Genomic DNA, 144,179 nt, shown 5'->3' on the forward strand with positions numbered 1-144,179 from the left:
AAAGTAAACTATCTGATAAATTCTTTATTTACTTGGAAGTAAATGTTTTCCTACCAGAAGTCTATCAGCCTTGTTAAGGAAGACTAGGTCAGAAGGGTGGAGATGAGAAGACCTTCAATGGAAGTGGTCCTGCCATGTCATCAACAGTAACTCTCTAATTCAATGTAATTATAAGGCACCTGAATGTGTTGTTGTTTTTTAAGTATATTTTTATTGATTTCAGAGAGGACAGGAGAGGGAGAGAAAGATATAAACATCAATGGTGAGAGAGAACCATTGATCAGCTGCCTTCTGCATGCCTTCCACTGGGGATCAAGCCTGCCACCTGAGCATGTGACCTCCTAGTTCAAAGGCTGATGCACAACCACTGAGCCACATCAGCCAGGCCTGAATCTTGTGTTTTTTTAAGATGCCCACTCTGATTCAGTTGGCCCTGCATGGGGGCCTGAGACTCTGCATTTCTAACAAGCTCCCAGGTTATGCTAACGCTCCTGGCCCATGTACCACAGCTGGGTTAGAAAGGCCATAGAATGCCTGAAAATGAGTACAGGAAATACAGCAGGAAATCAGACATGCAACATAGACTTCAGGAAGGAAACCAAATTTCAGAATTAGCGTGATATATTGGTAAGGTGTTTTGGGTCATGGCCTAAAAAGAAGATGACTCAAATCCAAAACCAGTGCTGTAAGATGTAGTTTTCAGAAATGATATTCTGACTTTATAACCTCAAATAATCCTAAAGAGGATCTCTATAGAGCCATAGACATCAATGTAGAAAAAAACATACAGAAAATAAAAGAAAAATAACTCAGGAATAAGAGAAGTCTAGGCCTGCAAAATTAATATTAGAAAGTTGATGAATTCCAGAATTTAATGAGGTTGACAAAGCCACCTAAAATTAATTTTAAAGATATTTTTATACACAGAAGAACACAATGAAATGGGCCCTCTATAAAAAGATTAACCTGTCATCAGATTATGGAAGAAACACCAAACTCGTTTCCAGCTTGCTTCTGATCATGATCTGCTATAAACTCTAGAAAGTAGAGATTACAATTGTTACAAAGGACAAGAAGCTAGTACATGGTGGGAGTGCCATATTATAGCAAAAAATTTCACTAAAGGAGCTGAAATGTTTGTTTGGGTAGATTACATTTTACACTAATTAAAGATTGCTGAACAAAATCTTTGCGAAACCATGAGGAACATAAAAGTTCTAGACAACCCTAAGTTAGCAAACATTGTCCTATTTGTTTTCATTGTGATTTCGGCGAAGTATTGTCTAATCAACATGAGGATAATCCTTGGCTGGATTTGAGACATATTTTTAAAAATATCTAATCTAATAATAGACAAATATGCAAATTGACTGCACATCCGCTACACCTAAGCCACGCCCACCAGCCAAGACACGCCCACCAACCAATCAGGACGAGTATGCAAATTGCCCCAACAAAGATGGCAGCTAATTTGCATATCAAGACAGTGTCGAAAGAAGCCAAGAGCTGCAAAGGGGAGTAAAGCTTCGAAGAAGCAAGCAAGCCAGGGGGGCGGGGGGAGGAGAAGGGAGGAGCGAAGTCAGGGCCGTAGGCGAAGGGAAACGAAGGCGGGCTGGAGGAGAAGGCAGGGCCGGTGACAAGGGCGGGGCGGAGGCGGGGCCGGGGGCGAAGGGAAACGCGGGCGGGCCGGAGGAGAAGGCGAGGCGGGCAGCAAGGGAGGAACGGAGGCGGGGTAGAGTGCAGCAGGAAATCCCATTGCAGGAATTTTCCTGCAACGGGAAAGCTAGTAATTAATAAAGACTAAGTGTTTTTTCCAATATTTTTGGGATTTTTTTTTTGTCCAATGAACTCATATTCATCCTTCAAGAACTTATCCAAATGTAACTTTTGATGACATAATTTCTCATTCTCTTACATAGAATGAGTTACATTCATTCTTTGTGTTCTCCCTCATCTCAGAATACATTTTTTACTTAACAACTTAACTGTACCTAACAGCATTATATTTTGGTATCTTATTTGCATGTCCATTTTTCAACTTGACAGAGAATAGCTTATTTTTATCCTTAAAATCCTTATGTTCTGTCTTAGCTGGTTTGGCTCGGTGGATGGAGCATCAGCCTGCAGACTGAAGGGTCCCAGGTTTGATTCCGGTCAAGGGCACATGCCCAAGTTGCAGGCTCAATCCCCAGTCGGGGGCATGCAGGAGGTAGCCCATCAATGATTCTCTCTCATCATTGATGTTTCTATCTCTCTCTCCCTCTCCCTTCCTCTCTGAAATCAATAAAAATATATTTTTAAATCCTTATGTTCTATTCAGTATGTGATGTATAGATTAATAAGGTTTCAAAATTGGAGTCTACACACATAGAACACATAGATCTAATTTGATCTTAAGCTGTACTCATAGAAATGCAGAATAAGGGAGCCATAAGCCATAGTCAGTTGGGTGATGCAGAAACTGTTTCAAGTGTAAATTTGTTAAAATGCAGTTTATCCCAGTTATGAAGAGCATGGACTCTGCAGCCCAGATTACCTGAATACAAGACATTTCAGCTGCATCATTTACTTAGACAAGCTGCAGAATGTCTCTTGCTCTTAGTTAATTGTAGTACTATTGTATAATGCTGCTATGCTGACTGAATGAAATAAAATTAACTGTGTGTGTGTGTGTGTGTGTGTGTGTGTGTGTGTGTGTGTGTGTGTGTCTGTAATCACTTGAAATAGTGGCCAGCACATAACTAGCACTAGGTGTCAGCTGTTGTTTATTTGTTATTTGTCCTGGGTGCCGCCCTCAAATAGCACCACTGCTAAGTAACCCAAACCAGGGACAAGTGACCAAGAGAACAAAAGAGTCATAATAATTTCATAAGGAATGTTAAAATATCTCAAGCTCTGAGGCTGGAACTAAGATTTGAGAAAAGTAAAAGGAACAAGAGACAGATTAGCCCTCTTCAAAAATGAGACAATGAGCCTGGCTGGCGTAGCTTTGTGGTTGAGTGTTGACCTATGAACCAGGAGGTCACAAATTCCATTCCCGGTCAGGGCACATGCCCGGGTTGTGGGCGAGATCCCCAGTGTGGGCGTGCAGGAGGCAGCTGATCAATGTGTCTCTCTCATCATTGATGTTTCTATCTCTCTTTCCCTCTCCCTCCCTCTATTTTTTTTTATGAGACAATGAGTACCCTGGATCTAGGACACTCAAAAGGACAAAAATGGGACCAAATTTGGAAACCACATAGAGAAAGATTTAGATTCAAATAAGGGAAAACTTTTCTCACACATTAAGTAGAATAGAATATCTCTAGAGGTATTCAAGCAGGATTTAGGGAACACGCAGGTAGAGTTGATAAGTGTGAAATTAAATCATCAATTGGCAGGGAGAGCTGGGTTACCTGGTTCATATGGTACTTGAGCTCTATCCCCCTCCCTTTACAGATGATCACCTGAGGTCCAAAAGGATAAAGAAATGTGACAATAGACAGATAAATCCTAGGCTGGAATCCAGTCTGCCAAATTCCCACTCTAGGGCTCTTTTCCAGGAAGTACACTTGCTCACACAAAGAAAGTATTTTCTAGAACAGGTAGAGGTGTGCTCCCGAGTAGTGTGAGGCAAGTGTACAAGCGAGGCAGAGCACTTGAGAAAGGATGGGTAGAACAAACCATGCGGAGTAAAGCCACCGAGTCTTAGATACATGACACCTGGCGCTTCTCTGGTCACTTTATATAAGTGATTCCCAGACCAGACATGCATTTATGTGTATATATGTGTGATCAGAGAGCATTCTAGCATGCGAAATTTAATGAGTATAAACTATATGAATCTGAGACTCTATTTGCCAATTTTGCTTCAGATGTCCCAAATTTTCATCTGAAATAAATGTATGCTAGGCTTCAGTTCAATGATCACATATATCATCTGATTTATATCTATGTATTTAACTATATATGTGCAGTATTTAAGCTTTATAGGGAAAAAATTTTGAAAAATATGACCCTTAATTATGGAGACTCATTGGGAGAGATGAGAGGTCCTGAGATCCATAGCAATCAGGGAGTTGAACCTCTGCCATTCAATTCCTGAATTTAGGGAAACTGCTTACCTTACCTTCTAAAATCTCAGCTTCTACCTCTATAAAATGGAGGTAACAATAGTATCTATGTCACAAAGTTGTGAGGATTAATTAAGATGATTTATGCTAAAGTACTGTCTAATTTTCAGTTTTGTTTTATTAGAATTTTTATGTTAATTTTTCATTCAAAGATAAGAATAAGCAACTAGAAAATGTTGTCTTAAGCTAAAAAGAAACAAGCAATTAATCTAATACTATCCTGATGAAGTTTGTTGGTGTTGAGTCCAAGGGAATTCTGTGCACAGATGTTTTTTTCTACAAAAGAGTGTCTCTCTACGTATTACAGAAACTCATGATTGAAAGGAAGCTCATAGGCCAGTCCAGCCACCTGCTCCAATCATCTCTGTAACTTCATTCAGGACATCAACTAGCCTATGCTTGAATATCTCAAGAGACATCACTCATTTCATCTGTATTTAACAGTAATGACAAAATTGAGAGAGGAAAAGGAGAGTAATTCCTTCACACAAAACCCAGTTGGTTTATAGAAGAGTTTATTCTACCTTTTCAGACATCAATCATCTGAAGAATAAAATAAACAACTGGTTAATTAATTGATTAATAAAATGTAAAAATAGATATTTCAAGTTTATTAGTGATAAAATGAATTACAAATTGTAACGGGGCCATAAACTATATATTCCAAGTAGGTTTTGTAAGCAGAGATACATTGTTCAGTGTAGAAAAATGAGAATATTTTGAAATGATCCATATCCCCTAACTTCTCAAAGTCTTCAGTATTATGAATTCTCCCCTTTGTCTTTCCTTTCATAAGAATATGTACCTTATGAGAGCAAAAGCTCTATTTGTTAACAGATATACCCCAACGTGCCTAGAATAATACTTGGCATATAACTGGTACTTGGTAAATGTTAGTTGAATACATGAGTACAAAGTGAATGAATTGACAAGTGGTAGTGGGAAGATAGCTCATGAAAGCTCCTTTAGGTTTGCCAAATTTAACAAATACAAAGGAACTTCTTATAGTAATAAAAATAAATTATTTTTTATCTGAAATTCAAATTTAAATGACCATCCTATATTTTATCTGGCAAGTCTACACTTAGGGTAAAAAACTAAGGGCAAATGTATGTGAAATACTAAAGGAATTGTCTTCCAAGATTGTTGATGGATATAAATTAAATATATGTCTTAAATATATGTATTAAAAATAAAACAAAACTTAAAAAGAATTAAAGGGGATTAAGACAAACCTCTTTAAAAACACAGGTTTTTTTAAACCTTGCCAGACTCTAAGAGATGTTATGATGTACACTATCATGAGTGTACGTGGGTGTGTTTTGGGATAAACTTTTAAATGCTTTTAAATGTTCCTTATACTTTGTCCTTCTCTACTCAGAGGTCATTAGGGATGAGTTGTTGCTATGGTTCCAAGCATGGTCTTAAACTTGGGGTTTCATTGTGGAGTCTTAAAAGATTATTACATTAAAAGTAAAATATTGACTGACAGTGCCAAAACCTCAAACAGAATTATTTTATTCACTGACTCTGGGAACTATATACCTGACAATTTCCTACATATTAAGCAAAACCTTGATATCCTAGGCTGGTGACTCTTAAGATCCTTCAAATTTCAATTTAGCAATTAACAAATGTGAAACAATATTAATTATTTGTGACATTACATGTCTCCCTAATAATATCATAACTTCTAGAAATATTAGGAACCATATCTGCATTGTCCACTTTTTATGTACCTGGAGTTTAGCATGGATCCTGATATATAATAGGTACCCAATTTAGGACAAGATGAAGCATAAATATGAGTGTCAGCATCTTTTTGTTTTTTTAGTTAACTTCTCATTACTATGTTTTTCTATTCCTTCATACCTTCTTAGTATTTATTGAATGAATAGTGAAATAATGTCTCAGTTTCTTTATCTGTAAAATGGAGAAAATAGCAAACCTATCCCACAGTGTTATATGAAGACTAAGTTACTTTTGGTAAAGGGCTTAATATAGGTCATAGCACTTAGCACACAGTAAATGTTATTATCCATTATCAGCAGCAGCAATAACACTTATAGTTAGATTTTTTTTTCCAGTTAGCATTTCAGAGCTCTAAATTCTTTTGTCTTTATAGTCTGATTAGAAGCCGCATCTTGGTCTGAATAGACTCCGCTAGTTTTAACAGAAATGGCATCCCTCCTGGAGGAGTCTAGCCTAAAAGCCTCCTTGAAAAGCAATGTCTCCCATCTACATTTGATTGTTTACCCACCTGGCACCAACCCGCTTCTTTAGCACCCTCCCCTGAACATTGACCATCACGGTTTACCTCTGCCTGTCTGGTCCCTGAAACTTTCCTCTCTCATTATAAAGGTCTATTGTGATGTAATTGTCTCAGCTGCTTTTCATCAGATTACATCAATGGAAAATGATCCTACAAAATGTCTTTTACAGACCTGTTTAACGCAGAATAGCATGTTTTGTACTGTGTTGGCTATTTCACAGAACTTCGTATCATCTATTGTTTGAATAGGCCCAGATTAGCAGACCCAAGTTGCATGTTCAGTATATGTTATGCTTTGAAATGCCTTGTATACTAAGCTAATGTTCTTTCTGCATGTACACTAGCTCTCAAGCTCTCTTACAACAGTTATATTTATAAATGTAATTAACTTAAAACTCTGCCACAGGAATCTGTGGTTGTTGTAAGAAGTTGTTAAAATCTCTTTCCCCCGAGTTGCCAAAATTGCCCTCCTGATTCACCTGGCATAATGATTAAAGATGTAATACTACTTTTATTGGGCTCTCTTGCTAGAGCAACAGAGCTTTCTGATGAGATCATGTTCCAATCATGTTCCAGTGTTCAATCCCCTCCCTGCTTCCTCCTGAAGTCCAGGAACGGTGAGTCACCCTCAATCGGTCAACTTCATTTAATGCACTTACCCTTCAATCTGTTTCACATAGTGTTATCTCTTGCAATGAATATGTAAACATATGTAATTAACTCTAAAAAATATTTTTCAATGCTAACAAAATTTCATTTTTATAAAAATATGTAACACTACATCTTCCCTTTTTAAAATTATCCTCACCCTACTAGATACTCTAATCCAGCAACTCTCAACTTTGGCTGTGCAGAATTTAAAAAATACAGATGTTCTCTACCCGACTCCCAGAAAAGTGAATAAAAATTTTATGGGAGAAAACAGACATTATATTTTCAGATAAGCTTTAAAGGACATTCTGATGATCAGTCATGAGATTCTTCTCATTCAGCCTAGCTCAACAAATTAGTAATATGATAATTTATTAGAGCCTGAAAATAATAATAAAAGTAATAATAAGATAATAAAGATTTAAGGCAAAATCTAGAAATGAAGAAGAAGTATAGACCAACCTTATTTCTTTATATCCTAGCACATCATCTTATAATTGGGAACACCTTGTTCTTGGAAAGTTTTGATCTCCGGTGAGGAATGACGGAATGGTAGAAAATTGCCTGTGGTACTCTTTCAAATACCCTCTAGATTAATGACATTAGAGTTCTTTGCTCTTCAAATGCCTTTTTCTTTTCTTTTGGAAGTATTCCACTTGATGAAAAGGGACAACTGATATAGAGTTACATTATGTAAATGAAGTTTTTTGAGCCAATTAGTAACAATGTGCAATGTGATTAAAAGATGTATTAATTTGAATTTTAATGATAAGTTTTTTATTTATACACTTTTAAAATAATTTGCAGCTTAAAGGGAAATAGAATATATAACTGCATTTTTTAATCTTTTTCTTAATCCCAAACATATTGCATACATTTTAAACACTTTTAGACAGAGGATACCATATCATGATGGTTCAATTATCCATTTTAATCTTAATAAAGATTCATAGATTTTGTTAATCAATATGCATCATGACTAAATAGACAAATGCCCAAGTAGTTTCAGAGCCAAACTTTCAGAAGAATCTTAGTAGGGGGGAAACATCTTTTCTTGGAAAGGTTGAACTCTTAAATTTAAATAACTGTGACTTAGTCTCTGAGTCATATAATAGACATTAACATCTATGTACCATAATGAGAACTTAAAATGAAATGTACTCTGTTGATTCCTAATATCTATTCAAACGTAAGTTATTAACTCAATTATTCAGGGGCCTATTTTCCAGTTTATGAATTATTTATTTCCTTTGTTTTGAAAAGGTTATTACAGCTGTCAGGGCCAATGCAATAGTGAAGATCCAGAACTTGATGGGAATGCTTATGAGATGTTCAAGCCTGGAAGGAAGGCACTGATTATAAGAGCAAACAATTTTCAATTGAATGAAGAACCTAAGCAAAATGCTTCAGAATTGTGAAGGCTCATTCTATATCGATTTCTGAACAGAGGCATCAAATGAATTGTCCATGAATTCCCATGTTCTTCTGGTTTGAAGTGAAATACAACAGATAGGATTTCTGCCAACATTAAATCCAGGAAAGAAGCTCATATCAAGTATTATAGCCACAACTTTTATTTGATACTATTAGCGAACCAGACCAAAGGTCTGACCATTGATTGGGCTTGGCTGCTCTGAGCCCACTGAATTCCAGGACAATTTAAGTTTTCCCAAAAAGAGAATATTCTATTTGGCTCTTTCCCATGGATTAAAATGGGAAATAAGCAATAGATGTAATGCATTATAGAAAAGGGAATTTTTGAACTTGGTGTCAAAATAGGTTTCTAAAATTTGAGAAACTCTTCTCATAGCATCGAAAATAATAACCAAGTCACTAACTATATCCACTATTAACTATCATTAAAATAGTATTTGTTGCTTTATCGATACAAGGCAGTATGCTGTGGGTAAATGTTATTAATGACTAGTTCCAACCTGACTCAGGGAAATTACATATGACTCACACTTCTGTGAACAATGTTAGGCTAATCCTACAATTAACTCAGCTTTGAATTTTTTTAAGGATTTTGGGTAAATTTTATTACCAAAATGTCAAATACTTGTCTAATGAAGAAGCTGTGACATTTGTAACTACCCAGATTTTATAACTTTTTCTTTAAGCCATTTTATCAATGTCACCTCTAAGTCATTTTAAACATTAAGAAGCGTGATTTAAAACCACACATTTCTAATGGAACTGTATTTCTATTAGATAATATAAGTGACACATCCTTTATTGCAATACAATTCCATCAGACTTAACTTATGTAAACAAATAGCTGACACAATCCTGTTTTGGGACATTCAGCACCTCCTCCATCATCATCAGAATACCAAAATCTTTAAGGCAGTCATTTAAGTATGCTAAATAGCTACTTTAAATTATCTTGCAGTTCCTTATATTTTAGCATATTTCAACTGAGATATCTAACTGGGGAAGGTATAATATTCTTCTACCTCATAGTAGCACTCTTCCATGAAAAACAGCATAATGACAATAACAATAGATTGCTCATGAGATGAAAGAAAGAGCTGAAAAATAGGTCACATACCAGCTATCTATAATAAGTTTTATCGCTGACCAACATAAGCCTAGAAAACATCTGTGATGATTGTCTAATGCATTCTGGATTATGCACAAAGAACTTGATTTTAAAAAAATTCTTTTTCTGGCATTACTTCTTTTAAAGTTCATGGACTGAAACTAGAGATGGGTTTCACTTCTTTTATGGTTCTATTATCCCAACAAAAGTAGATACTTAAAGCCAAGAGTTAGCTACTATTAAAAAAAAAAAAAAACACTTCAGCAATAAAAGGTCAATAACATCATTGCCCAAATCAAACAATTACCAAAATTTACTGAACATTGTTACTGGAGCATTTAGTAAAATATATTGCGACTAAAAGCTAATGTAATTCTTAAATATCATAACTAGTTCAAGTATCTTCATTTTTATTTGATTCTTCTGTTAACCTGAGACTCTATGATTCCCCCCATCAAAATATGTCTATGTTCACCGTTTTTTGAGATTTGAAACAACTGCTACTGTTACATGCACTCCCAATCTTCACATTCTTATTCTCCATCCCTCCACCTCAGTTTGTAATATATATTTGATGATAACACTTTATGGTCTAGAATTCAGGAATCATGAAGTCAAAAGCCATCAGAAACAGGGAAGGTACTGTACATTTTCAAAGCGGCCAGGAGTAAGGTAACAGAAAGGAGCAGGATTGCGGTGAACTGCAAAATCAACCCCTGTTCTAAAACATTCAAATTAAAATTATTTTAAAAATAAACACAGAACTGACCCAGCAAGACAGGTTAAGAATCTGGCTTCACCCCAATGGCTGCCATGGCACAACTTTTAGTCTAGATCTGTGGTTCTCAAGACTGGCTGCACATTACAGTCACTGCATGAATGAGAACAAATAGCTACACATGCCCAGGCCCCTCCTCCAGAAATCTGGATCAATTGATCTCGGCGGGGAGGAGTGGTAGGTATCTCTGGAGCACAAGCTATACCTCAGATTAGACCTTCCCAGGGCAAGACAGCTACCTTCACAGCCCTGCACTGCCCCAGACCAACACCAGCTAAGGGTCACCCTGAACAAACAGCAGGCACTTCTAGCTCTCTTCACGGGCAAATGAATGTAGTCCCACCTTAGAACAGTCATGGGTACAAGCTATTGGAATCAAAAGAGCAACAAACCTTGGGTCAGGACCCGGTGAAGGAGCCAGGGGCATCTGAGGGACTCTGACAGAGACTGATAACAGTGGTGGTATGACAGGTGCTTTTAGTTTATGCGTATCTAAACTTTATTTCATTAAAATTATTTTATATGATAATATGATTAAATATTTTATATGGAAAAAGCAATGTTTCTTATCACAACTGAAGCAGTACAGGATAGAAAACAAAATTGCAATCTCCCACTAATTCTCCTCTATTTCTACTCCCTCAAGTCACCAACATTAAAGTTGTTTATTCTTAAATCCTTACCCACATTTATATAAACATTAGAGGCCCGGTGCATGAATTCACGCATGGCAGGGGCGGGAGGAGGGGACATGGGAGGTTGGTCGGCTGGCCCCCACCCCCAATTGGGCCGGTTGGCCAGCCACAGTGTACATCATAGCAAGTGGTTGTTCTGGTCATTCCAGTCGTTCCGGTCACTTGGCTTATATATATATAGATATGACATGCATGTGCAATTTGCTTTTGTTTATTAAAATGGTAACAGTATACACAGTATTTTTTATCTTTATTTGCCCACTTAAAAATATGTTACATAGCCATCCTTCCAGATAAATGATAAATTTGTAAACATTTAACTCATTTTCAAATAAGAGGAAATATTCAATTATATGGAAAACCCAAAATGTATTAAATGATTTCCCTATGAATGGTGAACATTAAAGATGATTTTTTTTCTTGACAAGTATAAATAATGCTACACTATAAAAATCGGGTACTTATGTCCTTATATGCCACTGACTTATTTTATAGTATAAATACTGAAAAGTGGAATTCCTGGGCCCAAGAGCATGTCATTTCTAATTTTAAGAGCTAAAGCTTATATGGAGAATTTGGGTCTCCCATTCTCCAGCTCTTCACTTTATAGCATTGCTCCTCACCTTCCAATGGTCAAGGTCATCACTCTGTGTTTCGGTGTTTCAGATCAGAAAGCCTGTGGTCTTTCATCGAAGTTTTAGTCATCCCACCTGGCTGCTCACTGTAGTTTGCTCCTCCCTCTGTAAACACAAGTTCTACCACAGTTCCAGTGACCACACCTACACACGCCTTCAATTTATCAGCAGGTTGCTAGAGGCATTCGTCTAGGCCTGAACAGTGTCACATGTCCATCCTAAAACCAATCACTAGCAAAGACAATGGTATATTATGTTTGGTTCAGTGAAAAGAGAGTTCAGTATGAGATGGACCTTCCAGTTCCACGATTCCACAATTACTCCGTAAAATAATTAAGGTGGTAAGACCAGGCTTTCAGTGTTAAGTACCATTTGTGCGCAAGGGGGGCACCATTCTCTCTCCCATCCTCCTCCCCAAGTTTTCAGCCCCTTCCTCAGGAAACTCACATTCAGCACTGAGAACAGTGCCTCAGCTTCTTTCCACCAAAGAGAAGAGTGTTTGGGTCCAGGCCTGAGTCTTGCAGCTGCTGTGATGAAAGACAGGGACCTGAATAGTGTCCCTCCATTTTCATGCCAGTGGAGCAGCTCTCTTTGCCCAGCTTCCTATTTGGAATCAGCCTACGTAACAAATTATCTTACCTTCCCCTCATCCCCTCTCAACTGGAATGGACCTCCAGCTTCTACCCTTTCCTTGTTGAAGTTGGGAGGTAGAGCTTCCCTTTCCCCTCCACCAGCATGGAGTGAGCCACGAATTTCCCATGTTCCCTGGCAGTCACTCCATGGAGGATTTGGAAAACGCACTTGGCAATAAAGACAAGTCAAACAGGAAAAAAGGGTTCCCTCCAAATGACAGAAACCAGTATTTTTAAGACCAAAAAAATGATGTAAATGAAACTGGCTCCCAGCACTTTATACCATGATTAATTTCTTCCTAAAACGTTCATTTGCTGTCTCGTGGATACAGCCTTGTGTATTTTCAGTAGGCCTAAAAGGGTAGTGTTTATCAAGAAAACGTTCCTAAGTACCCAAACTAATTACATTTTATATTGCTAAATCTGGATGTTGCTTTATTTTTTCAAAGAATCTGAGTTCCTATCTTTACCAAATATGTGGCTTCCTAGCTGTCTGTATCTCATTTCTCTGTGTATTTACCCAAACACACACCAGTCACTTTTTCCTCCTGACCATGCTGGTTATAATTTTTTTTAAAACCACTGGACAATTTTATTTGGGTCTTTGATAATGGAAGATGCCGTCCTTGGGCTCACTGTGCTTGTTCTCATTTAAATGTTTACCTGATTTAAAAGTGCATTAACCAAACTCAACTAAAAAACTCAACATGCAGAAACAGGGCTGAAGATGGCAGCAGTTGGTTACCTGAATGCTAACTCTTCAGCAATGAGTAGAGATTTTGTTTTTGTTTTTGAAGTGAGTTGGCCTCATGTCTCAGGTCTGTAGTGGGCAGACTGGGATCCTGTGTGAAGAATCCTCACCCAAGAAAGTGTCAGAGGTTTCCTGGGAACACCCTCAAGTCGCTTGAAAAGGTTTTCCCTCACTAATTATGTAGAACCAATGTGCAGCCATCCAGCCTTCGGTTTCTAAGTAAATTATTTTTCATCTTGGGACACAAGGAGCTCAGGACTCAGGTCTCCGCCCCTGGGGAAAGCAGGAGAGGGGTGAGGACACAGAGCACAGCCCCCAAGTTGGAAAGGCTCTCTTCCCCTCCTCTGTGTCCAAAATCAAGCAGAAGACAGTTTTGCAGAACAAATGTCTGCAGTTAGGAAAGGAATTGAAGAAGCCGAGGACATGCTTTTATCTGAGCCCAGAATCCAGAACTTTCCAGAAGAAATAATTAAATCATGCACCTGAAAGAGAAAACTAGAAAAATATATCGCTGAAACGTACCACTGTCCTTAGCCCTTAGATCCTTCCAGCACAGATGCCATCAAACTCTCCCAGCTGGCTTTGCTGAAGTTCTCAGTACTCAGTGCTGTTCTGGCCACAGGATCGTGTCAGAAGATGAGGGTAAATCCTGTCTCTGCTATGTGGTCAGGTTACTTCACCTCCCTGGACTTCACCACTTATATCTAAAGTCACTACTCCCCTACCTTGTCTGTCGATGACAAAGGACTCACAGGCCTATTCTTGTAACACTTACATTTTTGGCGTAGGTCAGATATTCATAGCTGCCTTCCCATGACAATGGGCTATGCTTCCTGCTCTGCAAAGTAATTTTTACTGGAGTTATTTCTGTATCTAAGAGTTGACTTCTAAATAGACAGCATCTAGCGCTAATTCATATCAATAACATAAATCTGTTGCGAGTAAATAGCGAACTAGTGCAAAAGTTGTATATGTATTTGGAGGAAGGTTGTGAAAAGATACAAACTTAGAGTTATAAGAAATATGAGTACTAGGGGTATAATGTATATAGGATGCTAACACAGTTAACACTGCTAGATGAGACATAGGAATGTTGTTAAGAGAGTAGAAGATAAGAGGTCTCATCAAAACAAGATATTTTTTCTTTTTATTGTACCTATGTAAGATAATGGATGTTAACTAAACCTATTGTGGTAACCATTTCAAAAATATGTAAGTCAAACCATCATACGATAGAACTTAAACTTATAGAGTGAGTGATAAATGGAAACTTTTTCTTAATAAAAGTGGAAAAAATAGTAAAAATTGGTCAACTTAACTATTGCCCATCTTCTCAATACTTTATTTAAAGTTAAAAAACATTTTTCAGTCACTTGCAAAGGATCTGACAGGCTTTACTTTTCAATAATTCAAAGTGAGACTAGATGTCGAACAAGGTGTGTGTGTGCGTATGGGAATACATATGCATGTGCATGGGTGTGCATGCATTTGTGTGTAACTGTGTGTAATGACAGGAATGAGAGGAGTAAGGTGGTTTCCCACAATTAAGTTTCAAATTTCAGAAAATATGAGATTTATATATTTCTCATATATTTTCCTATTTTTAGAAAATCTAGATAAAACAATAAAAACAAAATCAGGTAAATAAACAAATCCAGAAAAATATTGCTGTCTTGTGTTATAAAGTAGGAAGAATGTGCCCTAATCTTCCCACAAATTAACATGACTTTGGTTAAAGGCAAAACAGTATTTCTTCCTCACAAGTTAGTCAATGAAATATTTCTAAGTCCTTTCTTCCTCTGCCAATAAAATTTAAATATATCAAACCAAAATATCCAAACCTCCGCTGACCACTGAAATAGGAAGATGGAAGCCAGAATGGCATAGACATGAAGGAGCCATTACTGATTCCTGAGCAGAAATTAATTGGAAAATGATTTTTGAGCTATTATCCTGAGAGCTGTCTCCTTATCCCGTAGCGAAGATCTACGTGATTTACTGAGATGCTCTCCTAAGTTAGGGAGAGCCTAATACATTCTCAACCTCGAGGACATGTTTTTCCACAGGCACATGTGGAAATAAACCCTGAGATTTTAACCTGCTAATGGCCCCAGATATTCTGGAATGTTCTCTCTCCCTCCCTGTCCCAGGGCCTCAGAAGGGCCACTGTTGCTTCTTCAAGTAGATGACAATGACACCCTTCAGGTCTGTGGAGGCTGACATTCCCGTGATTTCCTGGCTGACTGTACACAAGGTAACTCATCTCTACTAACCCTGTCACCCCAAGCCTTTTTTAAATCCCTTCTTCTTTTTTAAAAGTTTATTCTTTTAAATTTCCACCTGTAAAGTAAGGGCAGCAGGACTAAGGAATTCCAATTCTATTGCAAAATGTTATCATTGTTTAGGGTGACCAGGTGAGAAGATAAAAGAGCTCCAGGAATCCCAGGCTGGATTGATTTCTGTAAGTTACTTGTCTGTAAACTTTGTGGAATTGTCTGGACCATCAACCCACAAAATGAGCTGTATCTGTATTTCACCTTAGCCGTTTTGGTACTACACCCAGCTTGTATGCCTAACTGTAAAATTCAAGTCTGTAAGCATCTCCATTTTTAAATAATTCTCTTTAGGTAAAAACAAAGCAGGCCAGGAAATAATACTATTAATTTCCCTCCTCCTTTTTAAACTAAACTACAAACAAAGGTTGATATAACAAATTTACTCACAAAAAAATTATTGATTTTAAAGATTAGTAAAAATTTATATTAGGGAACATTTAAAATTTTCATAGTAAAGTGAAATGGGGAAAGCTAATTTTATTACAGAGCTTGTAATACAGCTTTCTACAAATGTGTCAGTTATGTACATAATTTTGACTTCCTAACTTCTTTTCTGAAAGTTATTTATGTGAAAGTATTTCGTTGAATATTTAACAGTCAAAATGGTTTACTTTGATTTTGGACCTCAAAATAATTCACTAAACACAAAAATAATCAAGAATCAATCAAAACTCAATGCTAGATTATATATTTTCGAGGACAAGTGCTGTGTATCATTACCTTTTGTACAGCTCAAAGAACATAGCACATCGAGCAAGCACTCCATGCTTCGTAAGCACTTTGTATGAAATTACACTCCCCTGTCAGCTTGCATATGCACAAAGCCCGTATTAATATGCGCTGGTTACTTACTGCGTATGTAGTGTACGGTAGTTGGTGTCCTAAGACACAGAATGTACCCCAATTGATTCAGGTGAAGAGGCTCAAACAAAGTCGCCAGTTACAGAGGTGCGGGCAGGTGAAAGGAACAAGCAAGGGAGATATGACAGCTGATCAGCCACAGAGAGTAACTGTTCCCTCACCTTGAGCTTAAGGGGCAAGGGGAAGAATATTATTGCAGGGACTCCAGTGGCAAGTGTTGATCGGGAGAGGGACAGCCACTGGCAGAATAGGGACACTAAAACAAAGAGGAGGAAGAAATACCCAGAGTTCTCTCTCTTCCCGTGCTCTGGTCTCCTGAAGCTCCCATTTTCCCACGGACCAACCCAACTGCAAGTCATCTGCCCAGGGGACACTAGTGATGCAGAGATGTCAGCACAGAGCAGAGCAGGGAAGGGCAGAAAGTGGATCTGGGGACCAATCCAAGAAAAACCAGCGCCACAAATATTGCCTTCTCCCAACACGATCATATTTCTGTTAACAGTAACACAAAGTCAATAAATCTTCTTTGCCAAAGTCTAACTAACAGAGGCACAATTTGTCAAAGGGGAGAATGTGTACCAGGTCAAATTATATTTGATCACATGTATGTTTTAATAAGAGGCACATAGGACAGCAGATGGATTAGGGAACTCACTGGGAACTGATTAAAATAATAAGCTGGAAAGCATAAAAGATGCATCTCGTACTCTGAGAGCTGAATGAAAGAAGAGCAAGACTGGTTGAGTTGGTAGAAAGGGCCAGCCCGAATGCCCAGACTGGAAAGGAGAGGGATTGTGCCAGGGACACAAAACAGAAAGACCCAGTCTTGCTCCATCGGGAAGCCAGAGGACAGATGTTGCCGTTTCCTTCAGCTCTCTTTGGACAGACTAGGAAAACCAGAAAGAAGTCTCAGGGTCTCTCCTTTCTCCTCCCAAATCTCTCCGTGTGCTTTCTGAGTCCTAAGATAGCCCTGTTAAGTTCCTCATTAATAATGATGAATGATTGAATAATAATTCATTCAATTCATTCATTCATGCTCATTACAAGGTAAGTTGCTCTGTCAAACTTATTGGTAAAATTATGCACCATGCACAATGCCTACCTGGCACATTATAGGTGTCAATAAACATTAGTTGAATAAAAATCAATTAAGTGAATGGATAAAGAAAGGAACATGCTCTCAATGCTTGCTGCTGTAAGACACTGCAAGTTTAAAGAAAACATTATGACCTGCCACGTAAATCACAAACATAAATATTGTGACTGATATCAGGATGTTAAACATTTTTTTAAACATTTTTATTGATTTTTCACAGAGAGGAAGGGAGATGGACAGAGAGCTAGAAACATCAATGAGAGAGAAACATCGATCAGCTGTCCCTTGCACATCCCCCACTGGAGATGCGCCCACAACCAAGGCAAATGCCCTTGACCAAAATCAAACCCACAGGCCGACACTGAGCCAAAGCGGCTAGGGCAGGATGTTAAACAGTTTGATCTAGAACACAGGACTAAGGAACCCAGAAGGCTGGAAGAGAAAGGAAGCATAGCTCCGCAGAGAGCACAGAAAACAAACAGAACGCTTCGGAAACTCTGCAGCTTTGTCGGGAGAAGGTTCTGTTTACCATCCGTTGGGAGGAGACGAACAGCAGCTTGGTGGAAATATGTTTGTGTTTGGTGCCAAGATGCAGAGTTCAGTTTCCAGGAATTTTTGGTGGTTTAGTATATGATTTAAACATTCTTATATAGAGTTCTTTTTTCCATCAAATGATCTTTTTCACCATGGTGGCCTTTTTTTTTTTTTTTTTTTTTTCCTTCTCATAAAGACCAAGTCTGTCTGAAGGCTAGGGAATACAAAATTTAGCTTAGCCCTAGTACACTGCTGGTGGGAATGCAGACTGGTGCAGCCACTATGGACAACAGTATGGAGTCTCCTCGAAACATTAAAAATGGAACTGCCATTGACTCAGTAATCCTACTTCTGAGAATGTATCCTAAGAAACCTGAAACACCAATCAGAAAATAATGCATGCACCCTACGTCCATAGCAGAGTTATTTATAAAGCTAAGATCTGGAAACAGACCAAGTGCCCATCAGTAGATGAGTGGATAGTTTTAAAATTTGCAAAAAAAAATATTTAAGCCCATTTCTATTCTTTGAAATATCATCCTACCTTATGGGAATTTAATATGCAAATACAAAAAGTAGAATCAAATGATAAATCTACTTTTCTAGAAGATGCCATACATTTTCTGGAGAACTTACAAATTGACATTACTAGTATATAGAAAAAAAATCCTTGAATATTCTGAAAATGTGTGCTATGTCTCGCTTTCTAATTGTTTCCATTTCACAAGCTTTGATAAAATATGTGTCTTTTCCAAATATGTGTCACTGGTACTTAATAATTCAATACTAAATTATTGTATTACTTTTCTCTGTTAATTTATTGCAGAAAAGATGTATTGTTTTCTTTTCTATAAGTAAAACCTTCTAACCTTTCTGTCACTTCTACCCCAGCATCTACTAGTAAGATATGTTGAGGTGATGAGTGGTCAGTGATAATGAGAAGAGCAGCAGGCAGGGTGAAGAGAGGAAATAGAACAGCAGAACAGGTGCTTAATAAAATTAGGACAACAGCCTAGAGCCCAGCCCCTGAGCTCTAAACTCGTTCTAACACTGACTGACAAGGGCATCAGTTCATTCACCTCTAAAATGAATGAGATGAATTCAGTCATTTCTAATACTCCCATGGCTTTGAGATACTGCACTACTTAATCTCTCTTAATCTTTGTCCTTTCACTAGAAATGCCTAACTAAAAAAATAATAAGCAATCACTATTTAATTTAACCCCAATGTCACTGGCTCTAAACACCATCTCCATTTGCATCCTGGGAAGACCACAAGCCCCAGAGATGCTTTAAAACCAGCATCTTCCACATCCAAAGAGATTGTGGGCTGCGCACTCATACATCCCTGTAAGGGATGCACTGCAGGTTTCACCAATGAGGCCTGCACATGTCTACGTCGTAGCACAGCCCGGCTGGCTTTTGACCTGACTTGGTTATTATTTGAATCAGTTTATTGACACTGCCAATAACATCACACGGAACCGGACATGCGTCTGTCACTGAGCCACAGACAGTGCCCAGGAGCAGAAAGAATCCAGGACATACAGACTTAAAATGTAAACGGCTCCAACAGAGTCACTGCCGCAGGATCTGCAAGTAGAGATGCAAATGGCTTGTCTGAGGCTCCGTAGCCACATTTTAAGATTCTTCAATGGCTGGTGCCATGGCCTCACTTTTAAAAGCCTCAGTCATTTCTCAAGGAATCACACTGAACAAAAGGCCACATCTAGTTCCCCCCACATCAAGATTTAGCCTAATATTACCGAATCTGTTTAGGGCATAGAAATCAAGCAGGCCTTCCAGAGGTTGGGGCAAAAAAAAAAGAGAAAAACAGCCTTTTAGCATGAGTAGGTCCCACTCTCATCTGAAGCTTGTACTGTCCTTTTCAATTGCTGCAGAGAAACAATTAATAAAGGAACCCATTAAGAGCTGATTATTGCTGCGAAAAAAGGAAGGTAGGGTTTCAGCCCTTTGAAGTAATTGAGAATGATTCAGGCCTCATTACAGAGATATAATCTACATTCATACATTTATGTTAGTGATTCAAATCTATTGGGAGAGATTGAGTTCCGTTAAATAGAGCATCTTTCCTGCCGGACTTTTCTCAGGCTTTCTCTGGCTAACCTAAGAGGTGACCTAACAATGCCGGCCGCAGAGTATTTAGGGATTCGGCTGTGCTAGGAAAGAAAGGCTGCACAGAAAAGAAAAAGAAGAATGAGATATAATCTAAAAAGCTATGTCAGCTTTTCCTTTGGGCTGTTTTGTAAATGCCCTTCCTGTCATCGCGCTGCACAGAACGGCGGAGAAAGGGCTCTAGAAGTTTTAAACGGTGCACCTGCTGGAAACAGCTTTTAGTATGGAAGTTTTGAGGGCGTGCGTTTCCCCATTTCAGACAGAATGAAATCAGGAAAGATCTGAATAGCTTCTTCCAATGGTGCAGAAATTGGCGGGAGAGGGAGGGAGAGAGAGAGAGAGAGAGAGAGAGAGAGAGAGAGAGAGAGAGAGAGAGAGAGACTCCCTTTGGGGTGGGGGTGGGTGTCTCCTGTAAATAAATAAATAAATAAATAAGATCTCAAGTGGCATCAATAATGTTGATGCCCAGTGTAGAGAAACCTCAGAATAATAACTTCTTGTGTTTTGTAACTTTTCATGACAGAATTTTTATTGTATGTTTTCATCAAACGTAATTTTTTTTTAGAAAACATGAAGTTTTAATTAGTTGTCAATTCAAACATTTGGATTCTGCGGAACAATTGGGCTGAGACGCCAGTCCCTTAGAAACACTACCCTCTCTCTCAGGCATTTGTCAGCTCAAGTACAAAACTGTGAACTAGAGAATTGAAATTAGCACCCAGTTCATTTTTAAATATCCGTGCTGTCCCGAAAGAACATGATTTGTTTGACGTATGCCCTTTATTTGCCTAACTCCCCAATTCAAAGCTACTGAAATCAGAGCTAATTACATTAAATTTTAAAAATTAAAATGTGGTGTTCACCATATTGTCAAACTCTTCTGAATATGCGTTGCAATGGGCTACACATAATGAAATTAGCATCTCTGATCCCGGTATTCAGTGGTGCTCTTTCAAAGGCTCTGTGCACAGGGAACTATAAGGGCATGCATGTAAAGGCACTTTTCAGGCCACTAAACAACATAATTGGCAATCAGTCCCGATGCCCGTCTCAAAAGCAAGATTTTTAACTTCTGTCTCTTCTGTTCACAATGAAGACTGAGGCCAACTCCACATTACAGGGATTCAGGCTCACTGTACAAACACAAGCTCTTCTGGCTAGTTCCCTCCAAATCATAGTGGCAGAGGTCCAACTTTCAAGTTCAGCTTGAAGTTATGCTTCTTCCTAGAATAGCAGGTTAAATATTAGGTGGAACCATATGAAATTGCCAGTTTGGGAGGTGGAAACCCATAAAAATTGGCAATTTCATGTGTTTCAACCTGATGCTAATGTCCAACTGCTTTACATAATATGAATAGATGATACCAATACGTCTTTAGCCACTCCTTCCAGGCATACTGTCCATAGTTTAAAGTAATCCTTTAAGGCAGTGATCCTGTAGGAACTGTCTCTTACTCAGACTGGGACAGAGGATCGGAGTATTTCTTTTGGTGACTCTTAATTCTTGGCCGAGACTTGCTCACGGTGGACTTGGTTAAGCACGTTTCCCTGGGTTTCATGCAAGTTTCTGTTAGCGATGAGGGAGCTGTGGGGCGGTGGGTGTGAGAAAGACAGAGACTGGTCGCGCCGTCACGTTGTAAAACAGAGCCCTTTAAAACGTTCAACGTGAAGACAGAGGCAAGAAAACGCCCCTTTATGGCAAAGTGCGGAGGAAATTGCATGGAAGAGAGAACAGCGGAACAGGGGCCAACTTGTGTGGTTCAACCTTCGCAATCTCCATAAAGGGCGTTTGCTTTGAAGTGTAAACGCGATTCAGCAATTACGGGTCCCCGTCACTGGGGTCCCCGACTTCATTTGCGCCCAGAGAGGAGACTTTTAAGGGGGGCGATAAATCTCCCTGAGCTTAAAAGGCGGGGAGGGCCAACGTGTGAACTCTGTGCTTCGCCAACGGAAGGGAGAAATCAGAGCTTCATTAGAGCGGAGACCTCCTTGGACGCTGGCGGAGAGGAGGACAGGAAGCTAATGAGGTCTCCCTTTTCCCTGCTCGCGGCGACCCGTTTGTAATCCGCTGCTGGTCCGCAGGGCTTGTCCTCAGCATCTTCTTTCTCCCCCAGCCCTCCCCTCCTCCTGGGAGCCAGAGGGGGAGGGAAAAAAAAGGCAGCCAAGCACCAGGCTCCAGGTGGCTCTCAAGTACTTCGCTGCCAAAAGGGGGAAAAAAAAAATCCTACGCTGGAAAACAAGTGAGAAAGGGGCTCCCTGCAGGGGATTGGTTCAGGCTGGAAGGCAGCAAAATTGGGAAAGCCCGAGGGAGGACCCGGCCGGGCTGGTGGCCCGCGCAGGGAGCACAGGGGCGCCTTCGCTGCACTTAGCCGGAGCTGGAGGCGCAGCGGGCGGAGGCTGCACGGCCGGGACGCGGGGAGAGGACCCCCAGCCCCCCGGACCCCCAGCCCCGCGGAGGCGGCTGCTCCCTTCTCCTCGCGGCCCTGCTCCCCACTCTCGGCCCCCTCCCTCCGCCCTCTCCCTGGCGCTCCCAGCAGCCCGGGGTTTCAGATGTCCCACCGCAGCTTGACCCCCTCCCCCTGCCTCTCCACCCTGCAAATGAGGTTTGACCAGCAGAGGCAGAGCCCACCTCTGGCTCAGAATCCCTGACATCTCGACTCGGCTTCAACCTGTTTACAAGCCGGCTTTCCAGAGGAGGGGGGAGGGCAACGGGGCTCAACAAAACACCACCGCCGTCCCCCCCGACAAGAAGTGACTTTCTGCGGGCTTCCCATCCACAGGCGCCACCAAAAAAAAGAGAACGCGAGAGGGAGAAGCGCACGGGGCGAGCGGGCGACGGCCTCCAGCTCTGACACCCCGGCGGCGCGCGTGGGGCTGCCGTCTAGGGGCTGGGCTCCGTGGAGAGGGGCCCGAGGGCGCGTCCCCGGGCGCGCAGCCTCTCCCCAGCCTCCCACCCGGCCCTGTGGGTTTTGTTCACCGGCTGTCATCTGGTTTTTTTAGACTGTTTTTTTTTTTTCTTTCCATCTAACATGGTGAAGCAAGGAGTGAAGAAGAGAACAAAGTAACTCCTGGGGGAGTGAAGGTCGCTGGTGACCGAGAGCGCCCGCGCGGCTGCGGCCACCCACAGCCACCCTTCCCCCGGGACGGCCGGGGCGCACGGCGGCGGCGGAGCAGCCGGAGGGCACGGGCACGGGCACGGGGGCGAGGAGAGGCGGCGGCCCTTGCGAGGAGTTATGGATGGTGGTGCCTTCAGCTCTGGCCAGATCCGCTCCTGGAGGAAGCTGAGCGGCGGCCGCCACCTCCAGCTGTCTCCCTGCCTCGCCCCGGGTCTCACCCTTCCAGCATGTTCCTTGTGATAAGCCCATTCCCAGCGCTGCGAGTTCCAGTACAATGTGGAAATGGGGACTGACACAGGGTGCCTCCGCCTCGCCCCACCTGCCCGGCTGCTGCTGCTGCTGCTTCCTGCTGCTCTTCCTGGTGTCTTCCGTCCCCGCCACCTGCCAAGCCCTTGGGCAGGACATGGTGCCACCGGAGGCCACCAACGCGTCTTCTTCATCCTCCTCCTTCTCCTCCTCTTCCTCCTCCTCCTCCTCCTCCTCGTCGTCGTCGTCGTCCTCCTCCTTCTCTCCTCCCAGTGCGGGGAGGCATGTGCGGAGCTACAACCACCTCCAGGGCGATGTGCGCTGGAGGAAGCTCTTCTCCTTCACCAAGTACTTCCTCAAGATCGAGAAGAACGGGGAGGTCAGCGGGACCAAGAAGGAGAACTGCCCGTACAGTAAGTCACCCGGCGGCGCGCGGTCCCCCTCCGCCACCCACCCCCACCCGCGAGGGGGAAATCTGTTCCAGATGTGGCCGGCTAAATATTTACGTCCCCAGCCCCTGTAAAATGATTAAGTGGGATACTTTCACCCTAAATCACACCCCCAGCCCCGTGTATACATTGTGCCGCCGCACCCCTCCCCGTGGGGGTCCCTCCACACACACACACACACACCCACTCCCCACGCCCGGTCACCCTATACGCCCTGTCAATGGGCTCGTCACTGGACGGACCCCCGGGAGTTGGTTGCTGCGCACGGATGCCCCTCTCTGTCTCCATCGCCCTGCCCTACCTCACCCCAAGGTCCCCTTCCCCTCCCTTCTGGAAGTGGCTCAAGTAAACACTGTGTTTCTTTGCGCTGGCAACCTTAGGAAGAGTTTTGGGACAGTTTCCTCAAGCTGAAAAGAATTAGCTGCTGTCAATTATCCGGGCTTTATGGAAACTTTATTTGAGAAAGAAAAGCCCATTCCACTTGCTCCCACCCCCATCCCGTTACCCCACTCACTACCTCGCTAGATAGGAGCGATAGTGTTTTTCTGGTTTTGATTTTTTTTTTTGGGGGGGGGGGAGGTTTGGAGAGGAGGGTGGCGGGAGGGGGGTGTCGCCCATGTTGCCATGAGTGATTGCATGCAGTCCATGAAGTTGGCTTTTCCGGCACCACCGCTATTAGTCCTGGGCCTGCCTTCTCTCTGGGTAACATGATGCTCACGTCTGCGTTGTCCATAGCATATGCGCTGCTTTGTGGTGTCCTGCTGTACAGTTTCTCCTGAAGCCTCTCATATTGCAGAGCCCGACTACTACAGCGCTGCGAACATCTGGGGCTGGATTCGCACAGACCTCACACAAATTCCATTGTCATCCTTCTGTTTTCAAAGTAAAAGTCATAAGTCCGTTTCCATGGCTGTCGTTTATCCCCTAGGATGAGGTTTTCTCCTTAGTGCAAATTATGCCCTGGATGTCTGGATTTCTTCCCCCCCCCTTTCCCCCCCCCCCCTTTCTTTCTTTCCTCCCCCAGCTCTTGTTCTTCTTTCTTGCAGGGGTGTGGGCTGGGAGGGGGCGGGAGAACTAGAAGAGCAGAGTGGATATTGTGTCTCTTCTTGAATCCGTCCAGCAAAGCAGATTACTCTGTTGGCTTCCTTTCCTAGTTACTTTCAAGTGGTGAGACTTATTCATCCTCTATTGATGGCCTTTTGAAAGGATCCGTAGGCTATGTAATGGCACACTGAAGATAGTAGACAAAGACATTTGAACATCTTTAATGACCATTTAGCATTATCTCAATGGTACTCTCAAGTCACCTTTTTAAAGGGACCTTTTTGTGTCAGTTGTTTGGGAATTTGAAACATTATTTGCCAGCTAACTTAAATACATTTCAAGATTCCTTGGCCCAGAAAGTATCTGGTAGGAATGGGAAAGACAGTTAACCAGAACTTGGCATTTTCTTTTTAAACAAAGATTGACAAGGAGGAAGACTTAGTTTTCTTGTTTGGGGACTCACATACATTCAACATTAACTTCTATTCCGCCACAGCTGCTGCTTCCATTTACTATAATTAGCGATATGCTTGCAAGTCATGATATTTGTAGAAGGATTCTTAAGTGTTCCATTTCATGTTTAACACTAAAGATGCTAAAAGCCCATTGCCTATATATTTTTTTTCATTCTGATTTATAGAGAGTGGTTGGAATAATGCCATTTATGATAGAAGATGTTTTTTCAATTGTTACCTGAATTAACTAGAAACTATATAGACATGTTTTAGTTGATGAAAATTTAATTCCTTTGTTGACTTCTAAAACAATAGTTGTGGTGTCATCTAGGTAGGACCAGGGGGAAGAAGTGGTACAAACAGTTACTGAGGAGTGAGCTGACAGGTTAAAATAAACAATATTCATGGCCTGAAATTCCTCTTCATCTTTTTACCTCATGAAGATAACTCAAAGAAATATCATGTAATTGTAGAGTTCTACCCTTGAACAAACTTTCTTCTTCTTTTTTTTTTTTTTTTTGACACTAACTTGATTTTGCTATTGCTATATTTTAAGTGTCTTTATGATGTGATGCAAGGACCAATCCACACTAGTTTAGTTTTGCAACTTAAATGACTATTTTCTGAAATAATGATTACTGTGTGACTAATGGTTTAGTAAAATGATATCCAGAGTACAGGTGGAATTATATTTTTATAGTAAAGAATTATCTGCAAAAAGTATACAACTTCATTGCATAGAAACGAGTGTGGAAACGTTGTATTCTAACTGTCCCAATATATTACTATCTCTTCCAAATGATAAAGTATACTCATAGTCCTTGTTAAAATTAAAGTATCTTATATCATAATGCAGTCTTAATCAGTGGTTGAAAATGAAAGGGGATGGGCCTTACTCTGTTAAATAAAGCCATAAATAATTTAGGCTTTCCAAGAACATCTGTATGAAGACCTAGCACGTGAAAAGTAGAGGTTGGGAAAGCCTTAATTTCACATGTGGCCAGGTAATCAGAATGCTGCTACGAATCCCAGCTGGACTGATTCAGATGAACTACATGGTATCATTAAGATATTGTCTAAATGTTGCATAATTATATGTGAACAAACTTTTGCAATGCCTACAGGGTAACCAGCCAGCCAGCCCAGCAAATGGTAGCCTGTTAAATATTAGGGTATCTAACCTCTAAAGAGTGTCAGTTCCTTGTCCAAAAACCACATTTCAGTAACATTTTCCTAAGCAAGTTATTAATTATTCTCAACACACAAAGCTGTTCTTCTGAGGGGTTTTTTTTATCTGAAGCTTAATTTTCTTTGTTACTTTTTACCCTAATGTTAAGGCTGCTAAAACACAGTAACAGCTTATCTAAGAGGTTACATGTTTGTGATGTCCTGGATAATTAAACAACCGTTTTATTGGCTTTTTGCCAGCAAAATGCTAACAAAAGGGAAGTAAGGAAATCACCCTGAAGCATTGCAAAATCAATTTTAGCTTCTACCTCCAAAGCTGGTTCCCAGAAGTTAGATGGTTCTAAAAATATTACATGTGCTAAAGAAACGCTTCTCAATTTGAGTGATAATTGTAATTCTTTTTTTTTTTTTTTTTGGGGGGGGGGGTATTTTATTTTATATTTGGCCACTTAGGATAGCAGAATGAAGGAGAGCAGAGATGAATTATGTTTCTCCTGTTAGAAGTCTGAGAAAGCTTGAATAATTTAGAATAGCTGTGGTGTATCTGTCACTAGACATGCTCAGGTTCATTTAGGTTTGTTTTATCAGTCTTTACATCTAGAGCTTTGCCCTTGAAACATTACCACTCGGCTCCAGTTCTGGCCTCCTGGAAAGGCTGGATACAGCTGTTAGGTACCCTTGCAACTGGGACTGGTGGACTTACTTCTGGACATAAATAAAACAGCTGTGGCCTGCTCCCATGGTTGTCACTTGTAGAAAAGGGGAGTCTAGGGTAAAGAAAATGAACCCTAGATATGAGACAGTGAATGATGGATATTCTCAAAATGGAATATGAGCCCTTCCAGAAAAGGAGTATGGGGTACAATAGAAAAATCAGTATGTACTGACTATGTAGTATGTGCCCTATTTCTTTAAATCTATATATCATTTAACACTCATAAGAGTCCTATGATTTAAAAATAACTACACACATTTTTTGGCTATGAAAACTAAGCCTGAATAAAAGTAAATTACCCAGGTCACCACTTGAAATTGGCAGAGCTGGGATTCAAGCCTATTGGGTTATATTCCTCCTCCTTGTTTTTTTCTACCTCTCTGCTACTAGAAACACTGATAACAATATATTAGAATTAGACACCCCAAAACCCTAAAAAACAAATTATCCAAAAACATAATTGCTGTGAATACCTACAGTTCTCCAGATTGAAATGAGAGCAGTAGTAAAATGATGGTGGAACCAAAATGAACTACATCAAAGGTATCACTGCAGGTGGCCCCCTGGAATCGGACTCTGTTAGGGCATCCTCCAGGTGAAATGCCTTTTTTTTTATATTATGTTTGGGAATATAATTGCTCTGGGTACACAAAATACACATACATCAATCTCACTCATTTCAACAGAGGGCATTAGAAATACATGACTACTTAAGAAAACTCCATGAATGTCATTGTATGGAGTAATTGTTTACAGCTGAGGGCCAAATGTTTAATTGCTTCCATGTGTAATAAAATAATTTGATTGTAAATACCAGTGTAAAATTGGGCTGTTGCAGAAACGTTGGGTATATGACCCTAAAGGGAGCAAAATCTTAGAGTCCTGAAGATAGATAGACAGATAAATAGATGATAGATAGGTGATGATAGATAGATAGATAGATAGATAGATAGATAGATGGATAGATGATAGATAGATGATGGATAGATAGATAGATAGATAGATAGATAGATAGATAGATAGATGATAGAGCTTTAAAATAAGTGTGCAAAAGAAAAAGGCACTTTACTACATAAAAATGAAAGATTACTATCTAGGATTAAAGGCTTGTATCATCACTTTTTAATCAAGATGGGAGCTTATTATAGGAAGTTCAATAAAGTGAGAAGATAATTGTTGAGGAAAATCTGGACTCGAATATTATTTCCTAAAAATAATACAACAGTTCCCTGGGAAGAAAGCCAGTCTCCAACTTAAGGCTTCTACTGGTGTCTTATTTAAGATGTAGTTGTTTCTAGAGTTTGGCTGCATGATTTATAACCAGGAGCATTTAATCACAGCACCCAGGATTTATGAAGGTGGAAGGCACTGTATTTAATGTTTACGTGACACTGGTCCTGTTACCTTTACTGCATTCCTACCATATGGACCCTCCACTTTGATGGCTTTATCATAAATCCATTAAAAATACACAATTACAGAGAGTTTCCTCTTCATAAACCTGATTTATAACCATCTACCCGGAAAAAAAAAAAAAAAGAAAACAGCAGAAATCACATGCCAGGGTGGAGGGTGAGAATTCGGAGACACCAGTCCCTAGGTCTGGGGTAATCTATTACCCAAACTTATGGACCACTCTTTCCAACAGGTTTTTCAAAATGATGTTTAAGCACAGAATTTAACAGAATCATGTCTTATACAACCAAGGAAACTCCGGTGTATGTGTATTTCTTATACATTTTTACTACACAGTTTAGAACAAAAAGTCTTATTCCAGATCATTCTTCTTAGTGTTTAATGAACTTATAGCATAACATGAAGGAGCACTTTAAATTCCTGCACAATTACCTTAATGTTCAGAGGCAAACCTCATTTGTTATCCAAAAGTCTGACTTTCCACAAGCCAAAATGTTGGGAAAAAAGTTGACAGCTCATTTGAAATGGAACTAATGTTCCTCACATTTATGAGCTGCCTATGAATATCTATATCTTTCCTAAGCCTTAAATGTCTATATGCTTATCCAAAATTGTAGTACAAATGATATTTCTTTATTATGCTTCAGAAGGAAGATTAATGCATGTGTATTAGTTCAAAGTGATTTTAATCTCTCTTAACATTAATTCTGTGAACTTTGCAATGAAGAGTAATTCAGATGACGTTTTTAGTATTACTTCTCCAACATTTGTCAGCATTAATAGTTGATGTTTGCTTAATGTAAGTCAGTAAAATATTAGCATTCCCTTCCCAGAAATTAAAGTTCTCTTTTAATTTTCCAGTATGATGGTGCATGAGATTCATGTTTATATAATTTTAATGCAGCTTTATTTGTCTAGAAAAGTAATGAGCCTCATTTTGTTTCAAGTCCTTTCTGCAGAAGTACCATCATTTTCGTGGTATATTGCAATGACTTAAGGTCATTTGCGTTTGCCTTTTGACCAATGGTGTTTGTTGCTTGGGCTTGCAGATTAAAAATGTTTACTTTTCATAATTGGCACTCTTTTTTTTTTCACTGCCTATTACTTTTACCCCTGTCTGTCCGTCAGTCTAACAAGGAATGACCTAGAAATGTGCCTTTAATATTCGCGAAAGAAAATATAGCTACATCTTAGGAAGCCACCCGCGATACTCTGATACTGAATTAACGAATACAAAATGATGCTTTACAGAATCTGTCTCAAACCAAGTGTTTAATTAGTATGGATTTTATACAAATAGAAAGTTTCAAGGTATCTAAAAGGGAGCCAGGTTACCCACAAAATAATGGTCTTCAAGGCTCCCTGGCTTTTAAATCAGGTCGGTTGTGTTCTTTCTTTGAACATTGTGTTCTAATTGGAACAATAAATCAAAGACGACACACAGAGTAGATTCCCATGTAAGGTGGACAACTGGACAGTGACTTTTTACTGCTGCTCACACGTGCATCCAATTACCATCTGATAGATCCATAGTGCCGGCTCTAGAGCATGGCCTCGTTTTATAGCTCGCCTAATAATTCTTCACCCTAAATCTGTCCAACTTCACCTATATCTAATCTGTCAGTGCGTGTGTTATCATTAATGAGGAATTTTTGAATGTCTGGCATGCTTCCTACAATGAGTAATGACATGGGAGATATTAATGAATCATTTAGTTCATCAGAATAGAGGGGGTAAAGTATCAAGTCGTATATCCCCAACTTCAAGTAGTTCTCAACAAAAAAAACACCTAACAATTAAACTACATCTGTAACTTAATTATGAACAGTCTGGTTTAACTGCAACTTAGATCTAAATAGTAATAGTTAACCCTACAAAATTAAGAACATTTTTAAAACTGTACTTTTCTATAATCATTATTTTCATTCAAGGTCCTTGAGTTTACATGCTTTACTGAAAAACATCCATATTGGTTCATCCTTAACATTTTAATGTGTTTTTACTTATTTATCTTTAATCATCACCCTAGGATATGTTTTCATTGATGAGAGAGAGAGAGAGAGAGAGAGAGAGAGAGAGAGAGAGAGAGAGAGAGAGATCAATGTGAGAGAGAAACATCCATCGGTTGCCTCCCATATGAGCCCCAGACCAGAGATGAACCCACAACCTGGGTATGTGTGCTGACAGGGAATCAAACCCGTGATGCTTAGGTACACAGGACAAAGCTCTAACCAACTGAGCCACACCAGCCAGGGCCACCCTTAAACTTTGTTTGAGGCATTGCCCTGTTTGAGGATAACTTGACATATTCAAGACCCACCAACTTACGTCTGATAGTTCTGTCTCAAGGCAGTTTTACTTTTGAAATATCGACCATCTGTGACAACCCTGACTCCAAGGCATCCTGAATTCCTGACACTTTATCACCCCTTCACCACTCCACTCTTTGTGTTCTCCTTTTCTCCCCCACCCCTCTTTTCCCTGGCTTCTAACCCATTGCGGCCAGGAAAAGTTATCATTATCATTGCTTGGCATCCCATGTTACAGTGAGAGCCAGTGGCCTAGCTGTGTTTGGATGTGTGTCAACATAGTTAATATTCAAGCCTAACAGTCTTCAGCAAAGTAAGTTCAATAGACGCCAACAGGAGCCTCTGTTCATTTTGAATCTCCGTGACTTTTCCCTTCTCCCAGCACACAGGCCAATGTCTTACAGCCAGCGTTGCCCTTCAGAGAAGTCCACAGCCCACAGCAAGAACCTTCTGAGAATGGATGCTGGCTGGCTGATTACTAAGTCATCACTCTGCATTTTTCCTCCAGGTTAACTATTCCATTCCCATAATAACTCTCCCTGCAGGTCCATGGATCTTTCTTTCAAGTTGTTTTAGTATAGGCAACACTTACCAGCTACTTTGTCAATGTCCTTATCTTTTCGCCTTTGCCTGGACTCCTATAAGAGAGAGAAAGTGAAGATGGTTTAGGAAATCAGACAGTTATTCCTCTTCTATGTTAGTCATCATGTATTTCACAGAAGATGAATGCTAATTTAGAGGTCTTTAATATTTCCAACTTCCAGAATTTCACGTGGATTATAAAGCTTTTCTGTACAACCCTGCTAAAAAGAGAAAAGATGAAAAGATACATTCATGGACACTCCGGGCTGACCCAATACAGAAATGTACATATCTTTATTAGAAAGGTATCGAGACACCGACAGCAGTTAGAATTTGAATTAATCACCTACCTGTGTTCACATCTTTCAAGGAAGATCTCTTGGCACTGACTGATGAATTATTTGTATTATATGTAGGAGCTGACTATTTACATATGTTACATTGGTTGTTATGGTGATAATAATTAAAAGCCACGCTTCTTGATAGCTTTGGTTTATCAATAGAATTATTTAAAAAAAATAGTATTCTGAGACTTGGAGAAAATGGTAACACATGGACGTTAAGTTACATACTATTTATGATCTCTAGTGAAATCTATTTACAATGTTATGAGTAACAGCCATCGCTGTTGCAGTAAATCGGATTTTAGGGCCTTTGGGGATACCTCTGTGGAAGGATAGGATTCCACAAATATGGAGGAAAAGTGCTAGGGATGTGAGTCAGATTACGGTGTAAAAACTTGATGAACAAATCTACTGAAGTGCTTTAAAGCTTAAGCAAGAGAGATGGGGAAGGGCATGTTATTAGAATGTTGGGAGCCAGAGGCAGAGCAGAAGAGGCCCGGAGCATGTAGACAGGCTGTGGAGGAGGAGAGGCTGGGCGGGAGTGATGGAGACAAGGGTTTTGAACTCCCAGGAAAGAACTCAAGCTAATGAGTAGCACTGCACCAGGGCTGACATGACAAGAAAGGTGTGAGGGAAATATAACCCAAGCCCTGGCGTGTGAGTGGCTGTTAAATGAACTGAAATGAGAACCTGTGATCTAAAAGGAGTCCCGCTTGAGGGATTTCGGAGTAAGGACAGTGAAGTCCCAGCTCCTGCCAGAGGTGGGCGGGTGGAGGAGCTAGAAGTATGGATTTTCATCAAAAGGGATCACAAGTCTGGACCTGGGTTGAAAGGGAGCTTTGAAGACACAAAAGTGGGTGCATCTGAGGCTCCAAACTGCCAGACAGTTGTGTATTATTTGGGCAAAGTGTCATTGATAAAACAAGGATATGCATGGTCCCTACCTCTTTCCTACGTGGAAAAGATTGAGAAGGCCATTCATTCATTCAACAGAGATGTACTGAGTGCCTGCTTCGTGTCAGATACTGTGACACTTACATGCAGTGCTGAGAGCAATGCTGGCTTTGCCCTCACAGAGCTTTCCTACAGTGTCAAAAAGCAGCAAGTACACAAAAAGATGCATGATGAGAATGGGGGATAAATGCTATGGAGAAACAGGTAGGGTTGCCTAAGAAAACAACTGGGAACTGCTCCAAACTGCATGGCTAGATAAATCTTTGGAAGGGGAGATGGGAGGTGGGAACTGCATGGGGCGAGTTTGATGCCTCCCCTAAAGGTACAGAAGAGGGAGACTGAGCCTGGGGCTGGGGGGAAAGTTTGAAGGAGTCGAGTTAATGCATGTAATAGCTTAATGGTGCCCGGTACGTAATAAGGCCCCATTAAGTGGCTGCTATAAAAAAAAAGTAACTACTAAAGGAAAGCACCAGAAAAGCAACTGGATGATTTGATGAAGCAGGGATTGAACATATTGGAATTGAAGAAAGTGGCAGGAATGAGGTGCACACCTGGCATTTTTTAGAAAGGGAACTATTAGAACTTCTGAAATTATTTAAGATTTGGAATTGCAGTGTTTATAACATTCTGAAGTTTTGAGGAAAGAGAAGTCTGGTTCATTAAGAGGCTGGTAGAAGATGTTTGAATATTGAAAGTCACGTGAGGGGAGAATGAGGAGCTGGAAATAAAGAAGATACAAATGTGTTCAAGGACTCAGCTATAAAACAAAACAAAAGAACAGAAAAACAAAAATAAGGGCAAAGCAGGTAACTGAAGGTTGGGAGACGACGGATTATTGCATAAAAGGAGAAGTGGTTCCATTTTAAAATATTGCAGAAGAAATCTAATATTTCAAGTTACAATATGGTTTTGAAGCAGGATTATCACAGTTGCTCAGTTTTCAGTAAATGCAGCAGTTAAGTGTCCTATTTCTCATTTCAGCCCAGGCCCTTCAAGAGTTTGCAACCCAGAGATGGAGACAGGAGAACTTCCCAGGGAGCTGGGAGATGATAGAAGGCATTTATACTAAAGGCCAGAGGAGCAGGGCAGAAGACAGCAGCCCGCGAGGGAGGGAGGGGAGACGGCAGGAGGAGGGTCACGCTGAGGATAAGGGGCTTCAGCTAAACCGAGACTCTGATCAAAAGGGAGGAGTACTATATCCTTACAGAAAGCACCGAAGCTTCAGTGAAGTTTTCAGAAAACAGCAGGCAGGCCACCGGGATGGAGCAGGATTTCCTCACCAGGGGGTAGCTTACGAAGTAAAAAGCAAAATACACTGGCAGGTGCTGTCACAGGGGAGCCAATCATGTAAATATCTTTAGGTTTGACTACTTGATTTTTTTTTGGGGGGCGGGGGGCTAAAATATTACATTAACATGGTTATCACTTACAATTGGCCTTGTGTATTTATTTTGCTTTTTGAAGTAAAGAATAAAAAATAAAAAGAGAAAGCAGAGGAATATTTGAAAAGGATATAAAATACAATACAATTAGTGTAACCTAAATATATTCAAATTGTATTTTGACAAAAAACAAACAAACAAAAACCTCATTTTATATGTGAAGCATGAAAAATAGCTCTGATATACTATCATCTTTAGCATCCCCTGATTGGCTAAATGGTCATAAATTTAAAATGTAAAAGAGTTCCTACTGCAGAGGTTACACACACACACACACACACACACATACACACACCCCTCCCTGGGAAGCGGTCTGGCCCTGCACAGCAGGTTCCCAAAGGGAACTACCGAGGCTTCAGTGACCTGCTCCAGTTGTGTACTTTTTTTTTTGTCATTCTTGTTCTAAAGTGTCTCAGATTTACTTGGTTTAGGGGGATAGAAAAAGAAACAGAGTCCACTACAGCTCTTCATCTTGCAAAAGAGTAGACGTAAGTACTTTTTTTTTTTTAAAGTAGGAGCAGGATATAGACAGCCTGCTATGCTACTGCGTCCCCTGTTCAAACCTAGAGCTTTGGAGACAGACTTCTCGATGTAGAAGCTGGGTTCTAACACTGTGTGGCTTTGGACGAACTCTCCCCTGGGCCCTGGTCTTGGCACCTGTTAAGTGAGGATAATATTACCACCCCCCCTCAATCACTTTTGGAAGGGGGGGGGTTGTAAATTTGCACATGAGACTATAAATGTAGAGTCCCATGTAGGGCCTGGCACAGGTTAGGAGCGCAGAAGTGTTAGCTCTGTTTACTGATTTAGGCCATGACTACTGTGTTGTTTGTAATTATACCATTTGCTGAAAAGATATCTAAGTCAAGGGCTAAACAAAACATTTAGACAGAAAACTGATGCTCTAGCACCTTATTCTATTTTATAGATTATAAGGCACTTGAATGTTTTCATCAGTTGGTTGTCAGGAAAAAAAAAAATGTGTGAAATGGGTAATCATTGTTACCGCCATACTGTATGTAGATGAGAAAACGGAGTCTAACAGTTCTGGTGCCCACTGCAGGTGTATACATATAGGCAGCGTGAGTGAGTCAGGATTCCCACCGAGGCCAGTCTTAGTTGGCATACCCTCTGTCCTGGTGTGCCCGGGACATCTCAGTGTGTACCTCTTGTTCTAGCATATTATTAACAGCCCCCTATTCCCTCTCAATGTATCCCATTTCAAATCCACCCTAGTCTCAGCCAGTCTGGTCTGCGTAAAGCACAAATCTACACAGGCCGGTTTCCTATTAAATACTTGAATGTCTTCCCAAAGTCTTCAGAATAATAGCTACATTTTTTTGCCTGTGATGTAAGGCCCACATGATTTGTTCCCTACCGACCCCCTGCCGCCTCATGTCTATGACACTCCCCATTACAGACACACTGAGTTGATTTTAGCTCCAGGACATGCCTCTTCCTTCGTGTGTGGCCTTTGCCACATGACTAGATCTGGCTGGAGTGATGTTCCTGCCCTCATCATCCCCAGTACTCCTTCCTTTCAGGTGTCACTTAGATGTCATCTCTAGAAAGCCTTTCTGACCACTCTACTGTCCCACAAACCTGTGCTCCCCAATACCTGTATCTAATATGTTAACATATTCTCACATTTGATTAATTTCCCAGTGCAGTTTCCTTACACACAGAAAGCTTGTTAAGGGTGAGGACTGGATGTGTCACATTGATCTTTGCATACAAGCCTTCAATACAGTGTCTGGCATATAATGCCTCCTCTCTATGTATTTATCCAGTACATTGTTCTTTATAACTGCATGTCCTTGACACAGGTCATCTAGACTATCTTCAGTTTTGTCACCTGGTCTGGAAAGTGTGATTAAATACACTACCTACCTGAAAAAGTATGACTGAAGTTAAGAATCTCTGACAACCTCCATTCAGTTCTAAATTCTACAATTCTGAGAACTTAGAAAATGAGTTAGGGCCATCATTACTCATGTGAACATGAAGTGCTTCATTTCATACACTCTGGTGAATGGAAATATTGTGTAATTCTTTGAAATGGATTGTTTCCCATGTTTCTCTAACTTGCCTAAGGTTACTATTGGCTCTGTTCAGTGGAGATAAATGAGGACTTGACTCCTTTTTAAAATTGATGCTGGCTATGCGATAGTTATTTATGGTTTCAGAGTTATTTTTGGGTTCTGGGGTAATTTGGTAACAATTAAGAAATGAATAATTCTTGGTAATTCGTTTAGAGAAGAAGAAGGATGAGCTGCAAAAAGTGGAAGTAAAGGGATATGGTTCAGTCTTGGCTGTGTTGAAACATTTGCTGTGTGATCCTAGGCAAGTCTTTATCCTACCCTCACAGACTTTATCTGTGAAATGAGTTCAATATACTCATTTTCTAGATTAAGGACAAGATTCCAGGAGCATACCTACTAGGAGATAATGAATACAGTATGCTGATATCAGGTCCTAATCTGGAGCCTGTAAATGTTACTTTATATGACACATATTTTTTGTAGATGTGATCAAATTAAGGATCTTGAGATGAGGAGGTTATCCTGAGTTATCCAGGTAGGCCCTGAATGCTATCACTTGTTATAAGGGATACAGAGAAAGACTAACTACACAGAGAAGGCAGAAAGGGACTTGATGAGGGAAGCAGAGCAAGAGAGATTTATAGATGCAATGCTGTGGCTTTTAAGATAGATGCAGGAGCCATGAACCATGGGATGGGGCTCTAGAAGCTGGCAGAGGAGAGAAACAATGGAAGGAACTTGGCCCTATTGTCACCTTGATTTGGATCCAGTGAAACTGATACTGGGCTTCTGTGAGAGAATAAATTTCTGTTACTTTAAGATACCAACTTGGTGGTCATTTGTTATAGCAGCCAAAGGGAACTAATATAGACTATGATACTCAAAGTGGGGTGCTGCTAGAACAAATACCTAAAAATGTGGAAGTGGCTTTGGAATTGGACGATGGGCAGAGGCTGGAAGAATTTTGAGGCACATGCTAAAAAAGGCCTAGATTGCCTTCACCAGACTTCCGGTAGGAATAAGGACATTGAAGGCACTTTGCTGAGGGCTCAGAAGAGCACAGGAGAGAAAGCCTATGTCATCTTAGAGAATACATACATCGTCATAAACAGAATGTTGGTAGAAATGTGAATATTAACCTTTGCACTCGCTTGCTTTTTTCTCAATTCCTTTATTCTAATGCTAACCGTGTCGAGTCACACTCGACATCCGAGTGCAAAAGGTTAAACATGCTTCTGGTGAGAGGAAATAGAGAGCATGTTATTGGAAACTAGAAGAAAGGTAATCCCTGTCACAATGTGGCAGACACGTAGCTGAACTGTGTCTTATGGTTGTGGGAAAACAGAACTTGGAAGTGATGAACTTGGAAATTTAGCTGATGAAATTTGATGGATGATGAAGCCTAATTTCTTCTAGTTGCTTATAGTAAAACTTGAGAGGAAAGAGGTAAAGTGGAGAAAGAAGTGTTAAACAAAATAGAACCAGCATTGAATCATTTGGGAAATTCTCAGACTATCCAGATTACCAAAGAGGCTATAGTAGGAGATTTACTGTTAGGAAAATGCTCTAAAGAAAAGGCCAAGGATGTGGCTGAATGGCCTTATGCTAGTGCTGCAGAGATTAGGCATGTGACAGATGGGTTCCCTCTGCCATCTCAACAAAGGCTAGGAATAGAGATTATCCAAGAAAATCTCAGGAGGACCCTCTTGTCTACTGACATGAATGCCTGTGATATACATAGGAGACCCACAAACTTTTTTAGAATGTTATATCAGTAGAAACACTGATGGCTTGGGCTGAAAGAGACTGAGTTAGGACAAAATGAAAGAAAGATGCCAGACTCCCAAAATTCTATAGACAGCAAATAGGCTGGTAAAACTCTTCAGCTGCAGACACATTGAGCTTTCAAGCAAAATGAAGGATCATGGTGACTGCAGAGCCTTGGGCACAGAGGGCAGAACCATAGGTGCAGAGGCAGAGAATAGGACCACATAACACCATTACCAGGCCTCGAAACATAATTGAATTTGTCCTGCTGGATTTTGAAATTGATTGAGACTGATGAGGCTTTTCTTCCTTCCATTTTTCCCTTTTATTTTTGTGATGGGAATGTCTATAATTGTTGTACTATGCCTATCCTACCATTGTGTTTTATAACAGATATCTTATTTTATAGTTTTACAGATCCAGAATAGAAAAGTTTTACCTCAAGATGATTCTTAGCCAGAGTCTCGCCCATACCTGATTTAGATTATTTAGATGATGAGATTTGGGATTTTTGGACTGATGCTATTTAAATGAGATTTTGGACTGGAGAGTATGCTGTAATGTGTGGTAACTTTTTGGGATGGAGTGAATGTAGTTTAATATGGGATGGATGTGAATTTTGGGGTCCAGAAGACAAACCATAGTTTGATGAATAATGGATATCCAAAGATATCAGGTCTAAACCCTGGAACCTGTGAGTATTCTATAGTAAATTTGTACTATATAAAACATTATATAGTTAAGTTTTCCACTTGGGATTAAAGATTTTTTTAGATAAAGAGATTATCCTAGATTATACAAATGAGCCCCAAATACCACCACAAATGTCTTTATAAATTAGAGGTAGTGGAAATCTAAACATACACACAGGAGACAGAGAGTAATTTGATGATGGAAACAGAGAGAGAGATTTTAAGATGCTATATCGTTGGTTCTGAAGACAGAAGAAGACTCCCGAATCAAAGAATGTGTTCCAAGAGGCAAGGACTGATTTCTCCCCTCAGACCCTGACATCTTTATTTCAGTCCAGTGGAATTCTGGCTTCCAGGACATGAAAGGATAAATTTCTGTTGTTTTAAGCCACCAACTTTGGGGTCATTTGTTACAGCAGCCATAGGAAACTAATACTATAATGCATGACAGCATTATGTGGTCCAAATTAAGGATAAGCTGCCAAAACAGTATCTTATATAGAAAGCATGAAGCAGGGATAAAGTTCACTTTACCCACCTCTTATGAGTTGTGTGATCGAGATAGCTTAGATTAGAATAATTTATGTCGAGATATCTAGCAGAGTATCAGGCTCATAATAGAACTTCAAATTTTAGTTCGGTCTACATTTTAAGTTTAAATGACTACTTGTAAAGCATTGTTTGAAAGCATAGTGCATTTGCGCATAGTACCTTGACTGCTGGGCACTATAAGAACAAAGCAATGACTTTGATTGTTTATGCAGAACCTGGCTAGATAGGTGGTCTGTTTTCTCATTGGGTCATAAATTCAAACTGAATTAGTGGGAATTGTTCTCTTTCTCCTCATCGATCTAAGAGCCTCTCCCCTGAAGTTGCATGCTAAACCCATAAGAACCTTTCCAGCCTAAAGAGGATTCTTTATAGTTAAGGATGATAGAAGAATTGTACTATTACCCAATTTAATAAATGGGTAATAGTACAATTAAAATGTGAGTGCCCTCTCTGAAGTATTTCAGTGTTTAAATATGTTGAAGGTGGTGGGCATTTGTTGCTTTCCTTGAAACCCTATCTCATCTATCCCCTTTCACTATGGATAAAATTCACATAGCATCCTACGGTTCAGCCTCTCACATCTAAAAATGTTTCCATAATAGTACAACTCTCTCAAAATTTATTATCATGGCTATTTATATTACTTGAATTTTAAACCCTGGAAAAAAGCATGATTCTAAAACTGGCATTTCCTCTTACAGAAAATTAGTTTCTTGCACTAATAGGGGCTATGAAGTTGTAGACAGTAGGTGAATGTTTTGCATTGTCTTAGTAATGGGGCACTGTCCAAGCTGAGGCTGACAGTAGCATCTCCTCATTTAGTGTTATGAGCTCACTCTTTTTCCCTTTAACATTCATTGTTAACTGAGTGCCGGGCTACAGTAATTTGAGAAGAGAGGTAATGGTGGTGATACTGGGAAAGTGGGTGAGATCAGGAATAGTGCTTTGCTGCAAGGGATGAGGTTAAAAGGTTGACCCAGGATTAGCTTGAGCACAGTGAGCAAGCTAGAGGTACAGATCAATCCACCAGCCCTGGTGTCATTCAAAGATTTCTACTTCTGTGCTCTGAGACCAGGCAAACAGCTTAGGTCCATGCACATCTACAGGAGGCTTTTGAAACTTTCCTAGCAATAGAATGGCTACCAAGACATTCTATTTGAGATCCAGCCCCTACCCATTTCTCTTAATAAAAACAAGCTTCCTCTAACAAGTACTTAGAAAATGGGCTTGAATCAAATGGAGAAAGAGGCCAGATTTGAAAGAGCTGATAACACCCAATGTGAGGTACTTCTCAAATTTGGGCCTGTGGACCCCATGATCAGAATAACTAGGGTGTTTGCCCAAAATACAAATGATAAGAGTCCTATTCGGAAATACTGCCCAGGGGAAGCGGGGTGGGTAAGAGGTGCACGCACAGAAATCTGAACTCTAATAAACACTCCAAGTATTTCTTAATCTCAACAAACCTCTAAGAAATAATAAAATTAAGGCTGTCACTAAGCTAAGTGTGGATGTGAGGGGATGAAAGGCCAAAGGTGTTTTGAGCTCCAGAAACTCTGAAGAATTTGGCAGAATGACTTTCTTACAGTCCATGTTTGCAGATTTGCCATTTTTCACATATTCTGGCAAAGGAGAAACTGCCAGATATTTTATAAAGAGGAAGTCATTTTGAAAGTTAAAACACATGCTAATATTTAAATACTCCTTGGTTGGTGGGAGAGTTTCCAATACATCTGAGATTAGGTCCGTCTTCAAGTCACTATTGTAAATATGCTAAATCTGGGGTGAGAGGCTGGAAGAGGGGGTCCCCCCTAAAGCTGGCTGTTGGTCACCATGTCGAGTGCACTTCCACTGCTGTTTATGTGGAAGGGCTGGGATGCTACACCGAATGACAATGGTGTAAACAAACTTGTAGAGATTTAGGGCTCCTCCCTATTTTTTTTTTAAGCCACAGGAATTTGTGTATAAACGCCTCTAATCCCAAGAGTGTTGGCAGGAACCTGGCCCTCCAAGTGAGCACTCGAGTTTGTGGCACGGCTTCCAAAGCTGCAAACTCGGTAAAGGGAATATTGATGAGATTCTCGAGTTTCCTTGGGAGCAATCTTTTGAACTCAAGCAGCTCCTTAATGTCCTATCTGTTATTGAGAAACATTCCTCTTTATTGTGAGGAATTCTTGCTTTCGGTTATGGAGATTATTTTTGTTTCAGTTCCTGTAAATGACCCTGTTGTCGGATATTGGGACCAGCCTTACAGTAAAGCTATGACCATGTCCATCTGGGGTGTACCATGAGTATGCAAATTAGAGGCCCCTTCTGGTGTCAATGACATTCCTTTACTTTTTTTGTTTACACACACACACACACACACACACACACACACTCATATATATTGATTTCAGAAAGGAAGGGAGAAGGAGAGAGAGATAGAAACATCAATGATGAGAGAGAATCATTGATCAGCCACCTCCTGCATGCCCCACACAGGGATGGAGCCCGCATGTGCCCTGACCAAGAATCGAACTGTGACCTCCTGGTTTATAGGTTGGTGGTCAACCACTGAGCCACACCAGCCGGGCAGTGACATTTCTTTATGCCTACAAAGGACACCTCAGCCCATGTAACTCAGGGAATATTTCCCGCAAAGTCACAGGGAATATGGATCAGGAAATGTTAATAAAGATTGAAAACACTTAGCACACTCTCTGATGCATCTTTTTTTCTGTGTGTGTGTTTTATACATATATTTCTTTTTTGTACAGAAGGCTTCAAAGTCATTTAATAAGATTAATCAGACTCTGTTCAGCTGAGCTTAGCAGTATGTAAGCACTGCCATTGCCTGTAATTTATTAGTCTGACATGGTTAGTGTACTGGCCAACCTAATATGGGGTGATAGGGTATTTCACAATCCAAGAAGACTTCACGGGGTTTGAAATTATTTGTTATATCCTGTTGTGCTATACAAGGCGTTTGGCCAGAGGCATTTTGCCCTAATGCTTTGTGCTCCAAAGAATACATCAAATTATTTCAACTATTAAGAAACCTGAAATTGAACACTACTGATTTTGTTCACCAGAAAAATGCCATCCATCAATTGTCATATTATTTTTCCTTTTGGTGACAATGATTACAGAATAAAAGAATGCTGTTCTAGACTCTCCTACCATTCCATGTCCTTATATAGTGACTGACCCTTTAATTGAATTAACAAAGTTTTCAACCAGTAACAGTGATATTCTGTGATGCAGTGGAACTGATACTAGAAGAAGAAAAATTAGAACTTGGAATAAGTTATATTATTAAATCCATTCTAATTTCATATTGAAACATTTAGTAATATTCCTACAATCTTTTAGATTAACTACATAACAGATCCTTGTTTTTCTCTGTTGATCATGAAACATGTTTTGAGGCAGTTCAGTTTTAACCAACATATAGGTTCTTCATGTGCCACTGTTTATCATTTTGGATATTGACAGAATCCATTGAATAAACAGGTCAAGTTTATTTTATTTTTAAAAACAATATAACATGGTTTGTTTTAGACAGTTGATTGATTGATTTAAACTGGGTGAATAGTCTCAACTATTGATATCTAGCTCCATGGTTTTAGATACTGGTTCAGTGCTGTTTTTAGAATGGGATAAAATCCTAATAACAGCTAATGGTATTGCATGCTTAGTTAGTTCTAAACACTTCACACGTGTACTCATTTAATCTTCAAACAACCCTAGGGTGTGAATACTAGTATCATTCCAGTTTATAAACAGGAACATCTAAAGCCACTAAGAGACAGAGTAACTTAACTGAAGTCTTCCATTACTAAGTGGCAGAGCTAGGATCAGAACCAAGTGGCTTCAGCACCCAATCACTATAACATTGTGCCCTTCAGGAAGGTAAAATATACTACAGGTCTAATTTGAAATCCTTTAGTCAAGCAGAGGCAAACTGGGCACTATGGTACTTCAGCAAATTAAATGTTATAGCTGGAAGAACCTTATGTAGTATTCTATGCTTTCTTCACTCAACTTTGCCTACATAAAGACCAAAGAATATCACTTCTTGCCCTTTACAAATTTGTATTTGAAGCTGTAAAAATCTGGCCCCTGATCACTTTTGTCTTGATACTCCCAATGACAAAACAAAAACAAAAACAAAAAACAACAACAAACAAACAGATAAAAAATATATGTGTTTTTCCAGTAGTAACCCCTTTAAAGAATGAAAAACTGGACATATTTTTAAAGTAAAGTTTCACATCAATATTTTTCAGCTTAAAACGGTCATTTATTTAATATCAAAGATGATACTTTTGACCTAATCACACATAAGGAGAAAGTATTTATTCTGTTTTCTTGCAGTTCGGGAAATATGTGTTTTGATACCAAACTGACCAAAGACATACTCTTTCACCAAGAAAGCAAAGTTTTAAAAGAGTTTACTTTAGAATTACTGATCTTTTTTCTTTTATTTAGTGTCCCCATAGTACCCAAATTCAAGACCTGAAATATTAAAGTCATTCATAGTAAACTCCCACATCTACTAGTACATGTAGCCATTTTTAAGCCCAAAGGAGAACTGAAAAATGATCCAAAATATCTAATCAAATGAAAGATTTATCTCATCTTAGCAAATGTCTTTCCTAATGAATTTTAACCAAACTAACCTAGAATCAACTTTTGGCATACCTCATGCTAATAGTAGATTTGCTTTCTACTTTTGAAGGCAAATTGATATTCACAAATCATATGTCACAAGCCACTAAAAGTGTCAGAATCCCACAGCAGGCCCATGGTGGCTTGTTAATCTCTCCTGTTTAAAGGAAACAGACTAATTCACTTACATATAATGAAAGCCATACCTGCTCCAGCCCAGTCCCTTAAACAGTGTCAGCCCATGCAAGTCCTGCCTTCTTTCTTCACCTCCTGTCCTGGTCTGACAATTAAACATGAAGCTAAGAAACAATGATTTCTTTAATGTTGCATGTCTGAGCTATTTCAGATGTCACATACGTACAAAATGTAGAAGGCTTTTTTATTTGCATTGAAAATATATACAGGGAGGTATCTCTGCCCACCTTTCACCATTATTTTCAACAAAGCATAAAAGATAAACCAGGATGTTAAATGGAGGGGCCAGATGTGTGTGTGTGTGTGTGTGTGTGTGTGTGTGTGTGTGTGTGTGTAACCTTTTGCCCTCATTATTCTAATTGGCTTAGATTAGGGGAAGAGAAAAAATAATACAAAATAGGAAGTAATTGATAGAGAGGTGTGAGAGTGAACTTTTACAGTGGATTGGCTAAAATGTGGACATATGATCATGACAGAGAGCATGTTTCAAAAGGATCAAATCAAAGATTATTGATATAACATCAATAGGATGAAGAAAAAATAATTATTCTATGCACCCAGAAATTGTCCAATTGTGATAAATTATTCCCAAGTGCATTATTTTTAACATTTCTCATATTGACATTTATTTTTGTATTTTGAAGAGTCAAATATTCCCTGACTTATTCGCCCAATACACACAAGTTGGGCTAATTCTGTTTGTAGTGAGTTTTCCCCTTCTAACCTTGTGTAGTTTTCCTTTGCAACAGCTTTGTCTCACTGCCACGGGTAGCGAGGTAGCTCTTCCTACCAGATACCTTAGTGACAGAGGAAGGAACCTAGGCCTAAGATGAAAACTTCCTAGGATGAAACAGACTTTTCCTGTGAACATATGTCTTAATCAAGGCTTAGTGGCATAAGAGTGAAAATCTGAGAGTTAGGACATTTTGGGAGGGGAGGGGATTTTTCATTGAAAGCATACTGGATATGTATGTTAGACATGGCTTAGAGCAGTAGAAATTTTATGGAGCAAGAAGGGGGTTTTGAGTTTCCTTCTAAATGTACTTTTAAGAAGCATTAGAGAAGCAGGATTTATGAAGAAAGGAAGACAAGAACAAGAAGAAAGTTTTTCCCTTGGCAAATTATTTGAAAACTGAACTGACCGTCAAGAAAGGGCCATAAAGAAACCACAATGAGATGACTGGTTGAAGAGCTCCCGAATGTGGCAATGTCTGCAATCCTACTAGACAACCTGCCAGAGCCTGTGGACAGCTAATCTTGGGCCATAAAATCTGTGTGGAGGTTGTAGGTATGGAAGGAGCTTTCCAAGGTCACTTAAATCACCTCCACTCTTTCCCCACAAGCCACATTCTTAGTCACTTGTAATATCTCACACCCACACTGGTAATAGACAATAATGATCATAATTGGAGAATCTGTAGTACTCAATAGTCAATTCTAGTGTTCGAATATAATATCCAGATATAAGTATATTAAATTTTTTTACTTAATCCTTTGGTTATCTAATTTTAGCTCATTTTGTATTAGATTTGCCTCATGAAAAATGAGCCCAAATAACCTACTTAAAATCTTTACATTTTTCACTTATTAAATTTATTCTAAGCATTTTATTGGTTTTGATGCTATTGTTAATGGGATTGTTTTCTTTTTGAGATGGTTGTTAATATATAGAAACACAACTGATCTTGTATGTTGATTTTGTGTCCTACAACTTCATATTTTCCACATTAAAACCATCTACAGAAAACCATCCACAGAGATTATATTGCTATAGTTTTACCTTAATTTCCTTGAATCAAAAGGATTCATATTACCATTGAATTCATTTGGATATTTTATTTGGTTTACATGATACTTTTACATACATGATCTTATTTGATTTTACAACAGCTCTTTCAATTAGACAGGGTAGATGGTAATATCTTCATTACATATGTGAAAACACTAATGATGTTGTACTTAAACTGGAATCCTTTCCTCTGATTTCTAATTAATAATATTCTGCTGCATTACTACATTGCTCCTAGATTAGGTTTTCTTAGCCACAGAATTACTGACATTTTGGGTCAAGGATAATTCTTTGTTGTGGGATACTGCCCTGAGAATTGTGGGATGGTTAGTAGTATCTCTGGTCTAGATGCCCCTAGGTGCCAATAACACCCCTCTCCCAGTTGTGACAACAACAAATTTATTGTCACAGGCCATGGACTATCAGACTAACAATCTGATCATATCTGGAGAATAAATGTATTAAATTAGTTAGATATTATGAAATTCCCTAAATGTAGGAGGAATCACAATAAGAAACATTAATTGGATTTTCTTTACTGCTTTCAAGTTTAAATTAGAAGCGCAGAAAATGTAACTTAAATGAGTTTGGAAGTCTCTTAGCCCCCTAAGGCTTGGTCTACAGCCACAGTCTGAGCCTGTAGTCCTTCTTTTTTCAGTATCTGAAGCTGTGAGCTTCTGAAGTATATAGTGAATTCTACAATATAATTCAAATATTAGGAAGTTGTCCTTATTACCGTTTGCAAATTTGTTACCTCATTACCTTCTATGCCAGGGCTATCTTAATTTGCATAGTTACCAGCATATGAAAGAGCTGGAGAGACAAATTAAGAAGGAAAAATTTATCTGTGAAAAACTAGAAGATAATTTATGAGAACAAAAATAATAATTAAGATTACCAATAGACCAAGACTGTTTACAAGATTATGAGTGATTTCAAGTGGATATGTAGACAGTAACACTCTACCTTCTAGGTTAATAATAAATATCCTAATGACATAGAACAAATACCAGGTTGCACCAAATTACTATCTTCATATTCTAAAGAGGGTCACATTAATCAATGAAGAAAGATAACATCAATGACCTTATTAGAAAGTCACATTTAAAGTGGACAAATCCTTCCCATTCTATTTTCACTTTTCCACCACTTATCTTTTTTTGGTAATTGTTGGGTATATAATTTGTGGGGAACTTGCTCAGTTCAAATTCTCACAGGACAATTTATAGCAGTCAAGTTTTATTGGAAATGAATTTAAACCTTCCAATCTGTATTTTTTTAAAACTGCTATTGATTTTACAAATACCTGATTTTACAAATGGCTGAATCTTGCTTGGTCACTGCAAGTAATAATTTTATTTCCTTATGAAAGATTAAGTACCCATCTTATTCTATTTATCTAAGTTTCCTGATGACATTCACAATTAGATATTAAAAGAAAATTATGCTTAATTGAGATTCATCAATTATATTAATACAAGGGCCATTATCTTTTGCATTTCACATTGAAAATTATTAATAGTGCATGAAACAATGGACATTCAGAGATCCGAGCAAGTGAAACATAACTTTTATAACATGTAATTTTGGGTAAGTTATATTCATCAGTTGTTTTTCCCTAGAATGAACTCCAGGAAAATTGGTATTGTTGTAGAATACTGAAAAAGTTAGAGAACATACTTATTCAGAAATGTGTTCATTATTTAACAGATATTTATTGAGAACCTACTACATAGCAGGCCTTCTGAAATATTTGGGGACAGCAATATCAGTCACTGCTGTCTCAGACATGGAACTCATAGTCTATAACCAGAGCTAGACACCTAAGCACATGATCATATACATAGAATAGCAAATCAGAGCAGTGGGGGAAGAGGGAAGAGTTTGGGGCAGGCACACTCAAAGATGACTAATGTCACTTCAGGTTTCTCCAGGGAAAACTTCAGCAGAGGAGAAAGAGTATATAGAATATCTCTGAGAGATTAGGGACATTGTGGATAGAGGGAGAGTAACACATCTAAGGGCAGACCGGACTGAAACAATTTCTTATATTTAGGTAAGCAAAAGAAACTTTACTTAGTATTAATTCTCCAGCACAGTGATATTCAACCTGTGCTAAAGCATGTTTAAAACATGCAATACCTGACTATTGTTAAGGGCACTGACATCTTTTCTCTTAGATCGTTAAATTAAAAAAAAAAAAAAAAAAGATAGCCAACACAGTTATCTGGTGTGAATGCCCTGTCTTTAACCATAAATATATAGACCATATAATAGAATTGTATCTTATTGGTAACATCATATAATAATGTTGCATCTGAAATCCTTATATATAAGAATAGGTACCTGATTTTTTTAAAAGTCGCTTTGGAGCTAAAGGGGCAGGTAATTACTATTACTACTATTTTTTGTAAAGCAGTCAAAATTATCCCAAGTTTTTGTCATATCAGCAAAAATTATTTTTTTTTTGATGTGCCACAGAATTTTAGTAATTAGTTTGTTTGCCATGAGATAAAAAAAAGAGGTTGAAAATCGCTGCCCTAGCATGTAGCACCCGTTGATACTCCATGATACGTCTACATGGGATAGAGAAATGACAAAATGCTTAAAGGACCAGCTACTGTGATATGTTCATGATGTCAAATTCAAGGAAATATAAAAATAGCTGTTGTGTTCAATGCTGTACTACAAAAGCTTTACATAGGATTTGGCTAATTCTGTCAAAAATATTATGCAGCAGGTGATATTTTTTCCATTTTTAAGAAGAACTAAGGAATATTTTGTCAAAGTTTATAAAGACGGTGAGTAGCAGAGCCATGATGCCAAGCTAGGTCTTCCTGAATCGAATCATTACAGAATGTTGTCCCTCTTCTATATGCGTCATCAGGTGTAGTAAGTGGTTGTGGCGAGTATAATCTCTTCAGGGGGCTTTCAGGAATGGAAGCAGAAGGCAAAAGTCACAAGATTTTGTACAAAACAAAAACAGATCGCCTTTCTAGGAAAGGGAGCAACTGAGAGAGTGGTAGGGGGTGACTTTGTGTGTGTGAGTTTCTGAGAGAGAGAGAGAGAGAGAGAGAGAGAGAGAGAGAGAGAGAGAGAGAGAGAGAGAGAGAGAGAGACTTGTTTGCAAATTCAGATAAAAGGAATGAAAAATGGTATCCAGGTACTTAAGAAATGGAAACTACAAAACTGCTGAGCAGACAAACCAAAATCAGTGAACAATTTCAAGTAAACGTACAGAAAATATCAAATGCAGATTTATTAAGTGCAACGTAATAATGAGTTTGTGAGGCACAAAGAATCTGTAGAAGCCCAAAGTTCCTAAGTCTTGCCAGATCATGCAAGACAGGCTTCTCTCTCCTCCTTGGCTCAGCTCCTAAATGGAGCTATTATCTGGAGAGATAATTCCAGATGCTCTGACCCCTTCCAAATTCGTATTTGATGATCATTCATCTGGAGTGGAACTCTTACTCTCCACTGGGTTTTGAGAATGATGCACCCAGCTTAGCTCTGCTAATTAACACTGTGGGTCATCTCCATGCACCCAGTAGTTCTTGGAGACTGTCAGATTTCTCAAATCTATGACATTGCCCTCGGGGAGGAGAGGGATGGGTGGACCTCTTGAGTGGCCTTCAAATGCCTCAGCATTAAAATAGAAGTCTCTCATGAGTGTCTGAAAAATCTCAGCTGTTATTTCTTCAACATAAAAATTTTTTGAACACAGAAAGCAATAAAGTACAAGCTAAAATGACCCAGAGAGCTTCTGTGGGACAGCAGAAGCCTTTTTAGCTGAACCAGCAAATGCTGTGATTGTCATCATTCCAGTCAAGATTTCAACACTGAAGGATAATCTTGACAAAGAGTTGCAAGGCGACTCTTCCCACTTAAAATTTTTATTATTGCTTATAAGTACATGGAGTACCTTTTAACTTAGACATTTCAGGGCACTTTGGTTTGGGTTTTATATTGGGTCAATGAGATAACTAGGATATTTATTCAGAAAAAAATTAGAAGTCTAAGTTAGAAAAAATAGGAATTCATCCATGTTTTCATCATCAGCAGGCCTCCTTAGAAGATTCAAATCTTAAAATATAATTAAGACAGAATATTTTCTAGATAAAGCCAGGTCCTCAATATCTTTGAAATCAGTCGATTGGGGATGGAATGGCTAAAGGTATCTTGCTGCTTTTAGTGGTAGTGATAATTATTATCATGTGTTGCAAACATTTATTTAAGTACCTGTAGGCATGTCATAAAGAGGTGTAACATTCCAGCTCCAAATTTAAAAGTTTTGCAATCTAATTTAGGAGAAAAGGTTGATAGTATAATGATATGGATCTATAAAAATTCCTAATTATTGACTACAAAATCAATATAGAGACAGGTATGAAGGTAGGCCCTCAAAAGATGCTCTTTGAAGGAATTATGCAAATTAGAGAAGTGGCTAGGATTGCATGGAACTCAAGGTAGTGGCCATGGACTAAATATGTGGCCAGTATGGTCAGGGATCAAGGACCAAATGGGTGTGGCAGAATGAATGATTGCCTCTGAGACGGGAGAGTAGAGGATTAGCAGGAAAAGCTAACGGGGCATATCAAAAGCCATCAAAAAATCTCAAATGTCAGGCTGAGTCAGAAAGTTCAACTAATGCATTAAATGTCTTACACTTCAAAACTACTTTTCTTGATAAGAATATATTTTAAAAAATAAAATGAAATCTGTTTTGGTTAAAGATGATTCTTATGTGGTTAAGATAATATCATTTTACTAGAGGCCCGTGTACTGGTGGGGTCCCTCAGCCTGGCCTGCACCCTCTCACAATCCAGGACCCCTGAGGGGATGTCGGATAGCCAGTTTCAGCCCAATTCCCCGCAGGCCTGATCCAGACAGGAGGGAGCCCAATCCTGTGCATTGAGCATCTGTCCCCAGGTTGTCAGTGCACATCATAGCGACCGGCCAACCAGTCATTTGGTTGCTTAGGCTTTTATATATATACTAGAGGCCCGTTGCAGGAAGATTCCTGCAAGAACAGGGCTTCCGGCGGGCTTCCCTCCTGCCACCGCCACCTCTCCCGCCCCCCCCTCCCCGCGCTTTCCCTGCAGCCTCTGCCTCCCACCCCCACCCCCCACTTTTCCTCCCGCCGCTGCTGCCCCCACACCCTCTGTGTTTTCCCTCCCGCAGCCACCACCCCTCCTTGCACTTTCCCTCCTGCCACCACCGCTGCCCTGCACTTTCCCTCCCACCGCCGCCTGGTGCTTTCCCTTCCCTCCCACCATCTCTGCCCCCACCCCATGCTTTCCCTCCCGCAGCCGCTGCCCCCCCCTGCACTTTCCTTCCCACCACCGCTGCCTCATGCTTTTCCTTCCACTGCCGCCCCACACTTTTCCGCCGCCCGCCGCCGACGACCACCACTGCCCGCCCCACCCACGCTTTCCCTCCTGCAGCCGCCTTGCTTTCTGCTTTCCCTCCCTCTTCCTTCTATGCTGTCTTCAGTCTTCACTCCTCCCTCCCTCAGCGTATGCAAATTAACTGCCATCTTTGTTGGGTTAATTTGCATGCTCGCTCTGATTGGCTGTGGACGTAGCGAAGCTATGGTCAATTAGCATTTTTCTCTTTTATTAGTGTAGATATATAGATAGTGGAATAATAAGTTATAGCATTTAGACTTCAAAAGTCTCCAAATGTATCTTGAGAAATGATATCTCATGAAGTTACAGTATGTCATTGTGAACCCAAACATTGGATGAACACTGGTAGATGCAAAACTTTTTGTGGTTTTCAGGACTATGAGGGTTGGAATGATCTGAAAGAGCAACTTTCAGCATTCATAAAAGGATACAGCTATTTCAAGGTGATTCAGTTCAAGAAGAGGTCATTTGCTAAACAATCACAGGGCTAAACATCAATCACATATTTTCAAGATGGACTCAGGTTTTCTACTCCAGTCAAATTAGACCACCATTACCTAGCCACTCAAGCTACCTTGGGCTCTAAGGGGCCATATGCCAATGCTGTTATATTGATCCCTAATGACACTCTCCCCTCTGATTCAGTCTGTAGGATTGGCCCCAAAGACATTTATATAATTCCAACTTTTCTTCTCCCTGATAACTTGGAAGGTTTTGTTATTTCCCTGGAAAACTGTACAGACAAATGGTAGGTAGAATAATTAAGGATTTTGTGCTTTAGGAGATCCAGAACCATGTTAGTGCTTTTGAATACACTTACAATTTTTGCAGTACTACCTTTCCAATGTGTATCAGTATCATTTTTCCTTGCAAAATTCCAAATGTAAAAATGTGTAGGTTCAGAACCTTCATAATAGCAGCAAGAAAACCCTCAAAACTTCACTAGAACATAAACTAGATATAAGCACACTATAAGGCACTATGGATAGTTCAAGAGAAGTACACGGTGGTACCCCAACTTTATAAGACTTTGCATCTTGTTAGGAGGCTTTCACTGGGGTATAAGACTGCATATAATGGACTGCTAAAAGGCTTGTTCCGTTGTGCATCCTGGAGTTTGGAGGTTTGGAGCTGTCTATATCACACCACACAAAATAAATGTACCACAAAAGAAGAGAGTCTCTCTTGGAGAACATCATTCTGAAATCCTCTATTTTTGTTGGCTAATCCTATTAATTCTGTGATTTCCATTTTTTTCCCTCTTGGCTTTCAAAATAGATATATCAATTTAAGATACAATGTACTCACTTTTAGTGTTGTCATGGGTAGAGCATGTACCATTCATACTGCTGTGTGGAGATAATATGCAACACATGGTTCCTTATGTCTATATGTCTGGCTTTAATCACAGATTCTTCATGAAATGTTGCAATCCTGGGGTGAGTTAGCTGTGAGATTCTTCTGGGGTGCAGGCTGGGTTGTGGAACATAGGTGGGACTGCATTATGAGGCTGCTGAGGTTAATCACGTCTGAAGGTTTCCAGTCCGATCCACATCTGTTGACACTCTGTGCACACTACATAAACAATCGGAGGGAGGGAGCCCTTTATTAGGAGAGCGAGAAAGCAGCTAGCTGCCTGTGCTCTATAAGGTCCTTTTGTTTTTTAGAGCTTCTGACTCAGCCCTTCTGTTTGCTTAATGTGTGCGTAGTCAAACATCTGCTTAGTAAGCCAAATAATTAAGAGCCAAGAAGATGAAAACGTTGAATATAGATTCTGTACCAAACGGAACAGTTCCTATTTTAAGTTTATGTGCTCCAGGACAGCAGTCTCCTGCATTCCCAGGGTTTACTCAGAACTTGAGAGGACATGTGTCATGCTGGGAATCATTCTAACCTGCAGAAGCTTTATACGGAAGTTAGCCAACAAGCACAGGTGCCATATCCATTGAAGCTTCTGCCATGTAGAAGCCTCCTGATTCTCAAAGAGTCACAATACTCTGATCTGAAATGCCCTTTCAGTCTCAATCAGAAGGGTGGAAACACACACTGGGGGGCCCAGTAGTCTAAGCTGACCTGTAAACACCTTTGCCTTCCATGAAGCCTCCTGACTTTGAAGTCGTTCAGCCTCTGAAATACACCAACTCCACTTTCCCTCACACGGGCTCTGTCTGGTCATCATATAATTTAGTGGGTATAGTAAGTTCTGAAGGAGAGAGAGGGAAATGTATAATTTCTACTAGCTTCCTCAGTACTTCCATGGCAGAAAGATTAGAAAGCTTGAGGGTCCTGATAACCTTGTATGTGAAAAGGCACTGCAGTTAGCCAAAAAGACAAACCTATGTTCACCAAGTTGAGAAAACCGGAGAATGTTGCTCCATATTGTCATCTTTGTCATTAAATCTTGAAATGGCTTTGCCATTTAATAGGGTAAGAGAGACCTCAGGCAGGTTACTGAACCTCGGATGCTTTTTATTTCTCAGTAAAATAGATACTAATAGCATCTCATCCATAGAGCTGTTAGGTGGTTAAAGGGCTTCATATGTGTCTCCTGGTGAGTGTTCAACAAAATTTCAACTGGAGATTCTCAATTTCATTCTTTTTTATCTGATACCAAGTTCATTGTTAGTCGTTTACATACAGATCAAATTTTATACCCCAAACTAAACTAATGAGAAAAGAAGCACACACATATTACAAGAGGCTCTAAATTTCTGCCCTACTCCAGCACTCGCGAGCTCTATGATGGTGCGATTACTCGATCTTTTGGGTTCAGGTTCCCTCAGCTGTAAAATGAGGAGGTTGAGGTAAATTACCTCTTTGGCCCCTTTCAGGTCTAACATCCAGTTACTTCAATTAGAGTTTTGTTGGTGCCAAGCCAAAATAACTCATCATGTTTCCAAATTGCATTAGAATGGTTTTTTTTTCTTTATTTTTTTTTAATTTTTCAATTGCAGCTGACATTCAATATTATATTAGTTTCAGGTGTATATCATAGTGGTTAGACATTTATATAACTACTTAGAATGGGTTTCAATAAAATCTTAGGAAATTACAGGTAGTGTTAGTGATCTAAATGGCATCCCTCACCTACTCACGCATATTTTTTTGTAACAATTTATTTTTCTAAACGTTTTGGCAGTTGGATCAGGAAGAAGTGAAACATTAGATTTCTGAAAGTCAAGTATATTGCAGGGAAAGGGTTATAAGGTCACCTGGTTAGTCTGAAGTGTGTAATTCTTTTCTCTCTCACCTCATTCTTGCTTCTTCAGAGTAGCAGTTGAGTGATATTGCATCAGTCTGATAAGGCTCTCTTGCCCTCCTAACAACTAAAACCATCTCAGACACCTTTCCATGGACACTCCCTCCATTAAAGCATCAGAGAACTTTAGAACTGCTTTTAGAAACAGCAGAGAAATTAATTATTTTCTTGAGAAATGCTTTTCACAAGAAGAGTTTGACTGAGAAACAGTTGATAGTACCACATAAGATTCTTACACTGAATAAAGACACAGAGCACGTCTGCCTTGAGAAAAATATCCCTGGGACATAGATATTAGAGAAGGAACAGACACAAACTCCACTGCATTTGGCTGCCAGTAAAGAGCTCGTTGTGTTTACGTTATTACTCTCCAAAGAGACAAGATGAGATTGCCATTATCCAAATGTTGTCCAGTGTTTTCCAACTCAGTTCCTGAACTAAAGCAAGAGATTGCCAAAAAATCATGTTTACAACATTGAATGCGTTGTGTAATAAAGTGTTAGGTAGATCAGCTAATAAAATTAGCTATTTTAGACTTAAATCTAAGTTGAATTTGGGTCTAATTCTCTTCCCCAAAGAGGACAAAGAGAGTTGACTTTTTGATAAACTGAAACGTACCCAACTTTTTGTTGATTTTAGAGGGGAGATTCCTTTTCCAGATATTGCCCTTGGGAACCACTCCCTTTCAGTGGAAAAAGTTGGCCAATCTCAACTGAATTGCTAATGGTCATTATCTAATTGATTTTGATTCTCAAATTTGTTAAAACTAAGTTGGCAAAGAATATTCTTTATTGTCCCTATTGGCTGACCTATGGACTCTGAGCTGGAACGGAGTTGGTGAAAGTTTAGGAAGGAACTGAAATTCAATCCTTAGATTCCCATCATTGATTTCCTAGGGGAAATTGTAACAACTTCACCTCCCACCCTTTCCTGACACTGAGAGTTGTATGATCAGCATTCCCTTGTTAAAGCATTAGTGGTTCAAGCCTCTTGGGAAAGGGGATGATGTGTTTTGAATAGTTGGTTTGGCCCAAAGTACCACTTACGATAATTTATCTCAATTTATTCTACTTACAAAATGCAGATTAGGAAAACTGAATCACGATGCTTTAAATATAAATGCACCCTACTCCCAAACTATCCGTGCAGAGTCATAAATAAGAAGTCTTTTATGCTAAGTTGTAGTTACTGTTATTACTTGAGTGCTGCTCGAGTATTTCAGAAAAATATGGGCCACTGGATTCTCCTTGTTTTCATGATACCTTTGTACACAAACACCTAATTAGTCACACTTTGTTTTGAGTTCAGCAATCTGAAATGCTTGTTAGCCCTCTACTTCCTTAGTAAATGGTACCATTTTCCAGGTAGACTACAAGTATGGAGAGCAGGCTTTAACCACACTTTCGAGTTCTCAACAAGCTTCCTCTTCTCTGGTGTCTATTCATATCAGATCCTTAGACATTGTTTTATCTTTCTGTTCAACCTTTCATCATGTTTACAACAAAGACATCATTATCCCAAGTAGAAAGGGAAAACACTGACTTTTCCATAAATAGCCCCTTTTAGAAGATTATTTTTTTAATATATTTTATTGATTTCTTTACAGAGAGGAGGAGAGAGGGATAGAGAGTTAGAAACATCGATGAGAGAGAAACATCGATCAGCTGCCTCCTGCACACCCCCTACTGGGGATGTGCCCGCAACTAAGGTACATGCCCTTGACCGGAATCGAACCTGGGACCCTTGAGTCCGCAGGCCGACGCTCTATCCACTGAGCCAAACCGGTTTCGGCATAGAAGATTATTTGTAACATTAGTTTGGGGCCATATACATCCGAGTCCAGGCAACAATGGCTATGCTTCCTGATTCAATCTTCCTCTTTCCCACCCATTTTTTCAACCCTATGTGCAAGTGAACTACATGTGCTTGTAAGTCCTGTTTTCCTTCTCATGCCATCGAGGCCATAGTGCTGCACTATCTGGACACATAACTCAGAGACTGGCTACATGCAAGGAAGATGACGTTCCTGCCTTTTTAAGACGTAGGTTTACGTGCACTCTGCCTGGCCAGATAGAAAGCCTAATGAATGGGAAAGGGAACTGGTATTACAACGGTAGTGAATCATGAAAGCTAATAAAACCAAGATCCGACCGAAGCCACATCTGGGAGTGAGGTTTTAAGGAGCAGGAAGGAATGTGCACTAATTATCAGATTGTTAATATGTTACATGTGTTTTGGAGAGGAGATAGTGTGATTCAGAGCAGGCAGTAGCTGAACCAGTAGCCCTTGTGTTTGATCCGTTGCATGTTGAGTATTAAAACGGGAGCTGCATTATAACTTTTCTAATGGAACAAAGTCCTATACAGGACCTGGTGCTGCCACGGAATATACTACCACTCTCAGAGATTTTAACATTTATGTGGAGCTGGGGTCTGTTTAGACACCTTCTTAACAGGATGGAAAGATTAGATATATCCAATAGATGATGTTTATGGCTCCCCCATGACAATAAACAATGTTTGAGGGCTCTTAAGGTCCTCATATGCAATTAGATTTAAGAGTAAATTGATTATTTGACTTTAAAAATCCAATGTAATTGCCCTTTAATGTGAGCTAGGGAAAGATACATTAAATATAATATAATAGGGGTTATATGTATATTTAATCAGCACTTCCAGTTAAAAATATAGCTCCTACTTAACTGATCTGAGGAATGTTAATAATTATAATATTAAGGCAACATATATACCAGGCAAAAATATTTTAGAAAGAACTGAGAACATAGATATTTAACTTGTCACCCATTCTTTAATTTATCTTTAATAGTTTTACTTGAAAAGGAGATTTAAATGTTACTAGAGATGCAATTTAAGAATCTGTTATGTTCTTTGTGGGCTATTTCTTTGTATTCTCCTAAGAAAAGGGAACTTTATAACTTTCAAAAGGTAAGGTAGAACCAACCTACTCTAATTCACCTAAAGTAGGAAAAGAATTCCAGAGAATTATAGCTTGTCATTCACCATCTTACTTTATGCTTTGCTTTATTACCTAGTTCTATTGCTGGCACTATGAGAGACAAAAATAGAAGAAAACATCTGCAAATTATTTATGAAATAAGTATATTTGTTGCAATTTTATTTCAGAAATAGAACCATCGGATCCAGCTGGATAGATTAGAAGTGTTCTTTCAAGCTAAGTTGCATTCTAGCAAATAAAGTAGAGCCTCTTCATGAAAAATTACTGAGCTCTTCTCCGCAATGATGACTTAGTAGACAGCTCACTTAATCCTAAAGCTAGGAAGGGACTATAAAAATGTCATGATTTCCCAGCTTCTTTTGCTGAAAAAAAATTTTCAGATACATTCAATTTTACGAACAGTATCTTCCAATTTAGAAGATATCTAAGAAACTCATTATGATATGTGGCTAGTAGCCTCTGAATTTCTTTTCCTTATTTCTACAAAACTACTAAAGGACTTGAGACGATTTGAAATAAAATACAAGTGCAAAATGAAACCACTAAAATAAGGAAATAATAATAGGGATTATGTAATAAGGGCTTAATTGCAATAATTTTTATTAGAAACTATGCTGCGGTTTGCTATTAAGCATAGCATTTATCTCTAAGCTTACTGAACTGCAGAAAAAATAAAACACACAAAATGAAGCATATAGTTCTCAACAAGAAAACAAAGAAAAACTGACAACAATAGAAGGCTTATCTGGTCAATAAAAATGGGTCTTGACATTGGATCCTTTTGTGGCTACTAAAGAGGGAGGATGAGTTGCAGATCCGGAAACTAATATTAACAAGAAGGCAGTACCAACCAGACAAGCAGTAAATAGCATAATTTAATTCATAATCATCATAAAATTTCTATGAAATGAGTAGTATTATCTCCATAAGAAAGATGAGAACACTGAAGCTATATGATTTCATTCCACCGACATATTGCACTATGTCATATTAAGGCAATTTTAATTTCAAAACATTTTTACTAAGAAAGTATCTCTTATCTATTCTTATGACAAGTATAGGACATACTATTAAGAAGCCTGAAAGTTTATTTTTAAATGTAACAAAACAATTCTGTGAGCATTTATTGAGCACATACTATACATTAACTCATTTAAACTTCAGAAAAACCCTCATTAAGTACTATTAATATCCCTATTTAACTGATGAGAAAAAAAGAGTCACAGAGAGATCAACTTGCCCTGGTTTACCATAATTACTGAATCCAGCAGTTTCCCAACATAATATCTGAATCATGTATTCCTGGTGATCTAAATTAACACAGGGGTGGGACTTAAAATACCTTGGCTTTTGACTGAGTCAAGCAGGGTTTCTGAAATGCTGGGTTGAGACTTTATTCTCAAAATACAAGAGCCTGGTTTGTCCCCTGGCCCAAGTAGGGCCATGCCACCTCTGCATTGGTGTTGCCTTTGTGGGGCATGAGGGGTCAGGCCTGAGTTCCCTCTGCGGCAGGTTTTGCATTGTGTATACAAGCAGCTCTTTACTGAACCTTGGAGTTCGGGCAGTAGATTCAGTGCACTCTGCACTTGTGCATGGAAGGTTTCAGAAAAGGCCCTCAAAGCCCTCACCCTGCTGCCTGGGATAATGGCCTGGTGTTATCTTTGTTCATCAGTCCTCCTGTGGCCAGTGCTGAATGACAGTCACCAGCCCACGCCAGTGCATCCCCAGATGTACTTCTCTTTCATGGATTAAAATTCTAGTTAATGGTTGGCCCGCCTTAGCTTGAGATGGAATCACTAACAATAAAATAATTGATTTATTCTACAAACACCCACTAGTTTCTGAATTTACCATCGAATTCAAATTAAAACATAGTACTTAGTTATTGGAACATTCACACTTCAAATCTTATCTATAATAGAGTGGAATGTGCATGGTTCAATCCAGTAGTAGCAAAATATCCATAGAAATGTTAGTATAGAAACTGAGTCATTGGTAACCTGGAAGCTGTCCTTTTTCCTTCCCCTCCCCTCCGCTCCCCTCCCTTCCCCTCTCCCTCCCTTTATTTCCCCTCCCCTCCGCTCCCCTCCCCTCCGCTCCCCTCCCTTCCGCTCCCCTCTCCCTCCCCTTACTTCCCCTCTCCCTCCCCTTACTTCCCCTCCCCTCCGCTCCCCTCCCTTCCCCTCTCCCTCCCCTTCCTTCCTTCCTTCCTTCCTTCCTTCCTTCCTTCCTTCCTTCCTTCCTTCCTTCCTTCCTTCCTTCAGAAGATAAGATTCCAACAACGACATGGCCTGGACATCTCATACTTCTGGCTTTCAGAAGGAAAGCACACCTTGTAGCATGTCTCCCTGCTCAAGCACATGCAGTTATTTGTGACAATCTAACTTGTTTTACTTATATTTCTCATATAAGTAAAACATATAATTGCTGGATTATATGATATATATAATTTTTTATAAATGATAAAGCAATTATCATATAATTATCACATAATTTTTTATATATGATAAAACAATTATCATATAATTGCTGGGTTATATGATTTTTTTTTTTTTTTTTGGAATCTCCTTACTGTTTTCCAAAGTGGCGGCACCAGTTTTCAGTCCCACCAGCTGTGCACACGGGTTTCATTTTCCCCACATCCTCACCAACATTTACTATTTGTTGACTTTTTTATATATATAATAGCCATTTGACTGGTGTGAGGTGGTATCTCATTGTGGTTTTGATTTGTATTTCCCTTGATGATTAGTGATGTTAAGCATATTTTCATGTGTCTGTTGACCATCTGTACATATGTCCATCAATAGATGAATGGATAAAGATTATATATATATATATGTGTGTGTATATATATATATATATATATATCTAATCTAATAATAGACAAATATGCAAATTGACCATCTCCGACATGCCCACAAGCCACACCCACCATCCAATCAGAGCGAGTATGCAAATTAACCCAAACCAAGATGGCTACAGCCACAGAGAGCAAGGTTTCCTAGGTAACAGAGGAAGCCAAGCTTTCCATAGCCGTTGCAGGCCTAAGCCTCCACTCAAGCTACAAAGTTTCAATTATAGAAGGTAAACAAATTCAAACAAATGGTGGCAGAATGGAGCTTGAGAGAGCAGGCCAGGGTTGTCGACGGCAACAGGGGAAGCAAAGCTTTCCACACACCCTGGCCAGGCCCACCCGCTTAAGGCAACAAAGTTTCAATTATAACCCCAACACAAATGGCTTCGGGCCTCGGAGGGAGCCCCAGGCTTGGCTCTGCTCCAGGCTACAAAGTTTCAATTGTAGAAGGAAAATAAATTCCAGATACCAGGGCCTCTGCTTGGGTTGCCAGGGGGTGTGGCCAGCCTGCAAACCACCACAGGCCCCTCGCTCGGGCTGCCCCATGCCCCCAGGGTACCCCACCCTGATCAGGGACACCCTTCAGGGCAAACCAGCTGGCCCCCACCCCTGTACCAGGCCTCTATCCTGTCTAATAAAAGAGTAATATGCAGATTGATCATCACTGCAACACACAATATAGCTGCCCCCATGTGGTCAAAGATCCTGCCCCCATGTGGACACAGGATGGCCACCACAAGATGGCCAGCAGGAGAGGGCAGTTGGGAGGCACCCGGCCTGCAAGGGAGGGCAGTTGAGAGGGACCAAGCCTGCAAGGGAGGGCAGTTGGAGGTGATCAACCCTGCAGGAGAGGGCAGTTAGGGGTGACCAGGCTGGCAGAAGAGGGAAGTTGGGGGCAAACAGGCTGGCAGCAGAGTGGTTAGGGGGTGATCAGGCTGGCAGGCAGAAGCAGTTAGGGGCAATCAGGAAGGCAGGCAGGCAAGCAGTTGGGAGCCAGCAGTCCTGGATTGTGAGAGGGATGTCCGACTGCCCATTTGGGCAGTCGGACATCCCTTGAGGGGTCCCATATTGGAGAGGGTACAGGCTGGGCTAAGGGACAACCCCCCTCCGTGCACGAATTTCGTGCACCGGGCCTCTAGTATATATATATATATATATATATATATATATATATATATATATATATATATGAAATATGTCACAGCAATAAAAAGAATGCAATCTTGTCTTGCCATTTGCAACAACATGGATGGACCTTAAGAGTATTTTGCTAAGTGAAATAAATCAGGCAGAGAAAGACAAACATCATATGGTTTCAATTCTATGTAGAATCTAAAACAAACAAACAAAACAAACTCATAGAAACAGACCAAAGGGATGGTTACCAGAAGGGATGGGGTGAAAAGGGAAAGGGGAATATAGTGATAATGTGAAAAATTTACACAGTAGCAGATGATTACTAAAATTAGTGGGTAAATCACATCATAAGGTATAAAAATGTCAAATTACTATACTGTACACCTGAAACTAATATTAATTGTATACCAGCTATACTTAAATTAAAAAATAAATTTGAAGCCCTAGCCAGTGTGGTTGGGTTAGTTGCAGCACTGTCCCATGCACCAAAAGGTAGTGGGTTTGATTCCCAGTCAGGGCACATGTCCAGGTGGCAGGTTCGATCCCAGGTCTCCGGGCCCATGAGAGAGGCAACCCATTGATTGATGACTCTCTCTCTCTCTCTCTCTCTCTCTCTCTTTCTAAAAAATAAACTTTTAATAAAAGAATATAAGAATGAATCACTGACTTATTTTATCTATTTTCTACCTATCTACCTTTCTCTCTCTCTCTCTCTCTCTCTCTCTCTCTCTCTCTCTCTCTCTCTCTGTCTTTAGATAATAAGAGGTTTTAAAATCTAAAGAGAATTGACATTTCAGCATGGTCTAAAATGTATTAGCTGATTTTTACCAATTTAACAATGTCAGAGAAAGCAATCTAACCTGTTAATTTTTAACAAATGGATATTTATGTATTTTAATTACTTTTTAAATTCTTAGGCAGGGGCAATAAAATACATACAACAATTATCATTGGGAATTATTTTCTAAACTACCTAATGATGCAAATATGAACAAGTTTTCCCAGTATGGAAGTTACTAGAATCAACATTCTTCTAAAAAACACAACTGAAGCATGAAGCAAAACCAAGAATGTCCATAGTGATTCCCCAAGCTCTTATTAAACCCAGATACTGATTTATTTTTATGTAACAAACTAAGGATAGAATAAAAATATTGTCCTGTCATTTTGAGGAATTCTTATGGATCATTTTAAACTGAACATATTTCTTAAATTATATATAAAATAGATGTAAAATCCAAAAATATATAATTTAAGAGCACGTATATTATGTATAGTCACTTATGTGTTACACATATGTATTATGCATATTCATATATGTTTGCATATGCAAACATATAGTTTTAGTATTGCATGTCCACTGTTAGAAATACATAAGATAAAGAGGCATTAATACAATAACTACTCATAATTCCACTACCTAGAGGTGACCACTGTTCTATTTTGGTCACTTTTGTTTCATTCCTTTCTCTGTACCTATGATTATGTAATTTGCAGTTACTCCTAGCGGGTGTCATACTGTACATCGTACATGTATTCTTGTTACAGTTTTTTGTCATGGGCACTTTTTTATATTCTTAAAATTATTTATAAATATTAAAGACTCCTACAAGGTATGATCTATAGCCATGTTATGGTTTACTTAAGCATTTACATATAATAGATGTTTATTATATATATTTAGGGGATATATGCATATCGAGAGTTAAAATATTCAAAATAATTCTATGAGTGTAATATTCTTGCTATCTCAGACCTTCAGATAAACAAATGAGACTTTCATTTTCCATGCCTAGATGGCAAAACTAGGATTTGAACCCAGATCTGTACAGTTGCATACACTATGTTCTTAACCACTCAACTTTACTGCCTTCAAAAGCTAACTTTTTAGGTCAAAGCACATTAAAATTTTTAAGTTACTGACACATTTCCAATCAGCTTTTCAGTTTATTCTAAAGATATGTAACCAGAGAAAAATTAGAATATCAAACCATTTCAAAACCAAGTATGAGTCAAACTGATATGATATATACACCAAGGCCAAGTCTAAATTTCAAAATAAAGAGATTGTATTCCAGCAAGAGAAATAACATTACTTCACCAATGATAATAGTGACTATATATATAGTCATAACATACATAGAAAACATTACAGAAAGGAAGCCCTATTTCACAATGCAACCAGTATTTTCCTCAAGAAGAGATTAATGAAAAGTGAGACATATTTTAGTGAACAGATAAGATGGAGGGTTTGATGCAAGTAAGAATTTAGATCCAGAGGTGATGAAGAGATGCATAACTCACTGCCTCCCAGCATCCTCCCCAAGCAAGGTTGCCAGATAAAATACAGGACTCCCAGATAAACATGGATTTGAGAGGAACAACAAATGATTTTAGTATAAATATGTCCAAAATATTGCATGGTATACTTATACACAAAAATAAAAGCCATTCGTTGTTTATTTGAAATTCAAATTTAATTGAGCATTCTGTATTTTTATTCACTAAATCTTGCAACCGACTCCTCAAAACCTCCAGAGATAATGAGAAGAATGGCAGGTTCTACTATATCTCAGATGGCAGTGATAGAAATTTGTGTTGAATTTTCTTTACAACTCAGAGGATAGGGCACACACAAAATGCATCATTACTGTCAGGTGGTTATAAAATCCAGATCCCATGTTAAGTACCTGCTATGATCTAAATATTTGGGTCCCCTCAAAATTCACATGTTGAAATCCTAACACCCAAAGGTGATGGTATTAGAAGATGGGACCTATGGAAGGTGACTGGGTCATGAGGCTGGCACCCTCATGAAAAGGATTAGTGCCCCTATAAAAGTAATTCCACAGAGCTCCCTGGCCCCTTCCACAGGAGAGGACATAAGGAGAAGTCTGTGACTCAGAAGAGGGCTCTCACCCGACCATGACCCCAAACTTCCAGCCTCCAGAACTATGAGCAATAAATTTCTGCTGAGTATAAGCCACCTCGTCATTTGTATTTGGGATAGTAGCCCGACCAGACCAAGACAATCTCCTTTTCTCTGTTTCTAGTTCTTCTACAGTTTTGGCAGGACTATTCCATTGGTAAGTTTTATTACTGTTAGCTTTGTTTAATACTTACAGCATATTTCATCCTACTATTGCCATCCTACTCTTGGTTTCATTAAAGAAAATTACATTTTTAATAACTCACTGCTGGTCCACCTTTAAATGCACAACTCTTCAAAAGAGTTAGGGCACTTCCTCAAAGAAATACTGCAGTCTAGCAATGCCCTATCAACCACTTCATCCATGGTACAGCTAGAAGGCGGTAGAATCATTGGGATCTTCTGTTAACCATCCTCACATCCGTAAAATATTTTTGCTCAGACAGGTTCTGTTTGCATTTTAGAGCAAATTATGACAGAAAGGTTGTATGGAAAACTCCTATATTTAATTCAATAAAAATATACCATGGCCCCAGCATGAATAAAATCATCTTACACAGACACTGAAAATAATTGTTCCATATAAGAAAAATGGAAGAAAAGAAAGAAAATTGTTTTTCTATAGGAACAATAAAAGTCTTGAGCCAGAGCCCAAGGTCCCATTCTGGTACAATGGAATCCTGTGATAAGGATGCGAGCCAGGTTTGATTAAAAATTATTGATGGCCCCGCCGGCATGGCTCAGTAGTTGAGCATCGACCTATGAACCATTAGGTCATGGTTTGATCCCTGGTTAGGGCACATGACCAGGTTGTGGGCTCAGTCCCCAGTAGGGGACGTGCAGGAGGCAGCTGATCAATGATTCTCTCTCATCATTGATGTTTCTATTTCTCTCTCCCTCTCCCTTCCTCTCTGAAATCAATAAAAATATATTTTTTAAAAATTATTGATGGAACACTTACTAAGTGGTACAACTAGATCTTTTGCTCTGTACAAAGTAATTCACAGTCCCTGAAACCAAGTACAATATATTCATGTAGCAATCAAAATAAGGATATGGTGGGAAAGGTGTACAAAAAGAAAAACAGAAGACAAAGGAGTGATCCTCCACAAGTGGAGGAAGGTTTGCCATGGGCAAATCATCATAGCAAGCATTCCTTCAAGCTTCTGAAGGGAGTCTAGAGGACACGGTGATTAACAGTCTGAACCAGAGATATTATGACACTGGCCTAACTTCAGCAAGAAACAGAGAGGATGAACGCATCCATTTATTCAATTGCCATTTTTTCCCAAAAATATTTATTGAGTACCTACTATTTGCTGGGCTCTCTTGTAGGCTTTCAGAAAATACAAGTGTTATTTTCCCCCAATGTATCTTCAGTTATTCTCATTTCCTCATTCTATCATTCATTATTTTCAATTAAACTATATATATAATTCCCAACCCTTTGGCATTTGAAGACCATGTTTAAAGTTAAGATAATTTGCAGACTCACTTATAGTTTGCAGACTCGATTGTTATACTTACATATGAGAAAAAAAATACTAGTGTGAATGCTTTAAAAATTATCATTTTATCATAAAACATATCCACATGTATTTGAAAAATAATATATGTGCATGAGATATGATGCTTCCTGGGATATAGCCAGTGTGTAATGTAACCATTGATCACAACACCTGAAATCCTTTAGGCATCCAAGGCCACAGATTGGAGGTCCCATACACAACAGGCAAAGAAAGAAGCCGACAGATAATTGCCTGCACTACCGTAGCCTGGATGAGGGAAGTTAGTAGGAGTATACAAGTGCTTTCATCCAAATTCAAAAAGTTATTTTTCAAATGGAATCCTTTGAAAGTCCAAAAACTTCCTTTCCTTTACTGACCCCTAGAAACCACTGACCCAGTGCATACCATAAAATCAGAACAATGTTGAAACTTACTGTTATTATTAGCAAATGTTTCTTGAAGGAAACAGAAAATCATCTTGAAGGAAAACTTGTACTCCCTCAATTCTAAGTATTGAAAACACAAAATATTTGTAACTAGAAGCAGAAGTGGGTCAGGGAGTTAGTAAAAAGTAAGTAAAACCCTAAATTTGGTTAAGAAAAAACATATTTAACATTTGCTCAAATTATAACAGCTTAAATCTGACATTTTTATGTGTTTTTTAATTTTTTTTTCAATTACAGTTTACATTCAACATTATTTTGTATTGATTTCAGGTGTACAGCATAGTGGTTAGATAATCGTACACTTCACAATGCATTCCCCCTGATATTTCCAGTACCCACCTGGCACCACACATAGTTATTATTGACTATATTCCCTTTACATCCCTAGGACTATGTTGTTTGTTTTAAATGTGGAAAGCGAAAACCATTCATTTAATCTTTACATTTTTCAAATGTACCTTGCAGTTTTATAGCAGCGTAGTGAGACGTACAACTACTCCAAATGCTACTTTGCTAAGAGTGCATCTTTCATTGAGTTTATCCCCAAGCAGGGGTAAAGCATGGTTAAGCCTCAGAACTAGACTCTGACAATGGACTGCATTGAGGGAGCGGGGCTGGGAGGGGAAGCGTGCCTCAGCCTTGGAGCTGATTCTTTTCCCGTGTTCTCCACCTCACCTGTCTCATGTTCTCTATGGGTGTTCCTTTGTTTGCTCCCTGCCAGGATTTCTGATAGAAATCGTGTCCTCTTGGCTGGCCTTCTGGTCCCTGTTATTGCATCCAGATCTGTCCACCACTCTGGTTCCTTGATCACAGCCTGCCTGCTTGCAGCAGGATCTTTACTTACAGAGTAAGAAGTGACAACCTTAAGTTTGCAGGCTTCCTCCTCTAAGGAGCAACAGTCTCTGAAATAAATTACTAAAATATCTCAAAGTGTGCAATTGGCCTTTTAAAAATGTAGATGAACTTCACTGTGGGCAAGATTACAACGCATTTCACAGCATCTTCATGTCCTTGACTGTGAAGGTCCCTCGGCTCCCTCCTCCTGCCTGCGTTTTACTAGGTGCCGGGCCTAAAGCTGGCAGTCAGTAAATGCTCTGAATAATGAATTCTGCTTTTTCCATAAAACCTTTTGTTACTTTCCTAATCCCAAATCATTTTCCCTTGAACGCCTATTGAACTTATTGTTCATACTATTTATTTAGCAATGTACATTAGAGCTAGATTTGTGACATCTATATCTAACCTTTATTAACTTCATAAATGTTTTGCCACTTGAGAGTATGTGCCTGACACAGTGCCCAGTGAATCTCGGGGGCTGAATGAAGAGTAAGGTCTAGATGCCAGCGTGTGGCTGCTGCTTCTCTGTATCCTGCAGTAAATAATGCTCAGGCAGTACTGGACAAGCAGCCTGGCTTTGTCTGTGATGCTTATGAAGATCAAATTTAAGACTAAAATAATATAATTTTATACAGGAGACAAATAATTAAGGCATATACAGCAACAGGTGGCATGGACTGAAAATGTAAATTCACTAACTTCCAAATAGGATTGAATTCACACATATTAAAGGCACAGTGGCATTATTAAGGGATGTAGACCTAGTTTTTAAAGTGTATTCTAGAAGGACAATGCTGCCTTCTCGGCTCTGCCTCCATCATCACCACCAAGTGCTATAGAAATACTGGATTAGTTAGAGTATAGAAAGTAGAACAGCTCTTATTTGTTGAATACTTCCCAGGCATTAAATAATTTATTCCTTATATAAACCTTGTGAAATAGGGTTGTTTGCTATCACCCAACATAATAAAAGGCAGACCTGGGTTCAGGTCTATCTGATTTCAAATTCTATGATCAATCCACTGTCCCATGATTTCTCCCCTGTCACTTTAGGTTATTTGCAGGAATGTTTCTCTATTCTTACATTTAGGCCCTAAAATAGCATGTTCAGCAACCCTGATAGTTCCCTAGTTGATTTAGGTCTTCAAATAATAGTGTGAAATCTCTCCCAAGATGATTTTCTTATGACAGGGGTGGCCTGTAATGTAGACATTTACAGATTTTTATTTTTATTTTTTTGGCTGAATGTCTTGAGTTTTTCTAAAGATGGGGTGGTGAGGTGTGGGAGTAGCCCAGACCTTTTTTTATCTATCATCTATCTATCTATCTATCTATCTATCTATCTATCTATCTATCTATCTAAATATGTAAAATAATGAACCATACTCTTTTGGTCTTTCACTGTACTGAGTAAATCAGATCCATGACCTAATAAAGTATGTAGTTTTATTTTAAATTCTTGCTTCTTTCTAATAATTCCTTCAAAACTAAACCTAACCCACTTTATTTAGCCCACTATTCTATATCAAATTTCCAAGAAGACATGTTCAATGAATCTGCAGACTATAAATAGAAAAGCAAGTTATATTATAAAAACATGTAGTATAATATTTCTTAGATTAACACACATGAATTGCCATTTATTTCACCAACAACTCATGTGCAAACTTTTGCTCGGGAACCTAGTGATCAGACAGACCCCTGAGATGCTAAAAATAAGAATAAGGGAAAAACTTATTAGAACAAATTTTGCTTTCATTAGATGGACAGCATTTTTCAGATGATCATATAAATCCATGCTTCATTTGGGATGTGTCTCATGTCAATTTCTAGGATTTATATAGGAAAATTGATTTTTTTTCCTTCCTTGGCTGATTGTATCTTTTACTTCTACATTTTGGGGTGGACACATAGTGAGGGGGTCTGGTAAAGGAGAATGCATAAAATCTTAATTCTCTTTTCTCTGTCTTTCTGAATTTACCCAAAGTGATATATTCTAAATCCTAGAAAGATGACTAGCTGTGTATCAAAAACAGTTATTCTATTGGAGCCTAAATTTTCAAAAGGCTTTTTCTTTCAGGAGTTCCCATCTGTTGACACTCTGCACTCATAAAGTAAGAGCTACAGGCCAGCAATTATTTATCAATATTTCCAGAACAATGAAAAGTAAAATTATCTCATTGACAAAAGATAATACCTGTAGCCATCATGATAAGAAACATTTCACTTTCCTGGGAGTAACACTTCTTGTCTTAATGCCTGCAGAGGCCGTGTTCTTAAACTTTCAAACATTTATTACATCTCATATTTTGATACTGGGTCACTACTGAGTGTGTGTGTGTTTGTGTGTGTGTGTTTTTTGTTTTTTTTTAAAGTTAAGGGAGGCACCAGGAAGCTAACAAGGTGGGCACTTTATGAGTACAAGGCTAGATTTGAAAGGTTTATGACTCTTATTCAAGTTTATAATTTTCAGGCAATTCTTGAAGGGATTGGGAAAGAAGCCAACCCAAGGAATGCCGTTCCTGTTCTTACAGTCACTCTCATCCTACCTTCCGCACTCTGTGCCGATGAATACCCTGCTTTGTCCCCACTCCCACTGTTTTGGTCTCATCTGCTACTGTCATGTTGTATATACCCCTCTCTTTTTTATTGCCACTCCTCCCTTCCCTGTCCAAAGTGGGAGATATGTGTGAAGTGGGAAAATTCATGCTCACTCCGCAGTAGTGGCAGTTGGTGAGTGAGGAAAAGATATGACTGCATTCCAAAATTCTTCACCCCTCATCTCCCACAAATTCTGATTCCTTACCATGTTCTGTCCTATTAGCCAAATAATGGAGAAACTTAAAAAGTCACGGGAAATGAACAAGGTAGCATCTTTTTTTAAAGAGGTGTGTAAGAATGGAGACCTAGGTCTTCAGAGGCAAGAGATGGGCGTTGATAGGAAAATGAAAAGAATGGGGCAGATGGCCTGCAGTGTAGTCCTTTGTTCAAGATAACCAGGAGACTGGAAGGGGGCGTGAGGGGGAGGTGGGATTCAGTCAAAAGGGAGAAGGTGAGGAGATGAAGAGCAAAGAGCAGAAAGCAAGATGTTAAAGATAGGGGTCAAATGGCCAGGGAAAACCTTTAAGATAAGAGGGCACCATTCAAAGAATTTCAAAGTGGAAAAAATAAATAAGTGGCAATTTCTCAGCATGGGCCTAATAGGTTGCTGTTTCACATCTAGAGTGTTGATAGGAGGTTATCAATGCATTTTTAGATCATTAGCAAATACACAGTATGGAAAGTTCTCCTGTTAGGAAGGAATATAGCCCATTTGTATAAAGAACGATAAGTTCTCTTCTAGGATGCCTTATATGAATTATTTTTATTTTGTGTTTTATTTTCCTCATTCCCACGTTTCTTTCAGTATTATTATTTGTATATTTAAAAATTAAACACCAATTAAATTTTAATATGTGTAACAATGTTGAGGGGTGAATTAATTTACACTTACTTGTATTTTTAAATTCTAAAATGATTTAACTATTCTATTCCTCACTTCACAACATTTAGAACCAAAGATGTACAGGCTTCAAATAAAAATGAATATGTTTTAAAAATGTTCTGTGTCCTTGGATTTCAATCTCTGGTTTGAGACAGATTAGATATTTTGGAAATTTTTAGAAAATACCCTCTTTAAATCATATTCATTGTTTGCTTTTATCACTTTTAGAAAAGAAAATAACCAAAGGAAAGGGGCCTTTAAAAATTAAATATATTTGGTCCTAAATGATCAGGAAATTAGAGTCCCGGATTTGACTTTCCATGAACATATACCCACATTCGGAAATTCATCACATGTTTTAAATTCATTATTAAGTAGCTGGCTAGGTCATCTCAAATCTAAATATAGTTTGCTTTTCTACATTAATTCTCTCTGTTATCTTCTTACATTTCTTGCTGAAAAACAACAAAATGTCTCTATTGTCTTTGATACTTGAAATAGAGCACATCAGTCTCAAATGGCTAATGAAATTAAAGAGCGCTTTAACTCAGCTGTTAGGGCATTTCTGATAAGTCAAGTTATGGATAAACTTTCCATTATAATCCAAAGCTGGGGAGAGGCTTTTGTTACAATTTAGCCTCTTCAAAATAAATGCTTCTTTGAACTTGTACTGCAGTGAGGGGAGGCCAGGGGAAAGCTTTGCTGATCTTTTAAACACATCAAAGCCTTAGGAAGCTAAACGCCCTGGACAGATGCTTTTGTCAATCTGAATGGTATCTGTGCCCCCTCTTCCTGTGGAGACGTGGCGTTTATCACCTCCAAATGGCCCCACGGAGCTCCTGTGACAGAAGGAACTCTGGGAGATCTACGCAGACCTTCATAATTTCCATTTCTTTTAGTTTCCCTCAGCTCTGGTTATTAAGTCATCTTTTCTCAAAATCAGTTTTGTACTCAGAAAAAAAAGTTCTAAATACTCATTGTAGAAAATATAGAAGTTTATAAAGAAAAAGAAAAAATCTACCAAGAAAACCACCACTCAGAAATAATCAGTTATTTTAGATTACCTTTCTCCTTTCTGATATATACTATAGCATATGATCCAGTATCATATTTAAAGCTTACATTATTAGCAATTCCTCAAAACATTAAATTATGTTATTTTGACCTTTTTTCTAACATTTTCTATGATTGCTAGTGGAAATATAATAATTATATATTCAGTAATTGTACGCTCAGTAATTATTTACTTAAAAGATACTTTTAGTTGGACATTGAGATTGCTTTCAATTTGTCAGTATTAAATATAATGATTTCTATGTACTTTTTAATGCATAAATTGTTTTTGGAATCTCTGACTATTTCTTTGGCGTAGATTTCTAAAAGTGAAATTATTGGGTTAAAAGGATATAAAAGTTTTAAGGCTATTCTAGCTTTAAAAATGTTACAATTTACAAGTCTATCAGCATTTTACCAAACCCATACCAACATTGGTTTTTATTGGTTCTTTTCATCTTACCTAATTTGAGAATCAAAATGTTTTTCTATTTTAATTTGGATTTCCTTTACTAATTAAAGCAAGCATGTCAAAATCGCGGCCGAGGCATACAGCCCACCGGCCGCAAGTTTGACATGCTTGAATTAAAGGGTTAAATATTTTGTATGATTAAAACTTGTGTGTCTTCTCTTGAATTGCATTTTTCTCCTTTGCCCAGTTTTCTGTTGTTTTAGTTATTTCTTTTTTTCATTGATTTATTTGAACTCTTAATGGACTGGGGTTAGTTATCTTGTCAAACTTGTAGTATAAAATGTTCTCTTTTAAAATCTTTTCTTTATGTTTATCTATTATTTATTTTGATATACAAACATTATTTTTATATTCAAACCTAGATTTTTCACTTTGAGAGTAAGTCCTTGTATTTTGATTTCTCATTCCCCGAGACTAGGTTATTTCCCTGTAGTTTTACTTTTGATTATATTTTGGTGTTGTTTTCTAAGGGTAATGTTTTCATCGACTTGGAGTTGATTGTTGATTTGATGAAAGGTTCCAATAAAAAAAGAAAGAAATCTTCAGACTCTCTCCAATCGAATAGCACTTGCTTAAGGGAGGGTAGGCAGGGCATTTCTTCTCATTAAGATCCATGAGTGTCTCTTGGTGAGTGACCATTGTTGTAAATGATCATTGTTATTTTGTGCTCCAAGGATTCCCACCTGCAAGAGTAAGTCTTTATAACTGATGACAAACTGTTCAGATTTTTAATTTATTTGCACTGTTATCCACCACACTTTACGTTGCAGTTAAAGTTTGAATTGGGCACTAGGTGAGAGATTAAATTAAACCAAATACAATATCATATCTTTAAAAATTCTAGAGCATCAATAGGAGGAAATGTTCAAGTGAGAATGATTAAGAAAGAGACAGAGAAAGTTTTTCTGGGCTATAAAGATTTTTCTTAAGCTCAGTTGTGGGTCCCCTCACCCCCAGCATTTATGATCACTCTCCACAGAGCCTTCCTGGGTTTGTTTAGGACCAGTGTTTTCATTGTCCAGAAGGCTGAGCAATTCCAGGCACCAGCTCTCTGTTCTCCTCATGGCCATCTCATAGAAGCCACTCGCATAGCATCATTTTTCTTTCTAGAGCTAATAGTAAGCTGGAATTAGAAAAACGTTGGTAAACCACCAGTTGTATAAAGCAAGGTAATTCATTTAGTCATTGTGTTCACCCATTCTGTACCTCTAAATTATTTAAATTATTTAATATGACTTCCAAAGCCACTCTTGTTGGTAAGTTTCCAGGGCCTTTTTATATGTAGGTGTGTTTGTTTTTTGTTTGTTTTTTGCGGGTGTGAAGTGACCATATTCCTCTTAGTAGCAGGATGACAAGGTGGCAGGCATTCTCTTTTAGTGAATTTGAAGAAAATATACGTTGGTATTGGGTTTTAATAAATCTTTGTAGAAGAGGCCTAGAAATATTCCAAACACACTTGAAGAAATGGCTAGAAGAAGCAGTATTTTTTGAATGGATTCTCACCCTAGGGCACAGGGGTAATAGGGTAAGAAGGAAGAAGGTGGAAAACCTAAAGGTGAGGACATAGCAATAGAGCATTTTATCCTCACACAGAACAATAATTTGGGGCATCACAAAGACAACTACTGCTCAGTGAAGCAGAACACTGGGGAGATGAATTGGGAATAGCATGTACCACTACGGTAAGGAAGGGGCGGCCCTTCCCAGGTGTGGGAGCAGGAGATATAAGAACCCCTTTTCTCAGCCTGTGGCCATTTGTTTCTGGAAAGGAAGAGAACGAGGCCTAGTGGAGTTAGTGTAAGACAGTGGTTGGCAAACTGCGGCTCGTGAGCCACATGCAGCGCGCGAGCCACGGTTTGCCACTCTGTTGACCAATGAGTTTGCCGACTACTGGTATAAGAGAAGGAAAGATCTGGTGAAGGAAACCAGATCTAAAACACAGAAAGCTCTGCCTTCTCTCCAGCCAGCTCCTTCTTCTTCCTATAGTCATACTCCCCACAAGAAGAATACAAATGCAGAGATAGTAGCATCCAGATACGCGTCATTTCTTATTCCAACTGGCAGTCTTCACATCATCTTCTTCCATTCTGCTAAATAGGCAGCTGTTAAGAACATGAAAATCAAATCCCACAGAGAGAAAGCACCCCCTTGGTCTGTTAGTGAACTAGAGTTAACATTTTGAAAAACAATGAAATGCAACATTATCTGGTGATGAATAGCCTACACATGTGATGTCATGTAAGAGTCTGGACCATGACTCTGCGCTCTTTCAATTTCACCTTCCTTATGTATATAATGGGGGCATCAAGGTAATAACCACCATGTACTTAGCACAGGGTCAAGTACATAGTGATACCCCTTAAATTGGAGCTATTGTTAACCCCCTACACTTTATCATGTTTATATATTCATTTCCTTTCTTACTCTCTGTGAAATGCACTCATGATAAACATTACTTTTGTATTCCGTGTTAGGTCTATGCATTTAGTTCCCAGCACAGTGCTTTGAACATACACAGGTATAGTTTTTTTTTGTTTTGTTTTGTTTTTATTGTTGTGTGTGTGTGTGTGTGTGTGTGTTTTCCCTGCTAAACATAAAGCACACTGCTGAAATCCAATTATGCAAGAAATCAGTGCATCTGTCCATATATACTCATTGTTCCATCAACACAGCTTACTTCTATAATAAATTATACAGATATGGTGAATGTTTTCTGTCTAGAGTGATTTTAATCCTGACTTAGGTTCAACTAGCTCTAATTTTTTATAGGCCTCTCTGTTAATTAAATTTTAATAAAATATAATAACACATTAAAAGGACACTATATAAGCCCAAATGCATATAATGTCATAGTAGGCCTAGACTTAGACACTTTCTAGAGATGGCAATGATCATGACAATGTGGCTTTGCCTCATGAACCCTTTTAATCTGTTGGATTAATTTCCTCCTCCTCTTTTTCTTTCTCTTCCTCCTCCTTCCTGTCCTCCTGCCCTTCCTTCTCCTCCTGTTTCTTCTTCATCTTCTACTAACTAGAAACATGGCTTAGCACATGCTGAATATGTTTCCTTTCTTACTTGAACCAAATGTGTGCCAAAGAACACATTACTTCAACTCTTGCTTTTCCAAGGTCCTAAGACTAGCAGCATTGAACTCACTCGGGAGTTTGCAATTCAGAAGCTGAGTCCCCCCACCTTGGATGATTTGTATGAAGCCTGAGAAGCTCTATCTTAAACATATCTAGGGAAGAAATGGGTTCACCCACTAGAGGGCAGTAGGACATGTGCATCACTAGGCATTGCCATCTATTTCAAGAATGATAAAAAGTTCTTTTAAGAACCACCCACAGATGCCAAAGAGAGAGCATGCTGAGTTCCTTTAAAGAAAAAACAACTAAGTCAAACCAGGTTACATAGAGAAAGGCAACATGTGAGATTAATGAAATGAGCCGTTCCATGGCACCAGCATAGTATAAAATCAGGTGCCAAATCCTAAATTGTAATGTTGGCTCTTGTTCATAGATCAGAGAATTGTAACGTGGGAAAAGACTTTGATAATCACCTCTTGGGGCAACCTCCTTATTTTATAAATGAGGAAGGCGATTCCGAGAGGCTAACTGGCTCTTCCAAATTCATACAGCTCACAATTTGCCAAGCCAGAACTGGATTCCCTACCAAGAGTAAAAAGAGATTTTAATAAGTTGCTAACCATACCTCTGTAGTACTCCTTGGTAAAAGGGAGTTCATACTTGTGCTTTACATGCCTGGTGGGTTTTTAATACTATTAGATGTTGTTTATTAAGAGGCAGGAAATAGAAACTGAGGCATTTGCCATTTTCTTTTTTCAGTCATCTTTATTCAGCTGCACTACCCTCAGAACACAGCCTAGAAGTCTCTAGCTTGAGTCCAAAAGTGTGCACATGTAAATATCAACCAATCACTAAGTATTGAGTAACCATAGCATTCATGGCACAGTTTCACATTCCTTTTAGCATGATTTGTGCTCTTGGTGGTCTTTGGTTTGTGCATTACAATAGCTTGGCTGTTGACTGCTTTTAATTCTCAATTCCATATGTTTTTCACATGCAAAATGGGATCAACAACATTGGATCACAGACCCAAAGACACAGAAGGTGATGAAAACTGAGCTGGTGGATCCTTATTCATCTAAGAAGCTGGGGAGGCTTTTCAGAGAAAGGAACCCTAATTGCACATGCAACACCATCAATACAACTTGCTCACATGTCTTCAAAATGACCTTTTAAAGAATGTTTTAAATGTCAATTTTTTTTTTAAGAAAACACTGAACCAAACATGAAAATCACATGAGGAAAACTGCTAAATCTCCAACTAAGGCACAAGCAGCCATATTTTCAATTTCCTCTTCCTTTTTTCTTTCTCTTATCAATGCAATTATTTAATAAACATTAAACTCATAAAATTAGTAGACAAGCATTTGGATGTTGATGGATATAATGTAAGTAGTTTCTTAGACCAAGTCCCAGTTGTTGAGTAAAGCTCCAAGATGAAAAATCTAGTGAAGACAATTTTTTGGGGAGTGACCCCAACAACAGAGAAGCTCCTAAAAAACTGTATATTGTTTTAAGAAATAGTTAATCTTGCTTAATTTATACCTTGACAAAGGAATTTAAACCTAACTTCCAAATATATTCATCAGAGTCACTTCCCATTCTCCCATCTCACCATTTACTTATAGCTACAGTGTATAGATGATATCATAACCAATTGTCATAATTTTACCAGCCATAACTGTTTATCATGAGTTACTCACAAGCTCACTTTTAATTATGAAGCATATAAATGCAAAAGACAGTCTCAGAGATTGGATTAGAGTCTGAAGTAAAAGATCTACATATTTTTTTCTATGTTAAACTAAATAGACAATAATCTTAGAAAAAAAATCCATGATGATATCTGATGAATTGAGCTAGTAATCATAATTTATAATTTAAGTAATTTAAATTATTTTTGCAAAGGATAGACTGGATTATATACTATTTATATAGGGTATGTGTTTTCTCTACCATAACAACAGTACAACAACCATAAGTAAAAACAATAGCATTTAATAAACTTTAATTTTTAGCATTCACATAAAAATGTATATGCAGCTATTTTGAAAGAGTAATATTACCATTTGAATTTACTCTACCTATTTCACCTGATAACATCCTCCCCCCCATTATAATAAAAGAACAGTTCTCAATTATTGCGAGTATTGTAATATTAGTGGCATACTCATGTTTATATCTCAAATATGCTTTTAATTTTCTGAAGCAGAGGCAAATTGCTGGTGATATCTTAATGTTTTGAGGTAGTTAATGCCAAAAGGCTTGGACCTGATTTTAAAATGAATATTTCCCAGATGTGTGGCAGGGTGAAAGGTGGAACAGCTAACAGAAACCAACTTCCTATCCATGTTAGACTTACCTGGGAGAATTTTAAGTAAGGGTTAATTAGGCAATGAGACCTCATACGCAGTCAACCTCACAGCTCCCAGAGATAAAAGCAGGGGACCTGCTTGGTTGTAACATAAGCCATATGTTGAGAAAGAAAAGTATCAACTACCACTGTGTCCTTGCACTTTGTTTATCGTGCTCTTTGAGCCAACTTGCTTTTGAAAATTCAATACTTTTGAGAATGCTGAAAAGCTACTCACTAAAGGATTAAAGAATTTAGTTTCTGAATAAGTATCGGATATGTATATTGAAGTAGCAAAAATATATGCAAAATATTTAGCTCATGAGGATGATCTTATAAATATACCAGTAAAAGGACAGCTTTAGAATGACAAGAGGACCCTGCTATTAATGTGGCTTATCCTAGACAAGCTTTGTAAAGGCAGAGCCCCCAGGGACACAAAGGCTCTGAAACTCCATGTGTCTTTAGGAAGCCAGGCTACCTCTGAGGAAGAAGAATTCGGTGCAAATTTAGTTTTCTGTTCAGATTCAGTAGAGACTAAAGATGCATTGGAGCAAGATCTTCTTGCCAATTACCCATTCTTAAGGGTCGGGTGCTTTAGCTTCATGAGATTTTGCCACCTAAAACAGCTGTTTTTTGTTGGAGACTAGATGGTGATTTTGCCAGAAATACTTAGAAGGTCTGAACCCGAAATGGCAATGCAAATAAACAGTACATGCCCCCTTTTTTCTGATATCTTTGTTTAAATATCTTTGTTATGTGGATATGAGTGCTGGTTTAAAGTGAAGGTATTGATGGAGAAGACAATGATGTCGAGAGCCTCTGATCAAAATCTGTTAGCCAATTGAGAAGAAATCGTATTCAACAAACGTAACCAAAAATAGAATCGTTAAAATCAAAGGAAGTCAATGAGGTGTACTTATTTGCTAACAGTAATATCAATTCTTCAAATATGTCAAGTTATTCTGGATTGGAGTCTATTTGGAATAATTTTCCTTATATGGCTTTCTCATTCTTGGACTTTTTAAAAGTATTTACTAACGTGTGAGATTGTCAGGTTATGGTAAGGAATAAGTGAAATGAACAATACCTGAGAAAATATCTTGCAAAGGAAATAACTGATGTGTGTGTGTGTGTGTGTGTGTGTGTGTGTGTGTGTGTAATATGCTAATTAGACCGGACAGCCGAACGACCTTCTTGACGTCCTTCCGGACAACCTTCCAGACGAAGCCGGAGCTGCGAGGGCCGAGCCCCTTGCACAAATTTCATGCATCGAGCCTCTAATATATATATATATATATATATATATATATATGTATATATATATATATGTATATGTATATATGTGTGTGTGTATATATATGTATATGTATATGTATATGTATATGTATATGTATATGTATATATGTGTATGTATGTGTATATATATACACATATATATGTGTGTGTGTATGTGTGTATGTGTGTGTGTATGTATGTATATATATATATATATATATATATACCTGTAATAACTTTGCCAGAAACTTTTGTCTACCAAACGAGTTAGTGTGTCAATGTTTTGCTTCATTTTAAAAGTCAAAAATATCTCTGCCTTTCCAGTGTGCTTGCCTTACACAGTAGTTAGCTATCAAGGGCAACTGAAAAAAGAAAACTATCAGATTCCAATGAGTAGTACAATTCTTGCCCTACAGGGATGCCAGAATTTTTGGAGGGGTTGAATGAAGGTGAAAGGAAAACGAAGTGGAAACAATTTGCAAGTCTGGCCATTGAGCAGTATAGTGTGCACAGCCCTTGCAGTTTTGGGTGTGAGGACAGCTAAGAAAATGCCTCCGAAGCTCTCTTCGGAAATCAAGTTGGTGTAACGGGATAAGACATGTGGCACAAGTCTGTGCAATTAGATCACAGAGCCTCCTCGTACCTCAAACATAATTATTAGCGGCTGTTTGTGTCAACTGGCAGGTTAGAGAAACAATAAAAAGACGAGCTGATGATGATGAAAGAGGCAGAACGTGAAATGGCTGTACTCTTCCCAGTAGCTTTTAAGTCTCAACATAAAGAAAAGACTTTGTCATCTGCTCGGGGCTCAAAGTGTTGACTGAGAAAGCAAAGGAATGACAAGGCTGTTTCTTGGCTGCAGGAATAAAGATAGGATCTCCCACCATGTCACAAAGCTGTTAAGCACTCAAGATGAAAAGACCCATCAGGGTTTAGAGTCAACAAGCAATTGTTTCTATTTGGACATTTGCAACAGACCGCATGACCTCAACATCCTTGACCAAGTTTCCGCAGCAAAGAACATCCGTGGACGGAGATACTAGACTTTGTGGTTAGGGGACTATTTTTTAACCTTATAAAACAGGTTCTTATGACTGCACACCTACGTAAGGAAGGGGAACAAAGTTGCCCTTGAATTTTGCTGTGGTTGAAGCAAGTGGACTTTCATAGGAAAAGACTGAGCAGAATAGTTCTGGATTTAGGCTTGGGACTCCATTGTACCCTTTCTCTTCCTATAACATGCAAGTCACAGTGACTCTTTCTATGCTCCTTTGGTGACTTTCATATAATGTGATTTTCACAGGGTTATATTTGGTAACAGGTCTTCGGGGTACATGTTCATTACTTTGAGTTGAATACGCAAAATAAGGTGAGATCATGCTGAGGATGGAAGACCAACTGGGGCACGGGAAGGGGGGCGGGGGTGAGAGTGGTGTGTTCCTCTGTATTCCTTGGCTTCTGATGTTACCCCACTGAGCATCCGGGATAGAGTTGGCACATTCAGATACAGAGGGAATATCTGCCAATGGAGATGAGCTTCCTTTTCCTCTTTCCAGAGGAAAATAAGTTTGCCAAAGTTGAAAAAGGAACTTTGCATATTACTTTCTTCAGATAAACTAATTATTATTATTCTGTGATTTGATATTAGGTACCTTCCATTGACTGGGTACTGGTAGCACAAATGTGGTCCACATGGAGAAATGGAAGATTCGTGCTTTCAATAAACTAGGGGCAAGTTGAGTCTCTTCCCACCTCCAGCCCAATTCTCTTCTCTCTTTTCACCATAGTTCTCACTTATGTCAAATAATCAAAAATCAGATTTTTGAAAGAATCAGAATCTGCATACTGAGAATTTTTCCTTGACATGAAAATATAGCTAGATCTTATGTCAATGTGTAAAGAAATAAATTCAGCTACATAGTAACCTATCCAATAAGTAAAACTTGCTTAAGAGTCCTATTTCTGAGTTCCATTTCCATGGTCTGCCATAGTTTAATCAAACTTTTTAAGCATTTTAAGGGCATGTCTATTTTTATTTATTTATTTCTGTTTTATTGGGGCTTTTAATTTTTAAAATTGTTTTTCTAACCAATTTGTTTGTATAAGACAGATATGCATGTTTCTGTACCTGTTTAATAACAGTAACTATGAAATGTATGCTGTATTATGGACCCTGGTTTCTGAGCCTGTTTTTGTAAAATATGGAAACTTAAAGTATATTCCTTTCTAAAAGTATATTGTGATACTAAATTTGACATCTATTTGGACTTCATTTATAAAGATCCTTATATGAAAACAAATTAACAGGGTTTACTTTGAATCTTACCCAAGAATAATCTACACTGAAATACTTCAATGTTTGTACTAATTAAATTATATTGCAATCGCAGTTTTTTCCTGACCTTCTAGAATCAGTAGTAGAGGAGGAAACATTTGAACTAGCCATTAAGTGAAACTCTTGAATGTTGCTCATTCTTCTTTATAGATATTTCCATTAATTTATTAACCTGACTTGCTAAAAAGCCAACCACTTTACTGAGAATTTTTTTTGCCATTTTTAATTGAATTTATTGGGGTGACATTGGTTAATAAATTATATACGTTTCATCTGTGTATTGTATTGTGTGTAAAGGAGAGATAAATGGTAACTGTAGGAGATTTGACTTGGGGTGGTGTTTTTGCTATTTTCATGGCAATTTGACAAATTATTTTTAAATATTTATGGTCCTTTCTAGCTTCTGTTTTCCCCTGTCCCATTTTGATGCACCAAAATTTTAATCAACATAAATTATTATAAATGAGTCATTTTACTTCAGGTGAACTTAATTATTTGACAATACAAACTAATCAGAATTGAGCAAGTCATTTCAAGTTCCTTCTTTCAATTGATTATATTAATTAAATTATATTACAAGACTATTTCTTTTGGGAGAAATGCTTTCAGATTTTGACAAATAGATGTCAATGGAAACATTTCTTCAAACTTTAAGTAGAGTTTTATCCACTAAGGTATACACTACAAAGTAGTTTAAGATAATTTTTCTTTGAATGTTCTTCTTTTTTCCCAAAAATTTTAAAGGTTTTAACAATTTTTTGAAAAAATTGAATTGCGTAAAATGAGACATTTGTAATTAGTATGGTTTGAATGTGTGTTTAAATGCAAGTTATACAAAATCAAATAAGTTCAGTAATTTTATTTCTCTCAGTGTTTCTTCCTTGTTAACTTTTGTTTTTTGGTTTCCTTTTTTCTCTTTTTCTTGTACTCAGAAATATCTTATATTCATGAGAACTCAAATACACAGTAGTTGCAATCTACTTTCTACTCTTAAATGCTAAGCTTTCATCATGTTTTATTCAGAACAGTTTTCTAAGACTTGAACCATGACTAGTATGAAATAACGTTTATCTAAAATGTGTGTGTATGTATATGTGTGTGTGTGTGTGTGTGTGTGTGTGTATCCATTTATTTGTCTCTGAGCATTTTCTAAAGCTTTCAAATTGTTCCTAACACTAAGTGATTATTTGAGACCATCACCCACGTATAATGTTCCCTTATCCATCAGTTTTCACTTTCAAAATTGGATCAGCTAGATGTTTTCTCTTAAAGCATTTGTGCCCTTTCTCAAGAGCTTACTATTTTAAACCAATTTAAGCATTGGTTTTTAAATAAGATGTAATGTTGAGACAATTCCTGGTCTTTGTCTACCATGGGAAAACAGATATAATGTGTCAGGTAGAATTCTTGTCTAGCAATTTATTTAAAGATAGCTTATCAACTCAAGAATTAATGAAACAACAAAAATGTTCACTGAGAGTTAAAACACAGATAGCATTCCATTTTCCATGCATAACTACAAAGAACAATAAAGGATATATGTTGGATCTAATATCAATCTGTAGCTGCTTCTCATTAAAGAAGAGTACTACCTTCCTTTCACCCACATGTGGTTAAGGTAATAGTATCTAAGAAATCTCTTCCTAGCCCAATGTTGCTTTTCCCATGTTGCCTATGCTAGAATGTTTGACTCTTATACTGAGTTTTAATATTGCTTTTGTACTGTCTCAAAATATAATGTTTAAGTGCCAGAAAAAAAAAAAAAACAACTTTAAATTGACTTCTATGAAAGTCTCCCCTCCAATGTACTCTGCAAAATACTGGCTGTGTGGTTTACTAGTGATTAGAAATGAATGTGATGCTGTTTTCTTCCAGTGCCAACCTAAGAGGTCTGTTTTCTTTGCCAGCTGTGTATTATGGCAATGATAGGCATTTCCATGAACTTTAAGCATAAAGGATCACTTCCGCCTTGGTGTATGGCCAAAGGAGAGCAGTCTTCAGTTCAGGGGACCATGATTTTCATGAGTGTCTTGATTAAACTTCCCCTTTTCAGCCGAAGGCAGAATTTCTTATTTCAATATCATGAGTTACAGAAACGTAGTTTTATACTAGTACAGTGGTCGGCAAACTGCGGCTCGTGAGCCACATGCGGCTCACAAGCCGAGGTTTGCCGCTCTGTTGACTAATGAGTTTGCCGACCACTGGCCTAGCGGCTTAATCACAAGGAACAACAACAGCCTGTAATTATTGGAATCGAGAGTCTAGGTCAGTGGTCGGCAAACTCATTAGTCAACAGAGCGGCAAACCTCGGCTCGTGAGCCGCATGTGGCTCGCGAGCCACAGTTTGCCGACCACTGTACTAGTATATGGCAACTTAACCAGTGTTAAGTTGGAAGAATCCAGAGTCACATTTTATTTGCAAGAAAAATGCAATAAGATATTGGGTTACTTGCCTTTTGCACAATTAAATAAAAAATACACATACCAATGGTAATATTTATATTTCTTAGCAAGTATACCCACTCTCTAAGTAACTATGGAAATAATCTTTGAAAGAGTTAAGAAGCTCGTTATATATTACTAGAGGCCCAGTGCACAAAATTTGTGCACTTGTGTGTGGGGGGGGGTCCCTCAGCTCGGCCTGTGCCCTCTCACAGTCAGGGAGCCCTCGGGGGATGTCGGACTGCCGTGGAGGTGGGAGAGGCTCCCGCCACCACTACTGCACTTGCCAGCCGTGAGCCCGGCTTCTGGCTGAGTGATCCCCCCTGTGGGAGTGCACTGACCACCAGGGGGCAGCTCCTGCATTGAACATCTGACCCCTGGTGGTCAGTGTGTGTCATAGTGACTGGTCATTCCACCGTTTGGTCGATTTGCATATTAGCCTTTTATTATATAGGATTCCATACTATGAAGAAAGATTGACAAATTTATAATATACATGTTCAGAGTGAGCCTGGAGCTTGAACCTTAAGGCTTAACATACATTCCATATTTGAAACAACTGAAGGATGTTCATGCTTAGCTAATTTGTGAATACTTCAATGCATTGAGCAAGGTTTTTTTCTTGCCAGAAATTCAATATCAAGATGTGCTCTACTGACCCATTTTATTATTTTCATTAAACTGAGGGGAAAAGATACTCTATATTATATTTGGTTACCCTAAAGAAGTTTCATAGAGGTTGAGCAACTGTGGTAGACATTTTATAGGAATATCTTTAACCTTTTGCACTCAGATGTCGAGTGTGACGGTTACTGAATGTATCAATAATTTGAAATATAAAAAAATCCAAATAAATAAGTTTGTATGAAAAGAAACTCCAGTTTTTTATTCTACTGCCATGCTTTGTAAAATCTGGGGTATTTAAAAAATTAAATCCCGAGTAGAATAAAGGAATTGAGAAAAAAGCAAGCGAGTGCAAAGGGTTAAAGTAATTATCTATATTGACATGATGATCATTTAGTGAAAGATGCCATGGAGTAATTCCTCGAACCCTTAATGTTGGTTTTTGAATTTTTCTTCCTTAATTTGTAAAATGCAGTGGTTGAGCTCAACTAGGATGAATTGTTTCTGTGTAATGAAAAGATAAATTAGCCTATGAAACATTAAGTAGATATAAAATCTTTGCCTGGTTGCCAACAGTTTATAAATGTTTATAGGAGCCTCGTTGTGGACTAGAAAAAACAAAACATGTACTAACTATTTATTCCAGGCTGTAACCTTCCAGAGGTGCTTGGATAAGTCCCTCGCTGTCCCTAGTTTCCAGGTGTCATCTGTGACAGCAAGGAATCAGAGAGGCACCAAACACCCTCTAGATTTCAACAAGCTCATCACTGAATCTACAATTTACTAAAAACCCAGCTATATCTTAAGCCTTACATGATCTGAACTTTTCTCACTAAATAAACGAGACTAGGTTTTTTTACTTAGTAATTTTAGTTGATTTTGAGGCTTTGAAATCTGTGCTCTGCATTAGACTTGACTAGAAGTTTTGATTGCATATGGAATATTTCTCAAGATAATTTATAATGACTTAGTCTTTTGCAGGGAGGGGGAAATTTTCACAATTGATATGCCTCCTGATCATAGTAGGTCTAATTTAGGGAGTTGGTTGGCGCATAATACCTTTCTAGTATCATTCTGAATTCTTTATAGATGTTTCTAGCAGCAATAACATTGCAAGTGACTGTCTCTTATTTCACATGGTTGGAATTTAAAACTCTTCCTTCCTATACAGAATGGCAGAATCTCCTTCCAAGGCTCAGTGACTAATGATCAACTGAAGAACCCAGAGTCACATTTCATTTGCAATAAAAATGCCCTGAGACATTAATCTTTAACACACTTTATCAATTAACTGACAACATGGGAATATTGTTCATAGACTGCATTGTTAGTTTCTAATACTTTTAAAGTTAGATCAATGACAATGGTTATATTACAAATTGAGAAAAGTTTTAGAATTTGCCACTGTGCATATCAATAAAGTCAACTTAATCACTGCATTTATTCTATTACTTGAAGTACCAGGTGAGACTGTAAAAGGTCATTTTGGTCTTTAGCATATTGGGGAAGATGTATCTTCTTATATAGAAGCGATCAGGATAGTCTGTGAATGCAGGTCCTGTTTCCATCTGCAATTCTAAATGAATGTCAAGGGTATCTGAAAGAACTGTGGCTAACAGAGAAACTAAATAGCTCTATTGCATTATGCTGAACAGGCAGTCAGAGTCTATAATAGTACAAGGTAGACCAGACATACATTAATGATTAGCCCACTCTGGTATCCTCCTTTTAAAGGTGGTGAGATCATTCTAGAGCAAGCATATGCCTTTAACTCTGGGTGGAGGGTAGGTGATCAAGTGAATCCCTACTGATTTGTAGCAATTTCTTGGCCTGAAAATAGCATTAAGCGGGCCTTTTAGACCTGTAATTCCTGGAGTGTCAACACAATTAGTCCTATAAGAATGTCTATAAGTTACTTCAAGAAGTAGTTGAAGGCACTTAAGTTTCCACCAATACTTTCACACTCTTATTAAGTAGAGGACAAGAAAGAGACTGATAATAATCTCATTGCAAGTCTGAAAAACTGACTGTAGACAACAATGTAGTATATTTGTAAACAAATTCCAAGTCCATATATCACAATTATGCAGAGGTTAAAAGTCCCACATTATCAAAAACAAGCAGGACAAAACCCAGTACTTCTTTGCACATTCTTTATAAAATTTTCTTTGATGTTAAGCTGCTACAATTATTTGTGTCTATTCCTGTTTGTGGCTCTGCTTCTCTGCACATGTTCCTGTCAATACTTTTTTATATCAAAGGCCTGCTGTATCTCTGAGTCATAGTTTATAGAACAGTGTGTGGTCCTTGGACCAGCAGAATCATCACTGCCTGGGAAACTGCTGGAAAGTCAAATTCTCTGGCACCTTCTAGATGATTCTTACACATGCTCAAGTTTGAGAACCACTGGTATAAAAGACTGATTAACTTGTCAGCATTCCTGATTCAGTAGACAGTAAATACCTGTTCAATATCCACAACTGAGATTCTGTGCAATCCTGTGAGCTACAGGCAATTAGCCCAAGGAAACGAAGACTCTGGGAATATAACGGACTTTTCCAAGGTGACACAGCTAGTTAAGTAGCAGAGCTGAGATGTGAGAACTAAGACTCCAGGAGTATAAGGGACTTAACCAAGGTGACACATGTAGTTAAATAGCAGAGCTGAGATGTAAGCCAAGAGAGAGAGAGAAGGGGGAGAGACAAATAGACATGGGGCAGTAGAGTGGACAGAAATGAAACAGGGAAATATGTAGGCAATACAAAAATTACCTAGGTACATTTTGACACTCTTCCTAGACAGTTAAGCTAGATCTAGATGAAGTTTTTGAAAACGTTGAATCAAGCATATAGGCAATCCTATATGGCTTTAAAGTGTGTGGGGTTCTTAAGCTAAGATATACAAACATAGTTCTGTTATCCCATAGTTCTGTTCCCCCTCAGCCAGGTCCTTTCCTTCCCATTTTCTTTACTTTTTTTTTTTTTTTGCATGCCCCACTTGTGGAATATTTTACTGGGCACATGCTAGCCAGGTATTCGGTGGTAGTTTTCTGCTCCATAATCTCCACGATCTTTTATGAGCTCAAATTGAGAAAAGTTTTAGAATTTGCCACTGTGCTTGACAATTACATTTGTCAAACCCAAACCCAGCACCACATGCTTGTTCCAGGGCCAAAGCAGATTTTGTTCAGACTACTGCAGTGAGGGAGAGAGACTGCAGTATTCACGGAGCTCAACTCCATCTAAGAAAGAGGTGGCTAAAAATTTTAAGGAAGAATAGATAGGGAGCCAAGAGGAATCATGGAGAATTGCAAAAGGTGGGACAAAAGAGACTGACTAGAGGCTATGTGGAAATGAAAACTTACAGAACGGGGTAATGGAGGATCACTGGAGATGGTTTGGCAAGGGGGCTGCTACAATGCACAATTTGCAGTTTGGTATCATTTAATTTTCTCAAGTAGAGCTCAGCATGAGGGCAGGAGTACCTTTAGGGACACAGCTTGGTTCAGATGGAAGCCAAGCTAAAGTCTGGCCCAGTGTCTAAGCACAGCGTTTAGGAAGGTCCTTTGCATGCTGTTGTGTTTGGGAGGTAGGAGTCCAACAGCTCACATAGTTTTTTTTTGAGGCTACATTTAATTTAGTTCTGTTTTCCATTAAAGAAAGATGAAAACATTTGTTATTTGAAATTATGTCTAATTATTTAGGAAATTATTTAGATATTGAAAACTATATATTTATCTAGCCATGATCATATAAGCCCAGAATCTACTAGACTTCCTAAATCTAAAGTAGAATTTTACTGTCAAGAACCATGAGTGGAATCATGTTTTTAACAAATTCAAGGATGTCAATGAATTAACTACCAGCTGAAAAATAATTGTTATTTAATTTTTTCAATACCAGTATTTATGAAGCAAATTTATACCCGATTTAAGCATTTGCAAATGATATATTATTATTTTTACAAAGGAAAAATTACTACATTTGCTTTATCATATACATGAAAGATAAAACTAATACAGTTGGTGCTAGACATAAAGCTAGATATTTTTATGTTTCCCCTGGAGTTTAACATCACATTTGCATAGATGTCCACTCTTGGAATATACCCAAGAAACTATAAAAGAGAGATATTAGGGTTGCTACAAAAAACCTCATGTCCTCTATTCAGAAAAGAATATTACCAAAATTTTCCCATATTTTGACTCAATCCTAATAAGTTACATGTTAGTTTATCAGCTCCTGAGAGCATTCTACTTTCACAGTAAAGTCATCAGACCTAATTTTGATGATGATGCTGAGTCATCAAGAAAAGCAGTGAATTTTTATTATCATCTCTACATATGAACAAAGAAATGAGTGAACTTTATTAAAAATAACTTGGAATTTAAATTTAAATTCTAAGATATATAATACTTTAGTTACCTAGAAAATTAAGTAAAAGTTAATCCCTTTGTGTTGACAAAACTATATGTTTCTCTAAAATACTTTTGAAATCTAAAAATCAAGTGTTTGCTATAATAAGGAGAAAAGTATTTAAAAAGGTAAAACTCTCTTTATCATTGCTTTTGTCATATTGCTGTCTTCAAGTTTATTTAACAAAGCCTTCGATGTACTGGAAAGAGAATGGGCTTTGGATCCAAACACAAAATCTATACTATGTAGTGAGTATGTGTCCACCAATTCACTTAGCTTCTCCAAGGCTCAGTGTCAACATTTTAAGAATGTAATATTTACCTGATATCATTGTGACTGTTAACTGAGACATGAAAGCCTATGACACATGAGAGCCACTCTGAGTCAGTTCTTGATTTTTGTGCTACTACTGTCATTAAATTCAATTTACTCCAAATGGGGCTTTTTTTATTTTATTGATTTTTTACAGAGAGGAAGAGAGAGGGATAGAGAGTTAGAAACATCGATGAGAGAGAAACATCGATCAGCTGCCTCTTGCACACCCCGTACTGGGGATGTGCCCGCAACCAAGGTACATGCCCTTGACCGGAATCGAATCTGGGACTCTTCAGTCCGCAGGCCGACGCTCTATCCACTGAGCCAAACCGGTTTCGGCCAAATGGGGCTTTTTTAAAATATATTTTTATTGGTTTCAGTGAGGAAGGGAGAGGGAGAGATAGAAACATCAGTGATGAGAGACATCAATCAGCCACCTCCTGCACGCCCCCTACTGGGGATCAAGCCTGCAGCCCGATATGTGCCCTGACCAGGAATTGAACCTTGACCTCCTGATTCATAGGTCAGCACTCATCCACTGAGCCACTAGGGCTAGGCCAAAAGGTGCTTTCTTAACCGAGAATGTTGCCTTGACTAGAGACCTCACAGTAGATAGCCTTTCTGATCCATGTTTGAGAACCTTTTCCTCACAATTTTAATAATAAATAGTTGCAGAGCCATACATCCATTATTTAGAAATGTTAAAGAAATTTCAGATTATAAGAATTTCCCTAGAAATAAATTTTAAATATTTATATTTTGTAATTCCTTGACTTTTCCTTTGAAGCATACAACATTTTGACATTTCCTTTTACTTTCTGTTTCATTTTAATTGGTTGTGGAGATATTAATGCATCTCAAGGTTTTACAGATATGATTCTAGTGACAAAAGCAAAAAGCCTGTATTTAATGAATACCCAGTTTTCCTGTACTCAGCCAGTCGTTGGACCACTCATTGATTCATTTAATTATTCAGTAAATATATATGAACACATATTATGAACTATGCACTGCTTTTAAATAAATAACCAAAGACCACTGCAATTGTTGTGGTTCAAAGAGATAAGACCCACAGTGATTCTGAAGGAGGAGCCATGGATCCCCACACTCTTCGGTTTGGCCACACAACCTCTGAGGTATATAGTGTAAATGAGACAACAAGCGCAAGGAGCTCAATGGCTTTTTAGGACACTATGAGAGAGAGAGAGAGAGAGAGAGAGAGAGAGAGAGAGAGAGAGAGAGAGAGAGAGAGAGAGAGAGAAGAGAGAGAGAGAGATTTAATTTAGAGATGTTAGGATTTGTGTATTACATTTTACTAACCATGATATATTTCAGCACATTGACTAAGACTATCAGACTATATAGCATTATAATCTATTTTTAGTTAAAACGTTTAGAGAAAAATAACAGACGTGACTGATTCTGAATTCGTGAGGTTCTGACATTTATTGAGCTGCTTCCAAGTTTCACAACTGATTTTTTAAAAAGTAGATTCCTCACCCAGGAAAGCACCACTGTTACTCAACAAAGTAAAGCCCTCATTTTTACGGATAGTGGCCCCACTAAGTGCAGCTGGTGGTAAAGTCAACTGTGGTTCATGCACACGCTGAGCTCTCTTCCCTCCTTGTGCCTGTTTTTACTCATTTACTTTTCTCTGCCCAGAATATTCCCCTCAACTTTAGAAATCCCCACCTATTAAAATCCTACTCCTGAAAAGCTCACTTCAAATACCAACTTCAAATAACAACATCTTTTTAGGATGACTTCTTTACTACTTAAAGCCATAACAGCACATTTTTCCCTCTGATATAACACTTACTATATTTTTGTATTGCAATTACTTTAGTTTTTTGTGTCATTATCCTACTCAGCTTTAAAACTCCGTGAATATAAAGACTGTGTTGTTTGTCTTTGCCCCCTCCAGAGTGAGAGCCAACACAAATCTTGCACATTTGTACTTAATACCTGTTAGCAGGATCATCTTTAGGATTCCTTCTTCTCTTCATATTCTGTTTATCTAAAAAAGGTTAATAGGACTTTGCATTTATTGTTTACATCTACCTTCCCTCTCTATCCATTTTATTAAAGTTTTATTTGTCTTTTACTTTCTCCTGCTGTGTCCATGAAAAAAAATACTTAAGGAGAAAGTTACTATTCAGTACAATAGCTTGTTTATCCTAATAGCCCAAATCATCTTGGTTCAATGACTTGCTGGGGAGAAAATGGGTCAGATGTTTCTCTCCTGGAAATAAAAATCATAAACTAGGAAAGATACTTGTGAATGTCCACCTCCTTAGATTTATTACTCAAGCATTCATCAAAACATAGCACGCCCTGCAATTTCAAAGAAAAGATGACTTACATGGAAATTACAACTATTAGGTTATTTCCATTTGGAACAGTTTACAAAATCCTTCCCATTACTATAGTGATGATGCATCATTAGGTATAATTTGCCCATTAATAGGAGCTGATTGATGTCACAATCACTTTGTAATGTTGATTATCAAGCTTTACTAGTTAGGATTTCAAATATAATTCAGAATAAACTTTACAGATTGCTATTATTTACTAAAAGGGATTTGCTAAATGTTAGCTTTTTCTAATATGTTCTTTAAAAAGTTATATATTTTTAGGTAAAATACTTCCTATTTGCCTAAATTCCATACAAGATTCTTGATAACTTAAGTCTGACTTACCTCCCTAACTTCACTTCTTACAACTTCCTGCCTTGTTCCTTTTACTCTAATTGATAAACAAAACTTATAATTTTGTTTCTGAAAACACCATATTGTTCACCATAATGTTTTGGCTATGTCTTCCCCTTTTTCTTGGTTATCTCTTACTCAGTTCAGGTTTCATTTCCCATAGTTGGTCTGCCTTGGAACCTCAGCCAGTATGAACTGCCTTCATCTTTGCCTCCCTTGTCTTCCATTTAAGTACTCACTATCACTTCATATGTTTTATTGGAATTATCTCTGCATTTGTCTTATATTCCCAATAAAACATAGACTTTGCAAGAGGAGAGCCATAACTTGACTTTTTATCATTTCCTATAAGGGTGCCCTTCTCCTCATAGATCTTCCTATGTATGAAACTGTTCGAAAGCCCTTAAACCAATTTACAATACCACCTGTCATATTCATCTTTTGAGAGATAGCAAAACTGATGTGGTTGCAACTTAATATAAGTAACAGAATTTTACTATAAGAATGTCTAAATTTATAAAATATCTAAATTGTATGAATGGGAAATGTAATTCATTTTCTTTCTATTGATGATATAATTTTCAGGTGCTAGTTTCTTTTAGTGACAAAACAGTGCTTTTTTTATAAGTTTAATTTTGAGATAACTGTAGATTCACATCAGTTGTGAGAAATACAGAGAGATTTTGTTTGCTGTTCCCTTAATTTCTCCAAGAAAGCTGTCCTTCAATTGGCATTTAAATTTACATCAAGGTATACACATATAAAACTGTAAGTTATTTATCTAAAAATTGTCAAACAAAATTCTATTTCTCTTTTCCAAAAATACTTGTATAGGCAAACTTGATCATGCTCATCAAAGAACAGAGAACACTGGAGAGATTCTTTATGAAAAATAGAGAAGTCCTCTGGACTTGAGTTTCTCAGAAAATCACTCTCACATTCACATATATTTGTAACAAAGGCAGTCATTGTCCATCACCCACAAGATTATCAAATTATGACTTACTGACATATGATGTACCCAAAAAATTATTTTCAGAATTTGAATGAATCTTACATCACCTATGTCTTCCCTCTTTCTATTTTGAAGTATACTGAACCTTTCCAGGCTAGCTTTAACTAGTCATAGAGTGGGATAAGTGGTTAATCAATTGATGAATTTCTTGAATATTGAGTTCCTATTTTGTGCAAAGCAGAATGAAACCTACAGATTTCCAAGCTAACTATGATCTACCACGTGCAATACACTCTCATAAATGATCAGTCAAGGATTTAGTAATATTTATATCACAACACGTTTCCTGTTCCCAACTTAGTCTGTTACTATAGCTTAATCCCACTACTTCTCATTCACCTTAAAAAGTCTTTGCTAAAATCATCCTTCATTCCTTTCCATTCTAACAGTTTCCAGTTACAAAATCATACATACATAGGGAACACCTTGCAATTTATTGGCAGTGTTTACTTGTCTCTTGAGCAGGCAAAGTAAATAGCAGCCTAAATATTTTTCCCAAGATTCCTAGCATCTGCCTTGCTCCATATCTTCTGCTTATGACATAAAGTCCATTAGGTTTCTTTTTCTTAAAATCAGACATTGTCCTCTGTGGTATTTCTGTTAAACACTATTATCTTGATGAGGCATTTTGTCAGATGGTTTTCCAACAGGATTCCTGAAACAGGAAAGAGTGAGGAGATATGATGTAGAGGCAAAATAGTCAGAGATTCTGAGCAAGATATTCTAAAAGCCAAGATTCAAATGTTGGATCCATCATTCCTGGCCTGTGTTGTTTTATGAACTTACATGTGAGTTATACAACCTCAGTATCTTCCAATTTTTTTTTCCGTCTGCAACTGAAAATAGCAATACCTCCTTATAGGATTGTTATGAGAACTAAAGAAATAAACTGCAAAAAAAGTATGTCATACAATGTGTAAATGCATGTGTGTATAGGAGTTCATACCTTGAAAGGAACTACCAGTGTAAAGAAAATAGATGTTAAAAGTCTCCTTCACCCTTCATCATCTTTCCTTAGTTTGAGTTTGTCAATAAAAATCGATCTTACTCTATTAATGAGAGAGTGTGCTGTGTCAGGCCGGAGGCTTCCTTCAGGATTCCTGGACAGAATGGTCCCTGGCATGCAGTTCTGGCACAAGTCTCTCTGGTTAGGCCAACTTTGCATGGGAGAATGCAAGCATGTCTATTGACCTCCACATGGCTCATCAACGTGTGAAAGAAAGGGAGCCATTCAGGTCTTGAAAACAAGCCACTCTTTCCCATTGGGAAGAGTATAAATACACAGTTTATCAATCACATTCAGGATGGTTTTTCTTATGCTAGGGAATATAGGTTGAATAATAATAATATATTATCAACTTCCAGATTGTATGGGCTAAGTCAATAGGAATTTGTGGGTTCTGTTCAGGAAGAAGTTCCAAAATCTAGAACTCTTAGAGGAAAGCTTCCCTCTAATAATAATTAAGAAGTCACTAAGCTCTAAGCAAGTTTTAATTATTTAATATGTATCTCTGATTTAATCCTCACAACAAGACTATGAGGGAGCTACTCTTAGGTTGCCCACTTTACAAATGAAATTGAGATGCCAGGCAGTTCAGTGACTTCTGCTACAGTCATTGACCAGTAAATGAGAAGCCGGGATTCAGACCCAGCCACTCTGGGTCCAGAGGCGTTTGATCATCACAGTGCAGATTCCTACCCTGAGAAAGCTTTCCCAAGAGTCATAAAATAAGAAGTAAGTAGTGAGTACCCAAGGCCTACTTAACCTGAAATAGGTGGGCATTTTGAGTAGAATATCAAATGCCTTTTCTCTACTTACCTAGAAACTTTTCAGATAAAAGTATCTCTAGTTGCACCAACCGAAACTCGTGTATTAGGGGGAAAGGTCTCTTGTCTATCAGTTACTAATTCCCTCCATTTTTCATTCTTTCCAGAAAACAAGACAAAAAAAACAAAAACAAACAATAAAAAAAACAGAAAACTTAAATTTTCTTTCCATAAAAATAAAGAAAACTTTAAAAAATGCTGATGGATTTCCTCCCAAACCAGAGTAGTGATCCTGCTATGTTAAAGATAATGTGGGTGTGGGATTAGTCACTCTGTACCTCAAAATGTCAACACATTTGCCGAAAATCAATTTATCAGTTAAATGTAGCCAAAAGATTTAGTTTATCTAAGTGTCCTACAAAGAAGAAATAGTTTACCACTGTTTTTACAGATTGAGGCAAATCTGACATATTACTGACATATGCTACAGATTTAATTTAATACCATAATACAGATGTGTGCTCTGATAAGTTTTTGTGAAATCTAGACTAAGATGAGTAGAGTTGTTTCAATATTTATGGGGTTGAAAATGCAGAGTTAGCAAAGGAAGCATTTTAATTAAAACAATATTTCCCCATATGCTCAGAGTAAAATACAGGGGAATTCTTTTAAAGAACTACTACCTGTTTTTATACAGCTTCTGGGTTTTCAGGCACATTGAAAGAAGTTGGCATTTTATTTCCAATTTTTAAAAAACAATTTTGTTTTAGAACCATCAAAAGTAAACTCAGTCATTTCTTCTCATTTTTCTTTCTCTCAACTGAATTTATGTGACTCCTTTTAATGTAGCCTTTTGTAATTGTATGTTTCAGGTATCCTGAAGATAACTTCAGTTGAAATCGGAGTTGTTGCAGTCAAAGCCATTAACAGCAACTATTATTTAGCCATGAACAAGAAGGGGAGACTCTATGGCTCAGTAAGTATTCTGCTTTTATTTTCAAAATTCACTGCAGTAAATTACTACCACAGTTTTGGACTGTTTCCCAAAGACATTGAATAGCTTTGTTATCGTTCCATTGCTAGTAAATAGAGCCACAGTGGGCTGCTCAGCACAGTTTCAAGGGCTGGCAGGGTAGCTCTTCCAACTCTATAATCTCCTCTGTTGTTCACCCATTAGCCTACCACACAGGCTGATGCTGGCATCCGTCAGTCAGTGTTCTGGATTGCTCACCAGTCAGACTCTCACGGAAGCATCTGGTCAAACTGGCACGGGCACTGCAGACAACTTAGAAAGGATCATTGAGAACAAAAATCTTGAGTAGAAAACCATATAATGTGTATGTGTTAGAGCTGGACATGAAACAGAGACTTGGACGTTTTGTATTCTGTTAATATCTGAAATGGGGAGACATATCAAAAAATTTATCATTTTGTGTGCCATGCAATCAACTCCAGAATTTTGTCTACCCAGACAATAGTGATTCACTCCATTATGGAGCTGGTATCCAGCCGGTGCTTTGGATACATACATCCCGGTATTCCATAGCCAGAATCAGGAAATAATCACTTTAAAATGTGTACATAAACTTCTTTTGTTAATGAACATAAGGAAGGGAGTGCCAGTAGCTCTCAAACTTGACCATGTGTTCAAATCACTGGGCTTATGAAAACACACTCCCAGATTTTCTGATTTAGTATGTCTGGGTAGGATCTAAGAATTTGCCCTTTTAACAAGGTCCTGGTTGCTCCTGATGCTACTGGTTTGGGAACCACAATTTGAGAATCATTGGAACTTGATTCCATAACTGGTCATGTATTTCATTCATATCAAGTCCACTTATAATTAGAAAGTCAGACATATGTTGGGTCAGTACCTTTGGCTGGGGTGGGGGGAGTCAGAGAAATTTTACTTGAAAATTTCCAATATATGTTGCTCTACTAATGAGCCTAGAAGAGTAACAGAGTATTTTAGAAAGTGATTTTATTTAGAGGTTCACAGCATACTCATCTTTGAGGCATTTTTTTCTTTTTCTTTTCAATGAATGTGCCCAGGTCTCTCCTTAATCTACTATTACCAGAATTGCTGGGTAAGAGGACCAAGTATATGTATAATCCTTAAAGAGCTACTGATATGCACACTCAGTCAAAACCAATGCTTTAAAGTAAAGCCAGCTAATATGAGTTTAGATTGAGGGAGAAAATGTAAAAAAAAAAAAATGTAATTGCAATAAAAGATTGAAATAATTTTTAATTGATAAAGTATACTTCTTTAAAAAGGTGACATCAAGGAAAAATGAATAACTCTCAAATAAACTATGTCATAGAAGTATTAAATACTTTATCTCCCATTGTCCCACATTTTTTTTTTCTATCCTGACACAGCTCATGGACTGTGCCTATGTTTCTTCCTGAGCTCTGAGGTTTATGAATTTGTACATTCTATCTCTGTATCTGAAATAGGTGTCCCATGCTTTCTATCACAGCACCCTTTTTAATGGTCTGCAATGGCTCTTATCATATATTTTTCTCATTAATGTATTTTTAATATATTTTTATTGATTTCAGAGAGAAAGGGAGAGGGAGAGAGAAAGAGAAATATCAGTGATGAAAGAGAATCATTGATTGGCTGCCTCCTACATGCCCCACACTGGGGATTGAACCCGCAATCCAGGCATGTGCCCTGACTGGGAATTGAGCCATGACCTCTTGGTTCATAGGTCAACGCTCAACCACTGAGCCACACCGGCCAGGCTCATTAATGTGTTTTTTGTTGACTGTCTTCTAGTAGATTGTGAACTTCAAGAGGTCAGAGTCTGCTTTGTTCTCCACTATTTCTCAGCACTTAGAGCCATGCACCACTGAGCTATGTAATGCGTAAACCTAACTACCTCTCCAATGAGCTCAGCTCATTACAATCTAGGCTCTCCACTTCCAGCCAGTTTCAAAGAGAAACCCATTCTCTAACCATAGTGCATCATCTTGTGATTTTGCATTATCATTAGGAAGAGTGAAAAATGATTATTTGTTTAAATTAAATGAAAACTCTCCTCAAATTGAATGTCCTGTTCAGGATGGAACAGGTCTGGGAACTTTGTATCTAAAGGGTATACCATCAAAATTCATGAGCACACACCTGATATAATTCTGTATGTCAGGAGACAACTCTTGCAATTCCTGTCTTCATTTTTTTGATTTTATAAGATCTCTTAAAAATATCAGTTAGGCAACCAGAGTCATTGATTAAACGAACTCCATATTCTATTCTTTTGCATATTTTCCTCTATTTCCTTGTGAGAAAATGTATACCTCTTATGTTTTCATTATTCATTTTCTGAACAATGCATCTATTGTATTATTAGTTTTCCCTTGATTGACAGAATTAAGAAAATAAATTTTAAGACTGAATTTAAACAGATGAGGCCTTCAAAGGGCATGATGTAAGGACCAAAGAAATGTACCTGGTATCCTAAAGAAATTCAAAACCTTTTTCTAAACTCAGACTCTACTTTGAGATCTTGCTCTAGCCTAAATTAAAAAACAAAACAAAACATCTTAACACTTATAATTTACCTAAATGATATAAACAAGAGATTCCTGGGGCCTCCTGTGGAGACTCTAATACAGCATGTGAGCTATAGTCTAAATATTAAAAAAGCCTGAGATGAGGAGTCTGCTACAGGTGTACCTCACTTTAAGAAGCATTGTTGTATAAATTTATTGTTGGGAGAAAAAATAACTACTTTTCTACACAGCCCTGTTTAAAATATAAAATTATCTAAAAGTTTCTCTATCCTCCCAGTCTCTAAACTGTACCCCGCTTAATGAAATGAATGTAATTATGCATGTAAAAAATCATATCTGCTTTGAAAACCACATTTAAATATTACTTTGTAGAAGAGAAGCACATAGGATAAATTCATTCCAGGTAACAAAGCTTAAACTAACCACATTAACATAAACTATACCTGTTTATGATGATTCTGCTAATGTTCACAATTATAATCTAGCCCACAGAAACCTGGATGTTTAAATATACACATGTTCAAGAATTATGAATTAAGTAGAAATTTCAAAAAGTACTGAGGTGAGAGAAGCTATTTGAACTGCCCAGTCGACCCCTCAACTGAAAGATGCCTACATTGCCATTGGTTTGGATGGAGAAGGTAGAACCAGAAGAGCAAAAGCCCCAAGTCTTAACTTCTTGACTGTGTCAGTTTGGGTATAAGGAAAGAAGGACATGTTTGAAGCCAGAGTCTAGAAATTAGTGAGGCACCTCCCCTTCATTATTAACTCCAGAGTGAGATCCTGGATTTATGGAATGAATAAGACATCAATCCTTGTCCCAAAAGATCCCCTTAAAAACACATGGTCACTTGAAACAAAGCCAAAGCACTATAGCTATAGAGTGGAATTTCCCAAGATCAAAGTCTTCAGGGTTATACAACATTGCCAGTGCTAGTCACCATATTTATAATTTCTTTGATATGGTAATTCACAAAGTAAAGCGTTCCACGTCCTAGTTTTCCATCATTCCTAGATCTCAGAATAAAACCTATCAAAATTCCAAATTATGGACAATTGTAAATAATTTTACAAAAGTGAGAAATCTGGTGTTTAGAAGAGAGAAAAGCACTCATTTCTCCCCTGGCCGCATGGTTATCTGGAAATATTATGAGATCTGCTTTCTCATCAATGTGGGTGTGTTTATTGTGGATTTAGAGGTAGGTAAAGTTTAAAAACTTGAAAAACCTACCTTTTTCTTATAATCCAATTTTACCCATGAGGCACCCTAGTCATTACTCTTGGGGTGGGGGGAAGATAATAACACTATTTTTGATCATTGACTCATCATAAATATTGTGAGTGGAAAGTTTATTTCACGATAATCATTCTAGGCACTCAAACCACGTCATATTCAAGGCATGCCAGCTTTGTTAAAGGGTCTCAGTATGTGTCTATGATGATCAATTAAAGTAAATAACCTGTCTTCATACATAGAATCTGCTTTGTAGTTATGAGTTATTAGTTTTACCCCCTGCTGTTGAATTTGTGTTAAGTGCACACCTTGTCTACAAATGTCAACAGCACACAAACCCTCGAACTGGGGTTCTACAGCTGGCTCCAATCCAATGGAACCAAGTACCATTAACATAAGAATAAAAGATTTTGGGTTTTTCTTTGCAGAAAGAATTTAACAATGACTGTAAGCTGAAGGAGAGGATCGAGGAAAATGGATACAACACCTATGCATCCTTCAACTGGCAGCACAATGGGAGACAGATGTACGTGGCATTGAATGGAAAAGGAGCTCCCAGGAGAGGACAGAAAACTCGAAGGAAAAACACCTCCGCTCATTTCCTTCCAATGGTGGTGCACTCATAGAAGCAGCCAGTGCTTGTGGGTGCAGCGGAACCAAAGGCTCTTTGGCCAGGAATAGTGGGTATTCTTCATGAACACAGTAGCTCAAAAGGCAAAGACGCATGGCAGGCGTCTGCTTGCTTGAAAGAAAGGAAGTCTTTAAAGGCTTTTGTACACACTGCTGATGTATGATGTTCCTTTCATTAGTTCTGTGTCATGCCTTATAATCCAGATAGAGGCGGATCAAATGGAATAGAAGTTACTCCTAAACGAACAACATTGTGGCTGGGTTTTTTGGGTTAAGTTTTTGTTTATGTTTGTTTTTGTGTGTGTTTTTTTAACCTCTGAGATAGAACTGAAAGGACACGGAACAATCTGTTGAATGATCTTCAGAAAAGTTATTTATGGAATATGAACTCATGTCAAAGACTTTCGTTGCTCATTCCAGCCGAGTGATTCAATGAGCAGGAAGACATGCAAGCATTTACTGGAAAGCACTTGGGTCATGTTCTGTGCACAACCAAAGGAGCTTTGGGCGTGGCATCGTGGAGCATTGGATAGGGTTAAAAGATGTACACATGTTAGTGTAAAACTGTTCTAACAAAGCAAATAGTATGGTATGCTTGTGCATTCTGCCTTCATCCCTTTCTATTTCCTTCTAAGTTATTTATTTAATAGGATGTTAAATATCTTTCGGGGTTTTAAAGAGTGTCCTCAGCAGCTGCCCTCTGATTGGCCTTTGCTTTTTCTTCAGCACACCACATGCATGTTCACGACAAAGTGATTTCAGAACTTGGCAAACACTTCGAGAGCAGGAGATGACGTGGGAGGAGCAGTGTGAGTGCCCAGGGGCGATCGGTTGACTTAATCTGCACTTCGGCAATGACAACCGTCAACCCCCCACACGACAGTGCTGGGGCATGGCATGAGTGACAGATGTCTGCCATCATTTAAAAACATGTATCACTGCTAAGGCTTTCTTTCCTAAGAAATAGACCAGAAGGCTAAATGTTTCCCTTCCAATACATCAATGGGTCTCCAAGAATATATAAAAGAAGGAAAATTGGTTGTTAAATACACCTTAGTAGCCTAGCCTCATTTTTTACTAACGATTGTCTGCCACCTGTAGCAGTGGTAGGTGATGAAGAGGCTGTCTTCGTACATAAGACCCCTTTAAAAGTCCCCGTTGTGCATCTCCCTCAAAGGAACTCTCGAGGAATTTGGTACGAAGTGCAACTCTCCCAGGGGCTTAATCTGAGCAAATATATCCTGGTATATGTGTAACCATATACTGAACAACCTGTTCAAGCTGTGTGATCTAGTCTCTACAAAACCAAATAAAACATCTTCTCTGTAAATTCAAAGAGCTTTGGAAGGTTCCATAATGTAACCATATCGAAATTCATTCTGTTAGAGCAGGTATAGAAAACAGGACATAAGAGTGTACCGGTCAACACGCATTGTACTCCACTAAATAAATACTTAAGCCTTATTTGCAGTGTCTGTAGTGATTTTAAAAAATGTAGAAAAAGACTATTTGTTCTAACTGTTTCAAGTGATAACTATAAGAGTATGTTGATGCTGCAGTTTTACCTTCATACTTCTTGTTTTAAAAAGGCCTGTTTATTGTTTGGACATGGTATTTTGGTACAAGAAAAAGGCTCACTAAACGTGTCTCTTTACTAAAGTTTAACTTCTAGAAAGGCTGGTGTTTTGTGACTTTTTCTTATACCTTAATTGTGTCAATGTGTAACCAGCACTTCCATTTAATCTGTTATTTAACAATTAGCTTTCTTAAGAAACTTTCCCATAAAGTAATCCTATAATAGGTCTTATTTTTTCTCATTTTTTTAAAAAAAAGTTGGTATTTCAAAAGAAATGCATTTGAGACAGTGAATAGGCTATGGCTAACATTGCCTTTCATGGTACCTGGCTTCCAACTTGCTTTTTTAACAAATGGGATACTAAAAAAATGTTAAGTTTTGTGGTTGGAATCTATATGTTCACATTTAATTGGTAACTGAGTCTGCAAGCTGTAGTGTAATGCATTCCTATCAGAACTAGATTATCTTGGTTCTTTTATTTTAAAATAATAATTGCACCTGACATATGAAGATGGACCACCCACAACCCAAATTAAATATTTGATGAGACAAATACAGTATTAGATGACCACAGTAACAGCAAAGAGGGCACAAACTGGATTCGTATTTCACACAGCCGTTTAGATTACCAAGGAGACCGTGTAAGCAGTCGTCATTATAGTACTCAAAACACTAAAACAGCTTCTAGCAAAATGTATCAAAGCTGGCAGAAGCCAAAAATAGAAAACATCTCCCTTACTTCTCCCCTCAAAATACACACACAGGCACGCACACACACAGCACAGAAAGTCTGATAAGGAGTAATGAGATTCTCCTGCATTTAAAAATGGCATCTTTGCCCAATATTGAGACAGAATACTGGACCCCTTTGCAGCTGAATTGTGCTACTGAAGGAAAAGCAGTTCCCGCCCTGAATATTGTACATATATTTTAAAAAGCATCATTATTTCAGGAGCTCCCCCTCACACCCCACCACAATGTCAAGGTACATCAGCCACAAATGCGTGTCTATCTGAGTGCTGGCCCTGGGGAGACTCCTCGTGACAATATAGAATCCCCCTTCCTCCCACCTTCCGAAAGGCTGCACAGTGTATAGCATGTTCCATTTAAGTAAACTAATAAAAATGCTGGGAAAAGAAAATTAAAATAGTGTCCTTGTTTGTTTTATTAGCCTAAAACGATACCTGGAAATACAGAGAGAAGCTCGAGTGTGCCTGGCAGGATGTGGTTAAATGCCCCACAGCCTCCAACAACAACAACAACAGAAAAAAAACATCACTCAAACATTTGTAAGATTTCTTTTAATGTTTTACATGTGTGAGTCAGCTATCCTTCCTCTAATAACAACCAAATGCGTTCGACTTCTCCTGAGTACGCAGGTCCACCTATTTACACAGTGGATCGAGAAGGATGAATTGAAAACCAGGATGGCTTGTGAAACAATGAGACGTTTGGAGGAAAGCCAGGAGGCTGCAAAATCTGATTTCAAGGGCATAGAGTAGGCCCATGAACTTGATTTTGAAAAGGAGAGAGAGAAAAGAATTCAACGTAATAACTTGGATCCAGGGCCCAAGCGAGGTTACAGACACTATTTAAATGGATAAACATTCATGCTGCGCAGATCTAATAATTTTGATGTTGTTAATTCAGGGTTTAGGCTTAGTCACAAAAGTAAGTTTCATCTTTTCTTTATCAGTGAAGTCCAAACTTTGTGTAAATAAAGATGCCTGTAGGAAGCCATGACAAACTTAAGGGAAGATATCCAGTAGAAGGAGCCCATTTACATGCAAATATTCCATTCATTCAGAATTCCTGTCTGTTTTACTAGATAGGACTTCTGCAACTTAAACTAAGCAGTAAGAAAAAAGAGGGATGTTTGGGAGGAATACTGGGAAGGAAGGGCAGCTCTGTGTTCCTCCAGCACTGGACACGGAGCAGCTATGGTGTGCTCCCTGTGGCTCTCAGGCCCTCTGATCTCTGACTGGCTTTATGTTCTCCGCTATTCCTTGCATCCAATTTTCTTCCTTCCAACTCCAAAACCCAAGACCTTTTTCTCAAGATCCCACAATGGAAACAGCCTAGGTATGACTTGTATCAGCCAAGTCTAAATAACATATCAACCTCTAGAGCAATCTGTATGACAAGGGATGCGGGCACTGTGATGGACCAAGTTTCAATCACATGACCAGAGTTGACGAGGTACGGGTTTTGCACCCCACATGACAGGAACGAAGGAAAAGCAGTGCACCAAAGGGCAGTGCTGGGCAGGGCAAAAGCAAAAATGGTTCTTAGCTACATCTATTGAAATGAGACTACTGACTTAAACATGCATCTTCTAATCTTGCATTTTTTTCACTCATTCTAATTAGCCTTCACCTATTTATTCAAATCAGAGATTTCAAGATCTTATTCTATAGTGCATTTTTTAAACGGGAAAGATTGTATTTGTCTTGTCTTGTTTGCTTTTGTTTTAAAGCCAAGAGTAGGGCCTTGACTGTAGCCAGGCTCAGTGTAATTCTGCAAACTTTAGAGAATGATCATTGAGATGAATGCAAGTTTTCACGAAATCAAAAGGTGGTCCTCCTACCATATATTAGCCTATATCACAACATGACGTTATAAGTCTTTCTTTAAGTTTATCCCAAGGGTATGTACTAATATTTTCAAGTATATCAACATGTAGAATAAAATCTAAAAATTAAATGCCGTTCGTTTTTTTCATTGTTAAAATAAAAAAAGAAATAAAAAGAAAAAACATGCTTTACATCTCTTACTCTGTCTTGTGTACAATGGATGATACAACAAAAAACTTTATAACGTGCATTTTTCTTTTCTTTTGCTGATTTAGAAAACAACAAAACACAAAGATGCCCTTATAAGTGAATATCCACTAAAAACACCTTTATGAACAATATGTATTTGTTAACATGGAATAATCATGATCAAACTAATGAGATCAGAGGCATTGATCTCATTCCTACGTGGCTAATAGTGAACATTTCCATTTGTCTTTTCCTTGATAGCAGCTAAGGACAACAGTTCTAGACTCAAAGAGAAAAGCCATATGCCAACCATCTATTCACGTGGCATGGATTATCTTACCTATTTTATTATCCTCCACAAAAGAGTCTATGTTCCTGTTTTAATATAGGCAATTGCATCCTCTGGAGATGAGCGCAGCAAATGAAGAATCAAACCATCCCGTGTTCCTCATTACAACTGTAATTGAACATATGCCTTCGTACAACTTCAGCGGTGACCCCAGCTGCAGAATCGCCAATTGCAGTCAAGCCTCACCGCCCTGAAGTTTGGTTTTAATTACCTTGCACACATCTTCAGTGCCTAAATGATCTCACAATTTTCTAAATTATTTCGTTATCATTTCTGTGGTCAATTTCAGCTGCTGACAATGCAAATATTCTCAGAGGCCTTTCAAGGAGAGTAAATGAAAATCCGTGTTTTATGAGGTGCTAGCAATAAAAAAAAAAAAAAAGACTGCTTTTTATGGTTATAGGAAGCATTCGGGTTAGGGGTCATTTATCGATTCAATTCAACATTAAAAATATTTTAGCATTTGGTATTTAAACACCAGACTTTTCAATAGCCTTTTTTTTTTTCAGTGACGTGATCAATATGTTCTGACATCAATGTTATTTAAGCCAATATCTATAAAAATGATACAAGAAAATACGTTTGGGTGGAGCTTTCCTACTAAGAAAAAAAAAAGAGAGAGAGAGAAACACACTGAAAAATGGCATCACATATAAGGAAAGATACAAACAATATCTTATTTGTTTTCCTGATAAATTGAATATTGGATGTAAAGTGTGGTTTTATGATGCAGGAAAAAAAAGAAACTAAATAGTATGTGTGTGTTTTAAAATAGTATTTTTAAGTCAGTATTGGCAACCAATCCTCCTTATCTTCCCCAGGAGAATTCTGCATTCCATCCTCCAAGATCTCCTAAGAAATAGTCAAATCAGCATATTCAACTGCAACAGTTTATCTTTCTCTTTCTCCTCATTTTTAACTCCAGATGATATTAACTAGCTATGTGAAAGCTATATCCTTGTTAAAAGCACAAGGAAAAGATAGAGTTTATTTACACCATTACCTAATTGAGCTACTGCAAATGAATAAAAGACTCCACAGTAATATTAGCAGAGATTGTTGGAGGCAATTAATTAATATTGGGTACCTAGAATTATTGATACAGTCTCCTGGCTTATGTTGTTTTTTTTATTATGTTTCTCTCCATATATATAAATATTCCATAGTGATAAAATTCATGGTTTCCGAATATTTAAGTTTTTCATTCCTACTATTGGGAAAAATTAAATACAATATTCAAACATATGGCCTGTTGTGGGTTGCAGTCCTGACCCCTGTCATTCATGGCAGTTTACACAAGAGAGAGGTAACTGGACTCACACTGATTTATAATATAGCTCCCATCTTTTAGTCTTAATTTCCCAGTATAATTGCAGAACCAACTTTTGAATCCAAAGACATTATTGAATTCCCATGATCCTACTGTGTGAAACCACAAGACAGGTGAATAAGGGTCCCCTTCTCCAAAAACTGTAGTAAATCCATTTTTTTTTAATTATACAGCTCTTTTGTAAACAGACATATTTGCCAAACATTCTGTCTTAATTTGTTTATTCCTTCTCTGTTCATTTACCAGTGAAGCAAATAAGATCCAGGATTCTCCATTTGTTACCATCTCAGCTTCCATCTTCTTTTCTACACCCGATAGTTAAACAATCAAGGAGTCGCCCAGCTGGCATGGCTCAATGGTTGAGCATTGTCCCATGAACCAGGAGGTCACAGTTCAATTCTAGGTCAGGCCAATACCTGGGTTGTGGGCTCAATCCCCAGTAGGGGGCATGCACGAGGCAACTGATCAATGAGTCTCTCTCATCACTGATGTTTCTAACTCTCTCCCTCTTTCTTTCTCTCTGAAATCAATAAAAATAAAAAATAAAATAAGCAAGGAGTCGGCAGGCCTTCAACAAAACAAAATTACTCTGGGGGAACCGCCTGCTAAATCAATCCTGCATGTAACCACAGGAGCATTCAGCTTTCAACATATCTCAGGTTGGTTCTGGGACATCACATAGTTCTGTCACCAGAAACCTTGTTCAAGATTTGTCTCCTATATCAAATGCATTATATTATCTAAAATGTGGATCTCTATCATTCTAATTTTATATCCCAATTTTATGAATGATAAAATTGAGGTCCATTTTCTTTTCCAGAGCTCTTTGCCAGGTAGTGAATGCAGATCTCCTAATCCCAGAATCACTCTTCGCACTCTATCAAAAAAAATTAGAACTACACCATGTATAGCCCAATATTTTTCAATTTTTCAGAAATGTAACTCTACAGATAACGACGGTATTTTATTTTAACAACACATTTCTCATTATGGATACTTTTCTTGGAGGAATATATATATATGCACCTAATATGCAAATCATCCCTACGGGAGTTCATCTGGGAGACTGATCGCTCAGCTGCTCACAAAGATATGCACTGACCACCAGGGAGTGGCGTGGAACGAAGGAAGGCCCAGCCAGCAGCAGCCAGGGAAAGGAGGCCCTGGCTGGCAGCCGGAAGGCCCCAATTGGCCCTGATTGCTGGCCAGGCCTAGGGACCCTACCCGTGCAGGAATTTTGTGCACTGGACCTCTAGTAGAATATATTTTTCTACCAGAGAGATCATTTTTAATCCTGGCTCTGCCATGTCTAGCAGTACAAACTTTTGGAAAAGTTATCTCAGGCAGTTGTGGGCAACCAGGCCAGCAGGGGCAGCAGTAAGGGGTGACTAGGCTGGCGGGGGCAGGGGGCAGTTAGAGGCAACCACGCTGGCAGAGGGAGCAGTTAGGGACGATCAGACTAGCAGGGGGGGGAGCAGTTAGGGATGATCAGGCAGGCAGGCAAGTGGGTAATTAGGAGCCAGCGGTCCTGGATTGTGAGAGGGTGCAGGCTGGGCTGAGGGGGAACCCTCCCCAGTGCATGAATTTCGTGCATTGGGCCTTTAGCTTAAAATAAAAATGAATGACCAAAAACTTTGAATATGCCTAACACTTGGGCAGAAGTAGAGATTGAATGTTATGTTATCATGTTTTTTTAACTGTCTTGTATAATAACTCATTTCTGCCCTCATTTTGGTCAATTGTGAATATTTAAAAAGGTCTTAATGTGATAAAATAATGACTGAGTCACCTTCAATATCTCTACATTTACTTGAGATGACTTTACTATACAGATTTCAGATTTACTTTATGTATTATTTCTTTCTTCTACAAAAATCGTTCTCTGACCATTGACTAGAGCATCACTATATATAAATTCATGCTGCTGAGCACTGTGAGTACTGGGCTGTGGGTCAGCTCAGGAGAAGGGACTTGGTTTCTGAACCTCCTTCTCTCCCCACCCCACCCCCACACCGGGAAGATGGGAAGGCTTTCTGAGGCTTCAGGCAAGGGAGGCAGAGGTCATGTGAAAAGCACCGCAGCATGGACACAGCCTTCTTGCTGCAGATATGGAGGTGGCAGTGTCTGTGGGCAGGTAGGTGCAATAGTTCCTTGAAAGAGAGGGGCACATACCCTGAGCATGAGCATGTCTAGCAAAGTTGTGTATGTCTCAGTATAGAAGTGGTTTGTCCATTTATTCAGCTTTTGTTTTTTCCAACTAATATAAAGCATCATTTTTCATAAAACGTGGAAGTGGTAACGGTCCAACCCACAGGAAACAGAGGGCATGACAGATGGGCAAGGATAGCTTGCCCATTCTGCACTGTGTAGCCCTCTTCTAGCGAAGCCTTAATCCTTTACAAATATATTGAAAAATAGGGGAAATGTGCCTCCATCTTTGTTTCCAAGAAAGCAATTCAGCTTTTAGAACACTGCCTAGAAATGGGTGGAACACGGCCCAGATCACTTTCTCAAGACCCAGGCACTCATTCCCCAGGTCTTGAAGGCAAGTTACACGCCCCCTACTCTCCTGCTATGGAGTCTACATGCAACGACAGCTCAGTGTCAGGTATAAAAGCCTTGCCCCTCTGCACAAATGGGATAATCCAATGGGGTCATCCCCTGTGGGATCAGCTGAGATATTTGTTGTGACTTCATCTCAGATCCACTTTTCTCCCTCTGCTTAACCCTGCTCCTGCCACCCCTCACAGGTGTCCCAGGAGCAAGCTCCAGTAAACTTCCCACACGCAATTCTCTATCACAGTCTGTTTCCTCTGGAACTAGATCTAAGACACCTCGTATGTGCTGTTTGCTTGTTTTTAGGGTGGAGACAATTTGACAGAACCAAAGCAAACCAGCTAGCTACCCCTTCTTCTGAATGATGGTTGCCTCAGTTTTTGCTTAAACAGCACGTGAGTTTAATAAGTCCATGGAGACGCTTAGGACACACAATACTTCCTGGAACAAACCCATGAGGGAAATGCTTAGGACTAGCTTGGAGAGTGCCAACAGCACAGAGGAGTGAGAATGGGTTCACCAGTCTAGTTCCAGGATATGAAGCAAAGGCAATGGGCATTAAGCCAAGTGCCAAAACGAGAGAGAGGCACAATGGCAATTGTCTAAAATCATTCTCTTTTTATTTTATGAAAGAATGAACAGAAAGAACCTGTGCAGATAGTTCTGTTGTGGATAACCTAAAGGTTAGAAAGGTATACTCAGACATTTCAAAAGGAACATTCCTAAATGTTTCCTTAAGGAGGAAAAAATTGTCAGTTATGAATGGTAAATGAGAGATGGGTAGGTATACAAACTTAGAAGAGAGTTCATTTCAATTTCCCATGAGTCCAAAAACTAAAGGATAATATTCTCAAAACTAAGAAACTCCCAAAGAAGTTCCTCCAAACAGTTTCTGGGACCTAAGTATTTGTATTTTATAAAGAAAATCACTGATAACAATTTGCTATTATTTTTTCCCCAAAGTGCTCTGTTGAAATTCCATTACTGGGAACCTCAAACATCATTATCCAGGACAATTCCCTATTATTATGTTGGAAATGGAACTTAATTTTAGGTTTCCAATTCCAAGTCCCAAGTGGGAACTAAATGTCACAGAACAAAATGTCACGCAATGAGATCGGATACTAAAGTATGTGACAGTAAGCAGATGTTTCCCTAACAATTACCACATAGCAAAAGCCAGTCAAAAAATGAGGTACAGCACTTCTCACAAGTCAAAGGGCACGCACATCGTTATTCAGCATGTGGTATTTGCCAGTTTATATTCTGATGAGCACAGAAATACAGAATAAAATGCAAAGCATGATTATTTCAGGAAATACAGTTTTAAAGAAATTATTCCAATAGGTCTCAAGGGGACAACTCATAGTATCAACAATAAAATCCAAGTTCTCATTAAAATAGGAATAGAGGGAAATAGTCTTCATTAGTCTCCTAAAAACCTCATCACCACCATCCCTGCCTAACGCCCTCCCATGAACTACTTTGCCAACTGTGACACAAGAGACAAAAGGAAGAGAAATGGGACTTATGAGACATATGTTCAGCTCTGAATAAAAAGGCGAAATTTGGAAAACCAAAGCACAAGAACACCACTCCCCTTCCCCTTAGATACCGGTTGTGACCGGATCCCGGAATCTTAGTCTTTGGATGGTTCCTCCACATCAACATCAAATTGCCAATTTCAGGAAGCAAATGATTTGTTTCAGGGCAGATGTCCCCTTAAGCCTCTTAATATCCACTTTTAACACTGTGACAACGTAGCCAGTAGTGAAACCAAAGATGAAAAACAGAAACACTCTTCAAGCCCCATGGAGATAGGTGCCCAGACGTCCATGAGGCAAAGGTAAATGTCAGTGAATGGGTCAGAGGAAATATTTCAATAACCCAGTCAGAAATAGAGATAGGGATTATAAAGTTTTGATGTAAAAATAAACTTAGGTTAAAACAAGTCTTAGGTCCGGCTGGTGTTGCTCAGTGGTTGAGCATGGACCTATGAACCAGGAGGTCACAGTTCAATTCCCAGTCAGGGCACATGCCCAGGTTGTGGATTCCATTCCCAGTGTGGGGCATGCAGGAGGCAGCCAATCAAGGATTCTCTCTCATCATTGATGTTTCTATCTCTCTATCCCTCTCTGAAATCAATAAAAATATATCTTTTAAAAACCTAAGTCTTAGGTGTAATCAACATGTACAACTAATAGTTTCACACAAGACAACTTAAAAGAATACATACTTAATTCACACTATATGTACAATTTTTTTTTTCCTGGAGGCTCTATATTCTATGAACTAGTATAGTTTTTTATTACTATGCATGAGTTTAACCTAGGATAGGATAACAATTTGGGAATGTTATAAGTTCTAAAATATATCCTTGAATTTTTTTCAAAGACCTCACTCTTCATTGTATTTAAAATATCACAAAGCAGCTAAAATACAATATACGATAAACAGATTTTTTAAAATATTCTGAGTATGCTAGTGAATCTTAAAATATAAAATTATGTAGTGTTCCTCTTTTTTCACTTTCACAAAAATAATCACGTTGAAATGTGCATTTGTCTGCAGCAGCCTCACTGATAAAATGCAGGAAAACAGATGACCTAGTCCATTTGGAGAGAAAAAGGCCACGCTGCCTCCATGGTTTTGTACAAGTTCTTATTTGGTCTGTATATTACGTGCCATTGCGTCAGCTCTGACTCCTGGCAACCCTCTAAATGAGTGAGGTCCATACCACTGTGTTCTCACAGTCCTGCTCAGCTCCTGTAGACTCATGCCTGTGGCTTTTTTTAAATGGAGAAGGTCCATCTCATATTTGGTATTTTCCGGCTGCCTTCTATTTTTCCCAGAAGCATTGTCTTTTCCAAAGAACCCTGACTTCTCATGATGTGACCACGTAAGACGGCTTCAGTTTTGTCTTATTTGCCTCCAGCAATGATGCAGGCTTAATTTGCTGTAGGGACTACCTGTTCGTTTTTCCAGTGGTTCAGAGTACCTGTAAAGTTCTCCTCCAACACCATATTCCCAAAGAATCAAATTTTCCCTCAGCCTTCTTCACTGTTCAACTTTCATCTCCAGACTTAGCAGTGGGAATGGGAGGGTGTGGATGACCTTAGCCTTGCTCTCTAATGACACAGCTTTGCTCTCGGTGATCTTGCTAAATCTTCCATTGCTGCCCCTCCGAGTCTCAGCTTCCCTGGATTTCTTGGCTGAAGTCTCCATCTGAACTGATGACTGAACCAAGGTAACCTTTAACAATCTCAGTGTCTTCGCTGTCTGTGTTAAGGTTGTGTATTTCTCCTGTAGTCATGATGTTTAACGTCTCAATGTTCAAATGCAGTCCTGCTTTGGCATTTCCTTTCACTGTCATCGACGTCATTTCTGTCAAGTCAAATGGTATCGTCTGCATAGCTTAAGTCATTGATAGTTCTTCCACAGATTTTCACTCCCCTTCCGCTGAACCTGGTATGTTTGTCACATGATATGTTCTGATACAGGCTAAACCAACAGGAAGATAAAATGTACCCGTGTGTGGCACATTTACCTAAAGAAAACCATTCTGTCCCCAGTCGCTTCGGTCCCCAATACAGGTTAGGCATCAGGACAATCAATGCCCGTTTGAGGCATGCCCGTTTCTTGCAGAGCCACCCATAGTTTTTCATAATCCATGCATTTGTTTTAGCTGCTCTGTGGCATTCTCTTTTATGAAAATGGCACAATTTCTTTATCCATCCTCAAACTGATGCACGTACGGGTTGTTTCTAAACTTACATAACTACAGATGCAATAAATGTCTTGTAGAATCCCTTTGTGTACAAGGTCAAAGACCTCTTCACGGTGTAACTAGAGATGAGAATCTTTGAACTTTCCCACATATTGTCAAATGCTCTTCAAAGAGTCTCCAAATGAAAAAAATTTAATATGGTTTGTGTTTTCTTGTTATTTTAAATCCATTCTTCCCCATCATAATGTAAAGATTTTTCTCTTATAATTATTTCTAAAAGTTCTGAAGATTTCTTTCATATTTACATTTTCAATTCCTGTGAAATTGATTTTTGTTACAGTGTAGGACATGGATAAAATGGTAGTCTTTTTACTTCTAGGATAGCCAATGGCATCCCTCTTTACTTCTAGGTCCCCCTTTATCGTGTATATAGGACGATTGTATTAATTTTTCATCCAAATCAACAAGCATTTGAAATTGAAAGGGAAATCTATAATAATAAAAGCATAATATGCTAATTAGACCAGACGTAGGGCTGCAAGGGAAGCCCGGGTCCCCGGTGCCTGCCGGGTGCCAGCAGCTGGGGGAAGGAAGGCCTACTCTTGCATGAATTTCATGCGGGCCTCTAGTTATTAATAATCACACTCAGACAACAGGCATGAGCAGGAATAGTCCCAGGCAAACTGAAACCTACAGAGTTGAATTTCATAACTCAAATTCAACTGTGTGTGTGGGTCTATTATTTGACTACTTAGTTTCCTCTGTTAACTTTTATCTATTCCTAAAGCCAAAACACAGTTTTAATGATGAAAGGTTTAGAATGCCAGATACTTTGGGGCAACTTTTAACAAAATTTTCAAAAAGACAAAATCTTACAGTGCAGAAACTATTCCATGTAAAGTTCAGATTTGGAAAGGTTATTTGCAGCACAGAAAGATTAGTACGCAGAACTCCTGCCAGTTTCTAAGGAAATAAACCAATAAGAGACCATCAAAATAAGAAAAGTCGGAAATCCTGATGGCACTAAGTGTTAGAGAAGATTTGTTAAAATGGAAAATCTCGGGTACTGCTGTCTCTTGGCAGAGAGATTGAAAAAAGAGAACAGTCTACGTAATTCCTTCTTCCACCAAAACATGTTCCAAAACGCTTCCTGGCCCTATTCTAAATTGTATATGAGTTTTCCGATCACTTCGTCTTGTTCCTATAAAAATCATTTTGGTTTATTTGGGTGGTTTTCTGCTCTCAACTGGCTACATCAGAGCTCGCTTGTCTAGAATACCAATGAATTAAAAGTATTAATCATGGTGCTTTATTGCACCATGGAATAAATATGCTTTTCTGCACTAAGGGATACAGATGCCATGGAATATTCATTGCCAAGGTTGCCTTAACAGAAAGATCCAGGGGAAGTGCAGTGTGAGAGAGGAAGGTCAGTTGTCTCAAGTTGTCCTCTAGTACCACGATGGTTATTCCTTTTTAAACTTGTAAATTAAACTTTTCTTTTGAGATGCTCATGATCCACATGCAGTTGTGAAAATAAATAAACAGTGAGATCCTGTATATCTTTACCTCATTTCCTCCAATTGTAACATCTTGCAAAACTATAGTACAATATCTGAACCAGGGTGTTGGGATTAATAGAGTCGACATAAGGAACACTGTTCTTGTCACAAGCATCTCTATATTGTCTTTTTATAGCCACACCCACTTTCTTCCTATCCCCAACCCCTTCTTATCACCAACAACTAATCTGTTCCCTATTTCCATATTTTTGCCATTTTCCAAAATGTTATGTAATGAAATGATAGCACATGTAACCTTTGGAAGGAAGAGGAGAGGGAAAGGAAGGCAAGAGGAGGGGAGGGGCATTGGAAGCATCACTTGGGGGTTTTGATTAGACTGTTCAATGTGCATAGTCTCATTAGGGGAAATAATTTTTTCCAACTGTCGCCTTCTCTTGTTTAAACAAGCTCTCTGCTTCTGCTTGGATATTCAGGTTCCCTCCTTTTTAATTACATCCCTGCCAACTGTCCTGACAAATTTGGTGAAGGAAAGACTCTGGAAGTCTAAACTTAAAGAGCAGAGCCTCGTTGTACTTCTAAATCATGATAGAACAGCAGCCATTTCAATGAATGTGCTGGTTACTATTTCAGCCATATATAAGGGTGCACCCTAGACTTGGAAACTGAATCTCTTCCTTGCTAATACTGTGAGAGCATCTCTTACATTGTCTTCCATGCTCAGTCTCCTCCAGCTCTTTGTTCTCACTGCTTATCCAACACACAAGCAGGAGGGCACCTCAGCACTTCTGTACTCGCTGGTCCTACTATGTGAGACTCTTTCCCCAGGGCACCACCCACCCATTTCCAGAAGTCCTCTGCTTAAAAGTCACTTTTCAGAAAGGTCTTTCCTTACTATTTTGCTTGACATAATATCTAACATTATATAGTGATTTGTTTCATCACCACTGAAATTTAAGGTCCATAAGAATAGATATTTTTTCCACACTGTTACATCCCCAGAACTTAGACTAGCTCCCGACATGTAGTTGGCAGCCAATATTTATTGAATGAATAAATACTTGAATGAAAAAAAGAACTTGCACAGCCTTAGAATGCCTGGATAGCCCTACTCATTGGGCTTGTGTAGATCTTACTGCTGTGCATTTTTAAACAGGAAAATTCCAAGAAAAAGCTTAAAATACAATCACAAAATTAATAGCAAAACAAAGGATACTGGTAGAACCCAAATTTCAGGATCCAAAGCTTAAACTCTCTCCCTCATCCTCATGAAGCCGCTGACAATGCCCTCCTGCTTTTGTTTTTTATTATCTGCAACCCTTATGTCTGTTCAACCCACTGGAGATTTTACAGACTGCGTCTTTTTAACATAAAATTTATAGCAAGAGTTGGCTTCCTCGGGTCAGGCCTACGTTACCCCAAGAATATACTTTCCCCATAGTATTTTGGCATTTCCCTTCCTGGCTTCAGCCAGATCCCAGAAGCCGAAAGGTGTTCCAAAGTGAAAGTAATGGGAAGGAAAAATTAACCAAACTCCTGAAGTCTCCACAAAGATTGGTTTCAAGTTGCATCTTAGTGTGAGTTAGTCATGAGAGAAGAAGGGGAAGGGGAACTATTTAACCAGTCTAAGCATTCATGTTTAAGCTACTCTCAGAGTGTCTTTGTTTATAGCTCTCCTGTTTCGTGCTGACAATTCATTTCTAACCAGGTTTCCCTTCGTGTATATTTAGAGAATTTTCTTAACAGCAGCCAGAACACATTTAACATAATCAGGATGGACCTAATTAAATGGGGGACAGATGCTGATCTTTCCATAATACTTGGAAATCTTGTAAAATGTCTTTTTAATTGAGCATGAAATACACAACAGATTTGTTGCCACCTATGTAGAATCACATATTCTAGAATAAATATATATGTTGGTGTACACACACATATACAATAGTTTTTTTAAAGATTCAGGAAAATAAAAAAGTAACACCTGTAGAAAAGATTTTACATTACTTGTTATGCAGGTGAGCCTAACCCCAAATTTACCAGACAAGTTTGAGAAAGAACAATCTTCCATTTCTTCCAGTAATATAAAAGCATACTCTACAATGACGAAAATCATTATAATTTCTAGCCTCATTTTTGCCGCATTCCCCACCCTGCAAAATCCAAGGTAAAGCAACACAATACATCTTTTCCATCCTCTATTTCACAGGCCCATTAAACAACTAGCCCCACAGTCTCAGTATATTGGAGAGGATATGGACTTTGGGATCCCACATACTTGCATTCAAACCCTGGCTCAGTCTTTTATTAGCTGAACTTAATGTTAGTTTACTTACAATAACATAGGGACTAAAATTCTTTTCTTAAAGGTTGTTATAAAGATTTGAACAATACTAGTAAGGCTCCCAGCAAAGCTCTTGGTTTATGGGGAAAGTTCAATAAATGAAAAATCAACTGAACTCTGAGAAGAAATCTTAGTATTTCTTTCCAGTGGAAAACTGATTTGCCCCCTAAATTTTTGAGACTCATACACCTTATACAATGTTCACATTGAGAGGGATCTTAGCTATCAACTAGGTCAACTCACTCTTTTTGGAGATGATAAAACAGAGGCCCTGAGAAATTAAGCGATAGAAGGGATGAGACCCCGGCAGCCTCGCTTCAAAGTAGTAACAAAAAGTTCAGAAAAAATGAAACTCAGAATTCTACAGCCTATTGCTTTCATTTTTCTGTTGTTCTACCCTCCATCTCTTTTCGTGTGAATATTTCTTCCCCTGTGTTCGAATTATAACCTAAATATAATTTAACAGTTTTATTTAAAGTCTATGATGTACGAAGTGGGGTAAGGAGAAACGGAGTTGAAGAAAAAGTATATCCTGTTGAGAAATGACTGTTGTTTATAGACTGAAATTCTGGACAATTGTCCTCACATTTATACTCATTCAATTGGAACCTTCTTTTTCTTTCCATCAAAGTAAAAGACCACTAGGATCTAGTGCTAAGCTCGTCCTCCACCAGGGATAGTGGAGAGGAAGGGATATGTTTCTATCGATTGTGAAGAAGTGGGTTTTTTTTGGTGATTCTCCATCTCCCCCTCCTCGTGGACAATCACTAGATTAATTCATAGAATCAAAAGTGGAGTGGGCAAGCCACAAAATTCTCTGTGTTCTGCATGAGAAATTTAGTTATATATGTGAAGCATTCCTAATATCTAAACAAACACACACACTGCTGACCTCTCATAGTCCTTTTGTCCAAGGCTGATGAGCACTCATGTAGCTGAGAACCCGAGTGAAGAGTAGGGTCTACAGTGAGACCTTCAAGAGCTATTTGCTTTTACGAATTTAGTGGAATTCACATGTGGCCAACCAAGTGGATTTACAGGTTATATTACCTAGTTTTAATTAAACTAACCCTAACAAGAAGGACAAGCAGTCTGAAAGAGTTTCTATAAATATTCAGAATAATGGTAACATTACTAATAGAAACATAAGCAAACAGCTAGGAAATAGTAGGACTGGCACTTGTACTCCTAGAACAAGCTTTTAGCTGCATTACAAGGTTCAAAATGGTAATTGTACAATCCGATCTGACATGGTAAGCTACATGTAGTTCTTTTTTGAAAAATAAACACTATATTTCTTCAAAGTAAAGTTCAATCAATGAGCTTGAAAGTAAAGCTTTTTAAAAATATATATGCATATTGTGGTGAGAGAAATTTGAAAACAGAGGTTTTGAAATATTTCTATGTTGCACAATTTTATGTTGAAAATTATATACATTTATTACTTAAAATTAAGGCCTTATGATCTCTTAGAAATGGTAGTAATATAAAAGGAATCATAGACAAGTAGGTAATCTTGTACAAAGCATAATGTGATATAAAACGTAAGTCATATTACAGAAAAGGCTGTATAAATTCTGGAAGACGATCATGGACAAAAGGTACTTTAATTTGGCTATGAAAAACAGGATAAGATTTAAAAGGTAATTATTAGATGAAGAGAAAGAAGGCAAAGAGCAGAACAAATAGTAGTATCAAAAAAAGGAGGAGTAACCCCTAGCTGGTTTGGCTCAGTGGATAGACCGTCGGCCTTCAGACTGAAGGGTCCTGGGATCAACACTGGTCAAGAGCATATACCTAGATTGAAGGCTCAATCCCCCACCCCAGGGCGAGTGTGGAAGGCAACCAATCATTGTGTCTCTCTCACATCGATGTTTCTCTCCCTCTGTCTCTCCCTCTCCCTTCCACTTTCTCTAAAAATCAATGGAAAATTTTCCTCTGGTGAGGATTAACAACAACAAAAAAGACATTTTAAAAAAATGGAGGAGGAGCGGGAGTCTCAGGGAAAAGAATGTGGGGATAGGCAGTGCCTCATTTTCCACAGCAGTTATATCATCTAGGAATATATTCCTCAACAACCTGTTTAATTTAGCTTACTTTTGAACTTTATATAAATGAACTCAAATTCTATGTACTTTCACTTTTTCCCCCAAGTTTGGGTTTGAGACTCATCCATGTTGATAAATTGGTTGTTCATTTATATTCATTGTCACATCTATATATATAAAAAGCCAGTGACCAGAACACCGTAACGACCTGAACGACCAGTCGCTACGACGCCCACTGCGGCCAGCAAACCAGCCAGATCGGAGGTGGGAGGCTTGGGGGGGCCATCCGGCCAACCTCCTGCAGCCCCTCCCCCCACCTGGCCCCACCCCAGATCGGCCCCCCATGGGCCCTCACCCAGGCTGTTGGTCTCCAATTGACCCCCACCACCCCATTTGGGGGCAGGGCCAGCCGGCTCACCACCCACAGCCCCTCCCCACTGCCAGCCCCATCCCCAGTCAGCCCCCACCACCCTGATCGGCCCATGGGCCCTCCACCCAGCCAGATCCGCCTCAATCAGCCCCCCCACCCCAATTGGGGGCAGGGACCACCAGTCAATCACCCTTGGCCCCTCCCCGCAACCGGCCCAACCCTGATCAGGCTCGATCAGGGTGGCCCAGCCGGCCAACCTCCTGTTGTCTCCTCCTCCCGGACAGGCCTGGCCCCAATCCATCCTTATTGGGGCTGGGCCAGCTGGACCCCACCCATGCACAAATTTTTGCACTTGGCCTCTAGTAGTTTTATAAAAATGTCACTGCTTATTTATTTATCCTAGTGTTAAGAGATCGAGAGGTCTTGTTTCTTTATTTTTCCTCTCTGGTATCTGCTGCTATAAACACATGTTCCAGTATGCACACACACCTAGGAATAAGATTTCTGGATTGTGTGCATGTACTACTTTACAAGGCAGTATAAAATGGTTTCCACAGCAATGGTAATAATTCTCCCCGCCCCCCATGGTGTGCCCATTACAACCCTCACCAATATTCTGTCTTTTCAGAACTTAAATGTTTTTAGCAACTTGATGGTTTAAATGGTGGCTATTTTTAATCTTCATTTTCTTGATTATTAATAAAGATGAGCATTTCATAAGTATATAGGTTATTTTTGGCTTAAGGTCTGTTGTCCTCAATACTGTTTGTTAAGTTAATAAATAAATGAATATTCAAACAGCGTTATGTGAATTCTATTAACTTGCAGTGTTACAGCAAAAGCCTACTATTTTTCTTAGGGTACCAAGAATTTTGAAAACTAGCCCTGGCCGGTTTTCTCAGTGGTTAGACCATTGGCCCACTGACCAGGTTATGGGTTCATGATTTCCTTAGGTTCTAGAAATCAAAACTTATTTTTCTAATACTGACACTAAACTGCGGTAGGCCCTTGCAATTACTTCCTCCTTTCTATTTTTACACAATCATATTCTACCTCATCACTTTTCCTCATTACTCTGAACACATAAAAAGCATGTAAAAAGCCGTTATTTTGAATTTACATTTTTCAAATAATCTTCATATGTTTAATAATATCCACAGAGTCAAAAGAACCCATAGATTTTTTTTTAATTAAAGACATATTTGAAAATAAACTTAATGGTTCAGTCATTAGAATCTTCTGTTTGTTCTTTACACTTTTAACATTTGGGAACAGTTATGTTCTTTCCACTACAAATTTTATATATATTTTTTAGGAATACTATGTTCATAAATATATGTTTACTATTTGAATTAATCCCATTTGTGTTTTTCTGCCATACTTAATATATGCAATTTAAATAAAGAAGGAAATGTGTTTAATTAACCATTTTAATGAAAGTAGTAAAAAATAGCAATTTCTAGAAAAATAAATAAAAGAACCAAGTCAATGGAATCATGCTGACACCAAGTCTAATAATTTTATTTATTCAGGCATGGTCATATCACCCTTTACATGCAAACAAAGCTTCCCCTCTGAGGCCACAGTGCTTTTTCTGGGTTAGCCCTTCCCTCCATAAAACGCAGAGTGTGAGTGATTCTTAGCCCTTCACATATTGATTTGGTTTTCATTTGCTTCCCCTTGAAATGATCTATCATTTCCACATTTTAGACATTATTATGCATCTGCATCCATAGAGTTTAATATTAGAAAATATTCCATTTTGAAAGTGTTGTGTATATATATTTTTTCAACTTTACTCTCTAAGCATTTTCCTGAGCATAAAAGAAAGATTAGTGCTGCACACCAGAGGCAGAAATGTGTTTCATTTCCATCCTCTTGCTCCTGACATTCAAATGCTTCCCCTAGGGTATAAGGGAGGCTACAAAACCTCTCAGTACTTCATTGCCGTTCTATTACTTTGAGTAATTATTGGTGTTACCCTCTCTAAGACACTAGTCGTTCCATGAAATGAACTGTAAGTAGGGTTTTAATTCTGTGCCAGGAACGCCAAGGTTCACCCTCACTGCCAACAGCTTCTTCCAGGGGGAATAATGTAGATATTGTGAAAACAGTGGATCACCCCACGAGTAAAGGGGCATTAAAAAGAAACAGAGATGAGGGGCAAAGCTCTCCTTTGCCCTAAGTATCTAATGTGAGGTGCTGATGTGGGGCATTGATGACTTCTTCAAATTGACCACCTCGTACCCTCTTTTCAAAACACTAGTCCACTTGATATCTTCCTTATGTTTAATCTAGTGAGCAATCTTTTTAGTCTGATCCCAGCATCCTGAAACAGAACTCAGGTTTTTAAAGTGTTTAATGTGTTGTATTTCACCCCAAATTATTGAATACTACCAATTAAAGCTAGATACAGAATTAATTATTTTGTTTACTATTTGGTAATATGGATATAGATATTGAAAAAGAAACAATATTATATGTGCTTTTTATATTAATTATGTCAATACATCTTTTTAGAGAAAGCATTTTGTTACCTCATGGTTTGATCAGGCTTTATATGTATGTCTGTAAATTATAGTAGTTTACACACAACTTATACACACACACTCCCATAAGAAATCCTATTGGCTGGGCAAAACCTAATTCTCTGCATGTTACATATTATTATAATTTCCATTGGAGTAATTTAATTACTTGGATTTTTTATTATTTTATTATGCTGGTGTTTTTTCAACCCTGTGAAGGAATTTTGTGACTATTTTGTTTCAAGTTACCAACTAACTTTGGTGGTTATCAAATAATTTTGTGTTTTTGTTCTTATGTTTGTAGTGAATAATTATCTTACCATTGACAGGTAACCTGTAAAATGAATTTAAAAATCTCTCAACTACAAGATATTGCATCAAAACTTGGACCTATAAACTCCAGGAAAAGAAAGAATTTAGCTGCATCTCAATAGCTTGTAGAATAATTAGATGGGAGATTTTATAATTTCACTGGGTCAATTGTATTCACTAGTGAAAATAGTGATAAGAGGTCAATACAGTACAGCCCACCTATGACCAATAAGAAAGACAACCCCACTATTTAGGGGGAGGTGTCAATTGAGCACCTACAGCAGACTTGACACAAAGTACTTTTATCTGATTATTAAACATGTCTCTCTTACGAGTTTCTCTAGCCATTCCTATTTAGGAATATGCCTAAGTAATCCATTTCAATTTCCTGAAAATGATTTATCCAAGTGACACAAAAGAGTGACAAGAATGGGAACAGCAAATTGAGAACTCTTTTGTTTTGCTCTTTAGACATTTGTTCCTAGCAAGAGTTTATGCCGTGGAAAGAGTATATGACAATTTTCTATTTTCGTGGCATTATTGGACTGGTATGGAAGAGAAGGAATGGAGAGGAGACTGATGCAGGTGAAACAAAACTAAATGTGAATCAGGTCTCAGCCTAACATTAGCAACTAGAACGCGACATGGCCACAGGGACCTTCGCTGTCTTAGTGAGCTCGATCCTCAGGGCCTAGGACAATGCCTGGTACATAGTAGCAATAAACTGAGGTGTGGACTGTCCTGACTATGGCCTTGCTTGTGAATGTTACAGGATGTGAAAGACAGAAAGTTCATTTGACCTGGAGTCCAAACAGCCAAACACATTCTAGAACAGTGATGGGCAACCTTTTGAGCTTGGTGTGTCAAACTTCACCAAAAAAACTGAGCATAACTCAGGTAGTGTGTCACTTGAGGAAAAAACATTATTTTGCAAATGTTTCATCCTTGGCATGCGGCCGCCTCAGCAGCCACATGTCATCAGAAATGGCTACGCGTGTCAGTGTTGACACGCGTGTCATAGGTTCACCATCTCTGTTCTAGAATGTTACAGAGCTGTTAACTGAGAACTCGTGAACATTTTTAGTGATTGATAAACAGCTTTCCTCAGCTGTACTCCTCTGGCTTCCAAATCCTTTATCACATTTGAAAACCATTTCTCATTCTCTTCCTACCAACACTAATACTGCTGTAATGCTACCTCTAATGCTTAGCTTTTAACATGCTTATTTTGGAAATATTTTCATTCCTGGTTTTCCTATGCACAATTATTTCTTACTTCTATTTAATATATTTGAATTCCATTATCACCAGGTTTGTGATAAGGTGCTGAGAGTATAAATATGCACGAGACATGGTTCATTCCTCAAGGACCTCACAATCCAATATGCTTAAGATATAAATGCCATATTGAAAAATAAATGCTAGAGCAGGAAGCAGCACAGCAAGAACTTATATTCTGGGGGCCACACTTCATTGTGCTGACTACACTATACTACAACTTGTACCTCTGGAATCCAAGTTTCATTGTACTGATTACCCCATATTGAGCTGCCTCTTACATCAATCTCTTTACTATCCCTCCTCTTCTTATCCCCTGGCATACTCTCTGGCATGAGGAAAAAAGAAATCCAAAATTACTTAGAACTTAGATACACTTTTTTTTAAATATATTTTTATTGATTTCAGAGAGGAAGAGGGAGGAGAGAGAGAGAGAAATGTCAATGATGAAAGAATCATTGATAGGCTGCCTCCTGCACACCCGCTACAGGGGATCAAGCCCACCACACAGGCATCTTCCCTGATTTGGAATCAAACCATGATCTCTTGGTTCATAGGTCAATGCTCAACCACTGAGCCACACTAGCCAGGCTTAGCTACTCTTTAGTAAGATATCTTTTGCATTCTCAAGTTTCTTCCCATGATCAATGAAACCTTACAATTTGATATAGTGACCACGTAGTCTATGTTTTAAGAAATTCAGAATTGCTCTTGCATTAAAGAAGCTCTAAGGCATAACTCAAGCTGATTCAAATAGGTTTTTTACTGAAGATGCAATTAACTCAACAGGAATAGCTATTACAAGACTTCTGGGTGTTTAAATACATCCCCGGTGGCCACACAAGAGCCTTCACCAAAGAAACAATATCAAAGTGATATTTTCCCCCTTAAATCTGCTAGATAGTTCAAATACTTAATCTGTAAAATCCTATCAAGATTTACATATCTTTATATTGATTTTGTCTGAATTGAGTCTAACAGCTTGTAGGTTTTTAATAATGTGCTCTGCTAACTAGACCCCCAAACTTAAATTGTGAGTTAAAAACAACCTTATAAAAACTAATAGATGCCATTATGTGCACTAAGTCTTGTCTCTGATTTCATAAAAATTCTTTTTCCAACATCATCATTCATATAAAAGGAATATATTTGTTTTAAGTTTTGTCCTCTCCACATTTGTGGTAACTATTCACTCCTCATTATTAATATTATAATACAGAAAGGGTACTCCTCTGAAGAATGGTGTGTCTACTGTGGCTGGAAAAACATGAGATTTTGCTTACAAAGAATTAGCCACCAAAGCAATAAACTGGTTTTGAACTATACAAGCTTTCCACAAAATGTTTCTGGGCTTTTTGACCTTGTTTTTCCTTTGGGTAAACAGAATTCAAGGACATGAATACTAACCATTACTGACATAAGGTTCTTAGACTTCACTCGCTGAATTCATCCTTGCCCTGTTTCTGAGTTGCTGCTACCCTTCCATAGTGTGAAAATAATCTGACAACAAAGCTTCAAGGTCAATCTCACTTGCTTCCAGCTCCAGTGCATTTTAAAGTTATTTTGACAGAGCAGCAGGAGGTTATATATCCTTTAATCTTTCGGGCAGCATTTCGTATTTTAAATGTTTTATATATTTAATTTGGTATTCTTCTCTGAAAAGAAAGTAGTAGGAAATAAAATTGGCCATGGAATTCAAAGTCACAGAGCTATAGTCTTTGGCCATGTGACAACTGTCTTTTATATAGATTCTCTCCCAGACAGCAGAATAGAAAGGTAAACTTATTTGTAAATATAGGGAACTAATCAGAGTATTCATTGCCTCTGAATTTGAAGAGTTCATTTCTTCTGGGTTGACCAGTTCTTAGAACTAATTCTATGGAATCTTGTTTCACTTTGCTTCCTGCACAATCACTTATGTATCTTGATTCAGTATCTGACACATACTAAGTTCTCACATATTTGAAGGATGAATGAACAAATTAATAAAATAATATATAGGGACAGATTTGAGGAAATAAAATCACAGCATTATGGAATTATATAAAGGCCCCCTAAAATAACTATTTAACCAGCAAGTGGGTAGCTTTTAGTGTGGCTAACTTTCTACTAGAATAGAGGGTGTAGAAATACCAGATGTTTTTACTTAGGACACTGTGGTGGCCTGAAAATAATTATTTCCTCTTTTGAGGGCCTTGAGGACATGTGGTCAAGAAAAAATTTTGAATGCCTTGTAGCTCTAGTGGAGACACATATAATGGTATATCTATCATCAAGGCACCTTGGGGTAAACACCTTGGCAGCTTATGAACGTAGCAATGCCATACTGTACAATGCACCTTGTAAAACATAGGCTGAAAAATCTGTACTACAGAGGTAGAAACCCACCAAATTTAAAGTCAGTGGTTTGAAAAAAATTAACATTTAAATTAAAAGTAAACAAAAGCTGACCATATCCAGACCACATCCATGCCTTACTTGCAAGTTATTTTCTAGTAATAGGTTCATCCTGTAAGCAATTCAGAGAGACATTTTTAATGAAATGCATAGTGACATGTTGGGTTCCAAGAGATCTGAAGGTCTTTTCAACTGACACCTTTCACAGGAAATCTTTCACTTTCTATCTCTTCTTTATAATTTATTAAGCATATATTTTGGGGTGATGACACACCGTGATGCAGATCTATTGTTGAAAATAACAGTTCTTGTCAGTAAGTGCTGAGTTTTTATTGCATTATCAGAGATGTGAAAGATGTTGAGCCATGAGGGAATCCAACCCAATGAAAATATTATTTCCTTTGAAGGGCTTCAAAAATCCAAGTCAAATCCTGACCAGATGTTTTAATGACATACTGAATGGGAAAAAATAAATTAAGTTTACTAAATTAACGAGGTGCCAATCATTAAACTTTTTTCTAGATTTTCAGTTCAATATCAAATTGTTCATTACATACCAATATAACTGACTTTTGTATGCTGACCTTGTATTCTGTGACCTTGCTAAACTCACTTTTTAGTTGTAATGTCTTTTTTTGTAAACTCTTTGTAGAGTTTTCATAGATAATCATATCCTCTCTGAATTCTCCCTTTCTCTCCATTCTGTATGGTATTTACTTATTTACTTATTTACTTTTACTTTCTTGCCTTTTCTATACTTACTTTAAAAAATTTTAATCACTTACTTTTATTTACTTACTGTTACTTACTTACTTGTCTTATTGAGTCGTTAGGACCGTTATGATGATGTTGGACTACTAGTGATGTTTAGAGTGTATATACATTTCTATTTCCCAATCTTAAGGGGAAGAATTCAGTCTTTCACAATTAAGTATTGTTTCTTTATATCCTCTTATTGGGTTGAGAAAAAGTAACCATTTTTTCTAGTTTATCAAGAGTTTTATCATGAATTGATGTTGAATTTTGTCAAATCTTCTTCTGTATAAACATGACCATGTGGATTTCTTTAGACTGAGATACTGATTGCATTGGCTTTGAATATTAAACCAGTCTTACTTTACCTGGATAAATCCCACTCAATCTTGGTGTCATATTTTTTTAATTGTTGATATTAATTTTTGTTAGGGATTTTTGTATCTATGTTCATGAAAAATATTAGCCTATGATTATGTTTTCTTATAATGTCTTTGTCTCATTTTGTTAAAAGGGTAACTCTGACTTCCTAAAATGAATCAAGAAGTGTCCTCTTTTGTATGGAAGAGTTAGTGTAGAATTGATATGATTTCTTTTTTTAATGTTTGGTATAATTTTTTAAATATCTAAATCAATTCCACTTCACAAACATTATCTAAAGTCAACAATTTTATGTAAACCAGCACAATTGGCACCGGAAATGCTATGTGACAACCACCTTTTTTAGTAGAAATGCTTAATGTTTCAACAATGTCACTTCTTCAATTGACTTTTGGTTTTATTTAATTTAAATATAAATTGAAATAGTGTTTTTACAAGGAAATTGACAAGTTGATTCTAAGTTTAAGTAGACGAACAAAGGCTAGTCAAAGCTTGGTGAAGGAGGATAAAAAGATGGCATGATCCCACCACAAAATAGTAATGTTTACTGTAAAGCTGTAATATTTAAGACAATGTGGTATTGGCATTAGGCACACTGACTAATGAGAAAGATCAGAAACAAATCCATACATATGAAAAATGAGACTAATGACAGGAATAGATTATAACTCCCTGAGAAAAGATTGAGCCCTTAAAAAATATAATTCTGGGACCAGTGATGATAAGACTATATGGAAAAACTAAAATTTAACTTCTGCCTTATACTATTTATAAAAATTAATTTCCAATAGATTAAAGAGAAATGTGAAAGGAAAACTTTAAGAAACCATAAACTATTCACAACATTGAGTAGGAAAGACTGCATAAATTAGATACAAGAAAAAAATTCTGACAAAGTAGTTTGATTAATAAGGTTACATTAAAATTAAGAATTCCTGTTAATCTAAAGACAGTAAGTAAAAATACAGACTAAAACTGAGACAAGTTACTTGCAGTAAAAAGTAACAAAGGAATAGTGTAGCCATAATACATAAAAATTGATAAGTACAAAATTGGTAAGTATAAATTGATCAATATAATAACTATAAATTGATAATATAAAAGATAGCCAATAGAAAAATCAGCAAAAATAAAGATATTCCACACAAGAGGGAATGTAAATGTGAATAAATATAAGAAAAAATGCACAGGCTCAGTTGTAATCACTTAAATTCAAATTAAGATGACAGTGAAATAGCATTTTATTTTTTTATTTGAGAGAGAGAAAGAGCAAAACATCAATGTGAGAGAGAAACATTAATTGGTTGCTTCCCATACGTGCCCCAATCAGGGATTGAACCTGCAACCCAGGTAGGTGCCCTGACCAGAAATCCAACCCACAACCTTTTGGTGTAGGGAACAATACTCCAATAAACTGAGCTGCCCAGCCAGGACAAAATACCATTTTATACCCAATATACTGGCAAAAAAATTAAGTCATGTTTTTTACTTCAATTATCACTCCAGCAAAACCAAAAAAACTGTTCCTTGACTTCCTCTAAGAAAACATGTTTAAAAGTAGATATTTTTAATATTTTTGTTCACATATATGTAAATATATATCATATGTATCATAATTTGAAGGTACAGGGTTTGAGTCTTATTTTTTAATTATATAATACTAGTAGCCCTGCGCACAAATATGTACAGCATTAGCTCTCTGCATGGCCTGGCCGCTCCGTGCCCACTGCCCAGAGGCTCTCCGCTCCAGAGGCCTATGTGGCCAGGTGCGGAACACTTGCCTCGTTGCTAGGGTGACGATGCAAGCATCCCCCCCACCCCGCCCCGGGCCACTCCGTGCCCGCTGCCCAGAGGTCCTCTGTGGCCAGAGTGGAACGCTTTCCTTGTCTTCGCAGCGACAAAGCAAGCATTCTGCTAGGCTGCTCACACTGCCCGCTCTCAGCAGCCACCCCCTGGGACTGGGAGACTCCAGCGGGGCTGAGTGGACTGGGTGCCGCCATCTTGTGGCTATGAGCACCGCCATCTTTATGACAGAGTGATGGTTAATTTGCATATTACCCTTTTATTAGATAGGATAATAAATTAAAATATACTCTTTCTTTTTAATGTATTTTATTGATTTTTTTATAGAGAGGAAGGGAGAGGGATAGAGAGCCAGAAACATCAATGAGAGAGAAACATCAATTAGCTGCCTCCTGCACCCCCCCCCCCCCCACTGGGTATGTGCCTACAACCAAGGTACATGCCCTTGACCAGAATCGAACCTGGGACCCTTGAGTCCACAGGCCAACACTCCATCCACTGAGCCAAACTGGTTAGGGCTAAAATATATTCTTTTTACTAAAGTTTCAAATATTCATCAAATTCAAAAGGGGCTGGTCACCAAGAAAAAATTAAGCATCACTGTTCTAGTTAAGAGATATATCATCTCTTATTGAATGAATTTTAATCAGCTACTTACTTCACTAATGCAAAAAATATAAGAGGTATCTTTTATGGCTGGAGAATTATAAATTGTGATCAATTACTTGCTGTTTTTATTTTCTGTGCAAATGTCTAGTCTCCTAAACTGTATAGCAATCTCCTCCCCCTCTCCAGAACGATTTAGGTATTTCACTTCTTTAGGATAACTCCTCCAGAACAATGAACCTCTATCTGGGTTAGCAAGGTAACTCTGGTGCCTCTAGCCTCTGAGTTTACAAACTGCCCAGATGATTCTATCGCAAATCACACTAGATCTTCTAGTAGTTATTGATAGGTACTTGTTAATTGATTAAATAATTTCTATTCAACACTGTCAATTTAACTCCATATTTAACACATAAAAAAGAATTCCAGTTTTCTAATAGGTAAAAAAAAAAAAAAAGCTTCTTATTGTTTTGTTTTTCTTTACTTATGCTTTTATTACCTACTAGAGGCCAATGCACGAATTCGTGCACCAGTGAGGTCCCTCAGCCTGGCCTGTGGGATTGGGCTGAAACCAGCTCTCCAACATCCCCTGAAGAGTCCCAGATTGCAAGAGGGTGCAGGCCAGGCCGAGGACCCCACCAGTGCACTATCAGGGCTAGAGAGGGACACGGGAGGTTGGCCAGCCAGGCAGGGACCACGAGAGGGCTCCAGGGCATGTCCGGCCAGTCTCCCTCAGTCCTGATTGGCTGGACCCTAGCAGCAAGCTAACCTACTAATTAGAGCATCTGCCCCCTGGTGGTCAGTGCACGAAATAGTGAGCGGTTGAGCGGCCTTAGCATATCATTAGCATATTATCCTTTGATTGCTTGAATAAATGACCAGATGACCAGACATTTAGCATATAGGATTTAACAATTTGACTTTGGATGCAAATGGATAACTTTCTTGCATTAATGGTATCATCATCCCTCAATTTTTCTTGACACATTTATAATAAAAGAGGTTTAGAGTTATTACATGAACAAATACTATATAAACCTTCCAAAAATTCTCATTAGTTTGTAGCATAGCTCCCTTTTCATGAAAGAAAAATTATTCATGGTTATTAAGCATAAATTTTAAGATCATCTGTTATTTACCTCCAATAGTTCTTTCCATTTTTTTCTAGTAGTCACTCCATCATTAAATATCATTCAAATCATGATTATATCTTGAGAAAATAATTTCAAATATGGAAAAACATAAAGTCTAGATTTAGCACCTATCATGAATCAAGTTTATTCAGGGGGCACACATTTTGAGAGGAGAGATGTGACACAGCTTTAAATGTAGCCCTTGAGCACAGTAAGATGTTTAGTGAGCTGTTATTTTCACAGTTCATCATAATGAGTAGTGTTGCCTTATTGGCTTTATAGGGAACATTTTATCCACCCCATAAAAAATCTTATTTCCCTCCCCTCCTCTTTAAGCAAGGGTTGATGATTAGACGTTGAATTTTAATGAGTGTAAGAATATACAAGTTCACGGAGATTAGAGGCTTTCCCTTGCAAGGTCCCATTCTAGCTTTAGGAAAACGTTTCTAACACTTTCCAGCATAATATATTACTAGTGCTTTGACTTTCATTCACCAAATAACTCCATTAATTACCAGCAACCAGACTTCACTTCCTTGCGATGTTTTGTGCACCTGGTTTACAGACGGGCTGTAGTAACAGAAGCAGACAGAGCACACCCAGACTGCAGCACGGGCCAGAAGGTTGGCTACTCTCGACTAATTTTATGTGTCTGTGGAAAATAGAGCTTTGGATTTCAACCAGCTGAAGTTACTGTTTGCTGTTTTCTCTATTCAACACCAATGTTGTAATGCACAAAGACAGAACAAGAAAAGTGCACTTTCAAGATGTTGACCAACTTGCAGTTAGTTGCAGTTCTACTCAAATAACTATGGACTCATATGTTGAAATAGAAACGACATGGATCAAAGCCTCCCAAAGATTTGGAGCTTTGTCACTGATTTTGCATATTAACAGCATGATATTATTCTAGTAATAATTTTATGATAAAGGCTGAGGGCACCTTTGAAAAAGTAAACCAAAAAAATGCTTTCATATTCTGCACTTTTATTTACCATTTTGGTCTGTATTAGTTCAGGGAGTTGAAATGTCTCCTTACAGTGAGTCTTGAATGACTTCTCGGCACGTGACATGAGCTGCATGTCTGCACATGCCCAATAAATACTGGGTTAAAGAATGATGTTTGTTTTTATTGTGACATCAGACTCTCTTCACCACTATTTCTCTCACATGAACATGTTTTTCCATGTTCAGAGGAGGTTTATTGACAAGGAACCAGCCACATCAGCCTGTCTTTGGGTCTTGCTTCCCTGGGATCTCTCTAAAAACCCCCCAAATAAAACTAGCGATGGTGTTCTAAAGAACTGTGCTAGGATAGGGCTCATTGGGTGTGAGCAGCAAGCTCTCTGCAAGAGTGTGGGAAGAATACATTCCCTGTTGTGACTGGGGGGAGGGGGGGTGTTAACACGGGTTAAATATAGATGGGGCAGAGAGCCTGGCATATTTCCTCAAAATTCTCCAGCACAGCTGAGTTACAGTTGATAATTACCGACTCTTCTCAGGTATATTACAAAAATTGTTACTCTAACTTTAGCGTTCTAAAATAAAATGCAAAAAGATCTCGGAACTCTTGTAGGAGCTTTACTTGCTGTCTTTGGACCCTGTGGACCTCCATTTAGAGAGGTCTCGGATTACATAAACCATCCCCAACTGCCTTCAGGGCCACAGTAGGGCATTCCAGGGAACTACCAGAATCTTCCCGTAATAATAGCAATACACTGATTGGCTCATTTATTTTACCTTCCACAACTCCATCAAGAAAACTAGATGAGGATATTCAGGGTGATTGATTTCATGAGAGGGCCAGGGAGAACGGGGGGACATGATAGAGATGTTTAAAGCTAAAGAAAAGTGAAGTTTTAAAATTTTTCTCTTTTGTAAATGTTACTACTTAATTTTAAAAATAATTAGTTTGGTTCATAAGACTATCACTTTTTTTCTTTTTTACGTAAAGTAAGAACAACTATAGAGGTAGAAAAGTTGCTTGGCTACACAACAAAATAAAAACTACAGCATTTTCTCTAATATCAACTTCATCATTGAAGAAATAATTGGAATTTTTCTTCAAGAGAACAGACTTTGATAGAAATGTCAGAGGATTTTTGCTAACTTTATCTTTTAATCTTGGTCTTTGTGGCAATTATTCCCAGACCTTATTGTGGTTTCCTACACAAAATTATACCCTTAAGCATAGCAGCCTTAGATTTACTACAGACCCAAGACAATAAAATTCAACAGCATAAGAAAATATGTTTTATATGTTCAGTTAACTTTACACAGAACTGGAAAATATTGGCAAGTGATACTTAATTATGTTACTCTAGTTTCTTTAACAGGCCTCAAAAACTGCCAACCTCAATAGAGATTACTAATTTCTAGTTATTTGGAAATAAAATAAGTATTTATGTTATTAAAGACCTCAAATAAATCTCACTATGATTTCAAATGTTTTCTCTATTCAACTTTATGGCATTATCATTTTGTATTTTTAACTTAAATTATCTTCAAATATAAAATGAAGGAAAAGTGATTCTCTTTGAGACACATAAATGGTATAAATAAACTGGACATGAATAATCCTAATTTTTCAGCAGTTTGATTGGGACTTGTGTTTGTTTAACATCCTTTGGATCAGAGATCTTCCCACTGGTGGCACAGTGCCAATGCATTCATTTTGCATTGCTGTATAACGAATTACTCCAAAATGTGGCTGCTTGAAACAACATACATTTGGTATCACCCCGCTTCTGTGGGTCAGGAATCCAGGGGTGGCTTCACTGAGGGTTCTGGCTCAGCTCCTCTCATGAGGTTGCAGGCAAGACATCAGGTGGCTGCAGCCCTCTGAGCATTTGGCTGGGCTGGAGGATATGCTTCCAGGATTGCTCACTCTCCTGTCTATTAACAAGAGTAGTCAGTCCTCGCACTAACCGGTTCGGCTCAGTGGATAGAGCGTCAACCTGTGGACTGAAGGGTCCCAGGTTCGATTCCGGTCAAGGGCATGTACCTTGGTTGTGGGCACATCCCCAATAGGAGGTGTGCAGGAGGCAGCTGATGGATGTTTCTCTCTCATCGATGTTTTTAACTCTTTATCCCTCTCCCTTCCTCTCTGTAAAAAAATCAATAAAATAAAAATAAAGGTAGTCAGTCCTCACTGGTTCTTAGGCTTTTCCATGGGGCCTCAGGAGTGTCCTACAACATGGCAACTGCCTTTCCCAGAAGCAAGTAATATCGGAAAGCAAAAGGAAGCCACACAGCTTTTATCACCTAGCTTCAGAAGTCACATTTCATCCTTTCCACAATATTCTGTGGTTGCACAAGTTATGTCTATTCAGTGTGGGATGTTGTGGATACAGCAAGCAGAGATTATTGAGATGAGGTGCAACAATCCAGTCCAGCCAAGAAGAAAAAATCCAATGGCAGAAAGAATCCCCGTACACACGAAAGATGGGCTGCATGGTCATAGACAGTAAGGATTTCATAGCAGGACTATCTGGCAGATTTTTAATATTAACACTACAAAACGAAGCCCAAAGGCAAGTGACTAAAACTATTTGGGATTCTAAGACAACCACCCGCCTTTTATTCATTTAATTTCATTTCTCTTCCATCTTTTAATAATTGATACTGATGATCATTGCTTGGACTCCCTCTAGACACTGAGAAGACACCAAATAATAGGTATAAAAAGGGCCTCATGAAATTTTGCAAACAGAAATTAATTCAAATGATATAAATAATAAGTTGTTACCGTTGGAATTATAAACTGATACCACTCTTTGCTATTAGTCTGTAGCTACGTAACTAAAAAGATATGTAAACCATAATCTGAATTTGTATATATAAAAATGAAACCTCTGCTGGAAATACCATACATGTACCTTGCATGTAATAGAGACCACAAGGAGGTATAAACAAAATGCATTTTTGTCCTAGTCAAAAGGACAAAATTTTGTCCTAGTTTGGCTCAGTGGATAGAGCATTGGGCCTTGGGTTCAATTTCGGGCAAGGGCATGTACCTGGGTTGCAGGCTGGATTCCCGGTCCGGGCACATGCGGGAGGCAACCAATCAACGTGTCTCTCTGACATCGATGTTTTTCTTTCTTTGCTTCTCCCCTCCCTTCTTCTCCCTCTAAAAATCACTGGAAAAATATCCTCGGGTGAGGATTAACAAAAAGCTTTTTTGCAGTTTCTCAAAGTCCTTCTGGGTGACTGACTCATTGGTTCCACTTCCTTTTTGACAAGAAATGTTCAAAGGAAATATTATGGAGCTGGATTGGTTTTGCTTCTTCTGGACTGACTTTCTAGTTGCCTTCTAGGACACTTAATACCTCCAGAATGAAAACGTCCTTGACAGAATTCAATAAGGTCCCACACCATCTCAGAAATTACAGTGAGAAACATGCAAACAGTGAGGTCGAATACTTTACCAGCCTAAAGTCTGCCCTTAGTGACAGATGGCCAGGAAATGCACAGCCTTAAATTAAAGATAGACATTAGATTGCAGAGAAATACAGTGAGTGTAAGTGCAAAAGAGGGAACTGACCCCAGTAGAATGGAAATAGACTTCGAAGAGGATGAGCAGAAAGCTGGGAGAACAGCAGCAGAGAGAAGCTGCAGTCACATGAAGCAATGAATATAGGGCACAGCTCCAGGTGGGGAAAATGCAAAAAAAAATGAACATCAAGAGAGGGGGGGGAAGCAAAAACAGCTATTCAAATTTGCATCCAGCATAGCACATACCAAAAAAATACATTGCAGAACACCAAGTACACCTAGATAGACCCTCTCATCCTCACAGAAACAGCAGAGAAGAATCAGGGATGGTCCTGAGGCTATTGTTGTCTCAGGAGTCAAAAGTGGGGAGTGAAGTTAAAGAGAAATCCAGGCTTGTACTGCGGGAGTGTTAAGCCTCATTCAAAAGGATATCGTACAAGGTGTAGGAGGAAGTTCACAGGTAGGATTGGGGCAGGGGATAGAGTGTGGCACAAAATGTCAGGAGGTTCCTAAAGCGAGAGGTGTCACAAACTGAGCAAAGGAGTTTGCAAAGCAGGGCCCAGGCACATTCTGAAGATTTGCTCTTCTGTTTTATTTCCCTAGACATAAATGACAGAGCTCTACACAAATCCACCTAATGGCACAGAGCAACTTACCACAAGAGAGTGAGCCATTAATCAAGAAACCACAAACCAAACATGCATTCCATGACAAGAGAGACTGTGGGACTCACGATGCCCAAGTGGCCTTACTGAAATTCTGAACTTGCAAAGTTCTGGATTCAGAGTCATGTGTGTATATATAGCCTATTTCCAGGCACTGTATGGAGACTAATTGAGCTATCCATTTATTTGTATTTCCTGTGACTTCAAAATTATGAGGAGAAAAAAAAAGTAGTGCTACCTCTGGGCATTTTTAGTAGGAGGCTAAACAAATGTCAGTGGGGGTAACCATGCAGAAATAAGGATGTGGCTCAAAATATAGAGGTGGAATAAATTGAAGAGCCAAGTAGTTCTACAAATCTGTGGTTCTATTGACCACATTTGAGTATCAGTTTGTATAAACAGTGCAGTTTTACTCTTTTGAAGTATTTCCACATATTTTCCATATTCCCTTTCATATCCTTACAACAGCCCAGGAGTAAGTTGGGTAGATGCAATTGTATCTGTTCCATTAGCTACAGAAACACTCACAGAGGATAAATGACTTGGAGAGGCCAGTAAGTGACAGAACTGTGGCATACAAGTACCCTGAATCCAGGCTGGGGTTTGTCTCCCAGAGACCGTGCTTCTGGAAATTAATACAAACAACGAAGTCCTAACTTCTGTTAAACTAAGGATTCTGATGTAGCAGGGTGAAGGTAGGGCCTGAGATTCTGCATTTCTAACAAGCTCCCAGATGATACCACTGGCATCAATGGTTCTTTTTTAAACATGGATTCAAGAGTCCTAATCCAGAAGGTTCAGCCAGTCTGGAATGGGGCTCTGAGAACTGCATGTTTTTAAAGTCCCATGAGTGCCCTGACCAGTTTGGCTCAGTGGATAGAGCGCCAGCCTGCAGACTGAAGGGTCCTGGGTTTGATTCCAGTCAAGGGCATGTGCCTTGGTTGCAGGCACATCCCCAGTAAGGGGTGTGCAGGAAGCAGCTGATCGATGTTTCTCTCTCATCAATGTTTCTAACTTTCTATCCCTCTCCCTTCCTCTCTGCAAAAAAAAAAATCAATCAAATATATTTTTAAATAAATAAATCCTATCTAGTAAATAGGTGATATGCAAATTGACTGTCACTCCAATACACAAGATGGCCGCCCCCATGTGGTCAAAGATGGCTGCCCCCATGTGGACAAAGATGGCCACCACAAGATGGCCAGCAGGGGAGGGCAGTTAGGGGTGATTGGGCCTGCAGGGGAGGGCAGTTGGGAGTGACCGGGCCTGCAGGGGAGGACAGCTGGGGGGCAACCAGGCCTGCAGGGAAGGGCAGTTAGGGGTGACTGGGCCAGCAGGGGAGGGCAGTTGGGGGCGACCAGACTGGCAAGGGAGGGAAGTTAGGGGTGACCAGGCCAGCAGGGAAGGACAGTTAGGGGTGACCAGGCCAGCAGGGGAGGGCGGTTAGGGGCAATCAGGCTGGCAGGGGAGCAGTTAGGCATCGATCAGGCTGACAGGGGAGTGGTTAGGGGGTAATCAGGCTGGCAGGCAGAAGCGGTTAGAGGCAATCAGGTAGGCAGGCAGGCGAGCAGTTGGGAGCCAGCAGTCCTGGATTGAAAAGTGTGCAGGCTGGGCTGAGGGACACCACCCCCTCCATGCACTAATTTCATGCACTGGGCCTCTGGTAAATAAAGTCCCATGAGTGATTTTTATTCATTACCAGGACTGGAAACTTTTACACACTAAGAAGTTATAGCACCTGTGCCCTGACCAGGTGGCTCAGTTGGTTGGGTATCATCTCCTGCACCTAAAGTTGCTCACTTGATTCCCGGTCAGGGCACATGCCCAGGTTGTGGGCTTGATCCCTGTTAGTTGGCATACAGGAGGCAGCTGACGGATGTTCTGCTTTCACATCGATGCTTCTCTCTCTCCCTTCCTCTCTCTCTAAAAATCAATAAAAATATTTTTTTAAAAGAAGCACCTGTAACGTACCTGTTAAAAACTTAAAGTGAGAGTCTTTTCATTGCAATTATATTGACTCTGATCCCATCCTAACTCACAATGAGAGAATTATTTCATACATTTATAGAATAGTAAACTTTACTTCTCTCAGATTTCTATCCCTCATCTTTTGATCTGAAGATCTTAATATTTCTCTAGTTCCTAAATTACAAAATATCATGGCACTCAATAATGTCACAGGATGTCAGTTTCACTCATTTTTGTTTAAAATAACATCACTTACAAATTTCAATCCCTATTTTCTTTGATCTTTTAAGATATCTATTCTTGGAGAATTTATTGTCAGGTGTGATCTTCATTATAAGGCAGGTTTTAGAAGTCTGTACAGAGATAAGAAGGAAGTGTTCAAGATATAAAAACTATCTCAAGGACAGTGTTTTGAAAAGGGGGAAAATAAACATCAGAATGGCAATTAAAGAGATGGCAACCTCACTGCCACAGTTAAGCTTCCCAAATGAGCATGTGGCAAAGGCAGACTGAGATCAGCTGATTTAATGTCAGGCTGACTTTTTTATAGCATCCCAAGACTTTGGGTATTTGGAGGAAGGGTCTACAATAAAAAACAAAGGTGTTGATTTTCCAAGAACCCAAAAACTTACCTCCTCTTTCTCCTATAATCTAGGCCTCGCTTTGAAGATAGGAAACTCTGAGCTATTCTTTGAGACGGTTAATAAAATTAAATGAGGATTAATGGACTTCTATCAAATGTATCAGAGTTTTAACAGACCTTGGTTACAACCACTGACTCATGTTTCTGTTCAAATCTCAGTGTTTATGCCCAACAACCCACACTGCTATTGTGCAGTTCCTACTCGTGTTGTGGTTTCAGCACTTCCAGAGTGGGGTAGGGCACTCCTAACCCAAATGCTAGGTTCATGCACCCAGAAATAATTACTTTCGGTTGCAAGGAGGATGCATACATATGACAGCAGATGGAATTAGACAATTATGGTTTGAAATTGCTGCTCCAAAGGAAAAAGTTGAAATGTATATGTTTATAAATAATTGTGGCCTCGTGCGTAGTGTAGGGCTTTTTCTCAATAATTTTTTTTTAAGTTTCGCTTTCTGAGTTGCTGTGACATCAATTCTGTCTGGTGGAAAGGAGATATTTGGGGCAGTATCACTACCACACACAGTCTGATGGGTGAGTGAGAGTACTGCCTAAACAGACTATAGCAATATTTCACACATTGTACTGTGATTACCTCTTCACTTAGCAGCCTGGCCCAGAGGCTATTATAAATGTGGAAGGGAACAGTATTGAATCTTTTTTTCACCAGGTATCTCCAGTGCCAAAAAAGATTTTCAGAACACACAAAATAAACGAATGGATGGGTGTAAGGCTGGGTTAGGACCTACGGATGCCCTCAGCACAGCCCAACAATGGTGCCCCCTCAGCCCTTCAACTGCTCCAATTAGGAGCTTAGGGACATTTACACAAGCCAGCTGGTGAAGTAAATGCTAGCCATACTCACCAGTTACATTTTCTTTCTTTTTGAAATATCTACACTAATAAAAGAGAAAGATGCAAATTGACCAAACCTTTGTGATGCCCACCAACCAATCAGGAGTGAGTATGCAAATTAACCCAACAAAGATGGCGGGTTAATTTGCATATGCAGGCGCCAAGTGGCTGTGGAGGAGCAGGATGCTTGCTTCATTGCCATGGCAATGATGCAGGCATTCCCCACTGCCCCAGCAGCTTCAAGCCCCTGGGCAGCGTGGGAAGGCAGAAAGGCGGCTCCGGCTGGAGCGAAGGTGGTGTCAGCAGCCGGGGAAGGAAGGCCCATTCTTGCACGAATTTTCGTGCATTGGGCCTCTAGTATATATATTTAATTTTATTTTATTGTTCAAAGTATTACAAGTAGTAGTACATATGTCTTCTTTTATTCCCCACTGACCTCTCCCCAGCCTCCTCTACCCCCTGGCACATGCCCTCACCTCCCCGTCCTCAGTGTCTTGCATCCATTGGTTATGCTTATATGCATTTATACAAGTCCTTTGGTTGATCTCTTACCTCCTGCCACAATGCTCCCCTGCCTTCCCGCTGTAGTTTGACAGTCTGTCCGATGCTTCTTTGCCTCTGTATCTATTTTTGTTCATCAGTTTATAATGTTCTTTATATTCCACAAATGAGTGAGATCATGTAGTATTTATCTTTCACTGACTGACTTATTTCAAGGAACTCTTACCATTTTTTAAATATATTATTATTGATTTCAGAGAGGAAGAGAGAGGGAGAGAGATAGAAACATCAATGATGAGAGAGAATCATTGATCGGCTTCCTCCTGCATGCCTCACACTGGGGATTGTGCCCACAACCCAGGCATGTGCCCTTGACCAGAATCAGACCTGGGACCCTTCAGTCCACAGGCCGATGCTCTATCCACTGAGCCAAACTGGCTAGGGCTCACCAGCTACATTTTCATTGGATATAAGGGAAACTCTGAAACCATGAGATGGAAACAAATGAGCTATCTGACAAAAGCTTCAAACTTTTAAACCTTGGTCCCCATTACAAAAAAAAAAAAAAATGTTTCATAATACAGATAAAAGTAAAACATGGCAGATCAGATAGCACAAGGGAAAGAGTTAGGGCATGATCGCTGGGGCGAGGGGAACACTGTTGTGCTCCCCTTCCCTTGGTGCACACGCTTATTTAGTGGTTAATTCAGAGCTGAATGGACGGCAGAAAATGAGGTGCTGACTCATACTAGAGAAAGCTGCCTGTATATGTTCTGGTCTGGTTTACCTAAAATGCTTTCAGCCTCAGTCTGCAGTTCCATTCCATGACTCTTCTTTCTTCATATATTCATCCCCCTTTCCCAGTCCTATGACATCATGCTTTTCCTATTCTTATGCTCTTTGCACTCCCACTGCCCAAGGCTGTGCCTCAAAAGTTGATCCTCCCTAGTTGTTGAGTTAACCATTTCTGTTGCCTAACTGGAGTCTCATCTCCAGTCTGAACTTATCTTTGGCCCACAACCCAAGAATCCATGACAGAAAGGTAGGAAGGGACATTTTATGATTGTTTTCAGCATACCACCAACTTCAAGGTGACATGGTCCACCATCAACCCATTGCTATGAAATGCTTCTAATAGACTTAGAAGGTACCAAATCAACAAGTCCAAATTGATATAGTATTTGAAAATTGATGTAATACAAGTGGAGAGTTACAAAAGGATACAAAGTTGAGCAAGAATCATAGTTATGTGGGTTAGAAGGACTTCTGAGAGGAGGATGCATTTGAATGATGTTGGACAACTGAACTCTCAGGAATGAGAAGCTCTCAGGATGTCTCACCTCCCACACCTCCATCTGCCAGCTTTATCCAATCTTAAAATTATTCCATACTTTTCGCAAATCTTTTATTTTAAGAAATTATGATGAGTTGTGGCTCCTGTGATCTTGATCCTAGTCTCCTTCCTCCTTCCCCACTGAATAAATTAATTGACAGAAGAATGGGTAAATTAATTGAGGGATAGTCATACTATAGACTATTGTACAATAGTTACAAGAAATTAAATATCTATCAACATGGATAAATTTTAAAAAGATAATGAATGGTTAGGTTGATCTCAGTTGTTCTCCAATACAGGCATTGCTGCAATAAACATTCATGTACATATGTCCTTAAAGGCGGGTGTGAGAGCTCTTCAAGAACATATGCTCAGAAGTGGAATTTGTGGGTCTTAAAGGATATGCACATTGTCAACATTACTAAATATTGTCAAAATCTCTATAATTTTTCATTTTTATAGTTGTGGGATAGTATATTTCCTTTAATATACTTATACTCTTATTACTTGTAAAGTAGCGTATCAATTCTTTAGCTTATTGGTTGTTCCTCTCCTCTGAATTGCTTGCCATATCCTTTGCATATTTCAGTTCTTTTATTATTTTTATGTTGACCTTTGGGGATTAAATATTCTAGGTAATAATATCTTGCTGGTATATGCATTTTAAAGAATAATGTTGCTTATGGGATCAATGGTTGCTTAGAATTTGTTCATTTTGATGTCATATTTGACAATACTTTATATTCTGTTTTGGGAGTCTTGTGTCTTCTTTAAGAAATCCTCCCATATATTTGCTTCTAAATGTTTTAATTTGATAAAATGTATATCTTTAATTTACTGATACCTTCCTTTGTATGGTATGACATAGGAATCCAACTTACTATGTTTTCCTATACAAACAACCAATTTTCAAAATGCTGCTTATTGCCACTGCTTTATAATTCTGCCTCTAATTTATTCCTAAAGCAATCATTGCAGAAAATGACAGAATATTCTAAAGGGGATAGTCTCTCCTTTTAGATCAAAGTAACTGGAAGAAATTTAATGTATTACTGTGTGTGTGTGTGTGTGTGTGTCCCAGAAGCATTGAACTCCTGGAAATCTTGTTTCTAAAATTTAAAATATTCCTTATGAGATACTCCTGGACTTAAGAACAAAAGGAGAATAAAAATATTAAAGATGGTGGAGCCCCTTAGGGGTTAGTCAGCTATAATGGTCATCCCAGCCACAACTGAATTCTAGAACCACTGTGGCTGGGATGTACCAGAGTCTCCAACTCATGCCATGGTGTACCTCAGGCTTCCAGGGAGTCTCATCTCCAGGCTGAACTTACCTTTGGCCCACAACCCAAGAATCCATGACAGAAAGATAAGAAGGGACATTTAATCGTTGTTTCCAGCACACCACCACCTTCAAGGTGACATGGTCCACCATCAACCCATTGCCCATGGGATGGCAGCTCACTGTAGTGTTTCACTGAGGGAAGCTGACCATGAAATGCTTTGTTTTGGGAGAAACTATCCAGAAGATAGAAATGACCCAGTCCACACTACTCCCCAAACCACCTCTAGCAAGTCTCTCTGAAGGACAACGGACATGGCACAGATGGACATTACCAACTTATCTCAGGTGGTAAAAGGGAGGCTGTTAATCAAAGGGAACCTGCAAAATCACTGTTTAAAAAAAAAAACTCTGAGCCCAGGCAGTAAGAGACATATATGAAAGCAGTCATTTCTGGGGCTTTTTTTTCTTTTCACTTTAACACTCCTATAATTTAAAAAGAATTTAATAGATTTTCATTTTCAAACCTGGGAAAACAAAAGTCCTCCTAAGCTGAGAGCAAGTGTTTGCCTGAAGCCATTCATTTTATTGGGGGAGTTACAGCCCCTTGAGAAGAAGGGGTTTATAATGGAAAAAATAAGACAGCACCAACCATAACGAAGCTCAAAAAGCAAATATAAAGACCATGTTAATATCAGACACTTTATGTCTCTACACAAAACTCCTGCCTTTTCTCTAAAATAAGACAGTTGTTGGGGAAGTGGATAAAGACCAGGCCCACCTGCCTGCAGTGGTTCATTCGCTCTAGAATATCCCTCAGACAAAAGACCAAGCATTTTATGAGAAAGACAAGCATATGTTTAACATGGTTCTTTTACTTTACCTTTATTACCCTTCAGGGGAAACGGTCCCTTGATGTATGTTACATTTCCTTTCATTTCAATCTCCCATGTAAGTGCAGCAGAAATCCTTTCAACAAAGTCTCCAGGAGGAGAAAACCATGCTTTTTCAGCTGAATTCTATAGCATCTTTTTTTTATTGTTTAAAGTATTACAAATAGTAGTATATATGTCTCCGTTTTCCCCCATTGACCTCCCCCCGGCCTCCCCTACCCCCCGGCACATGCCCTCACCACCACCCCAGTGTCTGTGTCCATTAGTTATTCTTATATGCATGCATACAAGTCCTTCGATTGATCTCTTACCCCCACCTCGCCCTCCCCTGCCTTCCTGCTGTACTTTGACAGTTTCTTCGATGCTTCTTTGTCTCTGCATCTTAATGTGTAAGAAATAAAGAGCCAAATTCCCAGGATCCAGTTGTTCCTGCAGTCAATAGATCTTGTGTGAAGAATTCCCCCATGAAAGGGTGTGTGATTTTTGGCAGCAACGGTACTTTTTAAAACAGTATATGAACACTTCCCATAAGCAGCCTGAGGTGACCTCTGAAAGTGGTTCACTATTCATATGACCCAGAAAACCCCCACAAAATCACGCAAATCAAGAGGCTCAAATCTTGGTCTTCACTTTAAGAACACTCGAGAAACTGCCCAGGTCATCAAGGGTATGCATATTCGAAAAGCCACCAAAGTATCTGAAGGATGTCATATTACAGAAGCAATGGGTGCCATTCTGTCATTACCAGGGTGGAGCTGGTAGGCGTGCCCAGGCCATAGAGCGGGGGTGGACAGCAGGGTCAGTGGCCCAAAAAGAGTGCTGATTATTTGCTACCCATGCTTAAAGACGCAGAGAGTGATGCTGACCTGAAGGGTTTGGATGTCTGTGATCACTGAGCACATTCAGGGGAACAAAGCCCCCAAGGAGGGTGCAGAGCTTACAGAGCTCATGGGCAGGTTAGCTCACACATGAGCTCTCCCTCCCACGTGGAGAGGATCCCACGTGGAGAGAGAAACATCGATCAGCCTCCCTTTTACCACCTTATCAGATGGTTCCTAAACCAGAAGAGGAGGTTGCACAGAAGAAAAAGATGTCCCAAACGAAACTTATATACCAGTACATGAAGATAAGACTCAATTCAGATCCTCTTGCAGCTGGGTACCAGCAGTAGCTGTGACACTGGCCCCTTCCTCAAGAAACTATTCCAGGAAGGCTCAGGCAGTCAGTAAACATGCTTACCGCCAACTGCTGAATACGGCCGGCTTTCCACTAGGCTTCACTCTTCACACCAATTCTACCCTGTCATCCACTCAATCTCAGTGTCATAGGAACTAGAATTATCACCACTTTTTTGAAAATATATATTTTTTCAATTATAGTTTATATTCAATATTATTTGGTATTGGTTTCAGGTGCACAGAATAGCAATTAGATAATCACATACTTTATAAAGTGTCACAGCATCCACACATGACAGACTGCATCAAGTTTTTCACTAGTTCACAAATAAGCATCATGGGTATTATATTGGTATATTATTTATATGATACTACACACTAGTGCTTTTTGAATACAATGCAGAGAAGAATTATTTCTATCTTAAGGACAGAAACTCAATTCAAAGTAAATTAAGATAGATAGATAGATAGATAGATAGATAGATAGATAGATAGATAGATAGATAGATAAAAGTATGTGTAAC

The 144,179-nt window shown here is 38.6% G+C and overlaps 1 protein-coding gene across 2 annotated transcripts; it reads left to right on the forward strand.

The window, feature by feature from the left end:
• Window positions 1-22,900: 22,900 nt before the first annotated feature.
• On the forward strand, window positions 22,901-104,350 carry FGF10 (fibroblast growth factor 10). Of its 2 annotated transcripts, XM_054715274.1 has the most exons (4): window positions 22,901-23,806; window positions 95,558-95,661; window positions 99,870-99,967; window positions 102,819-104,350. In XM_054715274.1, exons 1-4 carry the CDS (start codon window positions 23,422-23,424, stop codon window positions 102,877-102,879), a joined length of 648 nt encoding a protein of 215 aa, XP_054571249.1. In that variant the 5' UTR covers window positions 22,901-23,421; the 3' UTR covers window positions 102,880-104,350. The 2 variants fall into 2 exon arrangements, with proteins under 2 accessions (XP_054571249.1, XP_008149871.1); XM_008151649.3 differs by having other exon boundaries at window positions 99,870-102,880.
• Window positions 104,351-144,179: the final 39,829 nt, after the last annotated feature.

Source organism: Eptesicus fuscus, chromosome 4 (assembly GCF_027574615.1).
Source record: "Eptesicus fuscus isolate TK198812 chromosome 4, DD_ASM_mEF_20220401, whole genome shotgun sequence".
Lineage (NCBI taxonomy): Eukaryota > Metazoa > Chordata > Mammalia > Chiroptera > Vespertilionidae > Eptesicus > Eptesicus fuscus.

Bases quoted from the DNA above. Each gene is read 5' to 3' on its own strand.
- FGF10 (XM_008151649.3), top strand. From the start codon at position 23,422: ATGTGGAAATGGGGACTGACACAGGGTGCCTCCGCCTCGCCCCACCTG. The intron at 23,807-95,557 runs GTAAGTCACCCG...TGTATGTTTCAG, and splicing joins GAAGGAGAACTGCCCGTACA to GTATCCTGAAGATAACTTCA. The intron at 95,662-99,869 runs GTAAGTATTCTG...TTTTCTTTGCAG, and splicing joins AGGGGAGACTCTATGGCTCA to AAAGAATTTAACAATGACTG.